This window comes from Lynx rufus, unplaced genomic scaffold, assembly GCF_022079265.1.
Source record: "Lynx rufus isolate CCGP_SWC_20201006 ecotype Redwood Valley unplaced genomic scaffold, mLynRuf1.p SCAF_1, whole genome shotgun sequence".
Classification (NCBI taxonomy): domain Eukaryota; kingdom Metazoa; phylum Chordata; class Mammalia; order Carnivora; family Felidae; genus Lynx; species Lynx rufus.
The window spans coordinates 122,011,487-122,155,665 of NW_025814823.1; the positions used below are offsets into that span (position 1 = coordinate 122,011,487).

At 42.5% G+C, this 144,179-nt stretch overlaps 1 protein-coding gene across 1 annotated transcript; it reads right to left on the reverse strand.

Annotated features, from left to right (window-relative positions):
- Positions 1 to 2,015: 2,015 nt before the first annotated feature.
- PPP2R2B (protein phosphatase 2 regulatory subunit Bbeta) lies at positions 2,016 to 115,871 on the reverse strand. The gene is made up of 9 exons (XM_047076284.1): positions 115,834 to 115,871; positions 112,841 to 112,982; positions 109,790 to 109,955; positions 103,809 to 103,921; positions 60,847 to 61,024; positions 46,036 to 46,200; positions 13,980 to 14,149; positions 5,304 to 5,395; positions 2,016 to 2,674 (listed from the first exon to the last, which is right to left on the reverse strand). The coding sequence occupies exons 1-9, from the start codon at positions 115,869 to 115,871 to the stop codon at positions 2,395 to 2,397; spliced, it is 1,344 nt and encodes a 447-aa protein (XP_046932240.1). The 3' UTR covers positions 2,016 to 2,394.
- Positions 115,872 to 144,179: the final 28,308 nt, after the last annotated feature.

A 144,179-nucleotide genomic window follows, 5' to 3' on the forward strand; every position in this document is an offset into this window, starting at 1 on the left:
GATAGCCTGCAGGAGGCCTGTGAATCCCTCAAAACCATGACCAAAGCTGTCATGGGTTGTGGGAAGCACTGGTGACTGTAGTTAGTGAAGAAGCATTGTCCATCGGGACTCTCTGATGCCTCCGAATGAATATTCTCTGATAGCAGTTACTCCGTGTCCTAAAGTTGAACATGTTCTTCATGGTTCACAAGATGATTGTAGGTGGTACTTGGGTACATTTGTTATATTACTTGGTATGTGATTATTTTAATGTCTAAAAAACACTAAAATGGATATTTCATCATTATTTCTTTGGAGGAGACTAAGTGTTACTTTTAAAAAAGGTGACTTAAATGAGCAATAGCAGAGAGGTTGGTTGATGCCTAAGTTTGAGCAACAGTGATCTCTCACAGGCCCTACCTGGTACAAAGAGGAGATGAGTCTCAGAGGAGCAGAGAGAAGGTCATAAGGAAGCTGATAGTAAACTTTGGAGAATAACTCATTGTTCCTTCTATCTATCCTGATAAGACAATTCTCTATCAGCTGGAGAAGTTTCTGATCCTCTCTAAAGTCTCCTCCAAGAACACTGTCCCAGCCAGGCCAGGAATCCTGCCCAGAGAGTTTCCACCTGGGCCACTTTATGGACAATGCCTGAAGAGAGGCTTTCATTGAGGGAAGAGGAGAAACACTGAGGAAAAAAGTCACATCTTTTATCCACATGATCCTTCAATTTTGAGAAGTACTTCTCATATTTTAATGTTTCTGAAATTGGGATGCATCTTACAAAGTGGTGTTCTCTTAAGTTCTAGATAGCTATTACCTTGCCAAAAAGCTGTTATTAAATGGATAGTAGCTTAGAATGGAAATAGGATTCCTATTTTTTTCCTGCCTCCCAAGCAATGTAAACTTGGAGTTGGGACTTGTAATAAAAGAGACTTTCTCTTTAAAATAAAAATGCTCATTTCAAGCCATTTGTTAACTCACAAAATGGAAGATTAGTGAATAAGAATGGGAATGAGTCAGCAAGACAGGTATGGAGATACTAAGCTCAGACCCAGCTTTCTGGGAACCTCCCACCTCCTCCTTCAAATTTATAAATCCTATGAATTCATTTAGTTTTCCCAGAGTTGTGCCCTGCAGAACCTTCTGGAACTTAAAAGAAGTCTGAATGGTAAACATGGAGGGGGAAGGATGAACCAGACTGCATAGGTTCAAGCAGACTTCACTGTACTGTGGAAGATTCTTGACTCTCCCATATTCCATTTTTGTAGGAAGAGAGCCCTTTGGTGCATTTTTCTAAATGGTGAGCTTGAGGTGGATTAGAAATACTTGATTAGACTTCACAAATCAGCATTTTTTACGGGCCATTTTTGTTCTAGCTGCAGTGGAGATGGATGGATTGTGACTCTTGGTCACCAAACCCAGGAAGAGGGAGGGGGTTGGGTAGCAGACACACCCAAAAGGAACAGACCAGCCTTTCTCCAGGAGCCAGGGGTGGTGCTGCTGCATCATTTAGAATGCCAGATAATAAACAACCAGACCTTGGCCTTTAGAAGTCAATGGAATAAATAAACTGGAAAAGGTTGAAGAGAAAAAGCCAACCAACATGTAAGTAGAGGATTATATGGAGCCATTTAAAATTACAAAAAGCAGGCATAACAAGGCAGCAGATGGAATCTGGCCCCACATGGCCTTGCCAAGCTAACTCTGAGAAGCACTGTGTGGAAAGTGTTCTCTTTATGTCCCCTGAAGCATTCATGGGGTTTCCTAGCCAAATTCTCAGGCTGTTTCTATGGCGCTTACAAAGAAAAAGAGTATAGCAGTGGTGCTGTGTCCCCTCCCTTCTCATTCTGGGTCCTCTTCGCGGCCTCATGAAATAAATCTCTGGTTCAAATGAGACTGTTAATAAAAAGTGCTGTGGGGGCAGGGGATGCTGACTGCTTGTGATTTTTCACACACAAAAAAGGAGAATGTCTCTAAGAGTAAACGGTGTTTATTTTTTTGTTGATTTTTTTTCAATCAAATGGAATTGCTTAATTAAAAAAAAACTTATCTCTTTTCTCTTTAAATACTACAGACAACCTCATTTTATCTCAGCAGACACCTAGGAACAAAACACTGGACCCACCAGAGAAAACCGGGCAATAAAAGCATCAGAAATTCAAGTCAACTATGGAGAATTAGTGTTAGCTGGCAGCTCTCAATTCTAAACACAAGTGTCTCAACCTATTGGGTTTGACAAAAGTCTCTTAGAACTGGGGATCTGGGAAAGTTGGACTCTTTTTAATTCTATTCCAATTGTTTTCTGCATAGGGAAATTAATGTCAATGCATCAAATGAAGACCAAAAGAAACATTTAAAAACATGTTTGACTAGTATTCAGTATGTGAGATTATTAAGTAATAACTTGTCCTCCTAGTTAACCTTGTCCTGGAATATATATAGGTTATTTGTAGCCGCCACTGCTATAATATTTTCTGAAGGATGCCAAGCTGTATGCAAGATCTTTTTGCTAAAGTCCAGACTGTCAACGCTGATCTCGTCTTTTCTTCGCTTGCCCCCCACGCACACTTTTCGCGGTTTTAGAATAGCCCGGGGTTTGCTGTTTTCCCTCGAGGCCTCAAGGGTGACATCACGCTTGGTGTTTCTGTCGAACATCCTGAAGAAGTTGTTGTAGGAGCCTGTCATGATGACGCTGCAATGTAGAGAGGAAATAGGGAGTGACTGAGTGCTGTGGAGAAAGGCAGTAACCTATCCCCATTGTGTCTTTCTGGAGTTAATGGTGTTACATCATGGGCAGCTACACCCTAAGTTTTATGAAAAACCAAAAACCCAAACAGGCTCAACAATGTGACTGTGGTCTAAGTCCTGAATCACTAAAAGCAACAAGCTCTTTGATGGATTGGCAAATGGAGGGCTGTGATAATCCTCCTTGGTAATTCTGTTGGATAGATCCCTTATCTGGGTCTGTAAATGAGTCCGGTGGTTTTAATCATACCAGCCCTACCTCCCTCAGCATTGTGAGGCTGGAGCGAGGTTGCGACAGGAGGAACACTTTGGAAACTTTGTAGTAGTGGGGCCTCCATGTTGCCCAAGCTCCAAGGCTGTCCCCAGTCAGTCGGCATGGTGGGAGAAACCCCGAGCGTATAGCGCACTGACCCGTGTGCGTCCTCCCTCTGCTGAGAGCCAGCTCTCGATTTAGCCTTGCCACAAAAGTTACCTAAAAAGTGGATGTCATCATGGTTTCCCTCAGGAAGAGAGTAAACAAATTCAAATTTTAAAAGAACTTGGGAGGGGAAAGAAGCCTTGCCAGTGGATTCACAGATGGCTTCCATGTTTTTATAGGACCTCTCCATCCTCAGGCGTATTGACGATTTACTGAGAGCAGTGACTGCCAAAGCCTTCCAGATGCAAGGGACTGAGTCTTTACTGGTGACAGGTGAGAGGGGGATAATGTTGCCTCAGTAACATCCCACAGGGGCTGCCCCTGGACAGGCTGGCTTGGCCTCATTTCTGGGTGAAGCCCTGATGGTCTGGTTAGACTGGGAGAGGATATACCTCATCAGTGTTCACATGGCATGAGGGCATAGACAGGGGAGGGGGAAGCTGAGAGCATGGGGCCACAGCCAGGGGAAATAGGTTTTTACGAACTGGATCAGCTGTGTCAGGCAAATCGATCAATGGCTAGATTTGGTTACTCTGGCCCAGGGAATGGATGTTGTGAAATGTGTTGGTCTCTGTAGTAGAATAAGCTGTTGTTACCTTACCAGGAAGGGTGCAGAATGCTTGACCGCCGCAGTCTCATTTTGCCTTACGTTCATCCCCGAGGGGGAACTTACACATGAGCACAGGTGACAAGCACAGTGTCACGCTGTGAGGAAGTGACACACTCAGGCCTCCAGCCCACATGTGCCTAACTAACCCCAGGGCCTAGCACTCAGCCACTTGGCCTCATGGCTTTCCATGAACTGCCATTTGCTGGCCCCACCATCACTTGACCTGCTTTCAAACAGAGTCCTTCCTATTTATTTTTGTGTTTTTAAAACTCTAAACCTCATCTGAACCAAGAATTTTCTTGGTTATGGAAAGAAACTGTGATGTTATGAAAAAACAATGCTGACTTAAGATTCAAACTGAAAACTTCTTACTTTTGTCTCTACTACATACTAGCTCCTGAGCTGGAGAAGGTTACTTGACCTGGCTGAGCCTCAGTTTCTGCAACTATAAAATGGGGATGATGAAAACAACCTTGTCAGATTGTGGTCAGGATTCTAGAACATGATGTGTGAGGGGGTGACACATAAGTACTTACTGAGTCTAGGTTAAGAGAGGTTATTGGAACAGTAACAAATAGGACACATCTATTAATCAACAATGAAAAAGCGAATTCTATATGAATCAATGTATTGATACAAATATACAAATAATGTAAAACGCTTCCCCCTGGGGAGCTTTTGTTCCTACATCACAGCTGCTCTGTTGTCTCTTCCCTCTGCCTAATACCAAATGGGTGCTGCGACTTGGGTCCTCTGACATGTGGTGACTCTTGCCAGGCCTGCTACGTGGAAGGCACATTTTGGTTCACTGACAAAGCAGGCCGAATAATGGTCAGAAAAGCTTGTTTTTACAAAAAGCTCGAATCTTAGTGCCTTGCCATGACCAAATGGAGTGCTTCCAAACGTTAGTGTGGGCGCCGCATTCCTCAACAAACTAAATCAGCTCCTAGTAGCCCGTACTTCATGTTGGAAGTCGGGGAATCATCTGTATTTGTCAAACTAAAAATGAACCATTAGAAGCTAATATGAAGTATGGTTGAAATAAAAGGCCTTAAAACAATAATAAATCATTTTGAGGGGATATGATAAATGAGGCCAACTAGAATTCAGCTAACCAATGACCAGGGCCTTTGGCCGGGTACACCAGAAGTGGTCAGGGATAATTTTCGACCTAGAAATTACACTTGGCAATAATCTGAGCTACTTAGGTTGGAACTTGGGAGGTGGACTGTTAGTGTTACTCATTTCAGCCATGTTGATGTAGCTCTGGGGGTGTCTGGTATGTAAAACAGGATTTTCTCGTGGATGTTACACACTTACCTGTGCCAGTCCTGTAAGAGGACTCGAGGGTCTCAACACATGGTGCCCTTCATTTCAGGTCTGAGCTCAAGGGAAATCTGGTGACCCATACAGTGGACTCCTACCAGGGCTGGGGGCCTGATTTTCATCCCCCTTTGGCTGTGACCTCCTTACGATCAGTTGCCCAGGGCCTCGGCAAGTACAGGACCCACCTTTTGGAAGGTTCCCTAGCCACACAGCCTTTCTTACCTGTCTGACCCATTCCACACACACTCAAATTTATCAAAAATGCAGTCATTTTCATAGAGGGAGCACAACTTGCTGCGGAGGTAGTCATGCACCTGTTGGGGAAATAAATCAGAGGGTCAGTTATTATTTTTAAAAATGATTATTTCTGTGAAGACCTCTTCTTCGGATGTGAGCTGTTAATTCTTCCAGTGGCCCAGGTCTGAATCCAGGCTGGGCTCTCTTTAGCCAGGGGATATTAGGATGGATTGATGAGCTGCTTATGTGGTGAGTGTGGATTAAAAAACTTTGCTGAACTAGCTGGTGGCCTATAGAAGGGCCCAGAAGGTGGTACAGTCCCCTTTTCTAAACTGATTGGCTAGTAGGCATTAGAGGACACCATTCATTGCATCTTTAACTCAACACATGTCTACTGCCTTCCTACTATCAGCTTGGGCTAGGCAGTGAACACAATACCCTTTGTGTGTTTTCTTCCAGTGTGGAGGCAGATGAACATTCACATAGGCCTTTTATTCTGAGAAAGGTGAGGAGACCTCACAGAAAGGATCACTGAGCTGTGTTGCGATAATGTAAGCCAGCAAATGCAGGGAGGTTCGTTATAACCTGCTGACAGATGATGGTTTGGATTTGGCGAGAGCAGTGGTGGGAAATGGTGAACTTTCCCGGCATGTTTGCAGGGAGACCTGATAGAACTCGTGGATGATGCACCTGTGAAGTATGAGAGAAGGGGAATCAAGATGGCTCCTTGACCTATCTCTTGAGCAAGTGGAAGGATGGAGTTGCCATTTGTGTTTTTGGGTATGATCATTTGGAGATATCCATGCAGGTGGAGCTGCCGAGGAAAGTCTGACGTAAAGCCTGCATCCCTGAAGTATGTAGCATTTCTCCCGTTGGCATTTTAAGGAGCAAGGTTATTAGCTGAGAGTGAGGGAGGGCAGGAGAGGCTTAGGAATCAATGCTGCATTGCTGGAAGGCACTGGGGCCCCATGAAATTGTTGGATGTGAATTTTATATGAGACTGTTCAGCACGGTTGGGTCATTCATCCCATGTTTGATGAGATGTTTTGGGTATTAAAAAGCTCTCTGAGTCATTTGGACAGTGAAAGTATAACTCTGCAAATGGCCACTTGCAGTCTTGGGCCTTGTCAGGGTACCTACTTCACTGCTTTGGTGACAAGAGAATCCATGTGTGGCATTTGATAACTCTGCTGTAGCTGAACTCATTGTCATTCCTTCTCCTGTCATGTTTTGGGCATCCTGGACGTGGTACAAGTCTGATGTAGAAGGCCATTTCTGTTTGTAGGGCTGAAGATCTCTAGTGATTGTTAGGAGTCTTTTGAGCAAAGAAGCAGAAGAGAGTCTGAGGGCAAAAATAGGACTGATTCTTGATCCTGACCAGGGTTTGGCAAACCTCTTCTATAAAGGGCCAGAGAGTAAATATTTACGCTTTGTGGGCCATATGACCTTGCTGCAAACTCTCAGCTCAGCCCTTGTAATGTGAAAGTAGCCATAGGTAATACATAAACAAATGAGTGGTGGGGTTGTATTCTAACAGAACTTTATTTACAAAAACAGGTGGGGGACAGGATTAGCTTCTGGGTCATAGTTTTGTCTACTGAGGTCTTTGATGCCTTTTCTGGACTTGTCATTGACTTGTTTCTAGGTTCTTTGTCACAGGGGCAATGGAAGCTAAATTTGTTGTTCCAGTGTAGGCACACCTCGGAGATATTGTGGGTTCCAGACCACTGCATTAAGGTGAATATCATAACAAAGTGAGTTAAATAAACTTTTTGCTTTCCTCGGGCATGTGAAGGTTATGATTACACTATACTGTAGTTATGAAGTGTGCAATAAATCTCCTTATCTAAAAAAACAATGTATATACCTTAATAAATACTTAATGGCTAAAAAAATGCTAAACATGAGATTTCCAGAGAGCTGTCCTCTTTTAGTAGTAGTAGGTCTTGCCTCAGTGTTCATGGCTGCAGCAATTTCTTAAAATAAGACAATAAAGTTTGCCATATTGATGGACTATTTCTTTGACAAATGATTTCTCTGTAGCATATGATGCTGTTTGAAAGCATTTTACTCACAGCAGAGCTTCTGTCAGAATGGGAGTCAATTCTTTCAAATTCTGCTGTTGTTTTATCAATGAAGTTTATGGGATAATCTGAATCCTTTGTTGACATTTCCACAGTCTTCCCAGCATCTTCACTGGGAGTAGATCCCATCTCAAGAAATCATGTTCTTTGAACTCCACATCCTTTGAAGTTTTATCATGAGATTATGGTGACTCAGTTCCATCTTCAGGCTCCACTTGATATTTCCATCACATCTGCAGTGATTTTTCTCCACTGAGGTCTGGAACCCCTCAAAGTCCTCCCTAAGGTCTGGAATAACTTTTTCTAGACTCCTGTGAATGCTGATGTGTTGGCTTCTTCCCATGAGTGACATATGCTCTGAATGGCATATACTATGTTAGATTCTTTCCAGAAGGCTTTGCATTTACTTTGCCTGCATCCATCAGAGGAATCACTTACCTAGGACAGCTATAGCCTCATAAAATGTATTTCTTCAATAATAAGACTTGAAAGTCAAAATTGGAGTCAACCCTTTCAAACCCTCCTGCTGCTTTATCAGCTGTGTGTGAGAGTCTAAATTTGTGTTACTATATATGAGAACAACATTAATCTCACTGTCCATCTACATCAGAGCTTTTGGGAGATAGGGTACACTGTCAATGAGCAATAATACTTTTAAAGGAATCTTTTTTTCTGAACAGTAGGGCTCAACAGTGGGCTAAAAACACTCAGTAAAACCACGTTGTAAACAGAGAGCGTGCTGTCACCCAGGCTTTGTTGTCCCATTTGTAGAGCACAGGTGAGTATATATAGCATATTTCTTAAGGGCCCTGGGATTTTCATAATGGTAAATGAGCTCTGGATTCAATTTAGTCACCCACTGCATTTGCTCTTAACAAGAAAGTCAGCCTGTCCTTTGACGCGTTTTTTGCCAGGTACTGACTTCTCTCTAGCTATAAAACTCCTTGATGGCATCTTTTTCCAAAGAAGGTTGTTTCTTCTACATTGAAAATATGATGCTTGGTGTAGCCACCTTCATGAATGATCATGCCTGGATCTTCTGGATAACTTGCTGTCGCTTCTATATCAGCACTGGCTGCTTCAGATGTACTTTGGTGTTCTGCAGCTGGCTTCCTTAAACCTCCTGAACTAACCTCTCAATCTTTTCTTCTGCACCTTCCAAATCTCTCTCACCCTTGACAAAATTGAAGAGAGTTAGAGCCTTGCTCTAGATTATACTTTGGCTTAAGGGGATGTTGGGCCTGGTTTCATTTTTCTCTCGGGACCACTCATGTGTTTGCTGGAGTAGCACTTTTAATTCCCTTCAAGTACTTTTCCTTCAACATTCACACCCTGGCAAACTGTTTTGTGTAAGAGGCCTACCTTTCAGCCTACCTTGCTTTTTGCACAGCTTCCTTGCTGTGCTTAATCATTTCTAGTTTATGACTGAAAGTGAGAGATGTGGGACTCTTCCTTTTGTATGAACACTTTGAAGCCATTGGAGGGTTATTGCCTGGCCTAATTTCAACATTGTTGTGTCCAAGGAATATGGAGGCCAGAAGAGAAGCAGATATATGGGGAAAGGCTGGCAGGCAAACACACACACACACATCATATATTCATTAAGCTCACCATCTTACATGGGCACAGTTTGTGGCACCCCAAAACAATTATGATAGTAATGCCAAAGATCATGCAACACAAATCATCATAACATATGATAAAGCTTGGAGATGGTAAACATGACACAGAGATGTGAAATGAGCAAATGTGTTGGAAAAATGGCACTGGTAGACTTGGTCAATGTGGGGCTAAAACAAGCCTTCAAATTTTTTTAAAGGCAGTATCTGGGAAGTGCGATAAAATGACACATGCCTATACTCTAGTTTTCCTACTTTTTGGAGAAAAATTTGAGCCAAATAGCTCCTTATTTTCAGCCTTATCTCTATGCTACTCATTCCTCTGATGTGGTATGGAGCACTTTGCAGAGAAGACATGGATGTGGAGTGTTCTGAGAACAGAGAAACTGGTTTTGAAAACACATGGTTAAGCAGTTTCTATGATACAGAACTTCTCAGAATCCTACAATGGTTGGTAACTGTAAAGCTCTAAGAAGGGGATAGATGATTATTTTCACTGTAATTAGTGTTAGAAAAGTATTTCACTGTAATGACTGAAAATTTTTTTTGGTTCAGCCTATACTCTTCTTTATGAACATATCAAAACATGGGTGGTTTGGAAGTGTGGATCCATTAGGAGGAACCACATTGCCCAAAACTATAAATAGTTCTTGAAAAACAAAAGTCAGGAGGGATCCAAAGGAAAATCTGGTCTGAACTAATACTTTCTCCTCCTCAACAGCTAAATTTTGGGCTGTTCCTACTGCTTTGGCTTCAAGTCCTCTACAGAAAAAGAACATGGAATATGAAGGTATGTTATCTTTATGTTGTGTTGCTAAAACAGGAAAGAAAACCTGAGGCAAACAAGATGGACCAACCTCCATCACAGAAGAGAAGGTTAAGAACATTCATTAGAAACATCTAATATACAGAGCAAGAGACAACTTAAGATTCACCCAATTTGATGTTTTCTTCATGTTCTAAATATTTGTTGTCCATGTTCCTATTGTGTATGGCTTTCTTGACACTAAACTGAACCTCTCAACATAGAGGTTCTTAAATCATGAACTCATGGAAGCCTGGTGTTGTACAGTTAATGGGCTGCTCATGAGGCCCAGCAAGAGTCAACTCTATTGGTTGGTTCTTAGATTTCAGGGGTTGGCAAACTTCCCTTGTGAAGAGTCAGCAGGTATTTTAGGGTTTGTGGGCTATAATGTCTCTGTCACAACCACTCAACTCTGCCACTGTACTGTGAAAGCAACCAAGGACAATATATGCATGATCAGATGTGGCTGTGTTTCAGTAAAACTTCTTGTACTGAAACAAATGGAGGCTAGATTTGGCCCACCAGCCACAGTTTGCCAACCCCTGTTCTGTAGGAAAACTTGAAAATAGCTAATTATAGATAAGTCTACAATTTGTTATTCCTGGAAAGATGCTTGAGACCAGTTGATGCATGTATGAAAATACACAGCAGGAACATTACTTACTTCACTCCCCAGGGAAGGTATTAGTAACTGATGATGGAATTATTTCCCTATGGGCCAGCCCTCACAGTCTTTTTCAACAGTGTTCTAGGAATTCAGAGTTTATTTACCATCTTTGATAAATTAACATTTTTATATAGCATATGAATTTAAATTGCTTTGAAATATGCTATGTAAAGTTGAAATACACTTTTGTAACACTGCATTTCAATACATGTGCTAGGATACCTATTTCATAGCCTTTGACAAAGAACACTTCCACATCTACCACTAGCTGAACTTGGTTTGAGAAGCAGGCTCTTAAAATGCTTATTATTCCATGTCACAGCTCACTGTGTTCTAAAACTAGCTTTGTTCTTAAAGCCTTTCTCTAAAATGAAAGTGCTAATTGCTCCTGCCACTGAAGAACCTAAATCCAGTTTTCTCTAATCCAGGCTTGCCAGCAGGCTACACCCCTGTCAACACCACCCACATTCAGGTTCTACTCGACATTGCCCTCTGTTTGGCATGGAGTTCGTAACACTAGATGTTTGTCTGTGTAGTTGGAAGATGACGTTCCAGTTGGCTCTAGCCCTGGGCTGAAGGTGAGAGCCTGAAGGTAAGTGCTGTGAAGTGGGGCCCTGAAGTCTGGAAGGATCTAGGGGACAGTAAGACTCCAAATATATAGGGCAGGTTATTTCAACCACAAACTATCTCAATTACATATGTTGTCTTCATTTCTGGCCCCCAAACCTTCTCATAGGACCTTGTGTTACTCACAGTTGGTCAAAGTCCTGGGGGGTCCTCAATCTTCTCTCTGAATTTCTTCTGAAAGGTTGGCTTCTCCTGTGGCCACAGTAGTAGCAGGACTTTCGCTCATATGTGTCAAGGTGGAGTAGGTGGGCTCCTTGCTGCTCCAGACCATGATTCCTTACCTCTTCTGAAGAGCTCCCTGCTTTCCCTGAAGACTCCCTGCTGTCTACCTTGTTAGAGTCAGCAACAGTTCTGAGTCCCTCTGCCACATTCCTTGAGGCAATTGTAACACCCAGATCCCCTGCCATCATTCTTCTGGTCTCTCAGTTACTTGGCCTCATCATTTTCAGTGGTTTTTTTCCTTTGCCTCCTTGGTCGTTATGAGACTTCCATGACTGTTAAGTGTACCTGTTTAACAAGTACTACTTTATTGCTACCTCCTACCTTTTTAGTTCACTCCCTTTACTATCTTGATTCCATTAAGTCTTTAAATCCATTTTCCTGTCTACTTTTCTTCACCCAGTATTTCCCTCCTTACTACCTAAGGTTTAGTGGTCCATCCATCATTATAATCACACTCTTAGTATGTACCTTGAACAAATTTGACTTTCTCTCTCCTTCCATTGTACTCAAGTGGATCCTTGAGCAACTCTACAACACTTCTGTATTCAACTCAGTCTTAGATGAGTGTTTTATACTTCTCACTCAACTAATGAACCTTCCTTCTTTTGAGAAAATAGAAGCAATAAGAAGAAATCATCTATTGTTCCCATCACAAAATTTACAAACCTCCTGACTTTGATGGATGGATTGTCCATCTTCTCATCTAAGACCAATTCTACAGTGGACCTGTTCCATCTTGCTTCCCTCAAGCACTTAGCTGCTTGAATTATTCTTTCTCTACTGGCTTATTCCCATCAGCATAAAGTATACTGTGATACATTTTCCTTATGCCTATATCCCATTCCAGATACCACTCCATTTCTCTGTTGCCCTTCAAACTAAAATTTCTTGGAAGAGTTATCTGTACTCATTGCACTCACATCTTCCATTTATAGTCTCTCTTGAAACCCACGCAAATCAGACCTTCATTACTACCACTCACCTCCACTTATATCCATTGGCCTATTTTCTACCCATTCCTATTTGATTTAGCAACAGCATTTAGTAGTTGGTGTTTCCTTCTCCTTGAAATAGTCTCTTTGGCTCCCAGAACATTCCTCCTAGTTTGCCTTTCCTTAACCTGTAAATACCAGGTTCCCAGGGCACGGTCCTGACCTCTTCTTTTCTTTAAGCTAAGATATACCCAAACTCCAACTGAGCTGCCTACTTGCAGTTTCTGGATGTTTATTTGGCCCAAAAAGTCCCAAACAAAATTCTCGATTTCCTCATCTGCATAAAATGTCACTGCCATTTTCCTAATTGGGCAGGATAAAAAAACCTCGTTTCCTCTTACATCACATATCCAATTTGTTGTCAACTCCTATTGATTTTACAAGAATTTGGCCACTTCCATTCATCACAAGTTCATCTGAGCTACTCTCAGCCTTTGCCAGAATGTTGCAATAACTTCTTTACTGTTGTGTTTGCTACTATGTCCCCCTATAGGCTCTCCTCCCTAGCATAGCCAGAATGTGCTGGTCAATGATGAAAATGTTCTGGAATGGGATAGTGGTGAGGGTTCCACAACTTTGTGAATACACTCACATAGACTTCAAAAGGATGGATATTAGGGTATGTGAATTATGTTTCAAGAAAAATAGGTAAGTTAAATCCCTGTCAGAATTTTTGTACTTCTTTTAATCTAACCCAAAATATCTTTAAAAAGACCAGTTTATTCCTGCCTCTTGATCTTTGCTTCCATTGTGCTCTTACCTGAAATGAACTTCCTCAAATCCTTTCTACCTCAAAACCTGGTCTTCCTCTTCTAAGAAAAAGCCATTCTAAACACTGCACACTGCCTTCTCCTTTGTTCCCTTGGTCCATAAACCTACCAACCATTTAGCCAATACTTAAGCCAAAAACCTGTACACTTCTTGGTTGCTCTTCTCTTCATATTGAATCAGCAAGCGAAACTCACAGACTCTCCTCCTGCCTCTCCCTCTAACCACATGCTGCCAATTCCAGAGCCCCAACTTTCATCATTTCCTCCAAAACCTTTTAATGGTTTTCCATTGTATTCAGCCTGAAGACAAAATAACCTAATGTTCTTTACCAGGGCCTAGATTTCTAGACTTCTTGATATCTTGAATACAGAACATGGGCAGAAAAACTTTCTGAACACACCAGCTATGAACATACTATCCTTCTAACAATATGATTTTTCTGGCTAGCTCCTGTCATTCAAGACTCAGCCTTAGGGTTTCTTTTTGCCAGACTGACCCTCCTTGTGTGTGCTCCCATGCACACAGTACCATCTCTTGCATCACGGCCTACTCAGTTCCCTGTTCATCACCTGGCTTCCCCATCACACAGTCAGCTCAAAGAGAGCAGGACCGTGTCTGTCTTGTTCACCTCTGTATCTGCAGTATCCATCCCACATTTAAATGGTCAGTAGATATGGGTTAAATTGAATCCAAGCTCCTCCTTCTGTACCCTTGTCTAAATCCTACAGCAATTGCAGGCTGGACCATTTTATGGAATTTATGACGATGTACTGTCTTTTACTCTTGTGTACTGTAAGCCTTTGTAGGCAGAAGCTGACTTGGAGGTCCACAAAGGAAGTGCCTTATGGAACTATGGGTGGGTGGTGGTCCGTACCTGGTAAGTTTCAATGGGGCGGTTTTCCATGTTGAGATCCCAGACTTTAACGGTCAGATAGTCTCTGGTCATGATATACCTTCCACTGTGGCTGAACTTCACATCCGAAATCGAAGAGATAATTTCAGAGAAAAACGACCTGTTGCTTGGATCTTCGGGCTCTTCAAAAACTGCACGGCAGAAGCAAAACAAGACAAAATGAGCACATCCTTTTCAACTAACTCTACCATGTATGGGCCAGCTAGAAAGACAACAGTCTAACTTGGAGTAGAATCTTCAGAATGTGAGTAAGGTACTAATAGAGAATCGTCATCTCCCTGGAAGCAGAAAGTAGTTACTGGTTTCTGTATTTTCCTTCTCATGGAAGGACTCACATGGGCCTGTACATTGATGGATCTAGCCCTGAACATTTCCAAGCTCCAGGTCTATGGATCTACCTCTGTTACACAACTCCCCTGGTCTTTGTGGGTCACCTCACATATCAAAACTTGGAGTCATCTGAGATGCCTAAAAATGTGTTTATGGGTTTTTTTAGATATAAAATTACATACTGTACAATTTCCTCATTTGAAGTTTATAGTTCATTGTTTTTGTCGGTATAATCACATACTTGTATAAGCATTGCAACAATCTAAATTTCAAACTTTTCATCAACTAACCCTCAAAAATTCCATACCCATTTGCAGTTACTTCTGCTTCCCTACTCCTGCAGCCCTAGGAAATGACTAATCTGTTTTATGGTTGTATGACATTACCTAATCTGGAAATTTCCCATAAATGGAATTATACAATGTAGGGTTTTCCTGTGACTACTTTCTCCCTTTGTAAACTGTTTCCAAGGTTCATCCATGCTCTAGTGGAAATCAGCACTTCATTCCTTTTGATGGGTGAATAATAACTCACTGTATGGATATACCAGATTTGGTTTATCCATTTATCAGTTGATAAACACTTGGGTGTCTACTTTTTGGCTATTACACATAATGCGGCTATGAATATTCATGCATAAGCTTTTGTGTGGACATTTATTTTCCTATCTCTTCGGTCATGGTTTTTAATAGTGTTGCTTTGCTGAGCCTCAGTCTTGTCTTTTGTGTATATTGTCCCTTTGCTCTGCTATCCAGGCACTTCTTACCTCAGTAGCTTCAGCTGATTTCCACTTACACGAATAAAGGCACAGCCCCTCAGTTGGACAACAGAGCCCATCAAAAGTTGTTGTAACATGTCGATCTTGATTTTGAACTTCTCTGGTTCAAATGGAATATATAGAACATAGCTTAGGTATATTTTGAGTGTTCCCATTTCTAGGCCTGATTGTTCTGTCTTCACAGACTGAAATCCCTCTGGGCTCTTACGCCTCATCCTTCGCATACCATCTTTGCCTTAAATGATTTTTTTTCACGGAAGCCCCCCACATTTGGTCTGGCCCACTTATTTAACAAGACCTCTGGTACTCTCACATTGCTATTTAACACTTTGCATGTTTGTCTTACTGCAATTGCAGTGCGAGCTTCTTTTTGGTTTTTCTTTGTACTTAAAGACTTGGGCACAAATGTTCAATAAACATGTGTTGCTTGATTAGAACCAAAGTTAGATAAATGAATGAATTCTTTGCCATCTGCGTGCTCAGCATGTATGATGCACAGTTACAGACATTTGCCCATACTTATTTTTAACCTAAAATAATGGCAACTGAGTATGGTTTCACTTAAGTGTTTGTATCACAATCTTAGGCTGAACCAAACACCAGTCTGCAGGTTACTTCGCTAACATATCCTCCAGAGATTTCTCTTTCCTGCTCTACACAGAGTCAGTATCCAATTCTATGTAAAAAACCCACGACTACAATGAGTTCTTTTTCAAACCTTGTTGGAACAGCCAAACCAAAATCGTAATTTTCACCTAACCATGTAAGAGAACAACAAAAAACCCTCATCAATCAGAACTGAACTTGAGAATTAAGCCCAGTGAAACAGAAAAACCTCTTGGATTTTGATCAAGCATTAATGAAGGCCCCTGGCCTTGAAAACTAGATTTTCACATTAGTTTCCCTTCAAGGGAATCTCATTAGGACTGGGCACTTAGAAACGCCAGGCAAGCTCCATGCCAACATCTCAATAGACAAGCAGGAGCTCCGAGGCTTGGTCATCTCCACCTGATGCACCTGCAGTCAATGGGAAGGGATAAGCAGACCTACTCTGGAGTCCATCAATTTCTGCCTCTGTCACTTACCAGCTGTTCACATTTTATTTACTACGCCGAGATTCAGTTTTCCCAGCTGCAGAAGGGGGATGCATATTGCTCAGAACATATGATTGACACATTGTAGGTTCTCAATAAATGTCAGGAGCTATTTTTATCCTCATTAGCATGCCCTGCTTCTCCATCAGCCAATCATATTTTATTTGAGACTGAGACTCTGGGACTGAGGACTACAGAACTTGTGGGCTATTTAAATGACATAAAGAATGTTTACAAGGTTATACCTAGCAATCTGTTCTCCACACATGTGGCCTACTGGGATGTCACTGTAGCAACCTTGTAAGGCCCGAAAATGACAGCCCCAGAAGATGGAGGTGAGATGAAAGACAACAATTCTTTCATCAGCCCACTACACATTCTTATGTACGACACAGAGGGCAGGCTATAGGTAATGTAATGGCCAGCATAGCACTTGGCACCTTATACCATGTGTATGCATATCCAAGTCTCAATTTTTTTTAATGTTTTTATTCATTTTTGAGATGGAGAGAGACAGCATGAGCAGGGGAGGGGCAGAGAGAGAGAGGAAGACACAGAATATGAAGCAGGCTCCAGGCTCTGAGCTGTCAACACAGAACCCGACGCGGGGCTTGAACTCACAGACTGTGAGATCATGACCTGAGCTGAAGTCGGGCGCTTAACTGACTGAGCCACCCAGGTGCCCTGCATATCCAAGTCTTAATACCAAGTTGATGATTTACTTTCTTTCATTCAGCAGCAACACTGAATAGTACTGATAATTTCTGCTGACAGGGAGCTTACTATGTTCCAGGCCCTGTGCTTTACATGCTTTATCTCATTTAATCCTTACACCAGTTCTCTGACATAGAAACAATAATTCTTTATTTTACAGATGTGAACAATTAAGGCAGAGAGAGGTTGTGTCACCAGGGGACAATACAGCTAGACTGAAGTACACCTGCACTTTGCACTCAGATCTCGCTGACTTTCAAGTCCTTGTTCTAAACCATGAATCAATTCTGCCTAGTGTCATGTACAAGGCCTTATTTTAGTAGCTGTAAGAAGGTAACCAGGGTAGAATCTACATAGAATCACCGAATCACCAAGCAGAAAGGCTCTTTTCCCCCTAATGATGACACTAAATATTTTAAATTGTGTATTAACTAGAGGACAGTGAGTGGAGGGGCTCTTAATGATGCTTGGTTCTATTCTATCCTTTTTATAAAGCCAAAGTCCTCAAAAGAAAAAACTCATTCCCAATATTTATGAAACACAGTTTCTACACAACAGGCTCATGGGTTCAAGCCTTACACCATCATCCGCAAGCATAGGTTGGGGACCTCAGGACTTTGTATGACCCTGTGAAGATGTCTACACCACAAGAAGCCCAGACCCTCAGGCCACCTGTAGCCCTTGCATTATTATTTTTTTAAAGTTTATTTTGAGAGAGACAGCGCAAGTGGGGAAGGAGCAGAGAGAGGGACAGAGAGGATCTCTGTGCTGACAGCAGTGAGCCTGAAGCAGGGCTCGAACTCACGAACTGCAAAATCATGACCTGAGGTGAAGTCAGATGCTTATTTGACTGAGCCACCCAGGCACTCCTCACCCCTGAATTCTAATGTCTGTAGCCTGTCAGCAGTGAGGCAACCCCTCCTCCCACTGCCCCACTGCTCCAGTTTATATGCATTGGCCTTTAATATATTTTGTGTCTCCTAATACCTAAGGTCTATGAGGGGAGGGAGTTTTGTCTGTTTTGTCATGCTATATTCCTTGAAACCTAGGACATACTCAGTAAATACATTACATGAATGGATATTGACAACTCATTTTAAGTCTTACAGAAAAATAATACTTATCTATTAATTCAACAGGTCCTGAAAGGAACCTATCAAAGCAATGCTTTATTCACCTCAAATTTGTTTCAATTCCTTGAAAAGTATGAAAAAATATATTCCATAGGAAGTCATCTGTAATTCAAGGTTTTCACTAATTCACCCTGAACAATTACTTGTCAGTTATTTAAGTGTCTTTGATATGCAATGACACATGTGCAGAGTACTTAGTACATTACTTAGAACACACAAATAAAAACCATGTGTTGTTGGATGGACACAGGCCAGGCCCTGTACTACATACCAAGGACACAAGGAACAAGATAGATCCAGTCCTACTCTCATGGAACTCACAGGCCAGAGGAAGAAACACATATTAAACAATCACACAAATTTAGTTATAGACATGAATAAGTGAGATTTTACTGCATTATCAGAGGGAAAGAAAGGAGCTAGTGGAATACAAACAGAACATCACTGTGTGGTCCATGTAATTTACTAAACACATGATGCAAAAGGATCCAGTGCTTGAGTATTTTCTCTTGGTAACCTCTGGCTTGGCATTAAACGTCCTGCTGACCTGGGGGCGCCTAGGTGCTCAGTCAGTTGAGCATCCAATTCTTTTTTTATTTATTTTTATTTTTTTAATATAATTTATTTTCAAATTGGTTTACATACAACCGCAGCGCTCATCCCAACAAGTGCCCTCCTCAATGAGCATCCAATTCTTGATTTCAGCTCATCATTTCAGGATCATGGGACCCAGCCCCGCATCAGGCTCCAAGCTGAGAGTGGAACCTGCTTGCGATTCTATCCCCCCTCCCCCTACTCCTACTAGTGCTTTCTCTGTCTAAAAAAAAAAAAAATTCTGCTGACCTACATGGTTTCCAACTAGCTTCTAAAACACAAAGACATCAGGAGCAGGAAAGAAGAGACCTGTGATGGAGAGAAGAACTTTGCTCCCTTGGTGAGGAAACACTCTTGATGACAATCCTAACAGTCCAGACTGAGGCACTGGGCAAGTGTCAGATTTGCCAACAGGGAGCTAGTGTGTCAGAGACCCCAATGACAACTGCCAACAGTAATGACATCTATCATTTCTTGGTCCTCATGCTTTGCACACCTTATCCCATTTACTGCTCAAACTTTTCAGGGAGATATTCTCCCTGTCCTTATTGATGAGATAGACCAGGATAGGCTGAGTAGCCTTGCTCAGGATCACACAGCTAGTGAGCAGTAGATACAGGCTTTACTATTACACTGTCTCCACAATCAGGCCTTCCCTCATTCTGTCAATATCATTTCTCTCTAATGTTCTCTCTGATGGGCTCTCTAATGTTCCATATGCCCCTGTGAGCTCCCACTTCTGTGCCTCGGCTCCTCCTTATCTCCTCATGTACCCATCAAACCATCGTGGGATACTGGAAAGGACATCAGCCTGGGAGGGGAGGATGCTGTTGGAATCCAGGCTGGACACAAATTAGCCGCTCCTAATACCTATTCTGTTACACTGGGTGCTTTGCATATATCAACCTACTCAGTATTCACAGGTATTATTTCCCTTTTGGACAATCAGTCTGGTCAGTCAACTCAGGCATGGATCCTACTGTTGGTAGGAGGCACGACAAGGATTTTCACTTGGTCTGTTCCCAGCCTATGCTTTTAACCTCTGATCTGCCTCTGATTTCAATGGCTGGACCACTCTCAGCTCTGTGGAACTATTTTCTTGTCTGTAATGTGAGTCAGGATTGTCTACCACGTGCCTCCCACCTCTCAGATGGTAAGATCTATGAATTCCAGTGATCTCGTCTTTTAATTTTCCTCTCCCAATTCCCAGTATTCTAGACTAGCCTTCCCAAGGTGACTTCAGCAGAGTACTCAGGAATAGGTCAGGGATTCTAGATTCTAAGGTCAAAAGAGCCTGGGAAACTCCTATTCAGTTTTGGGGGTTGACATTACAATTAGCCTATTAAAGGTGCTGAGAAGTCCTGCAGGCAGAGAAAAATGAATGATTCTTTAGGAATCCAGGTTTCTCAACTTTTTCACTATTGAATTTTGGACAGATAATTCCCTGTTGTTGGGGCACTGAGGGATGTTTAGCAGCATCCCTGGCCTCTGCCCACTAAGTCTCCAAGCCCTGGGTGGGACAACCAAAAAGTCTTCAGATACTGTCAACTGTGGCCTGGGCTAGCATGACTGCTCCTGGTTGAGAACCACTGCTTTGTCCTGCCTTTAGATCTTACTTGATCACACCGTCTCCCTCCCCACTGTTTTTTTTTTTTTTTTTTTTTGACAAATCCCTTGCAGTCCAGAGTTTCTCTAGTACAGAGTTCCTCTGGGGAACTGCAATGCTATAGGCAAAAGCAACTGACACTTCTTTTAAGTTCTATAGGCTGCATGAGGTGTCCGGTGCAGAAAGAATTTTGTATTATAACATGAGCAGATATGAATATGTCTGCATGGGAGGAAGAGTATTATTCTTCATGGTGCATAGCTCAGTGCTGTTCACCTGACAGAACTCAGATGACAGGGTAACCTAAGCCAGTATCAGAATCCTGGGGAAGAGGTGACATAACAAAACAGAGAAAGAATTAAGAAAACTGCTGAGTTCGGAGGAACCTAAAGCTAAGACCACCTATGTTACAATGGGGACAAAACCAAGCGGGAAGCATGTCACATGCCCGTGGTGGGCTCTGGGGACAAGAGAAGAGAGGCTGGAGGGAAACCAGTTTGAAAAGGTGGTTCCTGCATGTGGCTCCATGCAATGGCCCTCACAGTAGACACTGCACAGGAGCTTACGGCCATGGTGTGGGGGCTGAGGCCACAGGTGGTTCCAGGCTTGGCAGGCCTAGGATAAAGTCCAGCTCTGTGACTTATGAGTCGTGAAGCCTTGGACAAGTGACCTGCCTTCTTCCAAGCTTCATACTCCTTAGCTGTCACATGGAGATGAGAGGAGTGGCTAGCTACCTTATAGGGTGGCTGTGGGACAGATGAGACGGACCTTTCCTGGAGCACTTAGCACCATGCCTGGACCCAGAATCACACGGAAGACGGCAGGGAACAAGCAGGTGGTGCTTAGGGCGGACGTGGTATTAAAGGAGTGTTTTTCCACTAGGGTCAGATTGTAAGTGCTACCAGTTATGAAATCGATTTCTAGGTCTTCTAACTGGACTGGAACCCAGGCACACAATAGCTTGTCTCTGGGTTATCACTTGGAACACACGTTCCTCGGTACAGGTGGCTGGGATTTGGTGCTAGACTTCACTGCGACCTGGGTGTGGATGATTCAGGCAGAGGAGAGGGAGGATAAAGGAAACAAGGCAGGCAGACATGAAGGTCTGTTCATGACGAGAAGGGCACAGACTCAAAATCACGCACGGGGTTTTAAATTGCTCACTTCTGCTGACATTTCTTCTGTGGAGAAGTGCAGCTGGCATGCTTCTGTGTTTGGAGACATGGCTGACAATTTCCCCATAATGGGGACACAACTACAGAGTGAGGCAGATGGCAATTTTCCTTCAGAGATATGCAGGCAACAGTTTTGCCCCCGGAGAGAAAAGGCTTGGAAATTGAGATGCAAGGCAGTAATTTTTACTATACAGAAGACACATCCAATAATTTTTCCCAAAGAGAGAAACGGCCAATAATCTTCCCACGGAGGGTTGGAACTCCCATGGCCTGATAATGCTGGCCTTCATCCAGCTGAGGCCAGTGAGAGAAGAAGTGTAAGATTTAACTAGTGGCTACTATACTATCTCGGGCCTAATGACACAGTCCCCAGACATGGGCTGCAGAATGGGAAATGGGATCATATTAAGACTCGGAGGAGTCTGAATTGGCAAAGAGTGATGCCCAGTTAGTTGCCCTTAGCAATTTGCTGTTCTTAAAAAAATATTTCTGTGTGTATCATATTTTCTTTAAATGTTTTTTTATTAAATCTTTTAATGTTTACTTGTTTTTGAGAGAGAGAGAGAGGGAGAGAGAGAGAGGGAGAGAGACAAGTGAGCAGGGGAGGGGGACAGAGAGAGGGAGACAGAATCCGAAGCAGGTTTCAGGCTCTGAGCTGTCAGCACAGAGCCCAATGCGGGGCTCAAACTTACGGACTGTGAGATCATGACCTGGGCCACATTCCGAAGCTTAACTTCCTGAGCCACCTGGACACCCCTAGCAATTTGCTTTTTATATAGCCCTTCATTAATTCTACAAATAATTGTTCAACAGTGAACACTGTAGCAACACAAGGCACAGCATCAGGGAGACTGAGCGATAAATCTAGAAGGAATTATATTGGTTCCTGACTTTTGTATAACTTTTCAAAATACTTAAGCATGTATGATATTTCACAAATAGATCTTCTAATAAATAATCATACAGAGTTAAGAAATAACTTGTCAAAATTGTTTTGTCAACAACAAAATTGTTTTGTCAAAAAAGTTTTTTTTTGGAGGGAGGAGAAATGAGACAGTCTGGTGGGATCTGATCTGGCTGGTGTGATCAGGGAAGGCTCAATAACAGCCTGAAGCCTGAGGGATCAGTAAGTACTAGGTATCTCAGAGGTCAACAAACCTCCCCTGTAAAGGGCCAGGTAGCAGCTATTTCAGGCTTTCAGGGCCATTTGGTCACTGTGACAGCCACTATGGTGTGAAAGCACACACCATATGTAAACAGATGACCATGTATTCCCATAAAGCTCTCTTCATGGATACTGAAATTTCATCTAATTTAAAAAAAAATTTATTTTGAGAGAGAGCGAGCACACGTGCACACACACACAAATGGGGGAGGGGCAGAGAGAGAGGGAGAGAGAATCCCAAGCAGGCTCTGGGCTGTTAGCACAGAGCCCGACATGAGGCTCGATCCCATGACTGTGGGATCATGACCTGAGCCAGTATCAAGACTCGGACACTTTAACCAACAGAGCCACTCAGGCGCCCCTCACTGAATTTTCACATGTCATAAAACAGTATGGTTCTTTTTCACTTGACCACTTAAAGATGCAAAATCCTCACTCTTCACTAGAGTTGAACAAAATGGGGTGGGCCAGATTTGGCCTGGAGACCATAGCCTGCTGACCCTTGTGAGACACTGAGGGGATGGGGGGTGCTCCTAGGCTAGACAGGGGGATCAGCAGGAACAAGTGCATTTCAGGGGGATAGTGGGCTATGAGGACTCCTGCTGGCAGAGAGACATCGTGTGGAAAGCCTGCAGGATCAGATCATGGCTTAGTAACTGCAAATTGCTTTCTTCAGGTCTGCCAGGCTGGTACTGGAGAAGCAGATAGGCTTTGGAGTCAGACATATTTGGGCTAGAACCCATATAGGCCACATTGTCTTTTCTGATTTTCTGTAACTTTCTGAGACTCAGATTCCTTAAGATGCAGCTACTGGGGCGCCTGGGTGACTCAGTCGGTTAAACGTGGGGTTCTTGATTTTACCTCAGGTCGTGATCTCACGGTTCATGGGTTTGAGCCTTGCATCAAGCTCTGTGCTGTCAGCTGGGGGCCCACTTCAGATCCTCCGTCCACCTCCCCATCCCTTCCCCCTCACTCTCTCTCTTAAAAATAAACATTAAAAAATAAAATGCAGATATTATTTTAAGAATCAAAAAGGAGAGAAGCTGGCAGGACATCTACAGTAGTGCCTGGCACACGGCCAGAAGTCAACAAATACTAGCATCACACACTATTCAACCAATGTGCACTGAGTGCCAATAGGTATAAGGCACTTTGACAGGTGCACGGGTTAGGGGGCAACAGAGATGAGGACCCTGTGCTCTTTGGTTCTTTCTTCAACAAGGAGGGGGTCCCCTCCCTTATCATGCCTGAGAGCTTTTTATTAAAGAAAGAAAAGGTGCTTGTTGCTTTGTGGCAGGAAGAAAAGGCTCCCTGAGCCAAAGATGTCCACACCCTAATTCCTGGAAGCTGTGACTATCTTACAGGGCCAAAGGGAATTCAGGTGGATCATTACCTGACGTTAAGCTAGGGGAGAATATGCTAGATTATCTGGTTGCACCCTGTGTAACGACCAGGGGTCCTTGTAAGGGAAAGAAGAGGCAGGAAAGTCTGTGTCAGAGGGATGCAATAGAACAAAGTCTCCGCCACCAACTCTGGCTCAGAAACTGGAGGAAAGGGGCCGGGAGCCACGGGATGGGGGCTGCCTCTAGAATCTGGAAGAGGCAAGAGAACAGATTCCCCCCCCCACAGCCTCCAGAAGACAACACAGCCCTGCAGACACCTTGATGTTAGCTCAGACACATTTTGGACTTGTGACCTTCAGAACTATAAGTCTGTATTGCTGAAGGTCACTACATTTACTACGTTTGTGGTAATTTGTTACGGGGGCAATAGGAAATTGACACTCCACTTTCCTCAAATTATCAACAGTGGAAGGGGACAGAGTGTGCATGCTCTCTTGCCCAATCCGTCTCTGGGAAGCTGGTGTGATGTCCCTGGGCCTGGTGGCAGCTCTCTCTCCCCCTGTGGGTCCCCGAGATGCCCACTCCTTTTCAGCAGCTGCTCCTCCAGAGCTGGCCTGGCAAGCAAGCCAGCACGGGTGGTGACGGGTTTGCTGCTTTCAAGGGAGCTGCTGAGCCACCACGGCTCAGCCACTGTCTCCTCCCTGCGTTTCTGCCACTGCCCTCCTGCTGCTGTACTCACAGGCTGACACAGTCCAGGGAAACCAGAACACAGCAGCTGCCAAGATAGCAAGCCAGGTGGCCCAGACTCCATGAGGATTTAGCAGAACATGAGACTACATGTGGTCCCACTGAGTGCTGGGTAGTTCTTCCCAAAGCAATGCCCCCTCACTGCAAGACACCAACGGTGACTCCCCACTGCCACTAGCCAGTAGTCCCACCTCTTCTGCCTGGCATTCAGGGCCCTTCGTATCAAGCCTGAGATCGGCACTGCAATGTTACTGACCCTTTCTCTTCTGTTCAAAGACTCCACAGTGGCCTCACTGGCCTACTCATCATTTGCACTGAAGTCAGAGAGCGCCTCCCTCCAGTGGCCAGGCACACAGTGATAGAGATGAAGCACGTACGGGCTTACAACAATAAGTGGCAGGGACTGTGGCAACCTATAGTGTCCACAACCTATTAAGAGGGCCGCTTCCACTCAGCTCCAGTCAATGGCTGCCATGTGGGAATGTGGGTCCAGCAGAGTCAGACCATCTCATTTGTAAAGCCCAGATTTTTCTGAAGAATCCAGATGTTTCAATGTTAGCAACGAATTAAAAAATTGTAGCGTGTGGTCAAACAAAATTCACATTTCAGCCACATGGGTTGTGGCTTGTGGTCCGTGGTTTACATGCTGTAATAATGATGACCAATGTTTATGGAACACTCAGCAGGTGCTAGCATTTGATGCATGCTCACCCCTCCCTGACTTAGCGTGGACTGCTTCTGCAGAATAGAATAGATGGGAAGCTTATTAATAACACAAAGTGGTCATAGTTCCCTTTTTTTTTAAGGAGAGAGTGAGAGTGTGCGAGCGGGGGAGAGCGGCGGAGGGAAAGAGAAAGAGAATCTTAGAATCTTAAGCAGGCTTCACACTCAACCGGGAGTCTGATGTGGGGCTTGATCCCATGACCTGGGGATCATGACCTGAATCAAAATCAAGAGTCATATGCTCAACCCACTAACACCCAGATGTCCCCACGTGCTCACAGTTCTAGAGGCTGCAAATTTGAGAATAAGGTGCCAACAAGATCAGGCTCTGGTGAGGGCCCCCTTTTGGGTTGCAGCTAACCACGGTCTTGTTGTATCCATATGACAGAGAGAGTGACGGAGCTCTCTGGGGGCGGGCTCATTTATCAGGGCATGAATCCCTATGTGTGGGCTCTATCCTTGTGATGTAATTACCTGCGAAGGGTGCCACTTTCACACTGGGGGTTAGGATTTCAACATATGAATTCTGAAGGAATACATCCAGTCCAGAATAGCACCTTCCAAGAAACCTTCTTTGACCACTATGTACTTTCCTTCCTCTTGCTGGGTATTTTGGCCACCCTCTCTATTTTCCTGTTATTTAAAAAACATACATATTTGTTCAGGATTCACAAGGAGCTAAGCAGTCCTAGTGTGGGAGCGGGGGAGGGGGGGCAGGTCCCACAGAAGGGGAGCAGTACTGATGGCAGATGTGGTACCCGCCAGGCACTGTCCAGGGAAAGAATGGTCTGCATCTCCCAGCTGAGGAATCGGGGGCCAGAGAGACTGGGACCACGTGCTCTCTGAGTAAGGACAGCATCTTAGAGCCTCATTAGCTCTGGGGTTAGGCATTTATCATAAGGGGCCTCAGCTGGAATCTGTGATCTAAAGAGAGGGGAGGTGAGAATCTGTGTTTGGCTGAGGGCGTACCTGCCAATCTAAAGGCTGAATTTGGGATAACATCCACAGACAAGTTTATTAATTGGGCCTGTTTGTCCTTCCTTTGTGAGGATTAATCACTTATTAGCCAAGTGGGGCTGGTGCCTTTCTGAGAACTGTCATTCTGGAAAGATGTCGATCGGAGATTTCTGAGCACATTCTCTCCAGCCTGCAGCAGTAAAAGGAGGCGGCTCCCATCCAGACAAGATGACAACTTGGCAGTGGGTGTCTCGACAGGAGCCTAATGAAGAAATCTGCTAACAGCGAGGCCTGGCTTTTCAAGTGCTTATATTTGTTTTTTCCCCTCCAGTATAACCTCTCCGGGTTATACTGGGTGAATGGCAAAGGCACTGGCGGGTCCTTATGCCTCCCACTGTGGAAGTACACGGTCCTCTAGCCACTGGGCTCCCGGAACAAAATGGCTGTGTCCGCAGGCCCCTGGGCCCACTCCATACATGACAGGTTAGAGACTTCTTATCTCCCTGATTCTCTCTCCCTCTCTCTTTCTCCTTCAAAATTTGTTCCCAGCAGGAGTCTTGGTGCAGCTGCTCTGAGAGAAGCTTGTGCTCCCCGGGGAGCCTCCGCCCAAGTGGAAGGGACTGTGAATGTGTGGTGTGTGGTCGTTATTAGGGGTGACTGCTGGGCAGCTGGTTGTCATGGCACCACAGACGCCAGGGCTGCATTCCCAAGATGTCACCATTTTCCAGGCTGGATACATAATCACTGCAATAAGAGGCATCAACACGGAGAGGGAGAGAGGGGCGGCTCCCTGCTGACAGTAATCTCCTTGCAGAGCAAGGAGAGGGGTTCACGGCTGAGCAGGGCGGTCCAGCCAGACATGGGCCAAGCAACGCATGGAGAGAAACCTGGAAGCAGGCTGGTTATTGCTTCATACTGGTGTTCTCACAGCTCCAGTGCCACGCCTGTGTTCCCAGCACTGCTTTCTACACAAAAACAATGTTCCCAACCCGCTGACAGTTGGACCCGTGTCTTGAATGTTCCTGGAGCATGCATATATGGTGTACTAACAGCTGCTGTGTTGGAGTACATCTGCCAGGCCCTGTGCTAAACTCTACATAAGTAGATAGTCCATTCCATTCTCATGACATTTCTGTTTTCCAGATGAAGAAATGAGGCTCTGACCATTGTCTGCCGCCACACAGAGGCACAGCTAGACTATAAACCCAGCCTCACTTCTCTGGGCCACTATTGGTCCAGACCACTACTGTTCTCTGGTCCCATGATGAGAAAGGGCAACCCTTCAATCTGCAGACGATGGACAGCAGAGCACAGGGTCCATTAAAATGACTCAGAATGGTCTAACCAATCACTGTGTGCTCTCACCAATCACAGAGCATTAACCAGAGTGGAGCTGTCTCTTTATAGACCTAACGCAGAACGCTAGGGGTAATGTGGAGAAGAGTCACCAGATTTGCTGAGCACATCTTTACCTGCCAGCCACCCTGCTCTCCTATTCCTCACACATACTATCACCACATGGGCTCCCCCTCATAAAGGCTGTGACCCTCAGCAAGCACTTTTGCTTAATGACTTGGACATGGGGAATGAGGGACACTCTGTATCCTGTTCTCATTTTGAATTTGGCTAAAACCTAAGCGATGTCTTCACGGTTACTCACGCTCTTCCCTGCAGGACACTCTAGGCGCCCGCTCAGTAGGTGCGCAGGAAGCATGGTAGCCTGGTAAGGTTGATTTCCTAAAAGCCAGACCTTGCCAGTGGAATGCCCGAGCCCTTCCCTGCTGTTCCAGGACCCGGCTTACCCAGCCACCACCCCCTCTGGCCTGGTAAGGCAATGGTAGGAAGTATTTCTAGGCATCCTTTCTCAACAACTTCAGCCACAGGCTGCAGACGTGGTTTGAATCTAGGTTCTACCTATGACTAGACCTTTGACTTTGCATAAATTATTTGCTGTTTTTGAGTCTCTATTTTCTCAACTATAAGTCTCAGCTCATGGATTGTTGGGATAAGAACAAAATACTAATAAATACTGAGTGCTTTCTGTGGGCCAGGCTTTATCTCACTACACCCTCATCACAGTCATATAATGCAGGCTCCAGTATTGTCCCCATTTGTGGAGGGAGACACCGAGGCTTACAGAGGTAAAGTGCCAGAAGTTAGGTGCACATTATCCACACCAGGTTTGACTGACCCTAGAGCCAACGCTGTTGATCACTGTAGTTGACATCCTCTCTCTATCCTCATTAAAGCCCGGTTTCCAAACCACAAGAGTCTCACCAATACCTATAACTAGCCTTTATGGTTTACCTTCAGGAACTTCAACAGAGCTGGGAACCCAATGTCAGAAAGCTTTTAGGTGGCCACTCTGGTCTACTGCTTCCTCTTCTACTCCCTGTCCCCTCTTCTCCCTCCCACTGACACCCTGCCCCCCATCTCCTTCTGGACGGCTGATGAACAAGCAGTCACTTCTTTCCCTGAACTTTGAGAACAGAGCTCTTAAGGTCTGATTAGGACACAAAAGTCAGAACATCACAAGACATTACACTATCACCCTTAAAGCTGCTTATTATATATACCTTGGTATTAAATAATACATGATTTTGTACTACAGTCTGTTATTCAGACCACAAATGTTGCAGGAAAACTTCTAGGAGGAAAGCATAAAACTGAGAATTCTGAGTTTTAGCTCTTTTGATTTTCTAACACCCTGATGCCTTCATTTACGTACTTGGCTTCAGAAGCACAGCACTAGTGTCCTGTGAGACACACACTACATTCTAGCTGTCTTTTACAAACAGGTCTCCTATTATTCATTCGTTCATTCATTCACTCATTCATTCATTCACTGAACATGATTTACTATGCAGGATATGTCAGGTGCTGTTCAAGGAATGCTTCTGCTACTTAATGACTTCCTTAGGTGCAAGCAATCATGTGCTGTATTAACACACATTTGTATTTCAGTGGCTCTACAACGACATGAAAAAGAAGAATCTCAGTAAGTAGGGACTGGAAACTGCTATGATTTAGAACTTTGGGGGAACACCCAGGATACAATGAGGATGGCATCTGGCGTTGCAGTTCATTTTGACAATGTAACATGATATTCAGCATAAATACTACGTAGTCAGTGTTTTCTCTCTTGGACACTGGAAATCTAAATTTCACATTCCATTTTAAATGAACTCTATGTTAGAAACATTCCATAGTTTCACATCCTCTTGTCTGAGATAAGTACACGGGGCCAGAAACCGCAACTTACACTTCTGTCTTTCTCACTGTGCTTGGCACAATACCTTACTTACATTTATTGACTGGTTCCTTGCTTTGTGTGAGTCTCACCATCTTTTTTTCTCAAGCTGGGTGATCCCATTTTCTGATATGTAAACTCTTCAATGACAATTTCATTACATTATGGGGATTTTGAAATGATACCAAAATTTCAGGATGAATTAGTCGACCCCAGGATTAAGGATGCCCATCCATAAGAAAAATCCTATTTAAATTCTTATGTTCAGGTTAAAGATGTAAGAAAAGATATAAGCAAGTATCATTACAAGCTTTGTGGGGGTGAGGCTTCCCCTGCCCTCTGGCTGCCTCTGGGCTGTGCTTGAGGACCATGGGAGGCCAGCAGGTGCTTTGAGTAATTCCGCAGATAAAGGGACTCGCGCTGATGGGGCTGGATGCTGCGTGAGTGGACAGCAGATCTCACAACTCAGTTATTGATGCCACCTACTGAGCTGTCAAAATAGAATTATGTGAACTGCACAGGGGGCTCGAATTAGCCGATATACTTAAACGTGGGTCAATTACACACACGAGAGATTCCCCATTCCCTTCTCTATCCTTCAGTGCTGGGCAAGTACTACTGAAGGTGGCTGTATTCATTATAGGAAGAAATAAACCCATGATAAAGCCATGATCTTTGTTGGTGTATTAGCCTTAACTTTTCTGGGTTCTCATTTCCTCAAGCTGCAAAAAGGAAGAAAGAGTCTGAACTCACAGGGTTGTGTGAGGATCCATAAGGTAACAAACAGAAAGGGCTCTGTAAATGGTGAAGTGCTAAACAGCAGAAGGTAGCAATATAATCATTTATGCTTTTTTTTTTTCTTACAGGAATCTGTGAGTCCACGGAATTTGTGAGTTTCTTCCCGAAACTGTCTTTCCACTAGTCTATGTCAGCTCATTCACTGCTCTCCATCGGGGCATGTGCTTAGACCAAAAAGCTGGGCATCATCAGCATTCTTCCCTTAACCTCACCTTCCAGACCTAGATTTCAAACAAGTCCTGTTAACTCTACACTCAAAGCACAGCCTGCATCGGGCCAGTCTTCATGTAAGCCACTACTATCTCTTGCCTGGACCGTTTGCTGCCTTTCTAATTCTTCTCCCATCATCTACTCTTCCTCCTCATGTTTCATTTGCATAGAGTGATATATTTACAAGTCCATGCATGACACTCCTTTGCACAAGCCCTCCTAGATTTCTCCCTCCTACATACATAAAAGCCAAATGCCTTACCTTTGCCCTACAGGGCTACCAAGTTGCCTGACTCCTGAGCCCTGTGCATGGAATACACTGGGAGTGAGGCCTGGGGGTTGTGTGGGGGTGACTTCTGAGTCCAAGTGATCCCCCAAGGACCTCTAGTGACTTCTCACTATAGTCCTCAGTGACCTGGGCTACCAGCCAGCTCCTTCTAGTTCCCCACATGCTGCTCCCTTACACCAAAGACAGACAAGTTGGTCTCCTTTCTGCCCCTGCCAAGCACAACCTACCAAGCACAGTTCAGATTCAGAGCCTCTGCATTTGCTGCTGCTACTTCTCCAGAAACACTTTTCACTAAATCCTGCATTATCTTGTTTGCCTTTGTGGCTGTGCTTGTTGTCAATCCATCTACTTGGATAGCGTGCCATGAGGGCAGGAAGCATCATCTTCCTACCTCCTGGAACAGAGCCTGACATAGAGTAGCAACACTCAATATTTGTTAAATAAATGAATAGTGGGTTGATTACCATCATTTCACAGACTCTTCCTCTTCCCTTTATTTTGCCTACCTACAAATGCCAGTGCATTCCCAACACTAGAAATTAGTGAACACAGATGGAGTCAACCACTCTGTAGTATGAGCCTTTTCAGTTGAATAAAGAGAAGCCCCGGGTGCAAATTTATCAAGCTCCATGACTATAGCTGTTCTACAAGCATGTGTTTAGCACCTTCACTATGCGAAGTGCAAAAGGGACAAATAAAGAGCTTCAGCCATAATGGAGGAAGCTTTTAGTGGGAGAGACAGGAATGGAAACAGATAATTTCAACCAATAGTATCAGGTGGTCAGGTGGAGGGCACTTAGTCCTACTTGGTGAAATTTGAAGAATATGGTAGGCAGAATAATGTCTCCTCAAGGAGGTCCACATCCTAATCCCCAGAACTCAAGAATATTTTACCTTTCATGGCAGGGAATTAAGATTGTAAATGGAATTCAGGCAGTGAATCAGGTGACTTTAAAATAAGATTAGTTTAGATTACCTGGATGGATGCCATGAATCCTAAAAGTCCTCACAAGTGGAAGAAGAAGGTGGGAGAGCAAAGTCAGAGTGATGTGATGAGGTAAGGACTTGTCCCACTGTTGCTGGCTGTCAGATAAAGGGGCCATAAGGCAAGGAAGGGGGGATAGCCTCTTAGAAGTTCAAACAACAAGATGTGGATCCCCCCACCCAGAGCCTCCAAAGCAACACAGCCCTGCCAACACCTTGATTTTGGCCCATTAGACCCCATACTAGACTTCTGACCTACAGAACAATTAGATGATTCATTTATGTTGTATTTCGTCATGAAATTTGTGGTGATTTGCTATAGCAGCCACAGGAAACTAACACACAGAGGAAGAACTGAACTTTCTGATATCACCTGTGGTGGGAAGGGACAGGCTACCATAAGACCTATCCTACCTGGGCCAATGCCTCTCCCAAGGGCAAATTTCTTCCAGGTATTCTCTTGACTAATGTTTTCTTGAACCTCAAATGCAGGATGCTTACCCAGTTCCTGAGACTGCTTTGCCAGTGATGGCTTGTCATGGATGAGGAGGACAGGCAAGCTGGCTTTGAGACGTCCCAAGCCCAAAGCAGCCAGAGCCACCTAGGACATCATGACCAGCCTTTCCTGTTCCGTGTCTCTGGGGCTGCAGCCCTGTGCCTGAGTCAGTTTTGGCTTCACTGCCTTCTTATCCAAGACCCCTAGGTGGGGAGAGGGCAGGGTCTGGGAAGGTGTCAGCTACTAATGAATAACACTCTCCTCCAAAATTAATAAGCCTTCCAGTTCTTAGGAAAATCCACTCAACTGGAGTCTCCAGGATGACTAATTGACAGAACTGGTTAAATTAATCAAAAATGGAAATGAGGATGGGGGAAGCGGGAAGGGATTCTATTTTTACTCTGTGACTTGCTTGGGTCTTGCTTGCTCTGTTGCTAATAGCTGCTAAGCTTGAATGGGGTAGATGCCGGATTGGGAAGGGGGAGGGCTGGTTTTAGTGAATTCTACTCCTTGCAGCAAGTCTCTGGCTTTTCGCCAGAAGGGGGTGGTGTGTGTGTGTTTGTAATCCTGTCATCAGGCAAAAGCATTTTAATAAAGGGCCTGGTATTTTTCAACTTAACCCTCCCTAGAATAAATACTGTTAATTATGTCCCCAATCAACACTGATCCCTTTTGGAAGCTGTGTCAAACCTCAGAGATTTTAAGATTCACTGCAGATGCAATCTTAGCTGATGTCTTTAGGCACATTCCATCAGAGACCGGGAGAATGAACCTTAGCTTTATTAAGGGATCTAGTGGTCTAGAGAAGCAGGACTTGGCAATTAAGTTTGTCGATGAGGGTAAATAATGAGACAGTGGATTTCATGTTCTCTACAAGGGCAGGGTTAGTTCTGCAATTGGAAACCGTTAGGTTGGGGGATCCAGCTGATGGAGATTATATAAAACCCCCATGCAATAATTCTTCTGGATATTAGCAAAAGATCATGCTTCTTCTCCAGCTGCCAAACAGCCAGGAGAAGGAGAAGAATCAATTCTTCTCTTGGAAGCAGACAGACCTGGGTTCAAATGTTGGCTCCTTCATTATGATTTGGGGCAAGTGTCTGCACCTCTCTGTGCTTCATCTGTAAATTAGAATTACTAGTACCAACCCTCAAGTGTTGTTGTGAGGCTTAAACAAGATACCGAAGGGTTCAAAAAGAATAGCCACCCCCTCCACTACACACACTTTTGGAGGAAAATGGAATTTCTGATTTGGATTTTCAGGTTGGCCATCAAACTGTACCCCATTTGCAATGGAAATCAGGCTATTTTCTCAATGACCACACTATTCACTAAAACACCTCAGACTTTATGGCCTAAAGTACTTGTAGCTTTCCCCTACAATGTGAAAGAATCAGATATCTTCATACCAGCCCCATGATAACTGATGTAAGTGCACTGCAGGGTTGATGGTGACAGTCCCTAGATAGACAGCCTGCCTTGGTTTCACGTGAAGGAGGGAATGTTGGTGGCCAAATCTCAAGCTGCAGATTTGTCTGTGCAGAAGGGCCTTGTTCATGGAATAGAACGACCATGGGCAGTGGACTCATTGGTGGAGCCAGTGCAAGGGCACTGGGGCTGCAGAGCTGCCCATCACTGCTGCAGACAGGGGCCCCAGCTCCTTACCCTGGCCTTCTCTCTCTCCTCTTGGCTTATACACCACTGCTCCCCACCCCTTGTTCTCCCCTTCCCCGTTTCCCTCTTACCTCCCTGACAGCCCTTGTTCTCCCCTCCCCCGTTTCCTTCTTACCTCCCTGGCAGCCCATACTCAGCCTCTTGTAAAAGACCACCTCCTCTTCCCCCAACCCCACCAGGAAGTGTTGGTGTGCCTCCGTCCTCTACTGTCCACTCCTCCTCATTTGCACCCTCTCCCCTAAGTGACTTCACCCCATCTTACGGCTTCAAATATCCTAACAGCTCATGACTCCTAAATTCTACATTCAGCCCAGACCTCTCTTCTGACTTCCAGACTCAGGTGTCCATTTGTTGCAGACTTCTCCAAGTGGGCAGATCAGAGACCTCTCAGTCTGGCACATCCAGAAGAGAACACTTGGGTTTTTCCATATCAACCTGTTCCTTCCTCAATCTCCTCGTCTCAGTGTACATCACCACTATGCCCTCAGGTGCTCAAGACCAAAACCTACGAGTTATCTTACCTCTTTCTATACCTTTGCACTGCCAGCCTCTCAGCAGGTCTGATGAGCCCAGCCTACTCAGGAGATTCTGAATCTGGCCACTTACCACCTCATCACTGCCCCCATCCTGGTCAGAGTCACTATCATTTCTTCTCTAGACCGAGGCAAGAGCCTGCTAATTGGTCTTTCTGCTTCCAGGCTTGCCACCCCCTTTTCTTTTGAGAACTCTTTTCTTTCTCTTTTATTTCAGACAGAGAGAGAGAGAGAGAGCACTGGGGAGAGGGGCAGAGAGGGAGAGAGAGAGAATCCCAAAGAGGCACCACATTCAGAATGGAGCCCAACACAGGGCTCAATCCCACTACCTAGGGATCATGACTTGAGCTGAAATCAAGACTTGGACCCTCAAGTGACTGAGCCACCCAGGCACCCTGAGAAGTCTTTTAAGGCCATAAACAGAGTACTAGTCCCTTTTCTGCTTAGAACCATCTACTAGCTTCCACCTCACTTTAAATGGAATCCAGCTGCTCTACCTGGTCTACAAGACTACCTTATCTGTCCCCCAATTACCTTTTCTGCCTCCTCCTCTATTCCACTGCTCAGCCTACCAGCCTCCATCCACTGGCCTCTCTTCTATTCTTTTTTTTTTTTTTTTAATTTTTTTTTCAACGTTTTTTATTTTTATTTTTGGGAGAGAGAGACAGAGCATGAACGGGGGAGGGGCAGAGAGAGAGGGAGACACAGAATCGGAAACAGGCTCCAGGCTCCGAGCCATCAGCCCAGAGCCTGACGCGGGGCTCGAACTCACGGACCACGAGATCGTGACCTGGCTGAAGTCGGACGCTTAACCGACTGCGCCACCCAGGCGCCCCTATTCTATTCTTTGAACACACAATGTTGTTCCTGTGTGAGCACCTGCATACGTTATCTCTGTCTGCTTTTGACAATTCAAGTCTCAGTTCAAAGGCTTTGCCTTACCACCCGATGTAAACACCTCCACCCAGGTATTCTTTTTTTTTTTTTTTCAATTTTTGAAATGTTTTTATTTATTGTTGAGACAGAGAGAGGCAGAGCATGAGCAGGGGAGGGGCAGAGAGAGTGGGAGACACAGAATCCGAAGCAGGCTCCAGACTCTGATCTGTCACCACAGAGCCTGACGCGGGGCTCAAACTCACAGAGTGTGAGATCATGACCTGAGCTGAAGTCGGATGCTCAACCGACTGAGCCACCCAGGTGCCCCTCCATCCAGGTATTCTTTAACCCTGTTTAATCTGATGGCTTTTATCACTGTGTGAAATTAACTCGTTCATTTGTACAATGGCATGAATTTTCTCTCCCCACTCTTTGCTAATGTAAGCTCTGTGAAGGCAGGAATGAGTAGGTGTTGAATAACTCTTAGTGGAGTAAGTGATTTCTAGTATCCTGGTTAAAGAGCACAAATATGGATCAAACCTCAGCTCTGTCTGAACGTTTGGTGTTCTCTGTCCCAAAAAGAACATTTGGTGGCCATAAGAGTATCATTTTCCCTCTTCCTCATCTGCAACATGTGACTAATGATGGTATGTGCCTCACAAGGCTGTCAGGAGGATTGAATGAGCGCATAGCCTGGCTTACTTTCTGGATGTCATAAAATGTCACAGAAATTAGCTGTGATAATGGCTGCTGACATTACCACATCTACAACTGTTGCTGCTGCTGCGGCTGCTCCTGTTCCCACTTGTAAAAGACACACGTGGGAGGGAAGCAGGCTGGCACCATCATCCCAACCATATCTGACATGGAGCTTGTATGGGCCAGGTGCTGTTCTAAGCCATCATGGTGTTCTCTCATCTCATCTGCACAAGTACCCTGTAAAGTATGCACTACCACTGGTTCTATTTTATAGATGAGGAAATTGAGGCACAGAGAGGTTAAGTAACCTGTTCCAGGTCCCCCAGTTACCAGGGACACAGACTAAGGGTGGATGCCATATTGACTTCTCTCCCCTACATTGGCCCTGTCTCTGAACTCATTTGCTACTGTCAGTTTAGTCTGGATGAAGGGAAGAAACAAAGTAGAAATGTTCTGGGCTGTGCTCATGGGGAATGCTACGGACTGAATGTTTGGGTCCCCCCTACCAAATTCACATGTTGAATTCTCATCCCCCCGTGTGATGGTATTTTTAAGTGGGGCCTCTGGGAGGTGAATAGGCCTTGAGAGTGGAGCCCTCATGAATGGGATTAGTACCTTTATAAAAGAGAGTCCACAGAGAGCTCCCTCACGCCTCCCACCATGTGAAGACACAGCAAGATGACACCTATGAACCAGGAGGTGGGTCCCCATCAGACACTAAATCTGCCTGGGCCTTGATCTTGGACTTCTCAGCCTCCAGAACTGAGAGAAATAAATGTTGGTTGTTTAAGCCACCCAGTCTACGGATTCTATCATAGCAGCTTCAGTGGATGAAGAAAAAGAACAACAAGGACTCAGCACCTGCCTCTCCCATCCCAGTACCAAAGACAGGTGCCATCAAAGGGAGTGTGGAGCAAATCTATGTCTCCACCCTGGAGCCAAGGCACGCAGCGGGGCTCTCCTGTTATCCATGGAGGTCAAATTACAGAAGTAGAAATACAACCTGGGGGAGAGGGGAGGAAATCTGAAAAATAGGAAAGTTGCCTGTATTTTACATCCGACCCCATCCCTTGTCCACAGGCCTGCCAGTCCCTGTCTACACCTACTCTGCTCACAGTGCTGCACTCATGGTGAGTCTGTAGCTGTGGTCTGCCTTAATGTTTAATGGGATCCCCTCCTACTTGCTCCACCTTTAACTGCATCCACAGGTTGTGGGAAAGCTAGCCTCTGTGGCCCTTCAGGGGACCCCTTTCTCCACTGCTGTCTGAGGATCTCACCTGCTGCTTTTCTTGCCGGCAGCCAGTGAGCCCGGGATCCACACCTGAAATGTAGGTTCCAGGGCTTGTGCACTTGATTATTTTTCACATCTTCAGTTATGCACCGAATTGTGCCCCTCGCTGCCCTAATCCCCAGCATCTCAGAATGTAACTGTATTTGGAGGTAGGGTCTTTATAGGGGTAATTAAATTAAAATGAGGTCACTAGGGTGGACCCGCATCCAATATGCTTGGTGTTTTTAACAGAGGGGGAGTTTGGGACACAGACACGTGTGGAGGGAAGAAGATGTGAGGAAACAGGGAGAAGACAGTCATCAGTAAGCCAGGGAGAAAGGCCTAGAATAGATCCTTTCTGCCCAGCACTCAGAGAAGCAAACTCTGTGAATGCCCTGATCATCAGTAAGCCAGGGAGAAAGGCCTAGAATAGATCCTTTCTGCCCAGCACTCAGAGAAGCAAACTCTGTGAATGCCCTGATCAGTAAGCCAGGGAGAAAGGCCTAGAATAGATCCTTTCTGCCCAGCACTCAGAAGAAGCGAACTCCGTGAATGCCCTGATCAGTAAGCCAGGGAGAAAGGCCTAGAATAGATCCTTTCTCCCCAGCACTCAGTAGAAGTGAACTCTGTGAATGCCCTGATCAGTAAGCCAGGGAGAAAGGCCTAGAATAGATCCTTTCTGCCCAGCACTCAGAAGAAGCGAACTCCGTGAATGCCCTGATCTAGGAAACCTGGTGCCCGAACTGCAAGACAATTAGGTTTTGTTGTTGAAGCCACCCAGTGGGTGGTTTGCTACAGGAACTCTAGTAAGTGAGTGAAAACACCCTCTCACCCTCTTTTCCCATCTGCCTGCCTTTCCACTACACATGTCCAGTGAAGCTCTGCTTGTAAGCCAGGCACTATGCTAAGTATTGGTAATTCCGTGGTTGGTAAGATAAAAATCCCTGCCTTCAGAGAGATTACATTCTAGGTGGAGGCGGGGTGCGGGCGGGGGGGGGGGAGGATGCAGACAAAGAAAAGCAAACACCTATAGATGAATGCTATGAAAAAATAAAGAAATAAAATAGGGTGCAAGTGGGGGTAAACAGGGAAGTTCTCTCTGAGGCGGTGATGGTTTCCCAGAGACCTAAAAAATGAGAACAGTGCAGACAAGGGGGAACATGGTGGGAGAGCACTGCAGGCAGAGGAATAGCCTGTCCAAAAGCCCTGAGGCGGGAAATGTCTGGGTCTATGTGACCTAAAGGCAGGTCCACGTAGCCAGACTCTGGGCAGCTGAGGTTGGAGAGGTGAGCAGGGACCAGATTTCACGCAGTGCACTAGAAAGGAGTTCGGATGTAATTTCTCTTTCATCTCTGAGGTGTCATTCATCATACCTGGCCAGTTTCTTCACCCAACTGCCAACAGTCACGCCTTGAAAAGGAAAAGCGTGGTTCAGCCCAGCCTATCAGCTGCTGCCATCAGCACCCTATTGTTTTAGGCATTAAAATCTCAAACTGCAAACACAACCCTTGTCACTACCGCCAGAAGGGATAGGAAAAAAAACAGAGACGAGGGAGAGAATCCTCCCTCCCAACCCCTGCTGACTATGCAGAGTGAGGGACATATGGAAATTAATATATGCAGCTCTGATAACACGAATCTCCTCGGCATTTTGATTAAACGCAGACGGTTATTAAATACTCTCCTTCTCAGAGCTCATCTCCGAAAGCCAATGTTGCTTTTCATTTTGAACTCTGATGAACTGTCTCAATTCTGTTCACACACCTTGGCTGCGCCGTCATCCACTGAAGGCTGGCGTTTGAGGAGGATGGAGAAAATCAATATGAAATGTCAGGCGAGAGGTCAGATTGAAGTCGTTCTCCCAGCCGGCAGGAGCCCAGGCGGCCGCTTACAGCAGCCGAACAAAGGGAGATGTGCTCTGAAGAAGGTCGGCACTTTGGACGAGTCAGGAAAATGAATTTTGTTCGCTTCTTAATTAGATTAGGAGGCTGGCGGCTGGCAATTCAGGGCACCGCAAGCGTCAGGCGGGGGCATGGGGAGGCAGGGCTGCGGCAGAGGCCTTTGGGCCACTTGCTAGCGCCTGGGCCTCCCCAGAGACTGTCCCCGGGCTCTGCATCTCGAGGGCTATGTGACCCAGGCTGTGGGCAGCAGCCCCTGGCTGTGCAGCTTTCCAGGCCTCCTCCTTCTGTGGGCCCCGTGACCCTTCCCTGTTGTCTCACAGGGAACTTCTCAGCTGTCAGGTCACAGCTCAGAGGGCCCTGCCTGGGGTGTAGGCTCCTTGTTCCATTCCATCATAGCACCACGTGCTTTTTTTCATACTGCTTATTACAGGCGCAATGTCATATCTGTTTGCGACTCTCTGATGAGTGGGTCTTTCTCCCTTCATGCCAAGGTTAATTTTATGTATCAACTTGACTGGGCCATGGGGTGCCCAGGTATTTGGTCCACTGTTATTCTAGGTGTTTCTGTGAAAGTGTTTTTGGGTGACATGAACATTTAAATTGACAGACTGAGTGAAGCAGATGGCCCTCCCTAATGTGGGTGAGTCCCATCCAATCAGTTGAAGGTCTGAATAGAATGAAGGGCCGGCCCTCCCCAAGTAAGAGGGAATTCTTCCACCTGACTCCACTGAGCTGGCTTTGTACTCTAACTGAAAATACTGGCTCTTCCTGGGTCATGAACCTGCTGGCCTTTGGACTAAAACTACACCATCAGCGCTCCTGGGTCTTAGGTCTTAGGTCTTTGGACTTAGACTGGAAACATATCACTGGCTTTTGTGGGTCCCCTGCAGTACCAATGTGGATCTTGTGACTTATCATCCTCCAAAATCACATGGGCCAAATATTAAAATAAACCTCTCATACACACCCATGTTTATGTATAGATGAGACTATCTGTCTATCTATCTACCTCCCTACCTACTACCTTTCTACCTATCTCCTATTGGTTCTGTCTATCACTAACAAAGACAGTTAGCTCTAAGGGGGAGGAAACCAGGTATGGTTTCACTTACCATTGTGTCCCCAGTAAAGTACCTGACATACAGTAAAGTACCTGACATATAGTATGTGCTCAACAAAACCTAATTAAATAAATGAATAATGGGGCTTCCTATATCTGGGAAAGGGGTTGGAGTCTTAGCACTGCACACCTCCAGGCCTGGAACCAGGGGGTTCGGGAGGAATAAGTGTGGTAAGTGCTGCTGCCATTTACTGCCTCCTGTGTGCCCAGCAGATGCCAGGTTCTGACACACAAGATGATGTTTACTTCTTGTAAGCAACCAGCTTGACGAGGCTGTCCTGATTATTTCTACTTTTCAAATTAGGAACTGGGGATTCAGAGGAATTAGACAGCTTGCCCGAGGTCACACAGTGACTGAATGTCAGAGTGGAGTTCTGATTCCAAAGCTTCTGCTCTAAACTTTTCTAGTTCTGGGAGTTTCTAAGGCCTTATCCTTTTTCCACCCTGAGTTCAGGGGTCCTCAAGCCTCACCGTGAGATTATTCCTCAATGTCTGGGTCTGACTCCAAAGCCCAAGCTCGTGTCTGCCACTGTGGGCGGTGAGCACCCTGGGGGTCCTCGAGCCATCTCTGGCACTCACGTTGCATCTGTGGCCCTACCAGCTGGTGTCTGCCCCTTAGACAGCTCACATCACCCCACACAGAACATGCTTCCAGCAGAATCCCAACCTTTCACTCTGCCCTGGTATAGCTTTTACCAGTCCATGTCCCATATGCCATTTATGTCAACCCTAGCACATTAATTCACTTACTAAATAAGTATTTACTGAGCACCTACTTATGTGCTATACCTGGCGACATATGAGCAAAGCCGATTCAGTTCTTACCCTCAGAGGATTTGTGGTCCACAGGGGAAGGACAATCAACAACTAATATCCATGTGTGATGAATGTCAACCTCTGATAATGCTTATAGCACCTGTAGTCATTTTTTAAAAAATGTTCCTTTTCCTCTTTTCTTCCTTTTGATTCTGATAGCCACCATCCTTCTGTAGGTTATGAATTTCCTTTGTGTTGAGGCTAAAGCAAAATCTTCTGATTTTTTAAAAAAAATTTTTAAATTTTTGAGAGAGAGAGAGAGAGAAAGAGGGAGGGAGGGAGGGAGACAGGGTGTGAGTGTGTGTGTGTGTTGGGGGGGGACAGAGAGAGACGGACATACAAAATCGGAAGCAGACTCCAGACTCTGAGCTGTCAGCAGAGAGCCTGATGTGGGGCTTGAACTCACGAACTGTGAGATCATGACTGAGCCAAAGTCAGACGCTCAGCCCGCTGAGCCACCCAGGTGCCCCCAAAATCTTCTAATTCTCTTACCTTTCTTCCCACCACCACTGTGTTAATCTTCCATAAAACATAAATTCTGTAACTCTATTCTCCCGCCAGATGATCTCCAATCACTCTCCATAACTAGGGCTGTTTCTCAAACTGGGGCATGCCCATGTGTCTGGGTGGGGGAGAATGGGGGATGAACTAGGCGGTACAAAAAGCCACGGGATGAACACTGCATCTTTTGGGAACATCAATTTTGCTGGAAATTTGGGAGTGGGGTAGAAATGTAATTATTAAATTCAACTGAAAATAGGCATTTTATGGGAGTAAAATGCAAAATTCATGTGAAATTTTAGGACAGAAAAGACTTCAAGGAAAATCTGCTGTGGTCTCCCCCAGGATCTCTGGCCTCGGCCAGGTGTGTGCTGTTTTTTCTATGCTGGTGGGCAGGGTCACCCAGGGCCCAAGGGAGAGGTTTCATTGCCTCTGGGTGCCCCTTCTTCCACGGCAGCCAGGCTCATGACCTGCCCCCAGAGTGCTGTGTGTCCTCAGTGGAAAATTTTATGAAACACTGGGAGCCAGACTCTGAGTATGGAGTAGGTGCTCAATGACTGAATGGACGAATGAATGAATACACGGAACCATAAACTTTTGACTTTAATCTTCAAGGACCAACCTGATGGGAACCATCACCGCTATTTCGCCTCTTTCCTTGATATTTGTTCACCCAACTGACACCTCTTACTAAGACTCTAAAAAGGTTGCATGTGACTTCCTAACTTCAGGCTTTTGCCCAATCTGTACGCACTGCCCAAAACACCCTTCTCCTTCTCTTTCCCACCAAACCAAATCCTACTTTTGTTCGACATGACTCCTTAGCCTCGGCCTTCCCTGTGATGTCTATCCCAAATGTCCCACCCTCCTCTGAACATCCTAACGCCTGACTATCTTCAGTGCTCATCTGGGTGTTAACACACTGCCTTGCACACTATTCCTGAAATGTTTCCTGGATACATTTTAAGTCATGAGCCAAATTTTCAATGTAGTGAATGTAGGAGAGGTCTTCCCTTTCCAGTGGACCCCTCAGAGTTCTCAATAGTAAAAGACTCATCACAGATACATGAAAATCATGCTGAAGGACTGATAAGGAATTGTAGTCTAGATATGTAGTTCTCCCACCCAAGTAGTAACCAGGCCCAACCCTGCTTAGCTTCCGAGATCAGATGAGATCAGGGACATTCAGGCTGGTATGGGCGGAGACTAGTCTAGATATGTTCTCAACCAAGGGCAATTTTCTTCCTCCTGGATATTTCACATCATCTGGAGATAGTTTTGGTTGTCACAACTTGCCTTGGCCACTCACACCTAGTGGGGGAAAGGCCAGGGATGCAGCTAAACATCCTGTAATACAAAGGACAGCCTCCCTTCCTCTAAGAACTGTGTGCCCCAAATTCAATAGTGTTGCTGTTAAGAAATCCTTGTCTACATTATAGTATCTTCCTAACCTATTTCCTTGCCTGTTTTTTCTCCCAGTCATAACCCAGCCTCCATCCTTCTGCCTTCTGTCTAAGCAACTTCTGTAACAAGTAATTCCGATCATATTACTCTCCTGGTTACGTAAACGGCTGTTCACTGACTTTGAGAAAACATTCAAGTTCTTCATCATGGCCATATGCCCAGGCTCCTGTATTCCTCCTCAGGTTCAAATCACTTCTGTCTCCCAGTCATTCCCTATGTACCATCCATATCATTCATCCTGCAGTTCCACCAACATTACGATCTTTCGTGGCTCGGCATCTTTGCACATGCTGGTCCTTCGGCACTGAACACTCCTCCTCTTGTTGGCTTACAGAAGTAAGTACTGCTCAAAGATCAGTGCCAGCACACACACACGACCAAATATTTATTTATCATGTATCATGCACCAGGCCCTGGTTTAGTGTGGGGAAACAGCTATGAGCAAAACAAAATAGGTCCATAGAGCTAATAGCCTAGACAGGTCCTCTCCAAAAGAACATCCTGCCATGATGGAAATGTCTTAAACAGGTACTAATAATAGGATAGCTATGAGCCACATGTGGCTACTGAGCACTTGAAAGGTAGATACTCTGAAATGAAATCTGCTTTAAGGGTAAAATACACATGCAAAAAAGTAAAACGTCGCATTAACAGTTTTTTTAAGTAGGCTCTATGCCCTACAGGGGGCTCGAACTCATGACCTTGAGATTGAGTTGCATGTCTATCCACTGAGCCAGCCAGCTGCCCCTCACACTAACAATTCTGAATAGTTACCTCACCTCAGTCCCATGACAAACTTATGAGGTAGAAGTTATTGTTTTACCCATTTGCGTCTGGCTTTGACCTGGGTCCGTGTGGCTCCAGAACCCACACAGTGTATACAGCACTGCACTCTACAAACCAGCTTCCCCATGTGATACTTCTCACACCAAATGAGTGCAAAGATTATCAAAACAACCCACACATTAACCCCTCTCCTGGCAGAGCCATCACATCACTCATGTCACACAGGGATTGAAAGTGGAAGGTGGGACTATGGGAGAGAAAGGTCTTAATTTCTGGGTCTCCACAGCAAACTGCAGAGGCTAAATAACACCAAGCAGAAGGTAGTGGGGAAACAAACAGAGCTCTAGTCCCCCACGAACATCTTGGCAGCTGCACATTATTTAGTCCAACACTAGACATGGATTATCACTGCCTTTAGGCACTTCTACTCTGGGGAGCAGTTCCTTTTCCAGAAAGCTCCAGGCCCATCCCTTCTACCACAGCACTTGCTGTCAGGGCCAGCAGGCTTCACCTGCTCACATGGGTCTTAGAGCCTTTGGCTTCGAAGCACTCAGTCCCTACTAGTTTGGAGCTGTTTTTCTCTCCAACAGTGGCCTGAAAACCAGCATGATCCAAGGGCCTGTGAGTCTGGCTGCCCTTTATGTAACCCATTCCCTTTCTCTGAAGCTATCCTCTGGTGCCCACTATGGCCATTGGGACTTTGAGAGTTCTTAAATTTCTTTTTTTTTCAACGTTTATTTATTTTTGGGACAGAGAGAGACAGAGCATGAACGGGGGAGGGGCAGAGAGAGAGGGAGACACAGAATCGGAAACAGGCTCCAGGCTCTGAGCCATCAGCCCAGAGCCCGACGCGGGGCTCGAATTCACGGACCGCGAGATCGTGACCTGGCTGAAGTCGGACGCTTAACCGACTGCGCCACGCAGGCGCCCCGGGACTTTAAGAGTTCTTGATCCCAGAGCTACAACCTCTCTAAAAGCACTAACCCCTTCCTGCAGCAGGTGGTATTCTTTTTTATTTTTTTAATTATTATTTTTTAAGTGTTTATTTATTTTTGAGAGAGAGACAGAGAGACAGAGCACGAGTTGGGGATGGGCAGAGAGAGAGGGAGACATAGAATTGGAAGCAGGCTCCAGGCTCTGAGATGGGAGCACAGAGCCCAACGTGGGGCTATAACTCACGAACCACGAGATCATGACCTGAGCCAAAGTCGGATGCTCAACCGACTGAGCCACCCAGGTGCACCAATTCTTTTTTTTTTTTTTTAAATTGATATATAACCAAAACACATTATATTAGTTTCAAGTACATGACATAATGATTTGATATACGTATATGTTGCAAAATAATCACCAATAAGCCGGGTTAACATTCATCACCACGCACAGTTACAAATTCTTTTCCTGGTGATGATAACTTTTAAGATCTACTCTCTTAGCCACTTTTAAATATGCACTACAGTATTATTAACTTACTCACCACCCCCAGGTGCCATTCAGGACAGCTTCTTGTGCAGTCCAGCAGGCCATGTTAACTCTACCACGAGATCTGTCCAGAACGCACCAGCGTCTCTCCACCTCCAACCGGCGCCCCTGTCCTGGCCACGCCCATCCCCTGCCAGCGTACTGCAATGATCCCCTACCTGGTCTCCCTTCAGGGAGCTCCTCAGATTCATTTTACCCACAGCAGCAACAATGATCTTAAAACATACTTCAGATCATGTCACAACGTGATGTGACACAGCTCACGTCTCACTCACCTCTGGATTCCACATTCGCCTTTAGCGAATGTTTGTGGAATTGGACATGAAGTTCCATCTGTACCGAAATACCTGACATGGAGCTGAGTCCTGAGTCAGGCCAACACCTGCACTTGGCTGCCAGGGTGTGGAAGGCGGGAAGGGGATCCAAATCCCCTGGGCTCTCCCCTCCTCCTCCGGCATGTCAGGGCCCAGTGACCCACCCCCAGCTATTCCGTGCTGCTTGCTACTCACATTTGGTGTGCCTGTCACACAAGGCCGATGCCCTCATATCACACAGCCGGATTGTCCCTTTGCTGCTGCTGTACACGAAGGTGTTGCAGTGATGGGGGTGGAACTCGGCTGCTGTGATCACCTCTGTGAGCTCCTCCATGTTGGCCGGCTTAATGTCGACGATATCTGGCACGGACGAGTCAAGGAAGGGACCAGAAGGGGGCAGACCCGCGGGGGTGATTCGTAGCAGCACTGCCTGCATTTCGTGTAACAGGCGAGCATTTACCACACACAGTAGATCCTCACAGGAACTGTGCGAGCAAATGTGAGGGTATTACTGGGCTTGGCAGATGAGGCCCAGAGATGCCCAGGAATCAGAGGCACCATTAGAACTCAGGTCTCCCTGGCCCTTTACATGCATTTCATCCTCCATAGCATATAGAACATGTTCCATCGACCCATCAAAGTTATCTGCACATGCAACCATGCTAAAATGTGCCGAGCTGCGTTTTATGAAAGACTTTCATTTCTCATTTGACAACAGTGGTGAAGAAACTAGTCCCATTCCAACTAAATAGTTCAGTTTACTTGAATCTTTCCCCAGACTCTTGGGCTGATAAAAGGTATCTATGATAGACTGTGAATGCTCTTCTATGAAATCCCTGAGATCTTCCTTTTTTCTTTTCTTTTTTTTTTTTTTTTGAGAGAGACAATGCAAGTGAGGAAGGGGGAGAGAGAGAGAGAGAGAGAGAGAGAGAGAGAGAGAGAGAGAGAGAGAAGTGGGGCTTGTCTTTTACCTGAAGCAGGGCTCGAGCTCATCCAATGTTGGACTTGAACTCAGGAACTGTGGGATCATGACCTGAGCCAAAGTCAGATGCTTACTGAGCCATCCAGGTGCCCCCTGAGATCTGCTTTAACAACACATGGGTGACAATACTAAGAGCTGCTACCATTTAGTGAACACTGACTATAGGTCAACTGCTGTGCAAAGCATACCATGTACTTTATCTCATTTAATCCTTATAACAGCTCTATAACCAGTCCTTTTCTTATCCCCATTTATCAGAGGTGGAGATGGAAGCTGGCTCCAAGTCACATGGCTAGAGTGGAAGCACCAGGATTTTATCTCAGATGCAAAATTTTGCTAACTGTGCAAAATTTGTCTTATTAGAGATATACAGGACCTCATGTTTCTATAAGCTGTGATTTGCTGTAGAGCTTCTGTGGGAGTTTAAGCACCAGAAAAAAAGCCATCCAGTTGTATGGTGGGACAGTTTTAGCCTCCTAGGGAATATACCTTTATCATCTGTTTTTTTCTTCCTCAATGTTTTCCATTCTGATCAAGAATTATTATAGCTCCATTTTTAAAGACCACATCCTTGTATATTGAAATGAAACATCTGGCCTTTTAATTAAGGAGGTGATTCAGTGGACACAGGACCTTCAGGAGGAGGTCTGGCATGTGTGAGGGGCTAAGTTTGTGTCGATTCCTTGATACCCTTACCCAGAGCTTGGGGGACCCACGTACAGATGGGAGGCACCTGACTGGGGCTGACGTGCTGTCTGAGGACCCCACAGGCCTCGTGATGCAGATGCTGTTACATAGGAAAGCTGACCAAAACGTTGCCACTTTTCCTAGACTTCACCACTTCTGAGCCGCCTTTGTGATTTGGCCCCATGTGTATATCACCAGGTGGTATTTGCTTAACACGCTTTCTTCAGATCAGCTTCTATCGACTCACTTTGTTTCCTTAGCCTCATCTAAGCTGTAATCCAATATTCATAAAATCATGGATTTAACGAGCTAGTTACATTTTGAATAATGTACATGTAATAAATACATAATTAAAATAAACACGTTTATACCTGTGCCGGGAGCTTATATATCCCATTTTGGGAAACAATGCATCGACTCAACAATAACTAACTTGATACAGACTATGCTATTAGTCTGGGATGGATGAAAGTTTCTTATGCTTTTCATAGTCCCCTCCTTAGAGTTTACATGAGGTACAAGTGAATGCACCTGTATTTGTAGTCATACCAGCACCAACACAGCCATCTATTATCAAACATCACCTGTGCTCCAGCAGGCACTCTGGTGCAATAATGGCTCTGTATCTGGTTGTGCCTCTTTCCCCTTCAATAATCTCTGTGAAGTCCTGTTGTTTCTTTCTCAAATGAGTCTGCGACTGAACTGACACTACATTGTACTACAATTTCCCCCACCAAACCCAGATGTAAATACTACTTGGGTCTCCAAAGCATGCGGGTCCCCTGGATTCACAAAACATTACCTTTCAACTCAACTGCTACCAGAGTTATAAATATTATTGCAGGTAGCACCACACGCTGGGGAACAGGAGGCTGAGCCCCCTGGAAGGCCCCAAGCTGCATTTCTGATGTTTTCTCCAGCCCCCCTGACCCTTGCCCTGGGCTTTGTGGCCACGACACGGGATGGGGTGAGCAGAGGTTAGTGTTCAGCTGCTGTCAGATTTCATCACCCTCCAGAAAGAGCCTCCAAAGCCTACCATACCAGTGAGCATGTTTCTCTTTTCCTAAAATAGGGAAAGAAAATCTGGTGTCAGCTTTCTCAACCTCTACCAAGATAGCTCTAAAAACAAGCTTCACTGGAAGGGATCTTTGCTGTGTGGGAGGGGGAGGTGCCACATCTACTGTTATTTTTTTCTCACCTAAAAATAAAGCCCCAAAGTCAGAATGTGTGAAAACGAAGTGCTTAAAGATATCTTTGAAAGCAGGAAGGAACATCCCCCACCACCAAGAACACCAACACGGATGTGCGCACTGAGTCTGCTTAGGGCTGCTTCCTCTGGGTCCATCTTCTCTCCTTCCCTCACTCACTTGCTCCCTCCCTTCTGCCCAAGCCTCCCCATCATCCCTCATCCCCAAGCATCTCTCTTTTGACTAGAATGTCTGACTCTGTGGGTGTTTAAGGATGACTCTAATCCTCTTTTTAACAACCGCGATGACAGGGACAAGGACGATAATAATAACCAGCAGTTAATGTTCACCAAGTGCCATGTATTGTCTCATTTGACCTTCATCTCAGCCTAACGAGGTCAGTACTATTCAGTAACTGAGGTAAATTAATCAAGGTCATAGGACTAGCAGAGAGAAGAGCTGGGATTTGAACCCACCCTGTCTGACTTCAGAGCCTGGGTTCTTGACCACATGCTGTTTTCCTCCCCCAGAAAAGGCCCTTACAGAGCCAGCCTTTCTGAGTGCGGTAATTCTGGCTCTCTTGAAACTTCCCCTGGCTAATCTGAGAGGGCAGACTGTGTTCTTTTAATTCACTGATCACTTTGGTGGCCACACTTTTCAGAATCAGAATTTGGACATAGCATCTGACTCAGGACTTCTGTGTCCTATGATTTGATAATTATTTTCCTCTTTTCTGAACCATAAACTGGGACAGGAACATATGGGATTTCTTGAGTTGTTAACTGATGGAGGATTTGCTGAGTTCTAAAAACATTTGGGAGGAGACTAGTTACCAAATTCAATGGCTTTATGGGAATGATGGGAACAGGATAGTTCAGATCTGTATCATCTCAGGCCTTTCTTCTCACTCTTTTCTAAAGGGAGATGCACACCTTCAGCATATGTGGTTTTGCCCTTCATGTTGGAAGCGAAAGTGAAAAAAGATAAGCACTGTATTATCTTGGAAAAGAATGATGCATTTTGACAGTCAATTTTCCCTTCTCTATCCTTCAGAGCTCTCTATCCAAATTATTTCCCTGTTGTCCCAAAGAACTAAGTGGTGAAAGCAAAACATAGCACTGGATTCGCAGCTAATATACAAGGCAGACAGCCAACAGATTGCTATTAAATTAACCCTGGGGCTTGACAGATCTGTTCTTCCTGACCCCAACTGCTTATGGCATTCCTTATTAATGCTGAGCCCAGACAAATTACCTCTGCTAACAAAAGGGGTTAATCTGCTTCTCTGCTGGGACTCTGGAGGCAGCTCTGAGGACAGGAGGGGGCATAGCTAGTTTGGCAGCTGAGCTCCGAGCTTGGAAGGCAGGAGGGAAGGTGAGGGCATCACTGTGCCAGGCAGGGCCTAAGGCGTCATTTAAAATAATAATTGAAGACACTGGGAGGTCACCCCTTAAGGGATTGGCTTCAAACAAATACGAAGCCAGAGTCATAAATTACATCAGCAGTGGGGTGAGGGAACGGAGAGGGTAATGGCAGGATGCTAAGGGGTAGCATGGAGGCCATTCAAAAGTCTTTCCTTAATCCCCAATTTGGAAAAAGCTTTCCACCAAAAAAAAAAAAAAAAATGTCTACAGCAACATGATAAAAGAAATATATTGACTATAACATACATATACAGAGAAAGGGAAATGATTATGTAAATTTTGATCAATCTCATTAAATTGTTTTTGCAATGAAATTCCAAGTCTGTTAAAAAACACGAAACATTGTATCTATATACTATGATCATAATATCGTTTGAAACTTACAATGTGAAAATAATGAGCTAAAGGCAAGATATTAAATGTTAGTAATAGTTCAATCTGAGCAGGTCTATGAATTTTCAATTATCAGGTATCATTTCCACATTTTCTTCTAATCAAGTAGTATGTTAGGATAGAAAAAGATATATCTCACATATAGAGAGATATCTATAAAGAGATATCTTATTATACATATATATAAATATACATACACTCTGACCAGAGTCATTTAAAAAAATCAGAGAGAGACAGAGAGAGAAAATATAGTATGGAAGGAGATGTGATTAAGATCTTACAAGGGGTTAAATGGAAAGTCAGCAGGTAAGTTACCCTTTAGAAACTCTAGTTTACAAAGGGTAACTTACCTTTACCATTCATCTATCCATCCATCCATCCATCCATCCATCCACCCATTGATGTAATCCACAAATGTTCACAAAGAACCTGCTAATACTTTTCTCACCACAGGGGGTACAACCATGGCTGAAGCAGACCCAAATCCCCCTGATTCGTGGAGCCTATATTCCAGCAGGTCACATGGTCACTAAGCAAGGCAGATAAATATAATATAAACCAGATAGTAACAAATGCAAAGCAGAAAAAGGAGGGAAGAGAGAGAGAAATGATACATGTGTAGGGGCGGGGACAAGGTATGTGTATATCTTACATCAAAAAGGAGAAAGCTTCCTGGATAAATTAATTTTTCCCCTTTTATTATTTACTTGCTTTTTTGAGCCCTTATAGTTAAGTTAGCTAGCATTATGTTACAAGTGTGATGTAAAGCCCCTGTATTTACACCAAAATTAGGTGGTGAGGTTATAGGTGATTTTATAATCTCCACAATACATATTTTTAAATAATAAACATTAAAAAAGTAGTTTGCTTGTGTTAGAACCATCTGTGAGAAAATTAAGAGAGCAGAAGCCTCATCACCATGGGTCAAGTTTAAGATAATACTGTGATAAATATTGTGATTATAACAAAACTGGGTCAGGAGGTTGGGAGTCAATAGTGATTCCAAGTCTGTTTTGCTCAGAGAATGTGGGAAAGTCATTTTCTCTCTCTACGCTTCAATTTTTTTTTTTGCCTTTGAATGGGCATCATTCTATTTACTCTGAAAGCCTCTGAGAATTTTGATTATGAAATAATTTCCTGGAGAAAGATATTAAATGGCTTTATAGTTGACTGAATAATCCCATCCCTCACAGAAAGCACCTATTTTTCCACAGATAGCTTTATATGCATTAGTTTTGTGGGCTTTTGAAGGGGATGTCCTCATATGCTTCTGTCTTTATCCATGCTGATTTTGCTGATACCAACAAGATTTTTGTTTGTTTGTTTTGTTTCCTTTCTAAGCCCTGCCTAAGCCAATCAAGCACTGGAAAGCCAAAAAAGAGGCCTTTCTGCAGGCCAGGTTGGTGAGTGAAATCTATGTTTGCCTGGGAAAGATACCTATCTTCAAGAGCAGTTGAGGCTTTTCATGTTTCTGCACTTAGAGTCTGCCAATACTGAAGGCGGAGAACAGCCTTATTTTGGCCCTGAGAACTAATCATAATAAAGTAGGATTTCCTTTTAGGGGACATGAATTGCTTTGAGTTTTTTTTTTCTTTTTAAAGTCTGAATGTAATCTCTGGATATTAAGTATTGATTACAAAGCATCCAGATCTTGTTAGCTGAAGGGACATGTTACTTGATGATAAGATACTGGCAACCTCTGAAGAGGACTCTAAGGGATATTCCTCTTTTAAGAGCTTAAAAAAAGCCAACGTGAAAATATTTATGGAGGGTTTGCCAATTGCTAGGCTTAACAGGAGAGGCTGACAAAAAATATGTCGTGGTGCCATCTTACTTACTGCTTATAAGTATGTACTGAGCTACAAAAGATACTGGGCTGAGATGGCCTCCATGATTTGGGGAAGGGGGCACTTGAAAATCCCATAACCACAGACCCTTCCCTGTTCATGTGACACAGAGCTTGAATTCCACCATTAGGAAACACCCAATACCCCTTCAAAGGTCAATTCAAATGTTACTTTTTTTATGAAGCAGTCTAGCCTTTCCTTCATCATTCTTCCTGTTCCATGCCTCCACAGAACCTTGAATACACCTAACAGGTAACCCATATTACTAGATTTGAGTAATTTGAGATGGTGTGACAGAGTACATTATATTGGAGTATGAAATGAGACTGAAATGTTAATCCCAAATTCTGTGACCTGTTACCTAATCTTGAAAGCCTTTAAATTTGTTAACTCATTTACAAAAAGAGGAAGAAAATTACAGTAGATGATGTGTATCACATACCTGGTATTTAATACGGGCTCTGAAAATTGTTGGTCTGATCTTCCCTAGTATGGTCACATGACTGTCTCCCTCTGTCCACCTAATCACTTCGCTGGTTTTGAGGAATGTTAACTCGGTTAGGCTAAACTACAATCCTTAGAGTTCCCTTTCTAGGATGTTGCTGGTTACCGTGGGCTAACACGGGCTCAGGAGGGTTGGAGGACAAAAGGGAAGAAGCAGTTGCTCTGCACTACACACACACCTTCTCCCACTTATTCCATCAAACACTAATCTATGTGCTACTGTAATCTAGGTGCTGTAAGAAGTTCTGCAGATGTGATTAAAGGCCCCAATGAGTCGACTTTCAGTTAATCGAAGGAAGATGATCCTGGGTGAGCCTGAATTAATCAGTTTGGAAGACATTTATTTTTTTTTTTAAGTTTTTTTTTTTCAACGTCTATTTATTTTTGGGACAGAGAGAGACAGAGCATGAACGGGGGAGGGGCAGAGAGAGAGGGAGACACAGAATTGGAAACAGGCTCCAGGCTCTGAGCCATCAGCCCAGAGCCTGACGCGGGGCTCGAACTCACGGACCACGGACCACGAGATCGTGACCTGGCTGAAGTCGGACGTTTAACCGACTGCGCCACCCAGGCGCCCCAGTTTGGAAGACATTTAAAGGAAAGCTTTGGCTGCTGGGTCCACAGTTGTTCTCCCTCCTCACTGTCCATGTGTGGACAAGCTTCAACTCATGCTCACGTTCTTCCAGCTTCCTTGTGATTTTTCATTCTTGCCTAACTGCCTTACAGACCCTGGAATTGCTTGGCCAGTCACACAATTGCAAGGCTAACTCACTGTAATAAGTCAGTCTCTCTCCCTTTCCCTTCTATCCCCCCTCTCTCTCTTTCTGTAGACAGACAGACACACACACACACACACACACCTCTCCCAACAGTTTTGCTTCTCTGATTGAACTCTGCATGATACATCTACCCTTTCAGATTACAAAAATCATAATATCAGGGATGGAGTTTTATTCATCTTGGCATTTCTTATGCACATGGTAGATGCTCAATAAATTTAAGTTATTAAATTTCAATAAATTACTTTCATTTGTTGTGACTTAGCAGCCTTCTCAAGGCCTAGTTTTTTATTTTTTTTTTTTTAAATTTTTTTTTCAACATTTATTTATTTTTGGGACAGAGAGAGACAGAGCATGAACGGGGGAGGGGCAGAGAGAGAGGGAGACACAGAATCGGAAACAGGCTCCAGGCTCTGAGCCATCAGCCCAGAGCCTGACGCGGGGCTCGAACTCACAGAGCGCGAGATCGTGACCTGGCTGAAGTCGGACGCCCAACCAACTGCGCCACCCAGGCGCCCCACAAGGCCTAGTTTTTTAAAATGCAGAAAATCCACAGTAGGTCAGTAATAGGTCAAGATGCCAGGCCTAGATACTGTAAATCACCTCAGCTTGTGGTTTTCTTAGGAGAGAATGGGATTCAAGCAACAAGGTTAGAAGCACAAGGGGCTGGGGAAATGTTTCAAATATAATAGCTACTATTTATTAGGCCTTCTTTCTGTGCCAGGCACTTGGCTAAGAAATTTCCATGATTATTTCCTTTAATACCCACAACAACCTTATAAGATAGGTGGTATTTATTATCTCCATTAACTGATGAGACAATGAAGGGGCAGAGAGGTGTTAAGCAGCTTATTAAGGTCACAAAGATTGTATGAGACAAAATTGGATTCCAATCCAGTGAATCTGACTCTGGAGTCTAACTACTAAGCTAACTACTACTAACTACTAAGCACTCCTGATTATGAAGCTATACCTACTTCTCTGAGGAAGCTCAAAAAGCCCAAGAAGTGTGCGGTTTCATTCTTGCCCTCTTCCCTGACAACATGAGATCCAAAGGGCTTTCCCTGTGCATAAATACCTTGTCTCAAGAAGTTGTTAGGTCTGGCAGGCACAGAGGGTCAAGCAAAACACTAGGCCTTGGAAAACTTGGAAAACGTACCAAGGCTACATTTATTAATGGGGAGGAGGAGGCTGCCCTGGGACACACGGACCAGTGTTCTGGATATGTCAATGGAATATTCTCCTTTTACACTAAATGCCAGCCTCAGATTGATATGTACATTTGTGGATGAAAGCCACAGCAGCAACAAGGGAGACAAACTTGTATTAGGCCCCACAGCTTCCTTCAAAGCCTGCCTGGCAGAATCCCACCAGATTAAAAGGAAGGCCGCTGTCCATGGTACTATGAAGAGACAGAAGCCAAGAATTGAGGTTATATGGTCCCCTCATCAGGGAATAAGTTCCAAAGGGCCTCAGCTCAGTTGACAAATGAAGCTGTTGTACAGGGGAGCTAAGACCAAGGCCAATGATGAAGTACCTCTAGAGTTCAGATGTCCTCTCTCAGAGAAATCCTCTGTTTCATGACCAGAGACCAGACTTGAGTAAGATGTGGCTAACCTTTCTAGCTTTGTTTGCATCATGCTCCGCCACATTCTCTGGCCTTCAGTCACAATGGACTTTTTAGAGTTTCTCCAACATTGCCACACTCCCTCCTGTCACACGCCCTCTGTACATGCTAGACCAATCTCTCCACACCTTTTTTCCTCTTTCAGATCTTAACTCAGTAATCAGTTCCTCTGCAAAGTCTCCTTTTATTCCCTGAAATCTGTATCAGAGTTCAAAAAAGAAGCATACACAGGACTGTATTTCCTTTCCTCAAAGGACTTACTTCTGTTTGTAATTATATGCTCATTAGTGTGATTATTTGATGAATGTCATTCTGAAAGCAGAAAATTTCTTTTCACTTTTGTATCCCCATGGCTTAGTGCAGTGCCTGGAACAGAATAGGTACTCAGTATACAGTTGTCGAGAGCTGTACCTTTACTTTTACTTGATAGGAGCCTATTTAATAGCTCTTATATTGGACAGGGTAAGAGCCAAGGTCAACCCATTCTTAGTCCTGGGAAGAGAGCTCAAAGGATCCTAAGTATACCACAGAAAACAGTTTGAAAAGTTATGGCTGCTTCTTGCCCTAGAATATCACTAATCTAGAAATGAGTTATTATTGTCCTGAAATAGTTAACCCATTAAGGCCAAAGTTTGACCACTTTAGGCCAGAACCTATTATATAAGACAAAGACAGACTAGCTATGGAAGGAAGGGAGAGGACTCAAGACCAGGTGTCAAAGGGCTAGGAATGCCTTAATCTGATTTGGTATTAAATGCAAATCCCTGGACCTCAGAGATCCTTCAAATATGTGGTAACTAGGGTATAAAGAGCAACATCTTGAGAAGAGCATCCAACTGCAGAACCAAAGGAGACATCAAGAACTAAGAAGAGAACCCAGACAATAAATTTAGCAGACTAGCATCCACCATACTAACATTCAATTTTTCTAGTTTCCGAATCCTTTTGATGATAATCATGCTTGTTTAAGCCTGTTTATAATTTATTTAGCAGGGTACTGGCCTAAGCATATGTGTTTATGTGTGTATATGGATACACACACAAGCATATGTGTATCTCTCTCTTTTTCTATACACACACACACACACACACACACACACACACACACACGGATATATTTTATATACAGCTGACCCTTGAACAATATGGGGACTAGGGTCATTGACTCCCATGCAATAAAAAACCCACATGTAACTTTTGACTCCCTTAAAACCTAATGATTAATACCTTACTGTTGACCTTACCAATAACATAAGTTGATTAATACATATTTTGTATGCCATATATATTATACACTGTATTCTTACAATAAAGTAAACTAGAGAAAAGAAAACATTATTGAGAAAATCATAAGAGAAAATACATTTATAGTACTGTATTGCATTTATAAAAAAAAAAATCTGCATGTAAGTGGACCTGTGCAGTCCAAACCCATGATCCAAGAGTCAACTGTATATACAAAATTTATCCACATATACGTATTAAAATATAAATGTTTTATATATGTGGATAATTTTATCCATATATATATGTGTATATGTATATATGGATACAATATATATATATATATATATCACCTTAAATATATATATATATATATATATATATATATATATATATATCACCTTAAAAAATTCTCACAATCCTCTTTTATAAAGCTTCTCTCTCAAGATCATGAAACAGAGGGTTGGATAAGTTAAGAACCACATTAAAGCTTACACAGCCAGTAAGCAGTAGAGCTGAGTGTGAACTTTAGGCTTTAGGACTTTCAGAAGTTCAAGGACTTTTGAGACTCCAAAGCCTGTGTTCTCAACCATAATGTCAGTGGCCAATGTCACACAAAATGCCAGGCACTGGAAGTTGTGATTTTATTTTTTAAACAAGACTGCAAGACCACTTTTCTACTTTTATACTCTTCTTCACATATAACTTACTTTGTAATTTAAGTGTTTTCAGTATCTATGAAGTCATCAGACTGATATGATAGCTGTATTTTCTAGTACTCATGACTGTAAATACCTAACTATAAAAATGAAAAAAGTCCACATAGTGTTCCTACCACCCCAGTGGTACTCATACCACGCTTTGGGAACCCCACATTATTCTATCCGGAGCCATGTTTGACAGCCTTCTTAGTGGATAAATGGCATTATAGAAATGGTAGTAAACAATGTATGATTCAAAAAGACCTGCCTGGTGGTTGGTGTTTTTTCTGAGGGTGTTTTGAAAGATGGCCGCTTCCTACCCCAGAGGTGGCTTCACTTCAGTGACAAGAGGCAAAAGGGGCCCAGTTTGTACAGTCAGCTTAGTGCTTAAGGCGGTTTGGTTGAAAAGAACTATATAGATATCAGTGATCATCATCCTCATGATGACAATAATTATTTTACATATGGCTGTTTTAAGGGTGAATGGCACAGTCTCATTTGTATGCCAGCATCTGGCAGGCTGTCACACATCTGCAGAATATAACCTAAATTGTGCTATTAATATTTCCCCTTTGCATTCTCCCCCAGGCATCTGTCTCCCAAATTGCCTAAAGAAACCCCCCTCCCTCTTGAAGGCCTAGAGGCAAATCCAGAAAACATGTCATCTAGACTGGGGACAGCAGGCACTCAGAGTGACAGCAGCTAAGTCTGAGCAGATTTCTGGCTCTCGGAAAAGATGTAAAAGGAGAAAGGGAACCACCACCCACATTCATTCTATTAGCAGCCACACTTCTATGCACAATCTGTAGGCAGGTTGTCGGAGGCTCAGACAGTATGTAGAATCTACTCTGTGAACGACAAGAGATGCCAGTCATGGTCCTGAGGGTCAGGTCTTAGTGCCTCTATCACTGCCACTACTTGCTTAAAGCTGCCTTCCTTAAAAAACCTTGGCAAGCCAAGAAACAGACTCTTAACTACAGAGAACAAACTGAAGGTTACCAGAGGGGAGGGCGGTGGGTGAGGGGTAAAATGGGTGATGGGGATTAAGGAGTGCACTTGTTGTGAGGAGCACCAGGTGATGTATGGAAGTGATGAATCACTCTATTATACACCTGAAACTCATGTTACACTGTATGTTAACTAACTGGCATTTAAATAAAAACTTAAAAAAAAAAAGCCTTGGGCAAGTATCTAGCACTCCTCTGTGGTGGAGACTAGACTAGCTAACCATGTACCAAACCAGGTTAATCTTTTTTTTTTTTTTTACATGCATAGCTATATTACATTTCCCAGCCTGCTTTGCAGTTAGAGGTAGCCATGTGACTGACTTCTAACCAATGGAATTCATGCTATTTGAGGGCCTGGCTCACAAGAGGCTCCCATGTGTGGTTCTCTACGATCTTCTCCTTTGCTGTCCTGATTGCAAGTAAGCCTGGTGACACTGGGGAGCTGCAGGGTGGAAGGACCTAATTCTCTGATTCACTGATTGGAGGAGGATGCTTGCTGGTGGTGATCATCATAATGACTCCATTATAACAGAAGTCATCTTTTATGTGTTTGAGCCACTATGAGGTCTATTTATATCACAACATTCAGAGCTTTACTTTAACCAACATACTCTTAAAGTGAGATTTCCTGGTTACATTTCACCATCGACTACCTACTGGATAGTTGCATTTCAGTGACCTATCGCACTTCAAACTTGACCTATCAAACCAAAATGGTATTTTCTGTGTCTGAGAATGTTCTAGGTACTGGGCTACAGGAATGGATCATACAAAGTCCCTTCTCTCATAGAATTTATACTCAAATATGGGGAAACCCCAATACACAAGTAAAAAAGCAATTTCAAATAGTGATAAGTGCTGTGAAGATAACAAGGAGAGAGGGCTACTGGGGACTACTGGTAAGTTACTGGAAAAGGACCTCTGAGGAGATGACATTAGATGGAAGTCTGAATAATGGCTTGTAGTTAGCCAAGTAAACTCCAGGGACAGAGTATTCCAGAAAGAGGGAACAGCAAATACAAAGAAGAGATATAAGAACAAGGTTATCCAGGAACAGAAAAGAGGTTAGTTGGCTGAATCAGAGTGATTTCGGGGAGAGTGACATGATAGGATATTAAAGAGGGAGCCAGGGCCCATTTCATTTAGAATCTTACAGTTCAAGGTAAAGAACTTGGATTTTATTCCAAATTCATTGGGAAGCTACTAGACTGTTTTAAGCAGGGGGAGAATGATATCTAAATTAAATACTGAAAGGTCCACTCTGTTATGAGAACATGAACTATGTAGGAGATCAAGAAAAAAATGGAGACTGAATAGGAGATTGCTGCAGTCACACAGAGGAAGGAATAATGGCCTACAGCACCATAGGGTAGGAGGAGCAGAATGGAAAGAAATGAGTTGATTAGAGATATATTTCAGAGGAAGCATAGGCAGCCCTCATAGACAGATTGGGCTGGGGGCATGGAGGCTGGTAAGGGAGAGAAAAGAATCCATACTGACTTCTAGGTCAGTTGCTCAGCTTCCTGGGTTGAGAAACCATGAGCGGAATGGAAATTCAAGTGAACAGTCAGGTTTGTGGTGGCACAGACCACAGGGCAGGTAGTGAATAAATGACCAATCCATATTATTAAAGAGCGGGTCATCATAATGGAGTAAGAATGTTGGCTCAGACATTCATTCAACATCTTCTTGTATCTGTGGATTTTAGCTAACAGAGGAGATAGTAATACTTACATTAGGGTTTCTTTGATATAAGAAAGAAACCTTACATTAGGGTTTCGGTGTATGCAGACTAGAAGGAAGTGTGTTGGGGACTTGAGGACTGCTAGTAAAGTTTGGTGTCTCTTGATCCGGATGCTGGTTACACAGGTGTGTGTTGGGTGAAAATTCATCAAGCTGTAATATTATGATATGTGTACTTCTCAAAATGAGATTCTATGTGGGACATTTGGGTGGCTCAGTTAGTTGAGCGTCTAACTCTTGATTTCGGCTCAGGTCATGACCTCACAGTTCATGGATTCTAGCCCTGCGTTGAGCTCTTCACTGACAGTGTTGATCCTGCTTGGGACACTCTCTCTCCCTCCCCCTGCTCCTTCCCTGCTTGCACATGTTTTCTCCCTCAAAACAAATAAATAATACTTTAAACAATGAGATTCTATGCATAAAGTTCCTATTGCAGTGCTTGGAATGCAATAAGTGGCAGCCAGTATTATTTCCACTATTATGATACGATGAAAACCATCTCATGTGTACCTGTGGTCCACGCTGTCCATACAGGCCATTTATAGATCCTTTAACAAGAGAAAGGAATCTTAACTGAATTCTAGGGTCTTATCTTATAGTTGATAAAGTCACAACTGATTTTAATTCACGACACACAAATGCCTCTGCATAAAGGAAGTGATTCAGACTTCCTATCCAGAGCTAGTCCTGGACCACTATTTTAGTAATTCAATACTTCTCTAACTTTGTTATGATGAAAGATGGACGCCAATGTAATTTAAAAGAGCATAGTTCTTTCTCCACAAGTGCTAGGAGTCTGTGGTTGTGACTGCTCCTATCTCTTCTATTTCCCCCCAAGCCTGCTCATACCTGAATACATATGATTCAAGCCAACTGGTTATTTACCCCAAGGAAAGGATACTAAAACTTTGATTGGTTATTTCAAAGTTCCAAAGGTTAATCCTCAGGTCATCAGCTGACATGTAGGTTTCATAGTCGCTGTTGACTGATATGGAGTTGATGTGATACGTGTGTGCATTGGCGAATACTCTTCGCGGGGTGGCCTCCACCATCAGGTCCATGGGTCTCAGAACAGGCACCTGGGATGCAAGAGAAACAAATCACTTCAGAACCAAAGTTCTTCACTAGGGAAAACGTCCGCATGTTTATGTCCTTCATCATCACAACACAAAATCATAATCACATTTAAAAAGCTTGAAGTTAGAGAAGCAGACTGATAAATCACATATTCCTGTTTCCTCAGTTTCTTTTAGTTTTTTTTTTTAATTTTATTTTTCCCTCTGCTACTTTTAGTTTCACTTCTTTCTCAAAAGATGTCATCATCACTTAGCCTTCATGGGCAATTTCATACTTTATAGATTCTTGCATTTTCCCTGGACCTTCTAGGTGGCCTCATCTTAGAGAAAGTGCGCTTAGAAGCTACTGATCAGGCATTAGCTTCCAGAGCTGTTGTTCCAAGCTGCCTGTTTGTTTTAAACATGAAATGTACTTGGAAAAGGAAGTTGTGGGAAAATTTTAGAAATATGTAGTTCAACTTTGACCTACATATATATACTTCATGGCTTTGGAGGTCTAGACCCCATCCTGGCTTTTTCCCCCAATCTTTAAGGGCATTTTGTGAAAATATATAATCACCCAAGATTCTAATAGTTAATTCTAAAATTCAGCCATGATCATACATGGCACTCATTGACAACTTGTTTTACCTGGGAAAATCTTGGTTTATATTTACTACCCGGTGTACGAACCAGGTAGTGTCCACTTTCACACCAAAACTATCCTCATTTGGACAATAAACTATATGGTCAGCTTACTGATATCTAAAGGGTCCTCAGTGATTATTTGTTGAAAGAGTGAATAAGAATATGTAAGAAAATGTTTTCTTCTCCACAGGTCAAAGAATCAGGCAGTTAAATCATTTCCCACACATGAAGGTCTTCCAGGCAAATATGAACAAGAAGACCCAGACTCTTCTGATTCTTTTTCTTTTTTTTAAGTTTATTTATTTTTGAGAGAGAGAGCGAACAAGCAAGCATGAGCAGGGGAAGGGCAGAGAAAGAGGGAGACACAGAATCTTAAACAGGCTCCAGGCTCTGAGCTGTCAGCACAGAGCATGTCGCGGAGCCCAAACCCACAAACGATGAGATCATGACGTGAGTCCAAGTTGGATGCCTAACCGACTGAGCCACCCAGGCGCACCCCGTGACTCTCTCTGTGAATTCAAGGGCACTTCTGACAACTCCTGGGTGAACTGGTTCCTGAGAAGGTGAGGGAGAACAGCAATGCCTGCCCGGGGACAGACTAAAAACGAAACAAAACAAACACAAAACACAGATGTTGTCCTTTAAGAGAAAGAAGAAAAAAAAAAGGACCAAAATTTCCTTTATGAGGAAGTCACCTCTTGCAACTGAGCTAACTTGCTGACTAATTTGCTACCAGGTAGTTGATTAAGGCTTCAACTTCTGAATTTGTTTCAACCCAAGGGGTGAGGGGAAGAGGGCAGGAACAAAGGTTACATTTTGTGAAGTGTACTCACTTCAAAGGTATAACCTTTGACAAAACATAATTCTCCCAGTTCAGTCTTGAAGGGAGTTCAGATCACCTCTGAAGGAGATTTTAAATTAAATAATTTAAATAAATAAACAATTCAGAGAACTCAGAGTCCTATACAGCTCTGGTGCTAGACACCCTGGAAAACAGAGTTGGCTTGAGATGTGGATGTAGGATGTGGTGGGGATCCTCTGAACACCAGACCAGGGAGGGGAAGGCAAGCCTTCATGTGCCCTCTATGCCAATTATGGATGATGGTTTTAGAGCATAAGCTCAGGAAGGGAGATAACTCGAAGACCTTGGTTCTCATCACAGACTGACCACAGAGTGAAAGGCTGTGTGACCATGGGTGATTAACTTGGCCCTCCTGAGCTCTGGGCCATACTATTTGAAAAACCAATAAGACCCACTGTGCCCTAGTTATCAGGAAAGGTCACTGGGATCTGTGGAGATAACATGCTCTCTGGTTCACCTGCCTTCTTGTTCTTTGAGCAACATCTACTGGGCTCCATACAATGTCCTAGAGAATCCAACCAGTGAACCAAACCAGACACTTCCTGCCTTCGTAGAGCAGGGCTAGACGGAGGAGGGAGATAGGAAGTCATGTCACAACAAAATGTCGTAAGTGCCCCCAAATAGATGATATCATGCAAAAGAGGATTTAACATGGTCAGGGAGGCCTGGAGAGCTGTTGCTGAAGAAGTATTGGATGGATGACTGTGAAGGATGAGAACAGGTTTACTAGGCCAGGAGGGGAGGAAAGAATGTTCCAGTCAGGGACAAGAGCATGTGCAAAGGTCCTAGGGTGGGGGTAAAGCAAAATGAAGGGTCAATAGGTCAATGTGGTTAAGACAGAGAGAGAGTGATGGGAACCATGGTAAGAGATGAAGTTATAGGGTAGGTCACAGGCAAGCCCCCACCCCCAAAATTTTTGCCATTATCCTTAGAGAAATGGGCAGAACTAAAAAGATTTCCAATGATTGTGGTATGATAAAGTTTGATTAGATGATTCTTGATGTACAGGGGAGAACAAGTTAGAGGGCAAATGAGTTAAGTTTTGGAAAGGAAGGGGATATACCATCCAACACCAGTTAAGGGTGCATCTGAATTAAGACTTTGTAATGGATAAAAAAAAAAGTGACTCTGTTCTCGGGAACTCTACCTGAAAGTATTTATTGGGCATTTACTCCTCTGTGTCAATCATTCTGCGGATGTTATTTATGGTAATTCTTTCAACAGCTCTGTGAAATAGGTTGTGGTGTGAGTATTAATACGAAGAGAAAGCTCAGGCTCAGAGAGGCTAAGTCAGTGGCCCAGGGTTGCCCAGCTATGAGCTATGAGGCATTGTCAGAATTTAATACCAGAGCCTACCTGACTGCAGACCTAGTGCTCCTTCCAATGTATCACACCACATGCAAATATCATACATGGCAGGAAGTAATAAATGCTCTGTAAGTGACACGAATAAGCTGCCAGGAGAATTTATGGAATCAACACTATTACTGATAATAGTAGTCAGAGTTTTGTAGTTGAGCTGCCTCTACAAACCTCAGTTAGGTGATGTAGGTGTACCTGGTATCTGAATAGGAGTGACTATTCCGTGTACTTCCAAAAACACATGCCATGCTTTTGTAGTCTGTCATAAAGGAACGCCCCACCTGGAGCTTTTGAGTGCTACCTGCGCATCCTCTGCCTCCCCACCGGCCCCCTCCCAGAGGTAGCAGAGCTCAAAGCGGGCTCCCCAGGGCCTCAGAAGAAATGGAATCTGCAAGGACTTCCTGTGGCTCCTCCTAAACTCTTCCCTGAGCCTCCTTCATTACTGTGCATTGTCGGCGGAGGCTTCCCGTGGCTGTGGTGACAAGGAGGGAGCGTGACGGCCAGGATCAAGAGGCATTACAAAGTGGGAACTGCCAGCCCAGAGCGTCAGCTTAACGTGATGGGCCTGCCTGCTAATTCAGGCTGACATATTCCATGATGTACCACTTAATAGGGAAGGCTCTGCGTAGGTATCTGGGGAGGGAGCCTCTAATGCCTTACCTAGATAAGGCAGAGGGAGGAATGTCATTCATGGTATGCCAGCACCATTCTCATGTCCAGGTCAAGACCTGCCCACTGCCTAGTGATGCCCCTCACAGGAAGGAAGAGTGGGGGTCTGGTTCAAACTGGACGGGATGACTGATTGGGAAGCCTTGTTGGGACTGTGTTTTCCAACTGCACTGGCTACATACTCCCTTCAAGGCCAGGCAGGGAGAAGAATAGGACACTGTTCTCTAAGTTGGGCCCACAGGACCTCATTAGGGCTTTCTCTGTAAGACACTGATGGAGGGCTTCTGTGCTATTGGCCAAGCACTGTGTCAGAGCTCACCAACCCCAACGCCAGGGCTCTGCTTCATTCAGCCTTCTGACTTCTTTGGGCAGAGCACTGGGGAAGACTATTCTGCTTGTCCATTTTACAGGGGAGGATCAAGGAGGTGAAGTATCCTGTCCAATGGCACACATACAGTACATTGAGGAGCTGAACCGAGGCTATTTGGTTCCTGAGTGAGCACAATGGTGCACATGAAACTATTAGTGTGAAATGTGATCTTGCCATTTTTGCAGGTCCAAAATCATCAAATCTCAGTTATTGCCTCCGGTTCAGCCTAATATTTTGGAAGGACTCTGTGCTATAGAGATGTGACACTGAATCATGGAACAATGAATCTTGGAAGGGCCATCGTGTGTGTGTGTCTGTGCGTGTGTGTGTGTCTGTGCGTGTGTGTGTGTGTGTGTGTGTGTGTGTGTGTGTGTGTGTGATCGGGATGGGGAATTTAATAGCAAGCTGTGGTTGTCAAGGCTTTACCCTCATCATTGCTCTTGGTAGTACGTTTGGATTCTCATTTATATCATGCTTAAATAAATATTTCTGTGGATAAGGAAAGTTTGAAAATGACTGGCCCAGGCAGTACCTAAAATCAGCAGATGTACATTGTCCATGGTCACCCAGCTTTCTACCTCTCATCCCAGAGCTTCCTCTGCCCCTTCCCCATACCATGTGCCTGAACTGTTCTCCACAGGACCAGAGGCCCCTTCTTGCCAAATGACAGGACCAGAATTGGACAAAACCCAGGACCAAGCCAGGACCTTTAGTTTGTAGTTCAAAGCCTCTTTTCTGAGCAATGTTGGCTGTGGTTGACAAGGCTAGAATCAACTGTGAGACAAGGCCAGTGCTGCATTGTGCCTGCAATGAGAAGAGAGTCCTTGGCCCTCAAAGGTGGTTCTGCAGTGCACTGCTGGGTTTTGGTCATGTCCCTCCCTCAGGTGCCTCATATTCCTTCTGGACCTTGATTCAGTTACAGCTCATTGTGCTGAGCCTGATTCCAAAGGATGAACACACTAGCCCAGTGGGCAAGACCACCAGCATCATGTTAGAAAATCAGATGATAACATCTCAGGTCCCAAGAGAGGGGTCTCAGAGTCTAACCTGCCATAAAGCTTATAGAAATAGATCTCATCTGTAATGTTAGTGGGATGTAAGGAGCCTAGAGAACCACACCACTGCCTCTCTCTCAGCAGTGAGGTCTCTGTTCAGTTATCCCCCGAGGGAGGCCCTCCATGCCCAGCCCACCTCAAACAGGACACCCTCCACTCACTATCCTCTTCCCCAGCTAACAGCTTAGGATGTTTTAAACACTTCAGCAATTACAAGACTACACTGTTAGCTAGCTTGACAATAAGTGAATTAAAAAAAAAAAGAAAAATATAAACACTCCAGCAATTCATCAGAGAATTCTCATCAATATCCTGTGATTTATGTTGGTAGGTATTATGATCCCTTTTGCACAGATGAGGGGACTGAGGGCAGAAAGGTTAAGTAATTTGTGTAAAGTCACACAGTTGGTACACACATGTGGCACTTTTGACTCTGGAGTCTAAGCCCTTGGTGGCTCTCTATTGTAGGCCCTGGAAGAGCCCACTGGGGTGTGTGGGAAAGAGACAAGTGAAGAGACATTTCATTGCAGGGCATCTGTGCTGTGACAGAGGTCGGTGGGCACTGCCCAGGCTGTGTTGGCCAAATGGGTTATGTGTCCACCTAGGGAGGTCAACGGAGACCTCGAAAGGAGAGGGCTATGAAAGCAGGCAGGGTACAAAGGGTTTGTAGGACTCGATCAGGCAGAGTCAGGGGTGCTCTAGTCAGAGGGACCAGCACACGCAAAAGCTCAGGAGGAAGAGAGCAAAGATCATGTGTGCAACTGTATGATTCCATGCGTTTCTGGGGGAGGGTGTCCGTGATTTATTCACTCAACAAATACTGAAGTCCCTACTCTGTACCAGACATGAAGAAAACCTGAACTGGGTAAGGGGGTAGACAGTGGATGGGCTTCTACTTGAGGTGGGGTGATTCTGGAAGATGTCTCTCAGGGAATGACTTTTGAGGGGAGATCTGAATGCAGTGAGGGAGCGAGCCTTATGGCTGTCTGGAGAAGAGCATTCCTGGAGGAGGGAAGAACAAGTACAAAGGTTGGAGCACCTGAGAGTGGCTTGTGCTTACAGTATAGGAGGAACAGCAAGGAATCTTTGTGCTGCAGTGGTTTGTAAGCAAACAGCAGCAGATGTTGGCTCAGTAGTGAGCACTGGATGACAGATGTGACTGTGAGGACAGGGAGGATTCAGGGAGCAGGGATAGCTGTCCAATACAGACTCCCCTTCTGGTTCAGCAACCCCTTGCTTGCTTTGTCTGTCACCACTCCTTCTGTCTCTCCCCACCCTTCCTTCAGTCTTCCTGCCCCGGCTATTTTCTAATTATCTTTCCTGCCTTTCCTCTTGGAAAATACAAGATCATCTTTCAGTTCCCAGAAGCCATTTACTAACAAAATGAATGTTGCTGTCATTTGGCTTATTTGGTGACCATGCAGGCGATTCTTCACAATCTTCCAGAGCACCTAAGCAGGTGCCATTGGTCACAAAGCACCCCCTCAGAGATACACAAGGAAAGCTGTGCAGAATCCTGAAGCCCCTGAAGCCCCCACTTGAAACGACATCTGTGAAAATGCACAGCGGGAAGAGGCTAGAGGTGAGGACTAAAGTGTCTTCATGCACCGACTCTTCACAGAGAAAAAACAACAGCTGTGTTTACCATGGCAACCTCCAGTGCCCCAGCAAGTTGACAGATTCAAGGCAAGGCTGAGAGAGAAGAGATGGCCTGATAGGAGCTAAAGAACAGAAAGAAGATGGAGTCATGGAGAAGAAAGAGGGAGAGAAGGTCATATGTAGAAGGATGTGAATGGATTTCAGCTGTTCAGTAACCTTGGGTCAAATATGCTTGAGTTTGGTAGACCAACATTTGAATACCCTTGGTTGTTAAGTACAATTAACATGATTGACATTATGGAGCCTTTTGAAAAAATTTCTGTCCATTTAAATCCATGCTTGGATTTATCCATATCTCCTTGTCAATGTGTGACAGATGCTTCCACCTCTGTCCCAATAGTTGAGATTACTTTATATTGGGACTGATAGGCTATATTAACATCATGGGTTAGGAGGTCTCCATATCATCAGTTAAGAAGTACATGTAGAAATGTTATGACCATATATTGGCCCCAGATAAAACCTTCAATAAACACATATTGAGGGGCACCTGGGGGGCTCAGTTGGTTAAGCATCTGACTTTGGCTCAGGTCATGATCTCACGGTTTGGGAGTTTGAGCCTTGCATTGGGCTCTGTGCTGACAGCTTGAGCCTGGAGCCTGCTTCAGATTCTGTATCTCTCTGCCCCTCCCCTGCTCTCTCTCTCTCTATCTCAAATAAAAAATAAAACATTAAAAAAAGGACATGTATTGAGCATTTATTACATGCTAAGCACTTACCACACAGAGGAAGCTCCTTAGGAAGCTTAGTGGAGACAGATTAACACACAACTTCCTACCCTTTCTTTTTGTTCCTAACAAGCCCTTTTGGGAAGCTGAAACCATGTCTGTTTAACATAGAAAAGAAACAGATGAGAGCTGTCTACCTCCTTCTTGGTGCAAAGAAACCATGACCTTGGTGCTCTAGGTATAAGGCTGAATGGAGGATCTAGGGTGGTTATACTATCCCATCTAGAAGCAATACACAGTTAAGAAAATGCAGAAGCTAGGAAGTTACAAATTCCAGCATCACTTGAAGATTGCCACCATGCCCTTCTCCGGGCTTTCTTAATGAAAAACCCTTCGTGACTCTCCAATGACAACTATTTTAAGTCAAGGATAAAGCCAATAGCTAAAGAGAACCAAGACTTCATTGTCAAGGAAGAGAGTAGGTCATCTTCAAAAAGGGAGAGCCATTGGGTCCTCCTGTAAATATCCTTATTCCAAAGCAACACAGCTTTGTGGCAGAGTGGCCATCTTCAAAAAACAGGAGTATGTAATGGCTTCCCAAGAACTATATGGAATGGTTTAAAAGGCAACCATTCCCCTATCACTAGCCTCCACATATTTTCCTTTCTGAAACAAAATCATCCCAGGAGATTCCCACAGCCTAAGTTCTCCTTCTCCTCTTTGTGAAAGAAAAACACAAAAGACATTCATTAACCCATCTTCAATCTTATGATGGTGCACTATCCAAGGTATAAACACTTCTGGGAGGGGTAATTGGATGATGCCGTTAATCAATGCCCCACAAATGCCACCACCCCCAGCTCGATACAATATGAATTTCTAATAAAGTTTTACTACTTATGTTTAATCATTATTTGTCAGAATTATATATTTATGTTGTTCAGGTCAACTGTGTTCTAGTAATAATGTTAGCAATGATTATATCCACGAGAATTTTAAACCCTTACAGTCATACACAGATGGGGTGGGGCTAGGAATCTATTTTTGTTCAGAAATGATCAAAGAAAGTTTTTAACATTTATTTGGGGGGAGTTAAATGAATATATATGTTTCAAGAAGAAAAAGAATATAAAGTTCTGACTTTTTAAGAAGTTCACATGCTCTATGGGGCGCCTGGGTGGCGCAGTCGGTTAAGCGTCCGACTTCAGCCAGGTCACGATCTCGTGGTCCGTGAGTTCGAGCCCCGCGTCAGGCTCTGGGCTGATGGCTCAGAGCCTGGAGCCTGTTTCCGATTCTGTGTCTCCCTCTCTCTCTGCCCCTCCCCCGTTCACGCTCTGTCTCTCTCTGTCCCCAAAATAAATAAAACGTTGAAAAAAAAAAAAAAGAAGTTCACATGCTCTTTTATTAAAAAAATTTTTTTAATGTTTTATTTTATTTTTGAGACAGAGAGAGAGCATGAGCAGGGGAGGGGCAGAGAGAGAGGGAGACACAGAATCCACAGCAGGCTCCAGGGTCTGAGCTGTCAGCACAGAGCCCTACGTGGGCTCGAACTCACAGACAGTGAGATCATGACCTGAGCGGAAGTCGGAAGCTCAACCGACTGAGCCACCCAGGTGCCTCAATTCACATACTCTTTTAATGGATATTGGTGGGTATTCAGCTTAAGATGGTATTTAAATTCCAGGGGATGCATTAAAAAGGTGATGTAAAAGTTTTATTTTAAACTGCCTATGTTCAAAATACTCCTGAAATCATCTTTTGGAATTATTTACTGTTACGATGGAAAATGCTTTCTCATCTATTTAGAAATGCTCAGAAAAGAACATGAGTTTTCAAACTTCTGGGGGGTACACAAACACAAAATCTGAAGTTGCATGGTGTAAGAAAATTTTTAAAACCAAACTGGATTTGAATCTTGGGCGGGCCATTTTCTAGCCATCTGGCCTCCGGCTTGTTACTTTACCTTTTGCCCTGTCAGTGCTCCCTTCCATGATGTTAGAGAGAGCAACTCTCTCAGTAGCTTTTTTTGTTGTTGTTGAGAAAACTTAGCACAGTGCCTGATATATGCGATCTAATAAGAAAAAAAAATTACAGAGAACCTACTTTGGCCAGAATTGTGCTAAGCACTTTAGGCATAGCATTTATTGAATCTTCACAATGATCTTAAGAGGTTGGTACTGATACTGTTCCCATTTCCCAGATGTGGATGCTGAAGCAAAGGAGATCATAATGCTTGCTCAAGGATGTACAGTTATTAAGCTGTGAAGCTGCCCTTGAACTTGGCAGTCTCGCTTCTGCCTTTATGGTTGCTATTCTTAGAATTTTTACCATTAACTTCCATTTGTGGAAAATGGTTCATTCTGAGAGATTGCCTGGGGAAGATTTTCAGACTTTTTCTATTGGCTATGGGGTTTAGGCATCCCTTCTATCCACTCAGGGAATTCAGCCATGATTACAGAACTCAGCATTGCTCAGGAAAATTGGGTAGTGGAATGACTGTTCACTGGGTAGCAATTAACTTCATCGGAAAAAAACAAAAAAACAGCTTAAGGCTTTTCTGGTTAGGAGTTTTCCAAATAGCTTCTGTCCACATTGTCATGAAAACCTTGGAACAATATGGTCGTTCATCCAATTATCAAACCAACCTGGGGGGCAGAGTCTGGCATTATGTGTGCCCATTATTAAAGGGTAATTCAGTGTAACAAACCAAATCGAGTATGTACAAAGACTGTCAAATAAAATAAACCACTAACAAATTAAATTACTTCCCATTTTCAGTGGGAAGAATGCCAGTCATTTTTCATTTTAAAAAATATGCATCTTAATTCCATTTTACAAAAAAACATGAAAAGAAGCATTTAAAGGTCTCTTGTGCTGTCTGCACTGAGGTTTATTTTCCACAGGCACATCTTTCCTGGTCCTGAGGCATGTTCTTTCAGAGAATTAATGAAGCATTAAGCCTCACCCTGGTCAAAAAACTTGTTTCCTCCATGGACCAATGGTGGATGGAGTTCAAAAAGCGAGAGCGATGGGTTGGCTCTGGCTAACAGTGACATATCAGAGTTGTTGTTTCCAGAATGAAACTGCCACTCAATAGCAATCCGCCAAAAACCCCAGGGAATCCTATCCAAATAATATAATTTTTAGATTTCCCGATCACACCCTTCAACAGCCTCAATATGTCCCTGATTTCTTTTACTGGCTTTGTCATGTAGATTGAAATAAGCCTTAGAGGAAAAACCCCTTTGGACCAAGTCAGGCTTTGTGCTTCACGTTCTTAAATATTTGAGAATTATATTCTTTCATTTGACAAACATTTATTAAGTGCCAATCACTGCTCTAGGTTGTACGTGTACAGAGTGAACAAAACAGATTATTTGTGGCACTTAAAGTCTAATAGAGAAAAAAGGCATTAAGGTCTCAAGGTAGATATATTGTTCCAACTGCCACTAATGCTATAAAGAGATGTATATTGTTTCAAGAGAGGAAAAAAATACTGCTTCAGTAAAAAAAAAATAGGGCCTCTAATGTAGATTGGGGAATTAGGTGAACTGTTTTTAAGGACGTGAAAACTCACCTCCCAAAAGCAGGGGCATAGCATCCTCTAAATCAGTGGTTCTTAACTGGGGAGAATTTTGCCTTTTAACAAGTCTGGAGATATTTTTGGTTGTCGCGACTGGTTGTATGCTACCAGCATCTAGTGGGCAGAGGCCAAGAATGATGCTAACGGCCCTACAAGGTACAGACTAGTCCCCAGCGAGAAATAATGATCTGGCCCAAAATATCAACAGTTCTGAGGATGAGAAACCAAGCTCCTAAGGAAATCCTTCAGATACAATGTCTAAATTTAGGATAGAGAAAATTAACCCAGTGTTAATGTGCACAATAGGCAGCAAAGAATTCCTGTTCATAGAGAGGTTTAGAATTAGAGAGTATATGTATGTATGTATACACACACACACTCATAGATATACACTCATATATATACATACACACATATATATTTTATAAATAAATACTTTTATACACATGCAAGACTTATCTTCTACCGCCAGCTATAAGAACAACACACAATCCATAAAAACTGCCTGAGGAATTATTATATATTTTTTAAATCCAATGCATCAAAGATGGTTTTTATGGCAGATGAACAATTTCATGCTCTTGGTGTCTTTGACTTCTTTTGGCCTCTCTATGGAAAAGACACGAAAAATATCTTTCCCTCAGAAGATAAACTCACTATCTAATTACCAGTCCATGCAGCAGCCTGTAATTCTGCCAGTTTTATCTTTTTTTTTTTCCTCCCAGACACTTCCATTTTCTGCCAACATTGCTATTTCTCAAAGCATGTTTCCCTGTTCACTGCCTTTCCTGTTATTTCCCTTGATGTTTCACATTGTGTAATTCCACAGGAAGAAAGGAGACATCTTAAAATATCCCAGTAGGGGAAAATTTCAATTAACACCTATAGGTGGGGAAGAGAATGGGATGGGGAGAGGCAGTGGTTTAATTTCTTGGTTAGTTTGGGAAGGATTAATCGCAAAATTGTTTTTGTTTTGTTTTTCAACTGCTATTGATAAAAGTATTTCTAAAATGTGTCCACACAGTTTCTCCTATCCATGATTAGCATAAATATGGAATCTTCAATGACCAAAGATCAACAATACCTGTCATTTATTACTGCAGAATATACAGAACCCAGAAGATAAATATAAATTTGATATTTGCTTCAAGAATCTTAGAGTTCAAAATTACATCTGAGAAGTCGTGACACTAAAAAGATGTAGAAGTGTACAAAGAACTTTGAAACATGGCCTTTCATAGATATGGACAAAGCTATACAAATTAGCTAACTGGTGTCAGTTCTGCCTCCCGCCAACAGATGGCGGTAGTGATTACTAATGACACTGTAATTTAGTAACAAATTGGCTTCTGAATCACCTTTCGGAATTGCATCCTGTAGTTCTCATTCCTGGCTGCACATCAGAATCAAATGAGGTCTCTTATTTTTTTTTTTTTTTTTTTTTTTTTTTTTTTTTTTTTTTTGAAGTTTATTGACAAATTGGTTTCCATACAACACCCAGTGCTCATCCCAAAAGGTGCCCTCCTCAATACCCATCACCCACCCGCCCCTCCCTCCCACCCCCCATCAACCCTCAGTTTGTTCTCAGTTTTTAACAGTCTCTTATGCTTTGGCTCTCTCCCACTCTAACGTCTTTTTTTTTTTTTTTCTCCCTTCCCCTCCCCCATGGGTTCCTGTTGAGTTTCTCAGGATCCACATAAGAGTGAAACCATATGGTATCTGTCTTTCTCTGTATGGCTTAGATGCTGGAGAGGATGTGGAGAAACGGGAACCCTCTTGCACTGTTGGTGGGAATGCAAATTGGTGCAGCCGCTCTGGAAAACAGTGTGGAGGTTCCTCAGAAAATTAAAAATAGACCTACCCTATGACCCAGCAATAGCACTGCTAGGAATCTACCCAAGGGATACAGGAGTACTGATGCATAGGGGCACTTGTACCCCAATGTTCATAGCAGCACTCTCAACAATAGCCAAATTATGGAAAGAGCCTAAATGTCCATCAACTGATGAATGGATAAAGAAATTGTGGTTTATATACACAATGGAATACTACGTGGCAATGAGAAAAAATGAAATATGGCCTTTTGTAGCAACGTGGATGGAACTGGAGAGTGTGATGCTAAGTGAAATGAGGTCTCTTATTAAAAACTGATGTCTGGGTCTGACCACTGAGCTGTTAAGTCAGAACGCCTGTGAAGTGGAACTCAAGTACTGGGTTTTAAAAGTCCCCTAGATGACCAATAGGTAGAGCCAAGGCTGACAGCCAATGAATCTGAGGGGGGTAGATGGAAGAGTTTCCATACAACAAACTTGTAACAGTGGATGTATTTCAGGGTATGAGATTATATGAGTTTAAAATCAGTTTTATAGTTTTGGGTAGACTGAGGTTTTTGTGTTAACTTAAAACCACTCTGATTTTTAAAATACACAAATAAAAAGGAAATCATTTATGGAAGATACAAATGACAGGAAAAAGGTTACTATTCAAAATCTACAAAGAGTTCCTAAAAACTCATAAAAAGACAACTCAGTAAACCTATTGGCAAAGGATAGAAACAGAAAACAGAGAAAAGGAAAACCAAACGATCAAGAAATATGTAGAAATATGCCCAACCTTATTAGTAGTCAAGGAGATGCAAGTTAAATTTGTGAATCTTCAATCTTATAGAAGATTAATCTTATTAATCTTTAATTTTTACTTATAAAAATTTTACTATATGCCTGTCAGTGTTCTAAGTCTTTATAACTATTAATTCATTTAATACTCATAACAATTTTATGAGGTAGGTATTCATGTCATATCTCATTACAAATGAGGATAACAGAGGCATGAAACAGTTATGTGTCGTAGCTTAAAGTTGCACAGGTTGTGTGTGCTATAGTTGAGACGCTAAGAGCATCCTCAACCTTAACGACTACACTATGCTCCCTTGTCAGCAGTACCTCTATGTGAATAGGCAAAAATGATAATGACTACTAACACCCTATCCTGGAAATGATATGAAGACATGGACTTGCTGGTGGGATTATGAATGGCAAAAAGATTTTCAGAAGGTGATTTGGAAGAGGCTATTAAAACAAAATAACGTACACACCTTTTGATTTAGCAAATCCCACTTTAATGGAAACTATTCTACAAATATAAAACATTAGTTTGTGATAGTACCTGTTGGAGAACATTTATTGCAGCATTGTTAGTTATAATTGCACTCTAGCAAAATGTGGAAATAACCCAAATGTCTACCAATGGGGGGATGATTTAATAAGTTATAGTACACCCGTACTTTAAAATATCTGTAGCTATTTCAAAGAAGATGAATTGACCTGAAAGGGTGCTAATACTACTGAGCAGAGTAATGCACATAATATGGTCTCAATTTTGTTAAAACAAAATCATATCCATATATTAATGCTAGTATGTGTTTGTGTGGGCAAAGAGAAAGGTATGGAAAGACACACACCAACCTAGTAACACGAATTACATTGAGATGTGGGTCCATAATTTTGTATTATTTGACTTGTTGCTGTAACCATGCATTAATTTTGGGCTGTAAAAGAAAAAGTAGCAAAATCCTTAGGTCTAACGTCCTGGCAGGATTCTTAGGATTCTTCTGTCTGCACCAGATTCTTCCTGGGAAAACTAAAGCGGCTCTAATGAGCACGATTTCCTCATTCCTATAAGCCCAGATCTGCTTTCTTGAACTGTCTACCTGTTAGTTCCCCAGGTGACCAGAGAGCCAGTCCACTCCCTTCGCTATGCAAAAGCACTTAAGATATTTGAGGACAGCTCTCAACCCAGCCCACTCCTCATTAGGCAAATTATACCAAGACGCGGCCTCCAATCTTCATATCCCACCAAGGGTCAGTGCTGCTTCACATCTACTGATGCTTTTCTTTACTGAACACATCTACCAGTTCGAAACATAGAGGGACCTGCATTCTCCTAGGCAAGACATGTGTTTTTACTTATGTAGCTTAAAACTGATTTACCTCTGTCATAGTCTATATTGTGAGTTCAATTAAAATTCCCAGGTCTTGGGGCGCCTGGGTGGCGCAGTCGGTTAAGCGTCCGACTTCAGCCAGGTCACGATCTCGCGGTCCGGGAGTTCGAGCCCCGCGTCAGGCTCTGGGCTGATGGCTCAGAGCCTGGAGCCTGTTTCTGATTCTGTGTCTCCCTCTCTCTCTGCCCCTCCCCCGTTCATGCTCTGTCTCTCTCTGTCCCAAAAATAAATAAACGTTGAAAAAAAAATTTAAAATTCCCAGGTCTTTTTTTTTTCCCAAATAAACGAATGTCAAAATATCTTCTATACTATTGACTGTTTTTAACCTGAATATGATTTCCTAAGTTCTCCTCCAGATTTATCCTTTCCTTTTAAAAGTGAAATACAGGAATGGGAAATTGTGTGTGTGTGTGTGTGTGTGTGTGTGTGTGTGTGTGTGTGTGAAATTAATGAATTATGGATTCTGGCTATTTGGATTTTTCCATATGATGAAGATGGGTGAATGAGTTAGGAAAGTGGAGAAGACAAGATAGTGTTCTGTAGTCTGGCTGCACGGTGGAAGATACCTTAAATCTTCCATTCCCCAATGTCAGGGCTGAATTTGAAATATAATATTTCTGGCAAATAAAACTATTACATGAAGTGGGTGAGGGAAGAGGTTATCTCTAGAGGAGAAGTTTTGCTAGTTCCAAGGAGAGAGAGCATGAATAGGCAAAGAACAGAGGTGAAGGAAGGGAACGAGAAAGAGAAGAGGGTATCTGAGAAAAGCAGCAGCACACAGGACTTCAAAGAGAAAAAGCATGGCAAGTCTCCAAAACAGGAAGGGGGAAAGAGAAGAAAGTGGGAGCAGCAGTGAGGGGCAGGTAATCATCTAGTCTGGACAGTTTAGATGTCAAGAAACAGAAACCACCTCAAACTTACTTAAAAAAAAAACTCCTAAAAGACAAAAAAACGAAAGGATTCTTGTAGGACAGAAAAATCTGGGGGATTATCAGGACTGAAAATGGAGTGTGTGAAATAGAACAGGGACATGGCAAGCTGTGAGGGACCTGGGAACTATCGTTGTCTTTTGGTCTCTGTCTTTCCAGGGCCACCTGGTCTTTTAACTTGCTTCTCCCTGGATGTCTGGGCCTTTCTCCTCTCCTTACCACCAAAAGTTAATTCCATCTGTTGAGGAGTGTGACCGTGGATTCCAGTGAGTTCTTCTAGTTCTATTTCAATTACGCTTTCAAACCAAGTGCTCAACACTATTAGAAAGGAGAAAAGGGAACAAACAGTGGGGAGGACAAAGTAGGAAAAATGTAAGAGTCAAACCCCTGCAATAAAGGCTCTTCTCTTCCCGTGAACGTATCACGTTCATAATCACCTCCATGACCCACTTCTAATTACTCCCTTCTTTCCTTAAGTCTTCCCAGATCCTGACCATGCCAGTTAATAGAACTCCCCTACCCCCACCTTTCTCATGCCATGTATGTACTCAATCCACTGTAAAATCTGATATTTTAAGAGTCCCATGGAAAGGAATGAATTTTCTAGCTTCCTCCTTTAACCTAGCACTATTTCCTAGCCTTCTTGGAATCAATTCCTGACTAAAGCTCCTAGTATTATAATTTAGACTTCTAACAGTCTCTGTTTCAAGAAGACTGAAACACAACTGGTCACTATTACTGCCTTTCAATCTTTTTCAGGCAATGAACACTTTTCTCTAATCCTCTAATTTCCCCCCATTCCCTAATAATCTTACAAGTTGTGACATTTCCATGGCAATCACACACTTTCTAAGACTATATTGTTAAAGTGTATTAGAATAAAAGTTTATCCTGATTAAAACTTGATAATTACTTCTTCTGGAACAATATGCTATTCTGGATGACTTATGCCTGGTCTGGTTCTAACACATTTAAATTATTATTCACTAAGACCCTGACATGTTTTTCCACATATTCACTTCCTCTTTTCATATTCTCCATATAAATGGTTGAATTTTCTCTCCACAGGCACCAGCACTATGTTTTGTCATTTATTGATGTATTATTTTTTATTTTTATTTAAATTCAAGTTAGTTAACATATACTGTAGCACTGGTTTCAGGAGTAGAATTTAGCGATTCATCACTTACATATAACACCCAGTGCTCATTATAGCAAGTGCCTCCTTAGTGCCCGTCACCCATTTAGCCCATCCCCCACCTCCTTCCTTCCATCAACCCTCAGTTTGTTCTCTATTGTTAATAATCTCTTATGGTTTGCCTCTCTCTATTTTATTTTTCCTTCCCTACTCTATGTTGATCTGTTTCGTTTCTTGAATTCCACATGTGAGTGAAATCATAGGATATCTGTCTTTCTCTGACTGACTTATTTCACTTAGTATTATGCTTTGTCCTTTTAGAACTCTGAATCCTGTCTGTTTCCCTCAAGTTTCCCTCTGTATCCCATCTATTTCCTTACTCATTCCTGATCTCTTCTTTGACCCCTAGTTTTGCAAAATGTGAGCCTATACAATGGTAGGGAGCAGGAAGAAGGGTAAAAAGATGAAGTGTATAGACTTGCAGGCTGACTCATAGGACTATAAACTCTATTAATTTTCTTTTCTTCCTGAAGGGAGGAATATGAATTATTTTCTCAAATAACCAAAGCAGGGGACCTGCTTAAAAATCATAAATCTCTCAGGCTAACAGTTAAAAGGAAGGGAAAACTAATCATACAGAGGGAAAAAAGGCAAGCATGCAGTTCATTTAAAATCACTGTAGTTGAACACCAAGTCACTCTACCTGACTTCTACTTATTTCACATTCTATTGAGAACTCATTTTGGATCTAACCTAGGAATAATAATTATAGACTGAATTGCATCACGTATGCATTAATATGTGGGTTCAACTATATGTGCTTAGCATAAAACAGAAAAATGAAAGAAGGAAACAAATTTAAATAATGTTGACTGTGGCAAGTGCATTCCACTCAATGGTTAGAAGCCCCCACATAAATATGAGATGGGGTGAGTCAATCTGCAATTTCCTTAGACAGACTGTGTGGATCTCATCTCCTAGCATCTTGATATGTTGAATGAGCTACTAAGGTTTAACGAAGTCTATTTTCAGAAATGGCCATTCAGATTTTTTGTATAGCTTTGTATTTCACATTATTCTTTATATGGTGCATATTTACATATACACATTATTTTCTACATAGTTTACAAAAACTATGTATACTATCTCTCATGGGTGATTTAAGGGGTTTTTCAGGGATGTTTTTGAACAAACTTGACTCTTGTGTTAGGGGGATGACTTTGGAAACTTGCCTCTACAAAAGTGCCATTTTATTGACCCTTTTACAAATAACCTACTATTTTCCATGTACCATTATCTCCTTTAAGTCTCACAAAAATCCCACAGGGTTGATACTGTTTTATGACTATTTTACAGATATTTAAAGAACTGAGGTTCAGTGAAGTTAAATGATGTAATAAGTCATGAGGTCATTCAGTCAACATCAGCAAAGATAGGGTCCAAACACAGTCTGAATTCTTGGACCATACTTTTTCACTATGTCAAGGAATCTAAAGTGTTGATACTTTTCGAGTTCTTCATTGGCTTATACTAGGGGTATTCTATATTCTTTTGTCAAGGATGACACAGAGTATGATATTCTAATACTTCAAAAAGTTAGTGTAACTATTTCTAAGCAGTATTTGTTGAGCACCTACTAAATGCAAGGTGCTACTGGTATACTGTAGGTAGGGAACAGTCATTTTCCTAAAGCAGCTCACAAGTTGAGAAGATAAAGCAAAGAGTCAAATAAGAAAATTTTCAAATAATTTGTAGGCAGGAGCCAATAATAGGCCTCATAAGTCATGGTAAGGACTTGAGAATTCATTCTAAGTGATACAGGAAGCCACCAGAGGCTGTTAAAAGGGGAGTGAAAGATCTTATTTGCATTTTTAAAAGCTCCTTCTAAGTGCTTTGTGGTTAGGACTTTGGGGGGTGGGAAGGTGGGAGGTGAGCGAATGTACAAAGAACAACTGGGAGGCTTTTTAACATGGTAGTGAAGGATATAAGTTTAGAAACAAACTAGCAGAACACATAAAGGCAAAACAGAGGAGAAAATAAAGCAATTACATATATAAGTTGCTTTGTAGCAACAACGTAAAACAGAGAAAATGTAGAAATCAGAGTTATCAACATGGTTTAGAGGCTTGAGGAAATCACAGAAAACAAAATGAAAAAGTACTAAGATATAAAAATCAATGAAGAACAGATTATATACACACAAAACAGAGGATCCAATGTATGTATAATTGTTGCTTATGAAACAAACAAAAGAAGCAATTTTGAAAAAAAATTTATAAAAGTTGCATGAAATAAAGACTTCAATCCAAGGTTAAAAAGATGGAAAATATTGAAAGACTGAAAAGATAGTAATTCAAGAAAAACTGACAGAGTTTAGTACGAAAGCGTACTGTAAAGAAGTTACGTTACTTTAAGCATAAAGAATATTTATAGGTTATGCAGATCTTTAAATTGACTCAAATATGAGAAGTAAAATAAAGACTGACTTCAGACTTCCCTCCCCAGTAAATTCAATGCCAGAAACTAGTGTCCCCAAGTTATGACAATTTTATATTCTTTCAGGCTGTAATTTAGAATAGACGCAACTTTCTTAAGCAGGCAAAAATCAGGGAACACAATATTTATGAGCTTGTACTAGAATGTAAGCTCCACCAAGGCAGGGTCTACTTCTTTTTTTTTTTTTATTTTTTTTTATTTTTTTTTTTATTTATTTTTGGGACAGAGAGAGACAGAGCATGAATTGGGGAGGTGCAGAGAGAGAGGGAGACACAGAATCGGAAACAGGCCCCAGGCTCCGAGCCATCTGCCCAGAGCCTGACGCGGGGCTCGAACTCATGGACCGCGAGATCGTGACCTGGCTGAAGTCGGACGCTTAACCGACTGCGCCACCCAGGCGCCCCAAGGCAGGGTCTACTTCTATACTGTCTTTCATTTTATTCTCAGCAACCAGGAAATACAGCGTTACACATTTGTAGGTACTCAGCAAATGTTGATTGAATGAAAAAAAAATTTTACATAAAGAAAATTGGAGATCTTCTCATTCAGAGATTCCTAAACTGTTTTTTTTTTTTTTTTATCAGAACCACCTAACAGATCTTAAAGAGAATTAGAAAATAGAGATTGCTCACATCTACACTTTGAGACTTAAACTCAGCTAGTCTGGGGTAAAGCTTAAGTATCTTGATTTTGAAAAAGCTTCCCCTTCAATTTTTTCTTTTTTCTTTTCTTTTCTCTTCTTTTCTTCCCTTTTCTTCCCTTTTCTCTTCTTTCTTTTCTCTTTCTTTCTCTCTTTCTTTCTTTTTCTTTCTTTCTTTCTTTCTTTCTTTCTTTCTTTCTTTCTTTCTTTCTTTGCCCAAATTCTTACTTAACATTTTCTTTAAATGGATCCACTTTTTAGTTAATTGTATTTTGTTAGGGAACTTCACATCACACCAACGCATGAGAAAAGTTTTCTGTGAATTGCTAAAGAACCCCAAAAGAATGTTATAAAAATAAACACAATGAAAAAAACTGTTTTTAACCTACCATAACTAAAGCAGGAAGAAATAGACAATCTGAACAGACCAATTACCCCAATGAAACGGAGGCAGTAATCAAAAAACTTCCCCAAAATAAAAGTCTAGGACCAGATGCCTTCACAGACAAATTCCACCAAACATTTAAAGAAGAGTTAGTACCTGTTCTCTTCAAACTATTCTAATATAGAACAGGAAGGAAAACTTCCAAATTCATTCTATGAGGCCAACATTACCCTGATACCAAAACCAGATAAAGACACCACAAAAAAGGAAACTAGAGACCAATATATCCGATGAATACAGATATAAAAATCCTCAACAAAATATTAGCAAACCAAATCCAACAGTACATTAAAAAAAAAAACATATATCACCATCAAGTGAGATTTATTCCAGGTATGCAATGGTGGTTCAATATTTGCAAAGCAATCAACATGATACAACACATCACAAAGAGAAAGGATAAAAACCATATGATCATTTCAATAGATGCAGAAAAAGCATTTGATAAGGCATAACATCTGTTCATGATAAATGCCTCTGCAAGGTAGGTCAAGAGGGAACATATCTTAACAAAATAAAGCCCTTATATGAAAAACTCACACCCCCACATCATCCTGAAAAACTGAGAGCCTTAACCCTAAGATCAGGAATAAGACAAGGATATCCACTCTTAACTGTTTTTATTCAACATAGTACTGGAAGTCCCAGCCACACCAATCAGATAAGAAAAAGAAATAAAAGGCATCCAAATTGGTTAAGGAAGAAGTCAAACTCTTGCTATTAGCAGATGACATGATACTATATACAGAAAAACCTAAACAGTCCACCAAAAAACTACTAGAACTGATACATAAATTCAGTAAAGGTGCAGGATACAAAATCAATGTACAGAAATCTGTTGCATTCCTATACACTAATAATGAAGAAACAGAAAGTGAAATTAAGAAAATAATCCCATTTACCATTTCATCTAAAACAATAAAATATCTAGGAATAAACCTAACCAAAGAGGTGAAAGGCCTGTACTCCAAACACTATAAAACACTGACGAAAGAAATTCAAGATGATACAAAGAAATGGAAAGACATTCCATGATCATGGGTTGGAAGAACAAATATTGTTAAAACATCTATATTATCCAAAGCAATCTACACATTTAATGTAATCCCTATCAAAATAACAACAGCATTATTCACAGAGCTAGAACAAACAACCCTAAAATTTGTATAGACCTCAAATAGCCAAAGCAATCTCGAAAAAGAAAAACAAAACTGGAGGTATCATAATTCTAGACTTCAAGTTATATTACAAAGTGGTAGTAATTAAAACAGTATGGTACTGGCATTAAAATAGACACATTCATCAATGGAATAGAATAGAAAACCCAGAAAGAAAGCCACAATTATATGGTCAATTAATCTTTGACAAAGGAGGAATGAAAACGCAATGGGAAAAAGATAGTCTCTTCAACAAATGGTGTTGGGAAAACTGGACAGCAACATGCAGAAGAATGAAACCACTTTTTTTCACCATTTACAAAAATAAATGCAAAATGGATTGAAGACCAAAACGTGAGACCTGAAACCATAAAAATCCTGTGAGAGCACAGGTAGTAATTTCTTTGACATCAGTCACAGCAACATTTTCTTGAGGCAAGAGAAATAAAAGTGAAAATCAACTACTGGGATTACATCAATAAAAAGTTTCTGCACAGTGAAGGAAACAGCCAGTAAAACTAAAAAACAACCTTTTGAATGGGAGAAGATATTGGCAAATGACGTATCCCATGAAGGATTAGTACCCAAAATATATAAAAAACTGATACAAAATTCAATACCCAAAAGACAATCCAATTAAAAATGGGTGGAAGACATGAATAGACATTTATCCACAGAAAACATACAGATGGCTAACAGACACAAAAAAGATGCCCAGCATCACTCATCATCAGGAAAATGCAAATCAAAACTACATTGAGTTTTCATCTCACACCCGCTAGAAGTGTCAAAATAAAGAACAAAGAAACAGCAAGTATTGGCGAGGATGTAGAGAAAAAGGAACCTTCTTACACTATTGGTGGGAATATAAACTGGTGCAGCCACTCTGGAAAACAGTATGGGGGTCCCTCAAAAACTTAAAAATAAAACTACCCTATGATCTAGTAATCACACTTCTGAGTTTTTACCCAAAAAATTTTTAAAAAACCCACTAACTCAAAGGGTACATGAACCCCTATGTTTATTTACAATAGCCAAACTATGGGAGCAGATCCAGTGTCCAATGATATATGAATGGATAAAGAAGATGTGGAATATTATTGAGCCATAAAAAAGAATGAAATCTTGCCATTTGCAACCACAGGGATGGAGCTAGAGAGTGTAATGCAAAGCAAAGTAAGTCAGAGAAAGACAAATACCATATGATTTCAATCCTATGTGGAATTTAAGAAACAAATAAGCAAAGGAAGAGAAAAAAGAGAGACAAACCAAGAAACAGACCCTTAACTACAGAGAACAAACTGATGATTACCAGAGGGGAGGTGGGTGAGGCGGATGGTTGAGAATGGTGATGGGGATTAAAGAGCACACTTACCAAAATGAAAAAAAAAGTTCTTACATTCTAGCCAGATAGGGTCACCTGGAAAGACTTAGCTAGCTCTTCAATAATCAAGATTTAGAGGGGTTGAAAAATATGTACATCAAAGCAAGACTTTGGGCTTGATGTAATCAAGGATGATTTAAAAAAAAAATCAGGAGGGGCACCTTGGTGGCTTAGTCAATTGAGGGACTCACTCTTGATTTCCTCTCAGTTCATGATTCCAGGGTCATGGAATCGAGCCCTACATTAAGTTCCCTGCTGAGCATGGAGCCTGCTTAAGATTCTCTCTCTCTATCTCTCTTTCCCTCTGCTTCTCTCCCTCATTCATGCTTTCTCTCTCTAAAAAGAAAGAAAAAGAGAGAGAAAGAAATAAGAAAGGAAAAGCTTCTGCTATGTGATTCAATATTACGTAAAGCTATGTCTTGTACCAACAGAAAAACATAGCCTAGACTTTGGGGAACACAGTGATATTTCACAGTGACCAGCACGGTACTGGGGATATGTGATGTGACTAATATATATTGATGTCAAATATTTATAGGCAATGTACTTTGTGTCAGGCACAACACTGGGTCTTTGGAACAGGACAACAAATAAGACAGTCTCTGTCTCTAGGTTGCTCAATATGCTATTTTATGTGCCTTTTCACACTTGGGAAGTGATAAATGCTTGTTTGACAAGCTCTTTGTATACGCAAAGAGAGAGCTGGTACCTTGGCTGGCCATTACTGTATCCTTCCTTCACACATCTGTAGCTACAGATTCCAAACCCAGGAAGGTGTGAGAGACTGTCTCTTATACTTGCTTTCTATAATCATGATAGTACCTAATGCTTCTAGGGGGCTGACTATATGCCACTCCATCAGGCACATGACATGATTTATCTCCTTTAATCCACACAACCGCAGAATGCAACAAGGGCAATATGGGAGGGGTAACCTTACTTCGCAGATGAGGAAATGGAGGCACAGCTCTGACACCAGGCCCTATCCATCCTAGCGAGCACAAAACTACCCACCTCACTATGACCTTACTATGGTTTTATGGCTATTGTGTCACCTGCCACTGCCATTTAAATCCCGTTTCCTTATCGTGGCGTGATCAGAAAAGGAGCTTGTGACGCCAATGGTTGTCTCATTAACTTCTGGCTATTAAAGGGAAAAATGCAGAGAATCAAGGCAGGTGCAGATGAGGACAGTTGGACTGAGAATTAAGTTAAATGATAAGCAAAACAAAGGCAGAGAATAAAGAGAAGATGTCACAGGAGGTTAAAAGAAAACTAATGAGCTCTTTTTTAAACAGAAAAAGAGAATGGAAGAGGTAAAGAAGGAAGCCAGGCTGCTGGCGCTTGGCAGGGGGTCATTTATTGATCGACAAGTAAGAATGTGCCAAGAAGAAAGACACAGATGAGGAAAATCATTTGCTGCAGTTTTCACAATGGGAGATGTCCAAGGAGGCAAAAAATGTAAATTTCACAGGGGAAGAAGATTATGAAGTAAGATTCTTCAAGTCCTCCAAAGAAAAGCCCTGCCCCCCCCCTTTATTTAAAGCATCGGTTTTGTTGGCGAACAAGCATCAAACCATCAAACGACATAGTTGGCCTTGATACTGACAGACACCTGAAGCTGTTTGGAGTATAGGAAACTGGGACGAAGTCTCATAATGACAGGGTCAAAGGAGACCTAGATTTGTTCAGGGAGCAGACTTTCTGTGGACTCTCCCAGAGAAAGGAGCGGGATCTAAAATTGGAGGCAAAGGGGGCGCCTGGGTGGCTCAGTCGGTTGAGCGGCCGACTTCGGCTGAGGTCGTGATCTCGCTGTCCGTGGGTTGGAGCCCCGCGTCGGGCTCTGTGCTGACAGCTCAGAGCCTGGAGCCTGTTCCAGATTCTGTGTCTCCCTCTCTGACCCTCCCCCGTTCATGCTCTGTCTCTCTCTGTCTCAAAAATAAATAAACGTTAAAAAAAAATTAAAAAAAAATAAAATTGGAGGCAAAGGAATAGCTTCTCAACAAGGAGAGCGCTGGAGTGGGGGATGCCTCAAAAGACACAGAAAGGCAGGGCGCCTTGGTGGCTCAGGTGGTTAAGGTTCCTGAGTTCAAGCCCCAGCATCGGCATCAGGCTCTCTGCTGTCAGTGTGGAGCCTGCTTCAGATCCTATGTTCCCCTCTCTCTCTGCTCTTACCCATTGTGCTCGCTCGCTCTCTCTCTCAAAAAAAAAAAAAAAACAAAAAACACCACAAAACAAAAAACAAACAAAAAACAAACCAAACAAAACAACCAAAAACAAAACACCTTACAAAAAAAAGACACAGGAAGGCTAAGCAGAATTTGTCCAAATGTTACAGATGAAAGTTATGTGATCTATCTTGACAGGGGAAACTACTTGCAGCAACGGAGGTGCATAAGGACTATTAGGAAAGTGGAACCACAGTGAAGTTCAGCATGTAAACAAATAAAGGTGGCAGACAGACCTCTCTTCCTTTACAAGGAGAACCTGCTGCTGTCTGTCCAGGTTGGAGTGTTCACTTAAGGCTCTCTTGTTAATTTCCAAGTCTTTGAAGGGGTCTGACTCAAGACTCTCCCCAACTATTTATTTTTCCTTCATGAGAACTGTCTGGTTTAAATTGACATTCTTTTCTAGATATATTTATAGGTATATATGTTTTTTTTTTGTCTTTAATTATAGAAAAGGAGATAACCCAGCTCTTGAGTTATGATACCAAATATAGGGAAGCATTTTCATTTTTCAAGGTTGCAGATTTAGGCAAGCTAAGTTTACAGACTGTTTGGAATTTCAATCTCTCAACGTATAAGGCACTTGCAAATGCTTCTGCTCATATATATTTTTTCCCCTCCCTAGAAGGGACCAATGCCAATAAAGCTCATCTCTTCCTGAGTTATAGCTTTTTCCCTTCTGATAATCAGTAAGAATTATGCAAAGGCATAGCGTTGTTAGCAAACAGAAAGAGAGAGCAATCTAATTCCACCTGATCATTTGGCCTGGCACATTGTTTTTCCAGAACATATCTTACCACAGATGCTGGCAGTGTGGTTTCTATAGAAAAGCAGTCCAATTAAGGGGAAAATTTCTGCTAGGTCAATTTTAATGTCTAATGTTGAATTTGAATTTGTGAATGTGAAATAGATTAATAATGAGCTTGTGCTGGAAGAAAAAAATAGAATTCTCTTCTCGGTGGTGAAGACAAAGGAGAAAATAGCAAAAGAACTTTTTTTGGCTGTTTTTTAAGGAAACGTGACATGCACGGAAGGTTTTTCTTCATTGCTAATAGAAAATAGAGAAGGTCTAACATCTGACAGTGGATCCTTTGACCTAGGGAGACAATTCTGCACTTTTGGTGACTGATGGTTGGAGGGTGAGGCAGAGAATCTAAAAGAAGATTTGCCACCAGAGTCCTGAGCCAACTTTTAGCAACCTTGCGGGGAATATTATTGTGCTATTATCCCAGAGGCCACTCACAGCAGATGGCTGCAGCTTCTTGTCTACAAAGAAGTGCTTACTGCTAAGCCCATCACTTTTCTCAGCCCGTGACAACTTAAAAGTTCACTGGTCTTTCAGAAAAGGGTGTTACAGCACGGGAACACACCTCTACTTTATTCACAGAGACTCAAATTGATGAGTTATTCTCCATTATCTCCCTATCTTCACTTACAGGTTTTTATTTTTTTTTTCCTTCTCAGAGTCTGTCATGTATGTATATATTTATGAATCTTTAATGGGTATATCCTTTAGGCCAGTGATAGGAACATTCACTGATGAGCCTTAAGTATTGAGGTTGATGTGGTTAGGCAGATGAACTCTGGTCATTTGATCAAGTTAGAAGTCTCTCCCTTCCTACCTGTCCTCAGAACTGTATGCTTGCAGCGGCATCTGGGTGGCTCAGTTGGTTGAGCGTCTGACTTTGGCTCAGGTCAAGATCTTGCAGTTCGTGGGTTTGAGCCCTGTGTTGGGCTCTGTGCTGACAGCTCAGAGCTTGCAGCCTGCTTAGGATTCTGTGTCTCCCTCTTTCTCTGCCTCTCCCCCGCTCATGCTCTGTCTCTCTCTCTCAAAAATAAATAAATATTAAAAAAAAAAACTGTATGCTTCTATCCAAAAGCAACAACTGGGGTCTACCCATTATCTCTCTGTTGTGAGGATTCCTCATTTTCAAACTGGAGCCAGCTACCTATTATCAAATGGTTAATGCTAAAAGCCAGATCCTATGCCAGTATTGTTTTCTGATAAGAAGTACTATGATGTAGGTATGTTATCGATGATAAAATCAATACTTTCAGAGCTTAATAAAAGGCCCAAAGCCTTACAATGACAGAGCTGGGATTTGAATCCAGAGCTATCACTCTAAAGACTGCTATACTAGACTTTTATACCGCTATACGAGACTCTCTCCCAGAACAGTTCCAACCGTGGGCCTCCCTCCCTTACCAGAGGGTAAGTAGAAATAAGTCAGCCTCACATTTCTTCTGGCAATAAGAACATTTTGCTCACACATTCTGAACAAACAAGCAATTATTCTGTTTTATTTTAAAGTATCCATGTGACTTGTTCCTTCAGCTCCCACATCCCTCTGTGTACTGTCTTGACTCATATTTTGGGTTTGTCCACAGAAAATAAACCGCATTTCGAAGTCCTGGGGAATTTAAACTGGCAGCCAACACATTTTGGGCTGTGTTGTGATTATGAAGATATGCTTCTTTTTAAAATACATGAAGATGGAAAAAAAGAACAGTGCCACTGGCAAGAGGAATATGTGAGCTGGACAAACACACAGTGGCCCTTCTAATGCAGGTGCCACTGGCCAAAGTCCCTTGCAAAAGCCCTGGGGACTGGGTCTATCCTGGAATGAATGAGTTTCCACCCCAGTTTTGTATACCCAGAAGAAGCAGAAGGCAGCATTTCTGTAGATGTGCTGTACAAGTTAGTAGTTTGGGTTTACTCAGGGCTTTGGGTTACTCAGGGCTTCTCCAAATGGAGTGTTCCAGGCCCTCACATTTTGCTAGCTACTTGGTAATTCAGGGAACATAAAAGGAAATGAACATTTGGGTAATGTCCAATCAATTTAAGCTTTTACATTTTTATTGAGGGTCTTCAGACTTGCTGTCTTTCATTCAATCATTTTTTTTCAGTTTTATGTTGTTTTCTGTGCCTAGATATACTTTGATATCCTGAACTATGGGGGCAGCAGGGTAGCTATAGTTGATTCTTGACTATCTTGGAGATTTTTGGCCAGTGAATGCGAGAAGGAAAATGATGACAATAACCATGATTACTATGGCGATTAGAGAAATCGAGGGAAATCGAGGGCCACACATGGGAAATCGAGGGAAACTGAGGACCACACAAAGAACAAGCACAATACCAAACATGCTCTCCTTTGGAGTCTGGGAAAGCTGTGGAGGCTGATCTTGTTAGATGAGTGATAAGAACCCTCGGTAAATGCCAGAGAAGCAAATTGCCCCTTCCTGGAGCCGGTGGGCATTTGTCTCTGTCATTCCTCTGGGCACGGGGCTCCATTCTCTCTGCATGGATAGCAGAGCAAATCCTGCTTTGGAGGCAGACGAGAGCTTTTTAAATGGTTCTGCACTGCTAACCAACCTCGGTCACTTTTTTCTCTCTGGCCCAACTCTTGCATGGAAAATTGAGGTAATGATTTATATGTCGTAAGCAGTTCTGACAGGTGCACTCTGTCTTGGCTTCTTCCAGCCTCAGGACTAATCGGAAGCTTATCTTTTCCTTTGTGTAATAGGGAGCTGTCAGGTTCTATGACCCTCCAAACAATTCAATCACTCACAAGAGGATTCACCTTGGAGGGAGGACGCCTTCATATTGGAGAAGGTCTGTGGAGGCCATGCCCTGACATGTATCAAAACAGTGGCAGTCAAAGGGCTGGAGGGCAACATGGCCACACTGACAAGATGCCATTTGCTTCTTCAACTTAAACGCTTCCTATCTTCCAGGAACTTCCTGGTTTGTGCCGACAGCTTTTCTACCATGATGTACACCCTGTCTTGGGTGCAGAACCTTTAGCTATGTGAGCAAAGAAGGGCTGTTTCCAAAAATGACCACTGCAGAGAAGAAAGGGCTTGCACCACTCTTGGGAGGAAAGAGCAACTTCCTTAGTAAGGTCTATGATGCCCAATGGTCTGGCCATGACCTGCCTGCCTTGTCACCTGCACCTCGCTGGTACCACCTATCTCCCTGTGCTCAGACTTTCAGGCACTCTGGCCTTCATTCCATCTCCTGGTCACCTGTGCAACTTCCCACCTCATGGCCTTATTCTCTGCTCTCTCCAAATGGATCAAATTCTCTGGTCTGTTCTCCTGTGTACCATCCACCTCTCTTCTGCAGCCTCCACCTGGTATCAGTTTCACATTAGGGGGCATTTGATTCACACCCTTTCCAACCAAAAGAGACAGTAAGATCCTTGAGGGCAGGAACTGGGCATTCATGTTCACTGCTTCAAGTCCAGGGCCCAACGTAGTGCCTGGCTTCCAGGACGGACTCAGGAAGTACTTGAAGAATTATGGAGAAAATGAATAAGAGACCTGGGTGGGGCATCTGTTCTTAGTTGATTTGACCATTACCTAGGGCAAAGGCATATTTAATCAGGACTGATGTGACAGTCAACTGTGAGTTCATGTGCAGAGATGACTTTACTGTGGGAAAGAACAGTGGTGACCAAATATGGCTTTGTCACTTCTGACTCAATATCTAACCTTATTAGTCCTACAGTCGTTGATAATCTTATGTTCCTCTGCCACTCCCCGCCCCCTCCCTGCCCACCTCACCCAGAATGCTTTTCTCAGATGCTCTTTGAATTTGGAGAGCAAATGATTTTATTTTCTTTTTTTAACTGAAGCTTTCAGATGTTTCTAAACATCTGCTTTTTGGTACCAAAATGGGATAATTTAAATTTGCACCCCTTGTGTCTAGATGTTTCAACATTAAACAGACAATGCCCTTATTTATTTCAAAGTTGCAGAACCCTAAACCCCTGAAATAATGAGAGGAAGTGGAATCACAGAGCAGATAAAAAATGCTGAGAATGAGCTCAGGCAGAGTTGAAATATACCACAGGACTGACTGTAATACCAAGCATAGACACAGGAAGTGGGTGCCATTATGCTTTGACATAAAATTGCATAACCACCTAGTTTCTCACTGATCATCATCCCCGTGAGGGCACACACGTCTATCTATGACTACAGATGTGGAACCTTCTTTTCATAAATGCAGATTTGACAGATGTTAAGCTACACAGAAGGAAACGTGTGAACAGCGATGGTTTCTAGATTGGCTAATGCAGCATTTCTGCCTCAAGAGGTCTTTATGACAATGGGATAAAACCTCCATTGTCAGACAGTTGAAAATCATTGCTTTTGGGAAGCCAGATACTATGGTGGTTAAGAGTGGGGGAGTCTAGTGTCAGAGGACCAGGGTGCACTCTGGTTCTGCCACTTGCTAGTGAGCAAATGTGCACAAATTGCTTTCTCTACATGGAGCAGTTTCCTCATCTGAAACGGCAACAACAGTTTTAAGCTCATGGGGTTAAGGTGAAAATTCGAGGGGAAGCATGCAAAGTGCCTGGTGCTGTATCAGGCACTAGTAAGTGCTCAGTTAATGTTAATGAACTTGAAAGCCAAGAGGGAGCCTCTATTAAGAATCGTTCCTCATCACATTCTATGGCTGGAAGGCAGTAAGAACTTAATGAAAATGCTGCCAGGTGAACCTCTCCTTGGCTCGACCCAATTCTTTCAGAGGGCATTTCCCAAAGTGGGGTCCAGAGATGTGCTATTTGAAATAACAGATCCACAAGCTGTTTGTTGTTACGTCTGTGATAACATAAGAAGCTAAAGACAGAATCGAATCAATGCATGGCTTCATTCACTGATAAGGTGTGGCTATAGAAAACTAAAGTGTCCGCTGAACTAGAAAGTGGCTTGGTGATGTGATGATTCATATTCTGGTGCCTTATCTATAGACTGCCACTGGGCCAAAGACCACATTTTGAGGAGAATGTCATAAAGAAAGGGATCCCATGAACTGAGCAAAGGGCTTTTCATGGTCAATGAAGCTGGGTGGAAAATACCTCATGTATCTTTCTTAGAGTTTGACAGCATGTATCCGTATATTAAAGGTCTTGAGAAATCCTGAAATACGTCTGTTTAAATGTGTTTGAGAGTTTCCCCATATATTCTTGAGCAAGAAACATTTGTGAGAATGAATGTGTATAGGTTTTTATCACTACTTTTAACATTTTTTTTGGTAAAGAACATGAGCCCAACTCATCACATGATCACAACAAATTAAGTAAGTAAATACAAATTAACACCTTTCAGGTAGAAAATTCCTTTCTTGTGGCTCAATTATTTTATGGAAACCAAAAAATTAAATACATTTTTTTTCTGTTTATAACCATCTCTTTTAACATGCAAGTACCCTTAGGTTTTCCTCCAACCAGTTTCTTATGTACCCAACCCCCAAAGTATCTTTCTGTACATTAACCTCTAGGGAGATATTTAAAATCTTTTTCTCAGGTAAGGATAGCAATGCAAAATGCTTACCTTTATGTACCAGGTAAAGCCTGGCTTACAACATACTAGGATCAAAGGGACTATATCTTCTATTGAACTTGATTCCAAACCCATTTGTGTTAATTATTTTCTACAAAAATCTTACGCATCATGAGCAGATGCCCTAGAATTTTTGTGAATTCAAATTAGTTCTTTGCATAAGCTGGTAGCAAAAGGGATCTAGGCATATATTTCTGATCTCTGGTTAAGTAAGTCTAACCAAAAAACAATTACAAATCAGTTCTAGGCTTTGCTGACATTCTAAGGTTTCTTGAGCAATGCCCTGCTTGGCATTGTGCCACAAGCACTGCACGCCCACACATGCCCACATGTCACTTTAGGGATTGGCACTCACACCTCTCCCTCTAGCAACAGTGAGCCAGGACCTGGTCCAGGGACAATGTCTTTCCCATCACACTGAAAATTCAGAGAACTCCACCTGAATAATTCAGAAAATGGAGGTACTTTTCTCTTGGAATCATCCAGTTGTGCTGGGATTTTCCATTTACTGTAAAAACATACAGAGAGCCCTTTAAAGGAAAAGATCAGGAAAATAATACTGATAACTTCTCTTTTGAGAAAAACCCACCTGGATCAGTGTGAATTAGGTTTGACACAGTGGAGAGATCCTTGCTTGCAGAGCTTAAAAAAGTCCAGCAGCCTGCCTCGCCTGGCTAGCCTTACCACATCTCTGAAATTCAAATGAGCTAATGACCAGAGTCAGGAAGAGAATGGCTCAGAGTCTAGAATACTGTCCTGCCTCATGACCAGGCAATCTCAAGATAAACTCTATCAGAGGCCATCGAACACTGCGATTTTCTTCACTAATGTGATTCTTTTCTTTTTCTCGTGCTAGTGGACTTCTCAGCTTCCTATTGCCATTAAGTATGCATATGGGGAGTGGCATTTACTAGTTCCTACCACATTCCAGAAGCCAGGGTAGCCTTCCAAAGGGGGTGGGAGCGAGAGACAAAGAGAACTGGATCTTAAATCAGGTATAGGAGTCTGCTTATATTTGCATTTATGTTGGATCTGATTATGACACTGTAAATGCAGCAGAACAAAGGTAGCTTTCAGATGAAAGAAGATATTTATTGTCAGTGAATACACTCTGAATCTGAGGCAGCTTTGGAGAGTCAGTATAAACACACATTCAGAATAAAGCACAATGGATTACTGGTCTCAGCCCTAACATTGCTTTGAACATTTACAATTATATTCATGAGACTTTCCTGAAACTCTTGGTGTCCAGGTGACAGACAAGAAGGGAGGGGAGAGGAGAAAGGTAATAATGCTGACCATGTACTGTTCACAAGGCATCAAGCTACACACTATCAGCCTGTTACTCTATTTTATTAGCATGACCTTTATAGGAAGAATGTATAGTGACTTCCATTTTACAGATGATGGCTGACAGGTGGTCAGAGCCCTAGCCTTTTCCTGCAGACACTGCAGTATAGTGTTAAAATCAGACTCTGGAGTCAGTGTGAATCTGGTTAAAAATGTGACTCTGCCTCTTAGCAGCTATAGCCTGTGGGCCAGTCACTTCAGCTCTCTGAATTAAATCTCCTTATCTGTAAAATGGGAATAACAGCACCACCCACCCCACAGGGCTGCTGTCAGGCTGTAATGAGATGGTGTTTATAATGTGCCCAGTGGAAAGTCTGGCACACAGTATGTGTTTAATTAATGTCTCAATAGTGTTAAGTTTTAGAGTACCCTGGCCATCAGATAGGCTGCCCCCTGATTCCACAAGGAGTAGGATGGGAAAATAACTTGAGTTTTACAATTATTTTTTTTTTTAGTTTATTTTGAGAGAGAGACAGAGAGAGCGAGTAGGGGAGGGGCAGACAGACAGGGAGAGAGAGAATCCCAAGCAGGCTCTGCACTGTCAATGTGGCGCCCACCACAGGGCTTGAATTCACAAATAGCAAGATCATGACCTCAGGTGAAATCAAGAGTTGGACGCTCAACTGACTGAGTCACCCAGGTGCCCCAAGAACTTGAGTTTTAAAGGGCAGAACCACTCACACACAACCTCACTGACGTGCAGAAGCTTACTCCAAATCAAATCACAAATCACTTTATGGAAACTTAGTGTAGTGCCAACCTTGTTTTGATAGTAAAGATTACCCTCAGATTATCCTGTATAGAACCTTCAGGTGAGGAAGAGAGAAGAAGACAAAGAAGACAGAGAAAATGAAACCAGAGAACCTTGACCTTGGAGCAGACCTTTGAGGTCATCATGCCAATGGCCCTCGAACCCAGATGGTCTTTGGGACTGCCCGGGATACAGCTGAGAGGGGAGAAGATCCCCTGGCTTTGCTCCTGCATGTTCAGAGTCAGTGATCTGGGGACAACTGAAGACATTCCCAGAGTCTGATGATCATCCCTGTTTGGTAAACTGTGACCTAGTTCCATGTATCTTTCCTGCTCCACCTTCTCCCAAAAACAAAATGGAAAACTCACCTGTGCCCAAGGCACCAGCAGCTTCTACAGATTCCTTGACAGGTTGTTCTCTAGAGTTACTGCTTACTCAGAGTTTGCTTTACAATGAAGAGTCAGATGAGTATACCAGATATTCTACTTTAATGCAAGCGGAAGGATAGTAAAAACATGAATTCAAGTCCAAACACTACCACCTACCAACTGTGTGGCCTCAGGCACAGTGCTTAACCTCTCTGACTTCAGGTCCCACATCTCTAAGATGAGGTTTGTTTCAGTAGCTACATGATAGGTGTAACTCGAAGATTAAGTCAGCCAATACAGGTAAAGTGTCCCTGGAACACAGCAAATGCTCAATCAGTGTTTGCTGCCCTTATTCCCATTCCAATGGAATTGGTTCCTTCGCCTAACACTGCACACAACTAACACTGTCTCACCAAACATTAGCCAAAGAACAGGAGAGGGACATCCACAACCCTCACCCCCAAGAGGCGGAACGTGTCAAAACACAGAGGCTTGTCAGGAGGGTAGTGCCTGAGGCTCCTGTGGAGTGCTTTCTGATCCCATAACTGAAACCCCATGACACACACAGATACAATCAGATAATGATGGCAATCAATAATGATAACAGAAATTATTATTTATTTTCATAAACACAGACTATGTGCGTCCCGCTGAGTTACACACATCACATGCCAGCATTCGCTTTCAGGGCAGTCAATCAATGGGAAATCTCAATATCCACCCGCGGAGGCAGGAGGGGGAGGGATGGAGGCAAGGCTGAGAAATGACCCCCACCAGAGTGACACATTCACACAGTTAATCTGATCCAGGGGGCCATCCGGGGGCCATTGCAGGCCTGTGAATATGGAACAGTCTTGATTGATTTTCACTGCAGTAGCTAAACTCTTCATTGTTATTTGCAACAAATATAAGGAAAGGGGAGATGAAACTGTAAAAGGATTGGATATTAAGTCCCCAGAGCAGCAATAAATCACAAAATGAAGTCTCGAAAAATTAAAAATGGGCAGGGGGAGGCTGTATCTGTGTCCTAAGAGGCCTTGGCTATCAAGGCATAAAACCAAAATTAAAACCTGGGCAGTGATGGCCGATCGCGACTCATCCTGTAACTTGCCCTAAAAGTGGCCTGGGCTCACCCATCCTCCTGGAGTGAGCATCACCATGTGGGCATCACAGAAGCAACAAGAAAACCTGGGGTTGTGTCTGCACAAAGCACAAAGTGTCTGCTTCTCGAGCCTCAGTTTCCCCCTTTGATAATGGGGAGAATTACATCCATACCAGTAGAAAGAGGAATGTATCTATTCATGTCCTTCTTGCCATCCAGGATCCTGGGGAGCATCAAATGAGATCCCCAGCTTGAAAGAACATCTATCCTTCAAGATGCATCCTGGAAACTCCATCCCAATCCTGCACCTCTTCCCTTCTGTTCTTTCCCCAACATGGCACATTTCTGTGCTCTTCTTAGGACATTTATCCTACCCAGTGTTTCTCAAAGGGTGGCCCAGGCATCTCATGCATCAGAACCACCTGGGGGTTTTCCAGGAGGGGTCTCATCAAAGACATCAGTTGGTACCATTCAGACTTCCTAAACCAGAATCCCTAGTGATAAAGCTAAGGACTGTGTGCTACAGAGCATACCAGGTGCCCTTGAAGCACTCTGCAGTTTAATAACTACTGCTTCAATTAATTTCATGTTGCACCCACTTGCATTGGTCCCCTCCTTTCTCTCGAGGGAAGGGAGTGTGTTTCGCTCATCTTTGTGAGATCTACTTGGTAGTACGTACTTAGCACGGTGCTTGACACACAGTGGGCACTCAGTAAATAGGATACAAATACATTAAAAGTTCTACGTGTCAGATGTTATCACCCTTATTGTTGTCGGGATAATGGACCACATAATAAATAGTCCTGTGTAATGGTAACTGGTAAGACCTCTGAGGTCAAGTAGACCTGCACTCCATTCTTGGCTTTGCCACTAATTATCTGTGGGGCCTTAAGCCAGTACTTACCTCCTTGAGCCTCTGTTTACACATCTGTAAAATGGGCATGATGCCTAAGGCATAGGATTGTGATGAAGAAAGAATTGTAAAACATATATTACACAGCTCAGCCTGGAGCCTATCACTAGGGGAGGCTGAACAAATGTAGTGGCTATCAGTACACTTAAACCACTGGTCTATTTAATCAGTTCTTTAAAGGTTTGTTTTTTTTTTTTTTTTCAACGTTTATTTATTTTTGGGACAGAGAGAGACAGAGCATGAACGGGGGAGGGGCAGAGAGAGAGGGAGACACAGAATCGGAAACAGGCTCCAGGCTCCGAGCCATCAGCCCAGAGCCCGACGCGGGGCTCGAACTCCCAGACCGCGAGATCGTGACCTGGCTGAAGTCGGACGCTTAACCGACTGCGCCACCCAGGCGCCCCTAATCAGTTCTTTAGAAAAGAGATCAGGTAGTGAAACTAGTTGTTTCACAGAAAGAATCATTTCTGGGAAAACAGCTATTCTGTGTAGTCAGCCTTACTAACCCCATGACCTGTTAGCCACAATCCCTAAGAAGATCCTTTCAGAATTCAGAGCTAGCAAACGCTCTTGCTGACTGGCCATGGTTTTAGACTGTGGGTAGGGGGATATGCAAATAGCCACTGATGAGATTTGCAAACATCAGGATCATTCTATGTGGAAAAACATTAGCCTAGGAAGTCACAGGTGTGTGTCCTGAGGCTGAGAGGAAGACAGAAGTAGTCACCAGCAAAAGGTACGTGCATAAAACAGGATGTCATTTAATCTTTCTGTCTTTAATCTTTCTAAAAAACAGTGCATCTATTGTGTGCCCACTCTGTGGCAGAAAAGCCTTTGTGACCCTCACCCATGTTCCTTCCTCCCTACCAAAGTCAAGCTCATACATTAAGAAAGCTTTGTCCCTTTGGGGCGCCTGGGTGGCTCAGTCGGTTAAGCGTCCTACTTCAGCTCAGGTCACGATCTCGCGGTCCGTGAGTTCGAGCCCCGGGTCAGGCTGTGGGCTGATGGCTCAGAGACTGGAGCCTGCTTCTGATTCTATGTCTCCCTCTCTCTCTGCCCCTCCCCCGTTCATGCTCTGTCTCTCTCTGTCTCAAAAATAAATAGTCGTTAAAAAAAAAAAAAAAAAAGAAAGCTTTGCCCAAGAATTCTGAGAAACACAAATAATGCAAGTGCCCTGCCCTACAATCACGAATTAGTATTTTCTTAGAAGACAGAGGCTATAAGAAATCATCATGAAAACTTGGGAGTCAGATAGACTAGGTTTGAATCCCAGTCCTGGCATTTTCTAGCCATGAGATCTTGGGAGAAATCCTTGTCTACTCTAAGACTCCGTTTCCACTTCTGTGTAATGCATTCAATTAACAAATACATGGCCGACCATGTGCCACACACTCTTCTAGGTGTTGGAGCTGCGGGAGAAAACACAACGTGGTTCCTTTCTCTTGGAGCCTACATTTGAGTGGAGGTGGAGGGGCAGCAGAAAATGGACAAACGGTTTCTCAGGTAAGGATACAAGCTAACAAAAGAGGGGGAGGGTAAAGCCACCGAGAGTGAATGGGAAGATGTGAGTGTGTGATGTTCCCTCTGGTATTCTAGGGGAACTTCTCTGAGGGAGGAAGGCTCTGGATGGTCCAGAGAGAATAACAGAATGTCCCTGGCAGAGTTACTGTTAGAACTACTTGGTACAGAGATGTGAAACGCAGCACCTGGCATAGAGTAAGCATGTAATAAACATGGCTATTATTATTATTATTATTAACATTAGCTGTAAGGAATATTTAGATAAAATCCATTAAAAAACAGGAATTCATTACATCCCCTTTATTTTTGGGAGAGGTTATGGCAAGTCACAGCTTGGTAGATCACACCTTCTGAAATCTATATTTATAACTAGTTAAAAAGCAAATTCCAATCTGGCCTAGGTTTCCAGGACACTGGAAGCCAACCATAATGAGGTGAATAATAACTCCAGGCTCATCCTGCAGGGAGAAATATGCTAAGTGTGATTTCTCACCACTCAGCTCCCATCTCAGGCTGATGAAGTTACTTGAACTATGAGTTTCTGTTGCCTAGAAAGGGGCTCTGAGGGTTTCTTACCTCTGGGTATTGGGAGGCTGGGAAAGAAGGGCAGGAAGAATCATGCTAAGTAGAACTGCAGAAGACCTCAGGGTCATTGCTTCTGCATGCTGAGGTCAGAGATCTGGAAACTCACTGTGTATGAACGTGTGGGTAAGAAAGAAAGAGGAGTGGGTGGAAAGGGAGAGAGAGACAGACAGACACTATCCTGGAATAATAATGGCACTAATTAAGGAAAAACATTTCAAATCCTCAAATGTCTGTGTCCAAGTGTAAGATTTTTAGTCCCAGCTCTGGAATAACCAGTTGGCAGACAATGGACAAGTCACTTCTCTGAGTCTGCACCAGGTTTAAGGGCTCAGGTCCAAGAGCAAAGTAGGTCAAGATTTGATTCTTAGCCCTGCATGATCTTGGGCATATTACTTAACCTCTCTGAGCTTCATCTGTACCATGAGTATTTAATGGCGAACCACATGTCACGTGGTAGCTAGTGCAGAAAGAGTGTGCAGTATGATGCATGGGATATAATAAATGCTCAATAAATACTAGATGCCAGCATTTTCACCAGCCAAATACTTATCCTTTCTCACTGGCTGTTCTGAAGATGAATCAAGGGATTAGGTAAAAAAAAAAACACTTTGTGATATAAATGGCATTTTATAGCTATAAGGTGTTATTATTAAATTATCATTATGATTATTGCTTTCAGTGTTATGATACTGAGCAGGAGATATGGTTTTCACAGAAGTGCTTCTCATAGTCTCTTTGGGTAATGAGTGACTGGATTGAAAAAGCTATCTTCCATGAAAAAAGGGGAAAAAAATAGCCACATTCTTGCTTTGAAAAGCTGAGCCTCCTAGTACTGAAACAGATCAGGTTCATTACTCAATGAGGATTAATTAGCTGTCGGGTATTATTAAACGTTCTCACTCTCAAGATCCACATAGAACTGGAAACTATGAAAGTGAGCGAGAGGTAATCATTAGACAGGGAAGGGGGGAAAAGCTACAAATGCTGGCAATGCAAATTTTGAGAGAGGAGCGTGTTAGTAAAATACAGGCTGATTAATATCACGTCAGCTCATTTTCTGTTTGGAGTCATTGTTCTGAATCCCAGGTCTTCAGAGTTGCTTGGGTTTTTTTTTTTTCTTCTACTACTGGGATCAAAAAGGAAAGGAGGCTGGCCTTTTCAGTGTTTTCATCTAAGAATGCTGCAGGGTGGATGATTACACCGAAACACAGTATATTTGAAAGCCTAGGAAAGTAGATGGGGTGAAATTGAATATGGGTAATTACAATATTATAGCAAATGTGTCTCTCAGGTTGGTACAATAACTATTGAAATGATTGAAAAGTAGCAGAGGCTCATAAAAAATGATAGCTCAGGGGAACCTTAAAAGATGATAGAATCCAGTGACCACAGACCTACTGTCTTAATTACAGGGGCTTGTGTTAAAGATGTCCATTTCTCAAGATCACTCAATTTGCTAAAGAGAATCACTGGGGCTGGGGCCCAGGGATCTGAATTTGTAACTAGGACCATGGATACAAAAGCATGGACTAGGCAGTCCTCTGTGTGGCAGCTTAGAAACTAGCATGGAGAGAAGAAATGTGATTCACTGGCCCAGGGTCACACAGCTGGTTAAGAAGAAAGCAAGAATCAGAACTGGGGTTTTCAAACTTCCAGCCACACCTCAAGGCTTCCTTCCATGTCTGGTATGTACAAAATCTACTTCGTAACATCACTGTCTCACTTTAGGGAGAATCTCTGCTCTAAAGGAAACATGCACATAGGCCTTCTCTTCATCATGGGGACAACATCTCTGAGTAGCTAACCACAGATGTATGAAGTCCCATAGGATGCCACAGCCAACAGGAATTCATTGTGGGAACTACAGATGGCATCTGAGAAAGTCCATTCACAGAGAACACAAGGACAAGGTGACATGTGGGCAGAAGTTCATGTCATGAGCCCCCCAGTGGCACCTAAGCCATCTGTGTTCCTTACAGGATTGCAAAGTTCCAAGGGGCTACAGATGGTCTTACTCCCTTTGGATAGGCAGCAGACTGTCTGCCACTTACTAGACATCAGTGAAGAGTTTGTGGAATGAATACCACAGTATAAAAAGTACATGAAAAGGACAAGAATATACATTTTTTCCTGTCAGTAGGGAGTAGTAACAGCCATGATAATGATAATGATGAAGATAATATTAAACGGCCAGCAGGGAACTAACATTATCGAGTGTTATGTGTGAGTGAGACATTGCACCGGCTAACATTTCATCACGCGCAATAGAGCATGGGATCCTTGCAAAACTCCTGGGAGGCAGTGAATCCTTGTAATGCACATGGGACTTGGGAGGCATAAAGAGTTTGGTTCATATGATCAACGTCCCTGGCTGGAAAGCAATAGAGCCAAACTTCTAATCCAGGGCAGACTGACTCAATGTCCATACTCTTCACTACTCAACCCTCAGGTCTGCAAAACCTCTGAGCATTTAGACCATCAGCCCACTCTGATACAGAGGACTTGCATGGCCATTCTTCAGGCTGAGGAAGCAGGTTGATGAGACGAAGCTGAGAAGCCAATGCTTGTTTGCTCAGAAGAAGCTCAAAGAAAAACTAGGTAACCACAAATACTGGGTAAACACATGATAGCCTAGCACTGTGGCCAGCACTGAGCCTGTACTCAAAAAGTACCCACTGAATAAAGAGAGGAACAAATGAATTAATGAATTAATGAACAAATAAACAAGCAAGGTAACCAGGCACATGCTGATCCTTCAGTTCCCATATCTGCTTCTCAATCCATGGTGACAACCTCTTTTCCCTACATGTACTGCACTGTCTCTCTGATCTCAGTTTTTGGTCTTTAGTAGGGCAGCTGATATCTGGAAACACATATTTGAAAGGTTTGAAAGTCCCTTGGGGCTAGGGCTGGTCTCAAGATGTGGATCTGGGAATGCTGTACCATTCACAGTATGCACATCTAAAACCAAACTCACCACCAAGCCCTGAACCACTTTACCTTGTATTTAGAGAGCCTTCCCTTAAAAGTTTTCTCTGAGAAACACATTTCTTAAAAATTTTTATTAAAAAAAATTTTTGTAATGTTTATTTTTGAGACAGAGAGAGAGACAGCATGAGTGGGGGAGGGTCAGAGAGAGAGGGAGACACAGAATCTGAAGCAGGCTCCAGGCTCTGAGCTGTGTCAGCCCAGAGCCTGATGCAGGGCTTGAACTCATGAACAGTGAGATCATGACCTAAGCCGAAATCAGACGCTCAACCAACTGAGCCACCAAGGCACCCCTATTTATTTTTGAAAGAAGAGCGAGAGAGAGAGAGCGAGAGCGAGAGAGAGAGAGAGACAGCGAGTGCAAAAGCAGGGGATGGGCAGAGAGAGAGGGAGAGAATCCCAAGCTAATAGCACAGAGCCTGACAGGAGGCTGGATCCCACAAATTGAGAAATCATGACCTGAGCTGAAATCAAGATTTGGACGCTTAATCGACTGAGCCACCCAGGTGCCTTGAGACATCCATTTTTTAAAAAAATTTGTTTTTAGGTTTATTTATTTATTTTGAAAGAGAGAAAGAGAGAGCAAGCATGAGCAGAGGAAGGGAGACAGAGAAGAGAGAGAGAATCCCAAGCAGGTTCCACACTGTCAGCGCAGAGCCTGACATGGGGCTCAATACCACAAACTGTGCAATCATAACCTGGGCCAAAATGAAGAGTCAGATGCTTAACTGCCTGGGCCACTCAGGTGTCCCCAGAAATCCATTTTTAATACCACTTTCCTATGAGACCTTTTCTGATCTCTAGAACCAAATATAATTTCTTCACCCTTTGATCAAACTGTAACTCTCAGACACTTACTGCATTTAACTTACTCTATTTACTGTCATAAGCATTTTTATAGGAGACCTCCAAATCCTTTCCTTACCAGACTGTGACTTTCTGGAGGGCAGAAAGGGAGCTACTCAGACTGATAGCAGAGATCATATACTGACTACCAGCCATGGAAGGAGGGCACATTTTTAGTGAAGTATGAGGTTCACTGTTTAAAGTTTAGTAAGTATGAGTGAGGTTCACTGTTTCACAGACAGAGAAACTAAAAACAAATTGCATGACTCAAGTTTAAAAGGGTTAGGTGACTACGTGAGATTCTACGGAGTGGCAGAATTCAAACCCAGGCCTATGAGATCCAGAAGTTCACGTTCTGAACCATGAAACCCCAGCTTGCCACGTGGGTCATCCCATCCCCTATGCCTTGAGTACAGAAACATTTTAGAGAACATGAGCACACAGAGGCTAAGCATATAGTAACGCATGGCAGTGGCCACGTGGGCGAGTCCTAGGGGGTTAAAAGAAATGCATGAATCTGTAGTCATCAGAGCCTGGCCCCTGTCTTGCCCCCCCCCCCCATCTGCCACCAGACACTCAGACAGGTCGAGCTCCCACTTCACCTCCTTTACTCACATGTTATAGTTGCAACCAACCTCTAGCAGCAACCCACATGCGGCTGAACCCGGGAACCCTTCCCCTGAGCCTGGTGGCCAAGAGAAGTGAAAGGCGGTGGCCAAAGCTGCCGCTGGGCTCACCCGCAAGGTTGTGATGGTGGCAGGATCCCGGAGCCGGCCCTCCTCATCTTTCAGGTTGTAACCTTCTGGCCTCTTATCACGCTCGCTGACTTTCCACAGCTTCACAGTTTTATCTGTGGAGGGCAACCAGAGCAAATCAAAATTACAGTGAAAATGAGCTTGAAAAAGGAGTCTTCTATGTGGATGGTGGGGGGCAGGAGTTGGGGAGCAGGGAGAGGTGGAGGTAAGGATGGAAGGAAATGCTACAGAAGCTGGTTCATATCAAGGGTTCCGAGCATAAATCTCACGTCATCGGAAGGCAGAGCTCATGTTTCAAATCAAAAGTATACACTGTGCTGAGACCAATGGTTTTCCTGACGATGGCCTATGAAATTTAGAGCTTACACGTTATTTTGGTTCATTCAGTAAAAATATTTATTGAACACTGAATCAGAGCAGCTACATATACAGAATTAGCTATGTAACTATGTTATCAGCATTTGCTATGGAAAATGTATTTAATATTCACAATAACGCTGAGAGGTAGATATTCCCATTTCAGTCCCATCCCACCAAGCACTTCCTTACCATGACCTGAAAGGCCCTCCATGAGCCACGCCTGGAGTTCCTCATCCTTTCTGGTCTTACCCTGTGAGCCCCAGTCACCCTGCGCTCCAGCCATATGGCTTCTTTATAGCTCCCTGTTCACATTATCCCCACTCCAGCCTTAGGCTTCCCACGAGCTGTGCCTTTAGCCAGGAAGCCTTCTACCTCCTCGTCACGTGACTTGTTCCTTCACTTGGCTCTATTTGTGTCCCACGCTCAGAGGGGCCTTTCTGAATCAACCTGCATCAAAATGTCCCCACCATTCTCATGCTGCTCCCCCTGCTTTATGTTTCCTCCTAGAACGTTTCGCTATCTGACAACATATTTGTTATGCCTCCCTCACTAGAACATAAAATCCCCGGAGGCAGGGATTCTGTCTTTTTCATCACTACACATCCAGCACCTGTAACAGTGCCTGAGACACAGAAGATGTTCAACAAATATTAGTTGGGTGAAAGAATGAACCCCATATCTACACAGTGCATCTTGCTAGCAATACTCAGAGATAGAAAATGGTAGGATCATTCATCAAGATGCTCCTCTCCCATTGCAGTCTCCAGGCTTGGAGTCCCCAGCTGGAAATGACCTTTTGCAACTGTGTTCTGTTCCAGCACTTTACACTACTTGCTGATACCTGTAATTCTCCACTGCAATAAAACAGGGCAAGATCTCCAATGTCTACAGGGGTGAGGTGGGCCAGGGGAATGAGTGAGAGGGGCTGAGGGCTTGGAAGCCAGGAGATGGTGAGCTCCATCTGCAGCCTTTCGATCTGTTTCCTAAGAAGATGTGTTTGGGCCAAACCGAACGTATGTGTGGGTCACGTGTCCTTTGCAGGCTTTCCTGAACAGGTCCTGCATTCATTATTTGTGCTTGCTCTAGCTTTTCTTGTGCAGGGCAGGGACTCAAAAGCCTTCTCTGTATCTTCCTCTGCCTGCACAGGGTTGGCTTTGGAACCAGACAAGCTTGGGCCTCACCCCAACTCCAGCCAGCCGCGTGGCCAAGGGCCAGGATTCCTGCGTAGTAGGTGCCCAGTATCTCTTCAGTGAGAAACAAATGGGCGCAATAGTTTTTTCAGGAAAAAGAGTACAGAATGCCTAATTAAATCTGAACTTCAGATGAAGAGCAAACGACTTTTTAGTATAAGTATGTCTCAAATATTTCAACCTTACAAATAAAGACACTTAACTTCTCTATGCCTTAGTTTCTTAAATTGTGATTTGGAGAAACAGTGTCTTCCTCATGGGGCTCTTAGAAGGACTGAATGAAACCCAGTGTTTAACGTAGGGTTGGGGTGTCTAATAATGGTTGACAAATAGCAGCTGTTACTCGAATTCGCAAAGTGGCCAACTGTTCTTTGACGACAACCTGTTGCTCTGACAGCATTAGCTTCATCCCGTGATGATGTCAGCACACCCTGTTTCTTCCATAATACTGTTGGAAGAAGAGCCACACCTCACCCAGCCTGTCCCAGGGTTCCCTTTCTCCTTTGCCCCCTCATCTCACCTCCCCATGTCTCCCCACCAAATGCCTCGTCCTCAGAGGTTTGACATGCATCCCATCCTGAGGTAGGCTTTCAGCAACAATTTGGCTACTTTAACAGGTAAGTGCCCCTGTCTCCTGTTCTCTGGGGAGGACTCAGGCTGGTCACGTCTACTGGCACATGTGGCATGGCGGCCAAGTGTAAGATTGGTGTGCTCTGAACTGTGTGCCCCCTCTGGCTTGTACTGGGACGGAAGGCAAGGAAGCCTTTCCTAGATACTGAGTTGAATTCAGATCGTCCTATCTGTATGCCAACATTCCTCTGGGCCTCCCTTCTCTGGATATCCTGCATAATACTGCACTGCATGTTAGGGTCAGAAACTGAAACAGAAGCCATATTTATACAGTCACTTGATTAGTGACTGGTCACCTGTGACTCAGAACAACACAGACCAGTGACTTTTAACACCAAATACTTTCTACTGCTTGGCTTTGGAATATATCCCGTCCTGTTTGCAAGGCAATTCTTCTATTTTTCTTATTACGAATGACACATTGCTACATGGAGAAATCATAGGTAAAACACAAAAAGCAAGAATCAACTATACCTCCTCCAGTCAGGGACAATATCTGTTTTGCACAGATATTTGCAGTATTTTTTTCTATGCATTTTTGGGGGATGGGTACGAACCTATTGTAAGACTGCATGTACTGGTTTTGTATTCTCTCATTTTATCCTTCTTTCATTATACATGTGGTAAATATAATTGCAAAAAATGAAAATAAGCTGGAAAGTAAAAAAATAAAATAAAATCTCCCTCAATTCCACTAGACAAAGATAACTATTAGGGAAATTTTGTGCACATCCTTTTGTTACATTTGATGTGTAATTATACAACCTTTTCATATATGTAACATGCTATGCATAGTTTATAATATTCCTTTTCCTAACCATATCTACCCATATTAACATATATTCTTATAAAAATAAAATTTATAATAGTAAGAATTTGTTAACAATTAAAGTTCTACTATTGGGAGATTTATCAGTAAATTAGAAAAATGATACAAGGAAATGCCATGCAGTCGTTGAAAATGCAGTGGTATTTTAGAAGAACATTTAACAACTAGGAAGATATTTCTGTGGTTAAGTGTTATATTATTAAGGAAAAAAATCTTGTTTCAGAACAGCTTATAGAATAATCACATATTCATTAAGAAGCAAAAAGATTTATCCACTTATCCACATCTCTGCTTTTTATCGTTAAAAGACATTAATAGCAGTTCTCTCTTGGTGTAAACACTTTAGTATCTTCATTTTGCTTCTCAGTATTTTCTAAAAAATTTTTCTTTTTTTTACAATGAGCACATACTTCTTTCATAGCATGCAAAAACAAATCAATTATACCTTTCCCTCTCATCATAAGTATTAAAACAGAAGTAGAAAGCTAGATAAAGCAAGGTGTTTTCACCAGGCAAATATTTTCAAAGTCTAGATTGAAAATTGAGCGTTGGTTTTACTTTTCATTAAAAATGGTAAAGTTGACAAAATATGCTTGTAGAATGTAAAACTGTACCCAACTATAATGAGATAAGTACAATTTTTTTAAAAAGATAATTGATGCTGAATTCAATCCAATTCCCTATGGCTGGGTTGCCTGGAGTCATTCTCGACTTTATTATCACACAATTTTTCTTGACTCAGTATCTCGAAGCTTTGTGGATAAAAAAGTCGAAGGAACATGTGGCTGTTACTGTGAGTAATGACTTTTCTTTTTTCTGGCTGGCTCTCTGAGTAGTTTATCATTACTTGTGGCAGCTTTTAAACACAATCTTATCATCTATCTTCATTTTCTCTTTTGTACAGTAATTCCAATTGTCTTTCATTAATTTTTGCATGTTAACCTATTTGGCTTGAGGGGAATTCTCAACCTCAATATTAGTATAAAAAAGAAAACTGTGAAAGAACATGGGAATTTTTCTTCTAAGAATCATTTTGAGATGCTGTTGGCATATGAAATAGCATCCCAAATGGGAAGATAATATCCTTGTTAATCAAAAAACTATTTAAAAACTCAATTAACAGAACATTATGCTATATAATTAATCTTCATTGCATATCAACGATTTCCTTCCCATCCCCCCCACAAAGCAGTTAATAAGTCTTTGAATTTTATAGTAATAATCAATAGGGTCAGTTTCATAATATCAAGTAAGCTAGCCATAGAAGATAATCAGACACTTTTCCTCTGCCTGAAATAATTAAGTCAAAATCATCAGAAGTCTCTTTTATTCTCAAGTGTTGGGTATGCAGAGCCTTTGAGTAAAATTTCAACAGCAAAACAAAACAAGGAGGAGAAGAAGGAGAAGGAGGAGTAGAAAGAAGAAGAGGAAGAGGAAAAAGTATTCATGTGGTCTGACTTTCAAGAAATCAGGGTTGAAAAAAGTAAACCCAACAATACATACAGTTCTGAGAAAAAATTAAATGACTTAGAATCTGAGATAAGCTATCCTTGAATAAGCCTACACTGGCTGTTTCAGAAGTGCCATGTTTTAAATTTCTACACTGGGTTTATAACCAAAGGATTTTTGGTTCACGTGTGTTAAAAGGATACAAGGAACAAATTTACAAGACACTCAAAATGCACAATCCAAAATTAATCATGATAAAGCTTTCTGTGTGTTTCCTTTCAGTCTTTAAAAATGTTAATATATGTTTGATCATATTATATACCTATGAGCATTACCCTGTAAGTGTTGGGGATAGACAAAAAGGAAACCCCTTGCTTCCTGATTTGCATTTACACGTATAGCCCTTGTAGACAGACTCACACAGATGAAATGAATCACTTCCCAGCTTATTTGCTTGGTAGGGGGTTTTCAATTTTTATACACTAATCCTCTTAATTTTTATGCTATTCAATTAGTTCCCTTTACCATATGATTTTATTCTGAATTGTTCTGAGCGTGGATGGCTTCTTTCAGAAGGGTATTATGAGCCTTTAGGGCAGGTAATTTCACTGTATAAAGGTTTACCAAATTCACATGAAATTTGTCTCTCTATTCAACCCCCACGTTCTTTCTCTCTGACCTACTGATATCAACTCCCCCTAAAATAATAAATGATATAAGAAGAGAATGGGGGAAGAAAGAGAAAGAAGCCACTTCTTGGTCTATACTTTGGAAGGGTCCACCCCTCTTCTTCTTGACCAAGAATTTGATGGTGTAAGAAGACACAAACATCTCCTTTATAAACCCCACATATATTCAGGGATTAATAATTTCTAATCAGTATGCCAAACGCATAGGGATGGCATGTTGAGTTTTCTGAAATGTGTTCCCAAGAAAAACACTCAGTGAATCTTAAGAAAGGAAGTCAGGGGGCGCCTGGGTGGCGCAGTCGGTTAAGCGTCCGACTTCAGCCAGGTCACGATCTCGCGGTCCGTGAGTTCGAGCCCCGCGTCGGGCTCTGGGCTGACAGCTCAGAGCCTGGATGGAGCCTGTTTCCGATTCTGTGTCTCCCTCTCTCTCTGCCCCTCCCCCGTTCATGCTCTGTCTCTCTCTGTCCCAAAAATAAATAAAAAAAACGTTGAAAAAAAAATTTTTGAAAGAAAAAAAAAAGAAAGGAAGTCAGATTCTAAACAGACCTAAAAGTAATCTGTACTAACCAAAAACTGGACATCATGGGTCTCACCTAATTCGGTTATAAATTTGTTGTTTTTAAAAAGAATACCTGCTATGTACTGAGGGCTTACTCTATGCCAGGCACTCTGGTAGGCACCTTGCAAATATTGTTTCTAAGTTGTTCAAACAGCTTACAAGGTAAAAAGGAAAACTGAGCCCAGGAAAGATTGAAATATGTGGTTTGCTGACTGCATCTCTGCAAATACCAAACAAGCAAAGTCACCTCCACGTACCATTAGTAGACAGAAGGAAGTAAGCTGCGTTCTGCTGAGGGAGCCATCTTATTTTATTGATTTTTTCTTCTATTTCTAAACTCTTCAGGTAATCGAACTCGGGTTCATGGCTCTGGAATGTGCTGTAAACATTGTATTCACCCCTACGATGAACCTGATTTTTACTCTGTAGGAAGGGAAAAAGAACAGACACACACAACACACACAAAAGATGAAATCACATAAGCCAACTGCAAATTTGCCAATTGCTTCTTTTTCTGGGCAGAGACATGGGGAGGGATGGGCCGGTCATGTCACTGTAGAATGAGGGCAGACCCATGGCAACAAGTTTACCTTAGCTGAGTGACCTCCACAGCATTTGATCATGTACCCCTATTGGTGAATATTGGTACCTCCTATATACATACATTTATAAATTATATACATGAACTTCGGTACTAATATATGGTATACATAACATATACGTAAAAATTGATGTTAAAATAGGACACAATTCAAAAATACATATAAATAGATATTCTAATATTTTTTTTCTACATCTTAATGGATGTCTTGGACACGCTCAGGACTGATCTATCCCACACTGATGTCCACAGTGACATACATCAGTCCCTCACAAAGACTATAAAACCATGGCATCTGCACGTGTTGCTGGCCATTTAAAATCTCACCAGAACCTCACAGAGTCTCTGAGAAGTAGGGAGGGTGGGGAAATTGACAGAAAAAGTTGAGAGGTAGTAAAATGACCTCTGGGCATCAGATCTCCCCCACCCCTTTTTTTCCCCCCTCGTGTAATTGACAGAACAGACTTGAGTGCAGAGATGCCACATGAACCCCTAGGAAATTTATCAGGCTCTATTTGCAGCTTTCACCCCTCCCGATTATGCACAGTGCAAACAGGAGGAACTAGGTAAAGAATGTGGTAACGAAAATTAGAGAAGAGAATCTGCAGAAGGGGTTGGGGCAGAAGAAGTGTGGAGAGGAGGAAAAAGAGGGTGTTAAAGAAAGAGAAGAAGGGGAAAAAGAAAAGACAGGTTTTATTTCAAGGGTTTTAGGACCTTATTACCAGGAGCTTCCAGATTCAGGCTTTGGAAAACCACGCTCCCAAATTCAAATTCAGGCCTTATTGAACATGTGTTGTAAGAGTCTGACTCGGAGGATTAAGACTCCATTAAAAAAATTATATTTCTGGATGGATATTGACCATTCAAACCAAAATCTCCACTTACTCCATCTGATGGGTGATGGTGCTGATGCCGTGTTCGATGTATTTGCGGGGCACTGAGGTTCCTACGAGCAAATTTGCCAGGAGCGTGACTTGTGAGAAGTCATGCACAGAAGTCGGGGCCAGGGCGGGGGGTGGGGGGGTGGGGGGGGTGGTGCAGCGGGCCTGTTGTCACCTGGCTTTGTTTCTCAGGTTTAGCGTTCATCCCAACCCAAAGCCTCGCCACAAAGCCACTGAACGGTATGTTTCTCTCCTCGACATTTATTTTTTTATTGAACAAAACCACTCTCCTTTGGAAAATGTGTCCCCCTTCATTCTACCAATGAATCATGCTTCCTAAATGTTTCAGTCCATTAAAATAGGTGAAACCTATAAATAGCTAACGGAAATCGTGGTGCGGAATATTCTTGGCAACACTCTGCCTTGGGTAATTTATGCTAAATGGCTGCTCCGGTTCTTCTTTATCATCACTATGAACCTAATTGGATTTTTTTTTTTTAAACTGAAGGTCTTAAAAATCAGTTTTAAAAGGACTTTAAATGCTGATATCCTGCTTACTACAGAGACAGCCAGTCCACCTTAACAGTAAATTTATAAGAGTGTTGATTTGCTACCATCCAAATCAGACTGTCAAGTGTGTGTATCATGTGCCAGACCAATTAGCACTAGGCAGTTCTGGAAAAGCAGGAAAAATTCCAGGTCACGAAGAGCTATTAGTTTCCACTTGCCAACCACATTTTCGTTGTTTCCAGGGCCAATGGAATAGGCTGGGTGCCTGATTTAATGCTGAACACTTGAATTTATACAGAACCCCGAGGGATTATGATGCCCTTATAGAAATTAATTGCAAATAATGTGCAATTACCAAATATATCACCTCTAAATGAGGCTTTCCTTTTTTTTTGGGGGGGGGGAGGTGTAACATAAATGGCTTTGAGGCACAGAGGAGGTTTAAATTGCTAGGGAAGTCTCTTGTGGAACCTTCCTCCCGCACTGGGCCTCCCCCCTACTCTGTGCTGGTGATTCTCTGAGGCGGGAACAGATGGGAGAGGTCCTAGAACAGGCACCGGCCTGCTGGAAGCTCCAGGGCCATGCCAGGGAGACCCAGGAAATCAGATTGGGACATAATTTCATTCTGGCAAAACAGAAGCGGACACCAAAAAACTCAATTATATGAAAAAGAGAAACAATTCCTACTGGAGTTCAAGTCTCAGGAGGAAATGGGATTTTTGAGATTCAATGCACTCCAAGTTCGAGCTCCTGCTCAGAATGCATGCAGCACTGAGCTCCAGGGACCTCTGCATCACCTATAGAAAAACATATGCCACGTGCATTGCTCAGATGTCATTTTGTGGGATTTCACTCCCTTTGGTAGGGTGAGCTATCACTGTCTTCTCTACTGACCCACGGTGTCCTTTTTACATCTACTGGCAAAGAGCTGGATTTTTTTTCCCCTCCTACATATTGGGCAGGAGCACCTGAAATTAGGAGAATTAATTGCAATGGCTGGGGGATAAATTCCACTCAAAAAGGAGTTCTCTGTTCAACAAGCACCCATGGAATTTTGCAGGTCAGATGGGAAGTGAGGTCGTTTTGAATGTGCAACACCCAGGTTTGGAAACATTAGGCCATGCCCAGGAAAGGCTCTATTATCAGGTGCTTTTATGAGCCTGAATGTGGAACTGTTGATGTTAATGACTTTTTGGCAGTTTTTAGTTTGCTAGCAAAGCAGCAAGGTTAAGGGCGACACATGAGGATTAAGGAACAGTAGGAGGCCTCCTTTAAAAAGAGAAGAAAATGGGCATTTTGCATTCACTGCCACTTACCTCCTGCTCTCGTTGAAATATTACAACCCGACCCCCCTTGTCCCCTGTCGCTAGTAATTCTCCCGTGTGGTTGAATTCTACCGTAGAGATAATGTCAGCTGAAAAGGAGAAGACAAAGGCAATTAAAGTAACTGCACACTTACTTTGAAACGATAGATAATAGATATACTTTTCTGTGCATTTAAGGGCTCAGGGCTTTGTCTCTGCAGTGGAATTTACAAGGATTTTATGTTCTGTATTTTAAGTGCCACTAGAAGTGGCATTTGAGAAAGTATATTTTCTAGGAGACCACTGCAGTGTGGTCTCTTGGAACGTCTGGAGAGAACAAAAGGGAAAAGCACAAACAGACCTTTTTGTTTGGGGCAAGAGAAAATGCATTTCCTTAATAACGGCTCCTGGAAATGACATTTTTTTTTTTTTTTTGGACAATTTCTACCAACCATAGACTGTTAACCCACCCAGGGCCCTTTTGCATTCCCCTCTCTTCTACAAGGAAGAACCTCCCCAAACAGGTTTCAGTTGTGGCTGAAGACTGTGATGAAGCCGGCCTTGGGGCACTTCACTGAAGCTCAGACATGGAAAATGAAGGGAGGGAGCCTGAAGACATCACTGGGCCACCAGCAGTCAGGAATTCAGAAAGGACCTCACGTATCCTCCCTTGACCCATGCTCCCTCCTTCCTGGTGAACCCAACACACTCTTCTGGAAGAGCACGGCCTTATTCCAACCCCAACAGCAAGGTGCTGAGAAAGAGGGTCAGGAGGTCAGAGGACAGAGGGCAATTTGTACTCCGCATTTCAAAACGAAGAAAATACAAATACACAAGCACCGGGAACTCAGATCACAGATAATTGCTGAAGGAATGCCAGCCTGCCAGGTCTTTCTTCAATCCTGGTTACCCCCGAGAAACATGGACAGGTAAATTACCTATGATTGGATTTATTAGGGCTATTTTTAGAAAAATGTCAGAGGTTAATTCCTCTGCAATTATTCCCCTGCAGGGCTCCAACAATTGCTACCGAGAGTGCAAATGAGTTAAAAAAAAAAAAAAAAAGAGGTAGGGGAATTATGACGATGGCCTTTGACAGAGGAACATTCTGAAGATTATGTCCATGTGAAGAAAGCAAAGGAGAAACAGTGAGGTGGAAAACTAAGGCAATTACCCCTGAATAATTCAAGTCTCAAATCTCAATTTAATATCATCATTTCAGGATTTTCTTTGTATGCCTGATTTATTCAGGTAAGTAGTGTAAAATTCTCCACTTTGCATGTAACTGTCCCTTTCCATATATGACCATGCATCTAATGGCTATTCTTGGTGCGGAAGTAAAAAGGATAAGCCCAAGTCACCGTCACTTTAAAGCAGGGGACCTTTAAAAGAACAAATCATGACTTCCTGGATGACTAGCTCCAGGGTAGCAAATTCAAAGCCCTACAAAGCCAAGAGGTATCATGAAGTGAACTACAGTAGGTGAAGTAGAAAGCTTGGGTTCCCTCTTAAGGGTAAGTGGCCATGCAGCTTAAGCCAATAGTAGACATGAACAGCAACATGTGTTGCTAGATACTTTGATGTTTTTATAAGAAGCTATAAATCCAGATTTTATGCGCACATCTCTTAAATTACATATATTGTCAGCTATTTTTTTCGAAGCCATGACATTAAAAAAATCATCTTGTCTGTGGGCTATGTTTTTTGAGTCACCAGTTTATGACCTTTGATCTAGACAATCTTCAGAAAAGGCCACCCTATTCCTTATTGATGATGTCAACTAGAAATCTAGTCCATTCACTCAGGAAGACTCCTCCAAGTGAATACTACCCTTAAGGAAACACAAAATAATCTGTGTGGTTACTCAGATCCTGATGTAACTTTAGCAGTCCAGGTCTGTAGCCAGTGCCCATTGAGAAGAAAGCCCAGTGAGGCTGGGAAGCCAGCACCTTAAGTGAATTATCGGACCACTTTCCTTTGTCAGAGTTTATGAATCTTAGCAAAGCACTATCACATAAAGAGGAGAGAAGAAGGCTGCTTGGTGTTTGCAGTTGGCACGGAATGCCTTGGGAGAATCAATCGAGCACTAGGATGCACTTCTAACACTAGTTACTGTTTCTGGCTTTTCAGTGAGTGGTCAGCAATGTGGTCATTCACGAAGTTTCCTGACTTGGGCAGAATCTAAAGTAGACGTGGCTGTTTCTTCTCACTTGAGACTTACATCAGGTACCTTAGTATGAGGCAAAGCTCTTAAAGTGTTTTAGACGTAAACACCTCCCAGAAGCAAAGAGTGGTGGGGAGGCCAAGCCTATAGGTTACCAGAGTCACACTTGTGCCTTTTGGGGCCAAAAAGTGGCTTAACTGCAGTCTACACTCTTCCTCTCAGCACCAATGTTGACAGAGACTCCAGAGTTCTAGATGGTACCCTGAGAACTTGTAAGTTCTCATCTTGTAAGTTGGCCCTTCCCTTTTGGTGAAGTTGGGTATCAGAAGGAAGAGTTAAGTGCCTTTCTAATGTCAGCCTCTGGCTCACATTCCAAGAAAACGTTACTCCACAGGAAACAAAATTCACCCTCCCAGGGATGACGTACACATTTGTCTTCTTACCCAGACTCCCTGAGAAAAAGGGAGTGAAAAATTCATTCTCCCTTTAGGAGGTACACAGGTCAAAACAAGGTAGACTCAAACTCACATCTGAGCCACATGATCCAAGCCAGTGTTACTAGAACTCTGTATTATGTGGGATCCAGGCACAGCCCCAACTAATAAACATGTCCCATTTGTTTTCCAAATGTTATAATTATTTGTGTTGTGCCTCCCTTGAGAACCTCAAAAGAGAAAGGGTGATTGACATGGCAGGATTCTGAAATTCTTCAATCCTCTTGCCAAATCCTTAGCTTTATATTTTAATCCTGCCAGGTAGTTGGTCTGTATATTAGCTTGTTTATATCTAGCTATTGTCAACCTCCCTTCAGAGCATAGGCTACTGCAGCTCAGGTTAATACCTGTTTTGAACTTTCATGTTTCCTGGCTCATTTCTCATCGCTAAGCCAGTAGGTGTAACCAGAATACTTTACTGCCCCATCCATCTTTGCATATCTTCATCTATGACTGTTTAATAATTGATGCAAACCTCATGAATCACCCCACATTCCAATTTCAAGATACTGAAACTTCTGATACAAATACTCTTGTTTGCAACAGGCTTGTGGTAGAGGAGAAATTTCTTGATAAATTAGAAAACCCACGCTGCTGAAGACAAAATAACTCTTCCTGAGCATGACAATAAACTAGCAAACTTGGGACAAAAACTTCATCTGAAATCATGGTGAAAAGAAATCAATTCATCAATTCAACATGGCTTTCATCTTTTAAACAGTATGTGTATACAACAACTCATTTTATCAAATGCCGAGCTGAATCACACCATTCTAATAAAGCTATAAACTTGACCATTTCCCCTCTATCCTACAGAGATGTGGATAAAGTGCATGTTTTTTGACTAAAAACAAAAAAACAGAGGCCAAAAACAGTTATGGAGGTCAAATGTAGTTAACATGATTTTTTTAAAGGAAACCCTGGGAGGTATGACGTTTGCCCTGTTCCACATTTATTTGTGCTGATTTAATTTCCACAAGATGGTGGCCTCGTAACCCCATTTCTAGTGCAAGAGGCACTGCTAAGACGGAGTTTTTCTTTTTTAAAATCAATCTCTGCTTCTTACAAAGGTTCCAGAAAAGTAAATTCATACATACAGTCTCCATTTACCTGAATAATAGAAATTGACTTGGCCATTTTATGCCTGTGATTAGGCTGAGGAAATAGAGGGAACCCCTAGTGACTACCCTAGTCTCTCACAGTACCGTGCTGGGCTGGCGTCTACACAATGCCTGGGCTGGGCACAGTGATTAGGCGATGCCCAATTCAAAGAGCAGGGTGACTGTAGATAAAATGATGGCTCAGTTTAGACCTGGAGAGGACCTAAACCCAAATCCTCTAGTGGGACAAGGTCTACTGACCAGGTCACTAGCACTGGCCTCTCTGCATCAATCATAGGGATTCAAATGAGAGAGTAATTTAATTTAGCCTTCAGAGCCCATTAAATGTTTTATCTTTCATCTAAGCAACATTTGGGAGATAATACTATAAAGTCATTTACTCTACTTATATCAGCTGGCTAGTTCTGCCCACTCAAGAGTTGGCTTTCTTCCTGATGATAAGCTCAGCTCTAGGCAGAGTTGTCTGCTTCTTCAGTGAGGATGAGGACACCTTCAGCTAGGTGGAAAACAGATGTTGCAGTGGAGGACAGCGGTGAAATATAGTTGGTTGTGGGAAAGTCTGTGCTGAGAGAATCTGGGAGGTCACTTCCAGGCTGAAGTGCTGTGATTAATTGCCAATGGGTCCTGCATTGCATGGTGGGGGAACAGGGGACAGCACATGTACCCTTTGTCATCACTACATAGGGGCTTGTAGCTAGATTGGCAATGACTGTGTGGCTCATTAAATAAATAGGGGAGTCTCAGGCTCCCAGTGGGAATTAAAATTACTCCTTCTGTCTATGTAAAACTGTGGCCTCCTTCGTGAGTTTTGGTTCATAGCCCAAAGTCAGCCTCCATTATCTCAGATAAGGTTTTCTCTAGTAAAATTTGATAAATGAAATAGTGTGTTGGAGTATACTTTCTATCAAAATGGGGGGATAAAATGAAGTCTGGTTATGGCCAAACAAACTATGCCCAAATACTGCTACTGGGATTGTGTCAAAATGGCCTGCTTCTTGAAAAAGTTTAGTATATTGTAAAATTTAAAAAAAAAAAAAAAAAACCAACCAGGCAATAACACAGTACATGTACGATGACTGTAATCTTTAAAAAGTAGTTTCATTTTAAAATATATCTTTTTTAACTGGTAAAGCAATATACACTTGTTAAAACTTCCATTAATACCAAGATGATACTTAAAATATAAAATGAAATTTCCCTTACAATCTGACTCCCTGAAAAACAACTGTTAACTCTTATAAATACACACACACTAACAGTCACAGGCCAAAGTCTGTCAGGGAGAGTCCAAAATGATGTTTTAGTGTAGGATATGAGTGATTTAATTTATTGTCTTACAGTTTTCTTAATTTTTCAGGATCCTTTTTTTTATGACCATAAATACTCGAACAATTTTTGACAGGTACACAATTTTAAGTGGCTTTCAAACTAAATACAAGATTTTAGTGTTTATCTCAGAGATTCCGTAGACTTTTAAAAATATTTCTTTTTAAATTCACATATATTAAAATTCACTTTTTGTGCCTTACAGTTTTATGGGTTTGGATCAATGCATATAGATGTGTATCCACTACCAACAGCATGATATAGAATAGTGTCAGCCTGCCCCACAAGTTCCTTCATACTGCCCCTGTGAACAATTTTTGTAAAAAAGAATAAAATTATGGGAATAAAATAAGCTGACAGGTACTTAAGACCTTCCAAATGTTAAAGATGCTAGGCAAATATAGAGGCTTAATAACTACTGGTCTCAATAGGTATGGCTCAACTGGGGGGCAACGATCAGTTCTCACTAGTGAGAGTCAAAGATTTTATTTTTTTAATCTTACTGTTTAGATAACATCACTATTAACTGTTTCTGGAGCGGAGGGAAACTAAATTCATCAATATGCCTTTGTTAGCCTGTATCACAAAGTAGGTTTAGGCATGAGGTTTTCTGCCTTTGGACTCAAAGTTTCCTTTGCAATGAAATAGGACTATGTTTGGGTTTTTAGTTTGGTAGTAGCCTTCGCTTCTTAACTTGGTACCACTTATATTCTTGTAGCTCAGTTCTAGAGACAGAAGTAGTAAATATAAAGTTCTGAGTAGTGATAACAAGTGACTCTAATTTTGCTCACCAGTTTTGTTTATTGGCAAGAGCTGCCTAATGAAAAGGATTCTAAGGTCATAGCTGGGCTTGGTGGGAGAGTGTTGAGATTAACTGGCTATGTCTGGCATGGGTATGGGAAGAGCCATTACACATGCCACAAGCTTGCTATCCTGATCTTCTGTGCATGATAGACAGTTCTTGACTGACCCTGAATTGATTCCTTTGTCGCCGACCAGTGTCTGGTATATAGATACTGAGTCCTTCTCCTTTCATTTGGATATAATTAATTCTGTGCACATTGGTTTTAACTTCAATCTAGTGCTGGTATTTCTCCTATATGAAAGAAAGCAGGTAGAAGGGTCCAAGAGTCCCAATTCCCAAGATCTTATCACGACTGCTGCTTCCCATGTAAATAGAGACAGAGTGCTGGAAAGTGGGCGTTGTTTAGATGTCAGCCTGGCCATGAAGACCAAGCTCATTAAAGGCAGGTAATACGTTGTGGTTATTACTCTTAGTTACTCTTGGTTAGCTACTCCTACCCAGTGCCTTTCTTCCTTGCCTGCCTCCCGGTGTAGAGGATGTAAAATCCAGAATCTTCCTTCCCAGCCCCCTGGGTTTAGGGGTGGCCATGTGACCGAATATGGCCTGTGAGGTAAGCAGGAAAGTCTGCTGGGGGGCAAGGAGGCAGAGATTCTGGGGAAAAGTTTTCCTCCCTGAATAAAAGAAGGGAAACAAGTGAGGAGTGGCCTTCTGGCTATGCTGACATACTCCTTGTATACTACTTCCTTTGTATATGATTGTATGTGGTTATGATATGTGAAGGTGTGGCCACCATCATGTGACCATGAGGTGACAAGCCAAGAGGCTGAATATGAGACATGGAAGAAAGGGACAATGTCTTTGGTGACATCACTTAACTACAAAAACCTGCCTCAGGAAGAGCCTGTGTCTGAACTTGTTAAACAGTAGATACCCAAGTGGTTTAAGCCACTGTTAGAAAGATTTTCTATTATTTATAACTCAACACTTACTAATAGACATGTCTTCCATCTTTGTTTTCCTCACAGCACTATGCACAGGGCCAGATTATTAACACAAATTGAATTGGAAATAAGTGAAAGTGGTTCTTTGTCTTGCAACCTCTATGCACAAACTCTCACATACACATTTTTATTTCACTTTATCACATGACCAATTTTCCTTCATAATTGCTTAGTGCTCAGTAGTGAGGTGGTTTGCTTTTCCCCCCTTCCCCTGTGTGGAAATGGAACATTACTCTTTAACCATTCAAAAGTGAAAGCAGGTTATTGGGATAGAAGCATCCTCCCACCCTCAATTTATCATGGTATCCATCATAAAATTATGACTTCAGAGGGACCGAGCCAGGCTCTCCTTAGAAGTCAAGTTCTCCTCTGAAGTCTAGGGAGCCCACCATGCTTACTGAGCTGTGAAAATCCAGATGGTGGGAAGCAGGTGAGTAATGAATGCCATGCTGTTTCCATTAAAATGCACACAGCTTCCCCACACTGACCAAATCCCCAGCACTAGCCAGGTCTGAGATAACCCAGGACAGGTGGGTTGATGGAGACTTCCTTTCGCTCAAAACAAGTTTCTACCACACAGAAGGGGAGAAGAAAGAATGTTCCTATAGTTGGGACAAAACTTGCCCAAAGGACAAAGTGGTTTTAAAAATTCTAAGCCCTCCAAATATAGAAACATCCAGTGGGAAATTGGTAGCAGTCCAGACTTGCCTACAAGCCTGCATGGTTTATAGTGGGATCTGCTGTCAAGGTATCTACCATCTGTCACCCACTCTTTCAGAAAGCAGAGGAGTAATTAGCTGCTCAGGCAATGCAAACTCTGTCAATCATTCAGGGCTATTATCTACACAACATAGGTCATCTAGCATGGACCCGAGAGTCAGAGGGACTCTGGGTCCAAAATGGGAAAGTTCATCCTATCTGGGGGTCTATATAGCAGCTTTTGGGTAGGCATTGTGTTACCCAAACACACATAATGTGGAGTTTGTCTGGCATGTCTTCGGTCAAAAATTTTTCTGTGCCAGAGGCTCTGATGTCAGAAAGATAGGGCACCTGTCTTGTGGGAGCTGAACTTGCCAGGTTTGTGTGTTGGTTTTAATATCATGTATTTAGGGGAGCCTGGTATGACTTCTCCCCAAACCCAAGCAGCCTCCATTTACTATGCAGCTTCACTGCCCCCCATTCTTCCCCTTCATAACAGTCCTCACCACTTACCATTAGCAATTACAATGGTCATGGAAACATTTTAAATGCCTTTCTTAGTCTCTGAATTGAAAACCTAATAAGGTTCATCACTGAACCTTCAGTGCCAAGCTTAGTGTCTTAATATGCAATAGATGCATCTTAATTATTTTCTTGAATTGATCACCAAAGGAGAGCTCAAGAGAAGCAACGCCAAAGTGGACCATCACATAGAGAATAACCCAGAACAAAGTGTAAACAAACAAAACATATATGCTGGATGAATGTTAGAAACATATTTTAAGGGGTGTGAGACAAGGGCACGCTCTTATTTTGGAATGAGTATTTTACGACTTTAGAACCACATAGATTGATCAGTAAAGTACAGATTTTATCCTAAAAGCCTCTGTCATATTGGCAGGGATTGGAATGTCCTATGAATCACAGGAAGAGAGAAGAGCAAATGGGTTGGTGAAGAGAAGGTACCGGGAGAGGGCATGGAGGTAGCAATCACACAACCCAAAGTGGATTTGGAGCAAATAGATCTGAAATGCCAGGAATCTATTTACTGACCACTTACTAAGTGCACATCACTGGACTGGGTTCCAGGTATACACTACAAACACAACACACCTGTCTTTACCTTCAAGAAGTGTTCAATCTAGAGGACTGGGAAGCAGTGGTAAATGGGTGAACATAGTAAAACAAAGTTGGAGAAGAGGGTGTTGAAACACCCTATAGTGGAAATGTTTGGGTCAGAGGGTCAGAACCCTAGTTTTGGCCTAGAAGTCAAAAGGAAATCACTACAGAAACTTAAGGTAACTCACATGTCATCCCTATGCCTGCATTCGAGAAATCTCCTATCATTTCTCTAAAGGACAAATTGAACAATAAATACAATATATCTGTGTGCTAAATTCTACATGGTCCTAAAGAATGAAAGAAGAATGGACTAGGACAAGATTTGTATTTCCCCCCTAAAACATGAAATTTCTATGTCAAACACAATAAAGATACTGCTAACAATTTACAAGGTATTACAAAATGATGGTTTTTCAATGGTTTTAGCAAAGAAAATGGAAAATATTAGAAGCAAATGTGCCATTTACAACTCTATGAATCAGTATTTCTCTTTGTCTGTTTTCCTCTCTCTCTCCTCTTCTCCTCCCTCCCTCCATTCCTTCCTTTCTCTCTGGCTAGGAGTTGTGGTGTTTTTAAGATTATAAAAATATATTACTCTCGGGCGCCTGGCTGGCTCAGTCAGTGAAGCATGTCACTCTTGATCTCAGGGTTGTAAGCTGGAGCCCCATGATGGGTGTAGAGATTACTTAAAAACAAAATCTTTAAAACAATATTACTCTCTTTTGGATAATGTCCCTATTTTAAAACACTGAATATAATATATCACATACAGTAGGTAAACAGTAAAAGATAACATAAAGAAGTGCGTGCTGATTTCCCTCACCAGCATGACCCAAATTTTAATAAATATTCATCAGGCAAAGGCACTATGGTACATCCTTACTGCTTTTTTATAACCATTGAAAATTGGATATTTAAAAAAATCCATTATATTTGATTTCATGTTCACTTGGCAGTTAGATATCAACTATAAAATGTAGAAAAAGCAGGAAATACTAAATGTTGATAGACTTATTCATGGTTCATTTATTCACTCAAAAAATATTCAAGGACCACATATATTATGTGTCAAACACTACATTATGTATTAAGTGTACATCAATTAATAAAACAGACTAAATATCTGTCTTTAGGGAACTTCTTTTCTACTTGTGGAGAAAAAATAATAGTCAATGAGCATAATAAATCACATCATATGTAATGTACTCTGGGAAACAAACATAGCTGATTAAGGGAGATTAAGAGTTCATGGAGCACCTGGGTGGCTTAGGTGGTTAAACATCTGATTCTTGATTTTGACTCAGGGCATGATCTCACCATCACGGATCAAGCCCCGCGTTGGGCTCCACACGGAGGTGTGGAGCCTGCTTAAGATTCTCTCTCTCTCCCTCTGTTCCTGTGTGCTCTTTGTCTCTTTCTCTCTCTCAAAACAAAACAACCCCCCCCAATAAAAAAAAACCCAAAACAAAACAAAACACCAAAAAATGAATTCTGAAGGTAGGTGGGAGGCTTAGATTTTAAATAAGGTGATTGTGATAGGCCATACTGAGCAGATTTGAAAGCGGTGAGGGAGGTCACTCTATGGGTATCTGAAGGAAGAGTGCTCCAGACAAGGAATATACAGTGAGAAGACCCTAAGAGAGAAGCAGGCCTGTGTCAGCAGATCGGGGTAGCTGGAGCAGTGCAAACCAGGAAAAAATGAGGTGTTCAGTATTTGCAGACCATAGCAGGCACTTTGGCTTTTACTAAAAGTGAAATAGGCACAACTATGTAAATATTTAATACCACTAAACTGTATACCTAAAGATGGTTAACTGGTAAATTTTGTGTTAGGTTCATTTTACCACAGTTTTTTTAAAAAGTGAGGAGGGGTGTCTGGGTGGCTCAGTTGGTTAAGGGTCCAACTTTGGCTCAGGTCATAATCTAAGGTTTGTGAGTTGGAGCCCTGCATTGAGCTCTCTCCTGTCAGCACGGCTTCGGATCCTCTGTCTTTCTCTCTCTCTGCCCCTTCCCCACTTATGCTCTCTCTCTCTCTCTCAAAAATAAATAAATATTTTTTTTAAAAAGTGAGGAAAAAATGAAACGGAAAGCTGCTGGAGGGTACTGGACGGAGGAATGAGATAGTCTGATGTGTTCCAAGTACCAATCTGGCTGTAGAGCTGGGAACAGACTGTGGAGGGCTAAAGCAGGATCATCAGGAAGACTATCGAGATAATCCAGGTGAGAGAGGAGGGTGGCTCAGACCAGGGCCTTGGCAGTCAAGGTGGAGAGCAGTAGTCAGATTCTGGATACATACGGAGTCACCATGACAGGATTTGCAGATGGACTGGTTACGGGGTATCAAAGAGAGAATTCGAGGATGATTCCAAGGTTTCTGCCCTCAGCACCCTCTGCGCCTGGCAGGATGAAGCTGCCATCACTGAGATGGGAAGTTTGTGGGCGATTCAGGTATTTTTGGGGCAGGCCAGAAACTCATTTAGTTTCAGGCATGGGAAGTAGGAGGGATTTACAAGTAAAGGTACTGAGTAGATAATTGGAAAGAAGGGGTTAGAGTTCAGGAGGGAGTGTGAGTTGAGGATGTAAACTTGGGAGTTATTACCACTTCAGATGCTATTTAAAGCTATAGGATTAGATGAGACCTTAGGGAAAGAGTGTATTAAAGGAGAGGAAGACCATGGGCTGAACTTTGGGACACTCCAACATCTAAAAGGTTGGGAGAAGAAGAGGAATCAGGAAAAGAAGAAGGAGCAGAAGAAGGAGAGGCTGGTAAGATAGCAGGAAAATCAAGAAAGCTGAGGGTCCCGAATGCCAGAGAAGAGCAGAAGAGAGAGCCATCAGTCATGCCAAACACTGCTGATAGGCAAGGTCAAAGCCTTCAGGTGGCCTTTGGATTTGAACAATGGAGGTCACTTTTCACCTTGGAAACTGTGGTTTCTGTGGACCAGTGGGGGTGGGTTTGGTGGAACCAAGGATTGGGCTTCAGAGCAAATGGGAGAAAGTCACTGTGGACACTTCTCTTCAAGGAGTTTTGCTGAGAAGTGTAGCAAAGACATGAGGCAGAAGATGGTATGGGAAGTCAGGTGAACAGAGCATTTTTGTATCAGAGAAACAACAGCATTTGTATTTGCTGATGGAAAGATCAAGCAATGCTGATGGAAAGATGAGCAATGAATAAGGAAAAACGTGGAACAGAATGAACAGATAAGTGAATGCATGAATAAACAAGCCAGTAACTGGTCCACCACTGACAGGTGAAATAAAATCTGTTCAGGTTCAATTCCCACCCACAGCCAAAAGATGGTTAGGAAGAAAAACGCTACACAAAATCTATCTTCATATAAGGTTTAACAGGAGTCTCAAAACATTTAGTATGGCCAAGCATTTCTCCCATAAATCAACATGTCAGATGTCCATGCAATCACCATAAATAAATGAAAAACAAACCTCTTGGTTTTCTTTTTGTTTCTTCTTCCCTTCCTGCTCTTCCTCCTGTCTTTTCCCTTTTTTTATTCTTTCCTTCCCTTTCTCTCTTTTTCTTCTTTCCATCCCTCTCTCCTTCCTTTTTCTTCTGAAGCCAGCTGTAGAAAGGACTCATTCCATCTACTACTATGCATCTCTGGGTCCATTACCTCCTGTCTGCCTACCTGATGGAAGGCTGCTCACCTGTATACACTTTAAAATGTTAAGTCTACTGCAAGATCAGTCCCACATGGGTAACCTGACCTCCTCATGGCCTTTCTTGGGTAACTTTCAGCATGATTCTTAATAGTGCATAGAAAGAAACAAGTCTGTCAGAGGAGAAAGAAAAAACCCACATTCTCATCTTGCCCTGTGGAAGATTTATAGACACTTTGCAAATAGCCAGACCCAGGTGATGGTGCCAGGAACTTTCCAAGTGATTTGTAGATCTCCCTGCCAGGAAGTCGGTCTTTAATGGAAAACTCTTCTAGCTGAACATTCCTTTATTACAGCATGACTGCAGGGAGAGGATCGCAACTGTCATGCAAAAGACTGGCTGAAATTAACTAGCTATGAGCCTGGCCTCAAGATATTTTAGCCTCAGGAAAACACCAGTATCACAATTTTTCTGTGGAACTATTGAACTGGGCCTACTGCATGCCAGGCATAGTACTAGACTCTTGACCTAAACTCTCCTCCTCAATCTGCATTATCAGGCTCCTTTATTTAACACCTACTTTGCCAGGATCTGTACCTTGTGTTTTATATTATGTTTAATGGTCACTCAAACTCCATGATATCAGTCTCTTCCTCCATTTTTCAGATGGGGAGATGGTGGCTCAGAGAACTGTCCATGTTTGGAAGGCTAACAAGGGGATCTGGGATTGGAACCCAGTTCTAGTTCCAGAGCCTATGTTCATGACCTGCCTTTTGTGTTCCACTTCTTTTCCTTCGACCTTTTAATTCTTGTCCCCACTCCCTTTTGTCTGTTGTTTATTTTTTCCTAATCCTTTCTTCATCTTTCCCTCATAGTTACTTTTTAACATAGCAGAGTGGATCTTCTGGGCTCAGCCTTAACTTTTCCATCATTTTCTGTACTCCTTGTCACCCACCTGGCACGTTAGCAAAGTTTAACTCTTAGACTGTCAGCAAATACAGTCTGTGCTGACCAACTGTGAAGCAATTTCATTTTTCCTAAGACATTCTTTCCATTACGTGTGCATACTGACATGTATGCCCCTGGAGGCCAAGATCTTACTCACTATTTTAGTCTAGGGACCCAGCCTAGGGACACATACTTAGGAGGTTTGCACAAAATACTTATTCCCTGGCTGAGTGAATCAATGAACACAGGAGTCCTTTAAGGCCAACTCAAGGGCCACTTTCTCCATGAAGTCTTTCATGAGTTCCCCTAATTGGAACGCAATCCTTTCTTCCTCACAATGCCACAACTCTCTGGACTGTTCATATGCTACTTATGTAGCTCTTCCCACTTATGTAGCTATATAACTGAAAATGTACTTGCTCTGTTTTCCTTACTGAAACTATTTCATTAAGGGCAGAGTTCCTATTTTACTCATCTTTGGCTCTACCAATAAACTGCACATAAAACTTCAAGATGCTTTAGTATTTTCGTATTTGGAATGACTCGTGTTGGATTATTGTACAAATGTTAATAGGTTGCTTGATATACTCTGTTTGTGTGTGTGTGTGTGTGTGTGCGCATGTGCATGTGTGTGTGGGGAGAGATATATCTTTAACTAGATGATGAGTTCCCTGAAAACAGACTCATATTTCTTTCTTTAATAGACAGCATCTTTATCAATATCTAAGATCTCAGAGCATAGGTGATATAAATAGTCCACACTTGGAGATTTCATATTCTTATGGGGACAAATGATTGTTGGCCTGTGTAATGCATATCATTGTTCTCCTCTAAAATGAGAGTCACACATGCTCCATTTCTGCCTCCAGTTTATTATTATTTTTCAAATGGGTGAGTACCATAGGTTCCTGACCTGGGACATCTCTGAAATGAAACCAGTGCTTGAGAAATCAAGTGCCAAGTCCTTTTTCAGAAGCAGTTCCTCCAAGCACAACAGAAAGGAGAGGAATGGAAATAGGAACCTATTACCATGTCTTTTAAATACTCTACTTTTGGGGACATTTCAAATACTGATCTAACAACCTAAGTTACTGCCTTTGGAGAGTATGGAAAAGCTTAGGGCTTGAAACAGCTAGTAACTATTAACTGCAGTAGAAAAATTTCTTTCTATCCAACACACATCATAGCAGGTTCTTAGCCTTGATTGTGATGCATTGATTATTTCCTGCAAAGTCCAGGGGAAGAAATTAAATGTCAATATTTTATCAGGTCATAGAAGAAATACAATGATAAAACACTCAAGATATAGACTTAACACTGGTCACAATCTCAGATACACTGCTTGCTTCTTCAACTGAAATTAAATCAACAGTAAAATGCACCAGAAGCCATTTTAAGGAAACCTTTGGAGAGTATCACCTTTTGGTAATTTATCACTAAGGAAATACTGGGAACTGGCCTTTTTGTACCACTCAAACCTCACGTTAAATCATCTCCCTGACACCCTATCTCACTATGCTCTAGTCCCACCACTTTGCTTTCATGACCTCGTAAATGCCATGCTTCTTCCCACTCTGGGGTGTGCAAACATGCAGCTCTATCTACTTAAACTATTCACCCTTCTCCCTTCTCCTTGGCTAACATCTATGAATTGTTTTTAATTTTTTAATTAAAAGATGTTTTAGAGAGAGAGAAAGCATGAGTGGGGGGAGAGGAGCAGAGGGAGAGGGAGGGAGGGAGGGAGGGAGGGAGGGAGGGAGAGAGAAAGAGAGAGAGAGAGAGAGAGAGAGAGAGAGAGAGAGAGAGAATCTTAAGCAGGCTCCACACTCAGTACAGAGCCTGATGAGGAGCTCGATCCCACAACTCGGGGATCATGACCTGAGGCTAAATCAAGAGTCAGATGCTCAACTAGACTAAGCCACCCAGGCGCCCCTAACACCTATTAATTTTTTAAATTTCAGCTTAACCAGCACATCCCAAGACAGACCTTTTCTGACAGCTTATGTTCTAGTTGCCCTACACTGCTCTGTACTACCCTATTCTTTCCCTTTAAAGCATTTATCAGAATTCCTCATTATATATTTGTTTGAGTGTTTATTGATAATGTCTGTCTCTGCTATAAGACTATAAAGCTAACCAAATCAGGGATCAAAACTGATTTTTTCACCTTGCGATTCCTGGTCTGCACCCCCATATATGACACACAATACATGTTCTTTAAAAGTATGGTTTTCTAGAATATTTGTTAATAGTTATTACCTGATCACTCATTATATATTCTCTAATACTGTTCTTGCACACACATGCACACACCATACACACATTTGGTTTTCAGTCAAACTGGGTGTAGCAGATCTGTACAATCATGAACATTTAAAAATCGATGAAATCTCCCTCATTCTCCTAAGATCTACATTTGCCTTATTCTCCAAAGCTAATCATATGTATGAAAGCTCATGCACTGTAAAATGTATACACACCCTTCTGATTCTTCAATTCTTACCCTTGTCTAAGCCAATCTCCACCCTGTTCAATTTTCAGGAAGAAAAAGAACAGAACACTAGAGACTGGGTGGGAAGATCTTTATATGCCAAGAAGTCTGACCCAGTGAACTATTTCAGTCAAACACACAGTTTGAATTGGATTGCCCGATTGCTGAGAAGGGCTTTCTGGATTAGACAGTTCATTAGTGGCTCAGCCAGTTTCTAGGACCTGTCGGTCTCTGCTCTGTGTGCCTGGAGTTAGCAAAGTGACAGAGTGAAGGCTGCTTGAGTGACAGGTGCCAGTGAGTCACAGGGAATAACGGGGGAAACAACAGCTACCCAGAGGCACCAACCACACCCTCAGGCTCAGGCTCCCAAAAGTGTACACAGCTAAAAATGAGGCTTGGTGTCAGTGGAAAACTATTTGCTGAGCACCTTCTATGTGTCTAATCTGGGGCGTTGTTCCGAGAAGTAATTCTAGGAGGTAGTCAACAGCAGTCTTCCAGCCCCTGTTTCAATTCCAGCTCCACTAGTCAGCAGAGATAGCTAATGTTGGGTATAATTCTTAATGTCTTTCTCCACACTGCTTACCTAATCTGTAACATGGGAGTGGTATTATACGGAGGATGAAATGAGTAAATTTATGCAGGGCACTTAGAATGGTGTTTGACACACATAAACACTAAATAAGAATTAGAATAATACCTTACCCAAAAGTAATATAATGAATGATAAACAGTATCACTTCTCCATTCACAGCTTTGCCATGTATAACAGAAGTGCCTTAGGACAAATTACCTGGATTCTCTGAATCTTAGTTTCATTATTTGTAAAACAAAATGATACTGGTACCATTTTGGAAGAGCATTAGGAGGATTAGATGAGATAAGGAAGAGAACACCAACCGCAGTGGTTGGTCACGTCTGACCAGCAGGGTGGTTTTATTTAACGCTGCAATGTTAGTCCACAAAAAGATTTCCAATTTTTTGAATGATGTTTACCTTTAGAAATTATGAAATTGCATATAAAAAATCCAGATTTTCAGTTTCTTTGGAAGTCAATAGATGAGTGCCACTGGATTGGCATTCCCACATGGCCACTGCTGGCTTGAGCTGGGACTTGTGGCTGCGCCCTTTAGAAAGGAACAAGGTCTTAAATTTACCTCTTCTCCCACCACTTCCTACTGGTCCCCAACCTTGAGGCCAAATGTCAGCTCCCATTTATCCTCCAAAGGCTTCTGTCTACTGCTCTGCTTTCAGTTTTGATGTTACTTGGCCTCTGTAGGTATCTGAGTTAGCAGGGGCTGGTCTTAAGGGCTTGCAGGCATCCTCTGGACACTGTTACCTCTATAAGCCTGCATAAAAGGAAGCAACCCCTTTCTCCACATAGCTCGAGGCCATTTGTCTCCACTGGCAAACAAGAGTGTAGAATGTGTCAATTCCAGGGCTAAAGGCTGGCTTCTCCACTGAGCTGAGCACCTCCTTGAAGAATAGCCTCCGATCCAAGAATCGGCCCCATAAATTCATAATTTACTCACCCCGAGTCTTCTTCAGTTCCATTTAGACTGAGGGTAAAAGATATGGGACAAAAGTTAGGGGTGCTATACAATAATGCTGTAGAACCAAGTTTTCTAAAATTTGTCCTATGGATTATCAGTCCCTCAAGATTCTGATCCTTGAGTGAAAAAAAGTCAAAATACTTTTGGGAAACTGCTTACACTTATCTTGTGTCATGGGGACTCATCTGGGAAAGTCAGTAACTCAGAAATCCTGTGAGAAAGAAATTCATCCTCAATTCATTCAACAGCTATTTACTAAGCACCTATTATGTACTGGGCATTCTTCTAGGTATTGGGGATTTGGCGCTGAAAGACAGTAACTCTGAATTCAGGTAACTTATTCTAGTGTAGAATAAAGAACGATGCTTCACTCCGTTTTATGTCTTGTAAAACTTACTTCCAGAGGCCCTTCATGATGAAAGAATGGTGGAGATTTTTCTCCTATTAATGCTTAACAAAGTAAGACCACTCTAGAACCCTTCTTACTGAGAGAAACACACAATTTATTTCTTGAAAGGTCAATGGACCCATTAGGGCAGACTTACTTGGGAAGAACTACAGGCTCACCTGGGGTCTCAGATTTGGCAAAGGTTTTTTGAGAATATCACACAAAGGGTTAACTTGACTTTCACCTCAAAAGTAGAGTGTTTTTCTCTGCATCTAATATGAGCCAGTTGGAAATGTATTTGTTTTTCAGTGTTTAATCTTCTGCATCACCCACTGTTGATTAGATTTAATTAATTTATGTTTCTAATGAATTTAGAAACTCACAGTGCTGTAGCAGGAAAATTTTCAGACAGCATCTGGCCACCAAATGGATTGATTACCTTGTCTGCAAAAGTCTTTCAAACATCTGGGGCCTGATTTTGTGAAACATCCAGAAGCTCTTTCAGAGGTAAGAAACGCCCATTGAGGGGAGAGAGGGGGTATGAGAAATAGGTAGGGTTTGCTTTGATCTGTAAATCTGGATTCTGGCACTCCCCCAATATGAAATCACATTTTGCTGCTCATTGGCACAGTTTCAGTGGCACCAAATAGACCGATCTGAATCTATTTTGTTTGACATAATCAGAATCTACCAGGCCTGAGCCCAGGCTGACACCCAGTGAACTCTTTTGGCACTTCCTTCCATGTGGAGGCTCCTGCTGATCATTAAGATGAAACATTTATAGAAAGCATTTACGGAGAAGCACTTTGCTCTCATTCATTCAACAAACATTATCGGGGGCCCACTGTGTCTGGCACGGAGCCACTGAACCTCTTGGTTAGCTGCTCTTGGCAACTACCCTAGAAAGTAGGCAAACACTCTTCTCCCATTTTCATAGTTATGAACAAGTACTATACAAATAATAATTACTAACATTAATATCAACACCAATAGGGGATATATAGACAGACAGACAGACACACACGCGCGCGCGCGCACACACACACACACACACACACACACACGAAGCACTTTACATGCATTCACTCATTTAACCCTCGCAATAAAACCATGAGGAAGATGTTATTATCACTCCCATTTTACAGATAAGAGTACTAAGGCCAGGAGAGCCTATGTGACTTGTCCAGACAACCCAGAAACCCTTGGCAGAGTCTTCCAATATAGGCAGTATGCCTGTGCTGTTAACCAATTTGCATTAGTGTGTCTGGATAACATTTATGGAAGACTTAATATGTGTTAGACATTATCCTAGGGGATCTGGTGCATTTATATTTTAATCACTCACACCTAATACAGTGGGTATCACTATTTCCCAGCAGGGAAGCTGAAGCCCAGAAACATTAACTTTTCAAGGTCACAAGGAGAGTTGGTCATAGACTAGGCTTTAACTCAGGTCTGTAGGCCTGCGAAGGCCACATTTTGCCTACTGAGTCACCTGCTAACAGACATATGGTAAAGAGGTGGTGTGACCTGTGTAGCTTGCTCAAAAGTACACAGGAAACCTGCTGGACAAGTCGGAGGAGAAGGGTGGCCTGGCAAATCAGCAGAGCTGAGACTCCAGAAGAAAGGAGATAAAGAATGTACAAAATGTAAGAAACTTGCTCCATCTTAAAGAGGTAGGTGAGAGATGGAAGTCTGATTGCCTGACTGGTTTTTCTGGCTCAACTTTGAAGAGAAATGATGGACAACTAGGTGGGCTGCTTATGATAAAAACAACAGTGCACAGGCCTGCCACACTAAGCATCTGAAATTTTCTGAACAATAGATGCAGACTGTTGCTCAATCAGGTTGTCAGGATTCCATGCTGCTGCTGATAAACCCTGGTTTTTCATGATACGATATCATTTACTAAGTCTGGTTACTTCTCTGATTTGAAAACCCCATTGTCTGTGACCATTCTTTTCTTGCCCAAGCCTCTTCCTTGACACAGTTACCTACCTTCTTTATTCCTTCCTATATGCTCCTTCTCTACCTGGAACCCCTTCCATCCCAGTCTCCTCCTTGGCCTGGCTAATTGCTATTTGTCCTCAAGCCTCAGGTTGGGAGCCTCTTCCTCCAAGAAGCCTTCTTTGACTTTATTATTCTGGGTTCGGTGCCATTTTAAGTGCGACCTGTGCTTCCTTCTAGTTCAGCACACATTACAGTGGAAAGTAACTGCTTCTTTGTTTGTGGGTCTCCTCAGTGAGAGAGCATGCAATGACTACTATTGTAGCCCCAATGCAAGGGTATGGTACACAATAGGGATCCAATACATATTGAAAGTGATGGATGGAGGGACGAATTGTCAACTTTGTAACACCCTCTTGGCTGGTCTCCCTGTTTGAAATCTCTCACCTCCACACTCAATGCTACATCCCAGAAGTCATTAAACTTTTCTGTAAACCTCATTCATGTCGTTTTCTTTTTTATTACTTCCCTTGAATACTCACATGGAAGTCAGATAGTGGTATCTCGGGGGTGGGAAGCAGTTCAGTCAGAGGGGGCATAGAGTCCTAGAAGTGTCCTATACCTTGATCTTGGTAATGGTGACAAGAATGTATAGGTATGTAAAAATCAATGAGCTAAACATGAGTAAACAATGCTCTACTTTAAGTAATTAATACTTGAATACAAATAAACATATCCCTTGAAGGCTCACTGTGTTGACAGGATAATATCTGGACCTTCTCGCTCCAGAGTTTGAGGTTCTTCACTCATGGCCCACTTGTTAAGTTCCTTGTTCAAATTTACTTCACTAAAACACATGCTCTGATCTGCTCACAAGTCTCCAAACTCTTGTCATTTCACTCCCATCTCTATGCTTAAAATCATGCTGTCTTATCCTAATTGATCATTTCTTTTCCTTCTTCTTTGACCTTTTGACAGCTTTCCCCATTCTGGAAGGACCAGGATGAATCTTCCTTCATGAACCTCATTAGCCTCTCTTTTCTCTGAACCCCTGACTACTGTGTCTGGTTATTCATACATGGAAACACTTCCTAAAGACTGTAGGCTCTTTGAAGGCAGAGACTTTATCTCATTTCCAATTTTTATATTTAGTATAGTACCTGGTACAATGGTGGATTCTAAATATGTACTTGTTATGAATATCATGAGGGCCTATCTATGTGCTCAGACCCATGGCAGTTATGAACTTGCATAGAGATTAAAAAGACAAGTTGTCTGTATCATCTAGGATGAAATCTTAGTGTGGCTGTTAAAACCATGGACATAGGATTCATACATGGTTTCAAATCCAGGTTTCACAACTCAGTGGCTCTGTGATCGACCGTACTCAGCTGCCATCATCAAACTCTGCTTCCTCATCTGTATCATGGGGACCTTCTCATTAGGGTTGTTGTGAGAATTACATAAGAACATGATTATTTTATTAGTGAACACTGAATTAGTCATTTTGCTAAAAAGAACAATCTTATCCAAATAAAACTCCATGCTCTTAATAGTATCAGGCAAAGGATTCAGCCCAGTGGCTAATTCACAGGAACATTTAACACACAGCAGATATTATTATCAGAGATATTCAATGGAGGAGTATAGTTTCAGGGAGGAAAACCTGTGAATTGGTAAAAATGGAGAAGGCAAAAAAAAAGTGGGTGCATTGTGAGATGTGTACACCTGTATATAAACACAGAATGAATTTAATCCAAAACAAATTCCTTTGGGAAATTCCATCACATCCCATTACCACGGTCCCAAAGGCAAGAGCTGGCCTCTGATCTTTACATATTTAATATCTTTGAAAAAATTCTGAAACCATAACCATCTTGACACGGTACACAAAGGCAAGTATGTGTGGGAGTTGTATGCAAAATCATGGTCCTTTACTTCCAGCTCCCAGAATTCTTTAATCATCCTAATTCCTCATGCTTCTCTGCCAACTTTTGACCTTAGGATAGCTCTTTGATTGCTCAATAGTATTTGACAGCAAGGAAGGGGGAACACTGAGGAACACGTTCTCTGTGCACCCTTACACACTCACTGAAAAGACACCAGTTTAACAATTTTAATTCATATATACTTCTACTCATGTAATCAATAATTCATGGCAATTCCTCTGCAGCATTTTAGTGACAACAGAAAGGGCAGGATATTTCTTCTCTTCCCTTTGCCTTCCTTTCTTCACTTAGTCGTGCCTGGAGCCTGGAGAGTACAGAATCTCAAGAAAACAGTTTCCATGGTGATTCTTCCTTTGAGTACCCGACTGTATTTTGCTCTTTCTGGAGTGAATTAATGCTTTTTATTGCTTTCATGCTAAATATATTGAAGATTAGATTTGAGTTCCTCTGCAGTGATACAGTTTTATCAGGAAAATAGAAAGTAAAAACACAGCATGAAGAAACTATATCTTTCTGTCACTACACTATCAGAAAGGAAAAAAAAAAAAAACATTTCAGAGGAAAAAATAACCAGCCACAGGGAAATGGATGCAGGTGTCTGGAAGCTTGGATATGCATGTGTGCATCTCAATGTTAGAAAGCCTGTCTTGAGAGGAAATTGTCTTAATTCCTCCATATGTTGAAGGTGGTACAAGTTGACCACGAAACACTGGGTTAAAAGGAATAACTTGATTTTTAATGTACTACCCTCTTCTCAGCACAGAAAATACAAGAGTGTGTAGGAACAAGGACATCTTCAAACTCATAATACCTTCCCTACTCTATACTTATTAAGGAGAGTCTTGCTTTCTGCCAAAGCTAAATAACTGGCCTTCCTTACTTTTCAAAATTGCTAGATGACTTTCCCAACACTTCCCATGGCACTCTGAATTTCCTGACATAGAACCTATCCCACTAATACTTACCATCCACTCATACAGCTTCCCCACAAGACCCTAAAAGGTCAGGGCCTGTGCCTTCTCCATTCACTCCCTTATGACCAGCACAGCACATGAAGGAAAGGAAAATGAGGAAAATGACACTGTGAATGGGTAACTTTGGCAGTGAGGTCTCCTTTGTAAAATATCAAAGGGCTGCTATGTCAGAGAAAGAAGGAATTGTGTGTAAATAAAAAATAAATCTGAGCAATAGCTCCTGGTTTTCATGGGGTCTCCTTCCCTCTCTTGGGGCATTCAGGAGTTAAAGGGAAGAATTGGTGTTGGGGGGGGGGCTGCTGTGTGCAAAGAGCGGTACCATCCAACAAGGCTTCCTTCTCTGCCATTATACACCTACCCTATGTGGCCTGGAGTCAAATCATCACTAGACACCAAATAGCTGGAGGAAAACTGGGTGGTTAGCCAATTTGAGGCAGGTAATAAACACCTATATCAAACCAGGTACCGTCCTACCTGCACCTGGTGACAGGAGTGAGCACAAGAATTTTTGCCCCCAGAAAATTTAGAGTGCAGGAGAGAGACATTTCGGGAGATCATGTGCAAGCGGATGGAGTTGAGTACCAACAGACACCTTCGGTTATTGATAACGATGCCAACAATTAATATTTACTCCTAAGTATGCTAGGTGTTTTTTAAGCACCATATATGCATGAACTCACTCAGAACACATTCTCATAACACATCTATAAGTTGGTACTATTATTTCAATTAGCAAAGAAAAAACTGAGGCTTAGGAAGGCTACATAACTTGCCTAACATCCTAAAGCCACTCAGTAGTAGAGCCAAGATTCAAACCCAGACAGTTGGATCCTTGAGTCAGTATCTTAACAACTACAAGCCTCTGAATCTAAGGCTCATGGGATCTCACTTAAGAAAGCTAGGAGACGTTTCCCACAGTTTCCTTTGCTGTGTAAATTACCCAAAGCTTACTCCATTTGTGAGGCGGCTCTACAAAGGGGTCCTTCTGGAACTCATTTTCTAGAATATCTAAATTCAAAATTTACTAATAGTATACTGCATTTCACTCCATAGAACACAGTGGCAAGAACAAGGTCTCAGGGTATTAACTCCGAGACACTTCCCTTCATTTCAAAGAATGTGGATCCCCTCCACTATGTGAAACGTATGCATTAAATTAAAAAAGAACAGGAAGGAAGTGTATTAAGGCTCAAAGGGCAAGATTGTGAGGCTTTAAATTTTGCTTTTTGCTTCACTGAGATAATTTTCTCAGTTTTCTATAATGGGCATATATAATTTTAACTGTGACAAAATAACTCACTTAAGAAATGCAATGACTTTCAACAAAAGGAAAGCAAAGATGGAAGAGAGAGACATTGATTTAGTGACTGTTATCTTTTAGAGCTCAGAATTAGGAAGGAAAAACAAAGTTTAACCTCCAACATTATCTGTCCTGCCCTGCATGACTCCCATGCATGGAATACTTTGAAATGAGACCCTTCTTCCATATTTAGTTACAAGGATTATTACTTATCGGGCAGTGAAAACGGAAGTGTGTTTGTTTTCACAAAGGGAGAGAATGGGGCTCAGAGATCATGTTCTTTGCGCACTCCTTACCTCAGAGTTAACCAGTCTCTGTGGGTCTGTTGGACTCCAGAGCCTGTCAGTTCACACTTCCCTCCTGCCCTTCCCAACCGGACAAAGTCATGCTCCCACACGTGTGTAAGGTTAACTTTTATCATTAGAAAAAACAGCCTGAAGAGTTGCGGGGAATCTGATCAGGAAATGTAGACAGAGATATGCTCTGCATTTTCAGAAGAAACTGATGAGGTCTTTGAGGCGCTTAGTGGAAAGCAGGAGGGGGAAAGCTCTAGGGCGCCTACAAGGTGTGAGTTTGGAGAGAAAAACACAGATTAGATGTGTCTTCCTGCCGGAGCTACATGTGGCATGCCAGCTGGCTCCTTTTCCAATTGCCTCTTTATTAGCGACTCCAACAATCATATTTTGCTAATCTTCTCATAAATAAAATATCATACATATCACAAAGGCATCCCTGATGGCAGACTGCGCTCCAAGTTAGCTAGAATGGATGAAGTGAAAACAGGGCAGCTTCAGGTATATATAATTATTGCAATTACTGGCATCGTAAATGTCTGCAAAATCGGCAGTGCGGCTGGGTGCTTGATGTTCTGTGCATCCCCAGGAATACAGGCTGCTGCTGTGACTTTTCAGGGTCTTACGGTATCTGTTTAGGGGCTCTCTTTTTATAGTCCTTGGCAGAAAAATAAAATTATTTTGCCAGAGATTTTATACCATACTACATCTGTTGTTCAATAATTAGCATCTTATATAGCAGAGAGAAGGTCAACTTGCATTTCTATATATTCTCCTCTCCCTCTTCATTTTCCCTGGCCTCCCAGAGAGGATAACCAAGTAATTAAGAGCTTGGGCTTTGAAGTCAGAAGGATCTGGGGTCAAAGCACAGTTCTGCCACATATTAACTGTAAGATCTTGGGAGTGTCAGTCACTCTCATTCCCAATTTCCTCCTCGGTAAACAGTGAAGAAAATCTTTCCTGTTTTATAGCTTAGTTGCGAGGATTCAGTGAGATAATGTGAATAAAGGAGCTGGCATCTGATGAGTCCTTAATAAAGGTCAGAAAGACAGGGGAAAAAATAGGACATGAGGGACAAAAATGTGGGGGCAGAGTGGGTATGTTCATTGAGATTTTTTGTCTTTCTTTCCTCCATGAGAAGTTTATCATCTCACATTGGGTTCAAACTAATTTCTTTTATCTATATTGTTGGCTATAGCTTTCCTTCCCTACCCCAAAGTTAGAACCATAAATATCTCCCACTGATGCGATGATTAAGATAAGGTCCAAGGATTCTTTCCTCATTTACTGTTTAAAAACAATCTTTTGTGGAGATTTTTGATGGATTGTAGGGATATTTATGACTCAGGCCTCCTGGCAAAGTCCCTTGATGCTGACTCATTCGTTACCCGGGGAGGGAAGGAGGCAGCTGAAATCATCATTCATTTATTCTGCTTCTCAGTTATGGTGAAAGGTCAGAGGTAAGCCACTCAGTGCAGGGCTCAGTAGGAGACTCAGATTTTCAATAACGTCTTCTTGACCTCAAGAGATAAAAGAATTTCTTTTTTTAAATGTTTATTTTTGAGAGAGAGAGGGAGAGAGAGAGAGGGGGAGAGAGAGACAGAGAGACAGAGCACAAGGGGGAGAGGGGCACTGAGAGAGGGAGACACAATCTGAAGCAGGCTCTAGGCTCTGAGCTGTCAGCACAGAGCCCGACGCGGGTCTCAAACTCACACGCTGTGAGATCATGACTCACGTGACTGAGCCACCGGGACACCCCAGCAAAAAAGAATTTCTAACAAACATATACTCATGAAAAGGTTTGCAAAGTCCTCCTTAACACAAATGCCACAGAACTGCTAAGTGACAATATTCTGAGCGGTGCCTCTGGCTTCCAGCTCCAAACTCACAGAAACTCCTGCTCCTCTGCACAGTAAGTGAAAACCAAGTGACAGGTGACAGAGAGGGAGGAGGGACAGAAATAGAAAGGAGGCACGATGTGGAAGTGCCACAGCTACTCTGGCCTTGAAATGAGGAATAAAGAGCAACCGTGCAGAGATAGAAAGGAAAATATAAAAGGTTTCCTAAAACAAGAATAGTACAATTTATGATTATTACCCTGAACAATAACAGCATTCATAACACCATCACTATCACACTATAATCACCCAGAAAGAAAACGTCTATAAAATTTACTAAATATAAGAAATTCAGAAATATGCAAACCAGTAAAAGAGGAAGTGCTGACAACTAACACTTCTGTGAGTACTTCGTGTCAGGGACGGGGTGACAAAGTCTAAATGCATTCTTTCCTTTAATCCTCAATCAGTACTAGGAGACTGGTTCTACGTCGACACACATTTATAGCTGGGGAACGTGATGGAGGCTTAGAAAGGTAAATAACTTGCTTGAGACCACACAGTGACCTATGAAGATGGTTTCTAAAGTCCGTTTTCTGCTACCACTGCTTCAGCAAAGGAGAGTTGTGTTGAAAATACCATCCAGTACCTATAAATTACTGATCTATACATACTGTAAAAGCTATTTTGGAGTATTCCACATTAGTCTTGGCTCTAGGTATAGGATATGGGAGAAAATTTCAGCCTCGTTTGGACTTCCAGGCCACTGTGAGCCCTTGGTATAGCTTCCTTTATAAAGGTGTATCAGTGGGGCTGCTGTTTCATAATCTATAAACTACAGACAGGTAGCAAGTGGCACATTCAGTGTAAGTTATATGGCAACAAAAGATAAAATGTATTGCCTTTTCAAAGCCTACGGCTGGTTGGTACAAAAAAATTATAATGGCATTACATTGCTGATGTTTGCTTGAGGTCAATGTCAACAGAAATATTTTTGCAAGATGTGAAATTGGACGGGTGGACATCTGTCTAGTTTCAATGAGACAGATGCTCCCAAGAGAGCTACCCTTGCCCCATGTTTTAAATAAAGGACTAACTTCTCTAGAGCCCATCTATCAACATTTGGTTTTCAGCAAGAAACATATGGTCTAATAGAAGCATATATACTAAGGCTTAAGACCAGAGAGGTAAGATGGTAGGATGTACTGAGTTCTCAAATGAAGGCTGTTCTTTCTAAGTCTGGGCTAGAGCTTTAGACCAAACCTTCCTCAGCAAGCCTGGGGCTGGCATCCAGTTTGAAAAGCACATGAGAAGATCTGCGGCGGCGAAAGCAAAGTGCACGCATGCGCACGCACACACGCACGTACCATTGATATCGGGGCTGAATTCTGCTTGCCAGGGCCCTACCTCAAAGACTTTGCAACATACTGGTTGGACAGTACAGATCTTCTGTGTTGAATTTAGTTTGAATCATGACAACAACATCACTAGTAATAATAGTAGTAGGAGCAGTAGTAACAATGGCTAACGTACGTAAGCATTTCCAAACACTGTTTTCAGTGCTTTATACATATTACCTCACAGGGTTGTTGTGAAGGTAAATGAGTGAGGTACTATTATTATCCCCTTTTAACAGATGGAGAAATGTATTAAGTGCTCTGAGTGTGATATTTCATTCATGCCTCCAAATTACCTACGTCAGTAATTCACGATTCCCATTTACAGATGAAGAAAGGGAAGCAAGGGGCGCCTGGGTGGCGCAGTCGGTTAAGCGTCCGACTTCAGCCAGGTCACGATCTCGCGGTCCGTGAGTTCGAGCCCCGCGTCGGGCTCTGGGCTGATGGCTCAGAGCCTGGAGCCTGTTTCCGATTCTGTGTCTCCCTCTCTCTCTGCCCCTCCCCCGTTCATGCTCTGTCTCTCTCTGTCCCAAAAAAAAAATAAATAAATGTTGAAAAAAAAATTAAAAAAAAAAAAAAAAAAAAGAAAGGGAGGCAAGAATGGTTACATGCTCAGAGGCCTACGACCAGTAAGCGAAAGAGCTGGAACTCACCCCCAGGTTTGTCTGATTTCAAAGTTCATATTTTTCCCTGATATCCTGATGGTATCAGTATTTCCTCTCTGATCTTGTGGCCATATCCTACCCCCACCCCCCTCCAGCCTCCAATCCTTTCTCTCACTCTGCCTGTTCTAGTGAGACTGAGATGCAATATGTCTACTTCCTGCTGCCACGTGCGATAAAATCAATGCCTCACTCAAAGGGCTGGTGTGACAACTGAAATCCTACAATGTATGGAAAGGGTTTGCCTGGTACTTCCCAAATAAAGACCTGATTCTGATTACCGGACTCACATCACAGCTCTCACCATCCTCCCCTCTCCCTGCTAGGGACATTTCCTTCACGGGTCCAGAAGGGAGTTGAGGATGTATTTCCAAGGAGAGGAAGTAAGAGGACCAAGGGTTAACATGTGGGAGGTGGACTGTACCAGATGAGAGGCAAGGGAGAGGGGGAACAGCTTTGGATCTCATTGCTGGGAACCCTCATCTTTTTTTATTATTTGTATAAATCACTTGACTGTGAAGGCACCACAGACCAAAGCCTCTGAGTATGCCGATGATAATAAATTGGGTAGCACAATAAATAGTAAGGGAAACCAGGCTGCCAAATGAAGAAGGATTTAGATCATTTAAATCCTAGGCTATGGGTTGTCAAATCCAGTTTAATACTGGTAAGTGTGGGATAATAACTCAAAGCAAACACTCCTCCCATCCCAAACCCCCCAGCCGCAGCCCTTCCAACTACTTCTCTCACCCTTGCAAACAGAATGAGCACCCCAAGGGGATTTTCAGAATGAAAAGGGATGGTATATACTGACCAGAAATGAGCCCAAGTTATTACATAATAATCCCAGATGCCTCAGCTTGGGCTTAGAGCAAATACGAACAGCTAATAGAAAGCTGCAAGGTTCGATTAGCTGCAAAAGAGATTCTAAATCAGAGCAGGTTTTATACTATTAAATTGGATAGGGAAAAAGAGTCTTGTGGTTGGATATAGTGGAGAGATGGAAAGGATTAGGGACACATAGAGCCATGAGCATTGCTGGGTGGCTAAGGCATGGCCTCAGGGTGGAGTCAACTTGGAGGGTACTACATCAAAGCACGAGACAATTTAGTCATCTGAATGGCCCATTCTCAGCAGCCCTGGCCATCCTTAGACCCACATTTGGAGACACGGCCTTGAGGGCGACAGAAGTAGGATCATATTTAGTGACACTGGAATCTCAGCAATTGTAAAAGTCATTACTTGATTTGATGTTGATGAATTATTTTATTAGTTCAACAAACACTTATTGAACACCAAATATGTGCCAGGCATTGACTGTTACAGAGCTGAAGGTCTATCACTATGCAAAACATGTGATGGTAACAATGCTAGCAATTGAGCATTTACACCACACCATGTTCTTCACATTCAATTAGATCCTTTAGTCATCCCAACAATCCAAGGATTCATTTACTGTTATGACATGAATTCATATGTAGAAGCCCTACCCCGCAATGTGATGGCATTTGGAGGTGGGGACTTTGAGAGGTGATGAAGTTTAGATATGGTCATGAGGGTAGGGCCCTAATGATGGGATCAGTAGACTTGTAAGAAGAGACACCAGATACTGGCACATAATAGAGAACCCAGAAATAAACCCATACTTAATATGGTCAATTAATCTACAGGCAAGAATATACAAAGAAGAAAAGATAGTCTCTTCAATAAATGGTATTGGGAGAACTGGACAACCACATGCAGAAGACTGAAACTGGATCACTTTTTTAACACAATATACAAAACTAAATGCAAAATAAATTAAAGACCTAAACGTGAGACCTGAAACCATAAAGCTCTCAGAAGAAAACATAGGCACTATTCTCTTTGACACTGGCCTTAGCAACTTTTTTCTAGATATGTTTCCTGTAGCAAGGGAAAGAAAACCAAAAATAAACTATTGGCACAGAGAAAGAAATCAAAAGCATGAGATATCACGTTATACCTGTCAGAATGGCTGGTATCAAAAACAGAAGAAATAACAAGTCTTGGTGAGAATGTGGAGAGAAAGGAAGCCTCCTGCACTTTTGGTGGGAATGTAAATTGGTTCAGCCACTATGAGAAACAGTTTGGATGTTCCTCAAAAAATTAAAAATAGAAATATTGTATGAGCCAGTGATTCTACTACAGAGTATTTACCCAAACAAACCAAAAAACACTACTTTGAAAAGATATATATACACACCTATGTTTATAGCAGCAATAGTATGAAGCAACCTAAGCATCTGTTGATAGATGGATAAAGAAGATGTGGTGCGTGTACACACACACGCACACACACACTGAAATATTATTCAGTCATAAAAAAGGAATGAAATCTTGCCATTTGCAACAAGAACAGACTCAGAAGGTATTTTACTAAGTGAAGTAAGTCACACAGAGAAAGACAAATACTGTATCATTTCACTTACATGAGAAATACAAATATTGTATCATTTCACTTATAAAAAAACCGATGAACAAAAACCAAAAAAGCAGAAATAGACTTGTAAATATAGAGAACAAACTGGTAGTTGCCAGCAAAGAGTAGGGAGATGGAAGAATGGGCAGAAAGGGTGAGGGGAGTAGCAGGTACAGGCTTCCAGTTATGGAATGAATATGTCACATGAAAGATACAGCATAGGGAATATAGTCAATGGTACTATAGTGGTGTTGAATGGTGACAGATGGTAGCTAAATTTGCAGTGAGCATAGGATTATATTGAGAGTTGTCAAATTACTGTGTTATATACCTGAAACTAATGTAACATTGTATATCAACCATGCTTCAGTAAAAAAAAAAAAAGGTAAAAATAAAGTAAAATGACTTAAAAAACGAGGGACATCAAACAGCTTGCTTGCTTTCTTCTGTGTGAGGACACAGTGAGAAGTAGTCACCTGCAAGCCAAGAAGAGAGTCCTTGCTGGGAAAGTGAATCAGCCAGCACATTGATCTTGGACTTCTCAGCCTCTAGACTGTGAGAAATAAATTCCTGTTGTTTAAGCCACCCAGACTACGGTATTTTGTTATGGCAGCCGGAGCAGACTTATACAGTCACTATTATCATCACCATTTTATAAATGAGGACACTGAGGCTCAGAGAGATGAAGTAACCTGCCCAAGATCATGCAGGAAGAATAATCCTGACACCCATACCTCATCTGTTCAGAGGTCAGCTGCTTTTACACTGCTTCCAAAGGACGGAGTCAGTCCTAGCAATCACTGTGAGGAGTGACGACATCTCTGCT

What these genes read in the sequence shown, in the direction of transcription:
- PPP2R2B (XM_047076284.1), bottom strand. Translation starts at nt 115,871, where the DNA reads ATGAGAAATGAGCCAGGAAACATGAAAGTTCAAAACAG. An exon ending in AACATGAAAGTTCAAAACAG is followed by an intron (nt 112,983 to 115,833) that starts GTATTAACCTGA and finishes ATCGTTTCAAAG; the next exon opens with TAAGTGTGCAGTTACTTTAA. An exon ending in CTTCCTTCTGTCTACTAATG is followed by an intron (nt 103,922 to 109,789) that starts GTACGTGGAGGT and finishes TGCCCTCCACAG; the next exon opens with ATAAAACTGTGAAGCTGTGG.